This window comes from Pipra filicauda, unplaced genomic scaffold, assembly GCF_003945595.2.
Source record: "Pipra filicauda isolate LSUMZ 115617 unplaced genomic scaffold, ASM394559v2 scaffold696_size210578_pilon, whole genome shotgun sequence".
Taxonomy (NCBI): Eukaryota; Metazoa; Chordata; class Aves; order Passeriformes; family Pipridae; genus Pipra; species Pipra filicauda.
In genome coordinates, this window is record NW_024104860.1 from 1 (window position 1) to 140895 (window position 140895).

General features: G+C 52.8%; 7 protein-coding genes and 1 long non-coding RNA gene across 8 annotated transcripts; 3 read left to right on the forward strand and 5 right to left on the reverse strand.

Moving 5' to 3' along the window:
* Window positions 1–6326: 6326 nt before the first annotated feature.
* Window positions 6327–7244, reverse strand: LOC120324770 (olfactory receptor 14J1-like; the record flags this gene model as incomplete). Its single annotated transcript, XM_039388879.1, has 1 exon — window positions 6327–7244. A coding segment is annotated over exon 1 (918 nt), but the record flags the coding sequence as incomplete, so codon positions are not given.
* Window positions 7245–18568: 11324 nt separating this feature from the next.
* LOC113997038 (zinc finger protein 665-like) lies at window positions 18569–37129 on the reverse strand (the record flags this gene model as incomplete). The annotated part of the gene is made up of 2 exons (XM_039388883.1): window positions 18569–19233; window positions 36516–37129. Coding segments are annotated over 2 exons (1203 nt in total), but the record flags the coding sequence as incomplete, so codon positions are not given.
* On the reverse strand, window positions 33062–33764 carry LOC120324773. The gene is made up of 2 exons (XR_005566324.1): window positions 33427–33764; window positions 33062–33229 (listed from the first exon to the last, which is right to left on the reverse strand). It is a non-coding gene; the product is annotated as an uncharacterized LOC120324773 (long non-coding RNA).
* Window positions 37130–62182: 25053 nt separating the features above from the next.
* LOC120324771 (olfactory receptor 14J1-like) lies at window positions 62183–65655 on the forward strand. Its single transcript, XM_039388880.1, has 2 exons — window positions 62183–63085; window positions 65632–65655. Exons 1-2 carry the CDS (start codon window positions 62183–62185, stop codon window positions 65653–65655), a joined length of 927 nt encoding a protein of 308 aa, XP_039244814.1.
* Window positions 65656–69712: 4057 nt separating this feature from the next.
* LOC120324768 (olfactory receptor 14J1-like) lies at window positions 69713–70273 on the reverse strand (the record flags this gene model as incomplete). The annotated part of the gene is made up of 1 exon (XM_039388878.1): window positions 69713–70273. A coding segment is annotated over exon 1 (561 nt), but the record flags the coding sequence as incomplete, so codon positions are not given.
* Window positions 70274–81147: 10874 nt separating this feature from the next.
* On the forward strand, window positions 81148–81636 carry LOC120324772 (olfactory receptor 14J1-like; the record flags this gene model as incomplete). The annotated part of the gene is made up of 1 exon (XM_039388881.1): window positions 81148–81636. A coding segment is annotated over one exon (489 nt), but the record flags the coding sequence as incomplete, so codon positions are not given.
* A 6195-nt stretch (window positions 81637–87831) lies between these two features.
* On the reverse strand, window positions 87832–89095 carry LOC120324774 (olfactory receptor 14J1-like; the record flags this gene model as incomplete). The annotated part of the gene is made up of 2 exons (XM_039388884.1): window positions 87832–87873; window positions 88631–89095. Coding segments are annotated over 2 exons (507 nt in total), but the record flags the coding sequence as incomplete, so codon positions are not given.
* Window positions 89096–126200: 37105 nt separating this feature from the next.
* On the forward strand, window positions 126201–127134 carry LOC113999234 (BTB/POZ domain-containing protein KCTD9-like). Its single transcript, XM_039388882.1, has 3 exons — window positions 126201–126327; window positions 126583–126716; window positions 126925–127134. The coding sequence occupies exons 1-3, from the start codon at window positions 126246–126248 to the stop codon at window positions 126949–126951; spliced, it is 243 nt and encodes an 80-aa protein (XP_039244816.1). The 5' UTR covers window positions 126201–126245; the 3' UTR covers window positions 126952–127134.
* The last annotated feature ends 13761 nt before the right edge of the window (window positions 127135–140895 follow it).

The following is a 140895-nucleotide window of genomic DNA, read 5'->3' on the forward strand; positions in this document are numbered from 1 at the left end:
CAGCAGCCGGAGTGGCTCTCTGGTGTTCGTCTGCACCACAACTCCGCGCGGGGTGGCAGCGGCCACGACTGGAACTCGCACTGTTCGATCGGTGCAGTGCACGCTGGGCAGCGATGTGCTACCCCTTCCAGCAGGGCGACTGCATGGCCGAAAAGTCTCCTATCAGCGGCGAGGAGGGGTGGCCTTTCTCCTTTTACTGTCTCTGAGGGTGATTTGCTAGGTTTTTCTTTATTTTCTGGCTTGAAGGGTGGTGATTTTTTAGAAGCATGATCTTTTAAAGTTTTAAAGACAGTTTGCCAGAGTTTCAGGATGCTGGCAGCCTGCTTAAGAGACTCAGTGGCTGCATTAAAAAGCACTCTCCCTGCAGAGTCCCAAATGTCTGTACCAAATGCTGACTGAGCATCTACCCCATTTCTTTTACACCAACTATATAATGTGCAGAGCACACATTTCTGATATTTCACACTGTGCTTCTCTAGTATCTCTGTTAGCACTATGCCAACAGATTCCTCCTCCACGGATATCTGTGCTTCCATTATTTATTCCCCAATGGCTCACCTTCTTTCCAGGTGTCTGTAAGTCTTGACTTATTTTTCGGCTCTGAGGTCCACCAACAAATGCTACATTGGGGTTCCGTCGTCACTGCTCTGAGGTCCACAGTCACTGCTCTCAGATCCACAGCAATAAATCCCCTCCCTACTGCTCTAAGGTCTGCGGCAAATCTTCTGCAATAAATCTTCTCTATCACCACTCTAAGGTCTGCAGTGTTATCCAAGGAATTCTCCTTGCAGTAAATCTTCTGCGTAATAAATCGCATCAGGGTTCATCAATTGACCACGGCCAAGAATGCACTCAGAAAGCAGGGAAAGGCACACGGCTACTTTATTGCTCTCAAATGTTTCTTTTATACTCTTTGTATACTATTGTGCTACAACATAATTGGTTAAAAGTCTCAAACATAAAACACTGTAGGTACTTTCATTGGTGACACAGAAGACACTGTACATACTTTCATTGGTGACACTACACACATTTGGATTGGTGACCTTTGGTCTCAGCTGCATTACGTTTGTTCTGTCCAGCATTGCAGTAAATATTTCCTTAGAGTTGTTTACGTTCCTCTGCAACTTCAGAGCTGCAACTGCTCAAATTCAAGGCCTACCATCCAGTCGTTTCCCACAGGGAGGTGTGATGTCATAGGGGAGATGTGATGGCACAGGGACAATGTGATGTCACAGGAGGACAGGACGACACAGGGATTATATGATATCACGGGAGAGGTGCGATATCATATGATGGATGTGACACCATAGGGCAGATGTGATGTCACAGGGGAGCTGTGATGTAGCTCTGCAGAGCCCTGACAGTGCCACTGCAATCCCAAGCTGCATTGCCCGGGTCAACCCTCAGCACAGCCAAGGCCACAACCCTTCCTGAAAGGTGTCCCTTCTGGGCAGGGCCAGGGGGACAAACCCCTCCATCTGTCCCTGCACATGTTGGGTCCAATTCTCATCCCCCACTTAGGGACAAAGTCAGGCTACATTGTGTGTTTAGCTTTGCATTTGCTTCACTCTTTTGTGCTTCCAACACACACACACCCCCCAGTCTGGGCAGAGTCTGGCCCCCCAAAGAACACAAGACCTGACTATTTGTGGCTCCTGCTGCAGGGGCTGGAACTTGGGCCACGATCTGTGCCAAGAGCAGAGAGGTCCCTCCCCACAGAAACTTCTTGGCAATGGAGTTCTTAAGAAAACGGGACAGGTTGTGGGGATCACTTGCAGGGCACAGTCAGGGACGTGTCTTGAGCATCCTCCTGTTTACAGGACCAGCTTTTCCATTCTCTTTTCTCTGTTTTCTCATGCTTGTTCCTCCAGTAACTATTGTGATCCTACCCTTGCTTTGGTTCTTTCCTAGACATCCCAGGACAAGTCTTGCCCAGTCCCCAAATCCCCTTTCTGTCTGCCCATCATTAGTCTCAGACCCCGAGGCCAAATCCCCCATCCTCAGCTAAAGGGTCACCCCGAGAGGTTCTGCCTATGACCTCCTTGCTTAAAGTTTCATACAGATACCTTGGAACTTCCTTGGAATTAATTTGTTACCTTTTGGGCTTAGAATGGCTTCTTCAAAAACATGGTAATTCATGTCCTCAACATGGAAATACTTTGGAGAAGGAGTTTGGGATAGTAGACTCAAAGAATCACAGAATGATTTGTCTTGGAAGGGATACAAAAGCTCATGTGGTCCAAACTCCTGCACATAGACAGCGACATCTTCACTAATTCAGGCTGCTCAAAGATCCTGACCTTGGAAAAATCCAGGGATGGGACATCCTCTTCTCTGGGAACCTGTTGCAGTTCTTGCCAGACCCATTGGCAAATATTTCCTCCTATTATCCAATAGAAAGCTCCCCTATTCCAGTTTAAATCCATTGCCCCATATTTTGCCAACACAGGCCGTGGTAAAACATATGACTGTGACTATCTTAGACTATGAGCACAATGTTTTCATCTGCAAACACCTTGGACAGTGCTCAGGGATGTCCCTACAAAAAGTTTGTCCCCATCTTTCTTAGAAGCCCCTGTGGTGGTGCATCCTCCCCCCATTCTCCTCAGGCCTGGTCAAGGATCTCAGGAGCTCCTGACAAGCCTTGACCAAACCAGCTGAGCAATGAAGAGCCCCTGGACTGGACCAGGAGTGTGGGGAAGTGTCCCTGGACTGGACCAGGTGCTCCTGGATGATAAAGGTGGGAACAATCCAGAGTGGAACAGCTGGGGAACACAGGATAATCAGTCATCCCATGAAAACCTTGGAACATTCCCTGACTGAATCGTAACCCAAATGGAACAGTTTGGATACAATTCCCAAATAGTTTGGAAACTCCAGTCATTCCTGACACCAGGATGGAAATTCAGCAGATAACTAAAGCCAGTCCCCTTGGGAGCCCACAACCAGCGGGGCTGAGGGAGGCCCTGGCAGCTCCCCAGCACCTCCCTCTCAGTGGGACACCTCTGGCAGCCTCTCCCAGCTCGGGAACCCTCCAGTTTGCAACACTCCAAAGACCCTCGCTGATGCCCAGGACAATTCTGATCCCCCTCAACAAACACTCCTCCAGCTGTGACCCTGGTCTGTTGGGAAACACAAAGGGATTTGGGGGAGTGTTTCCCTGACAACAAGGAGAATTTGGGAGAGGGACCTTTCCACCCCCAGCTATTGATGTGTCCACACATCTCTGCCTGGGTGTGGGTGTGAATTGACTGTGGTGGGAATGTTGTTATTGGGAATCTATAATTCAGTCACTGTTAAAATTGTAGCACATGCTATTGAATCACTTTACAACTGTTCAATTGGTGAATGATTAAGCACTACTAATGTCTTTTGCCCCCTTGTCTTTGGATCCAAATCCTTGGTGTCCTGACCCTCTTGCATCCCAAGGCTTTGTGTAAATCATTCCCTTTCATCAAAAAATATATTTTTGGTGACTTCCACTTTAAAATCTTCCTCCTTAGCTAAACTACAACTCTAATTAGTTGTTTATGTCTTGAAGACTTGAAGACAACTAAAGAAAGAAAAATAATTTGGTTTTCAATGTTTTAATGGGTCCCACAGTGTGTTTGGAGTTGCATCAGCTGTCAGTCCAAGATGGGCCATGTCAGAACCGGTGAGGTTGGGGGGTGAGGAGCAAGGTTGATCATCCAGGGTCAGTGTGGATCTCCTGAGGAGACACTCAGCATCAAGATCACTTGGAGAACACCTCTATCACCTCTTCTCTGAACTACAAAATATCCATAATTGAATTAAAACAAAAAAAGTACAAATTTGGAAGACTTGTTTTGAAATTGCCTTGAAGACAGTTAAAGGAAGACAAAGAGATCCTGAGGGATTTCTGCATTTTAATGAGCCCCACGGTGTGTTTGCAGCCCAGCCCATGATCCTGAGGTACTGAGAGAAGGTTGAAGAAGCAGCTGAAGAAGTCAGAAGCCAAACTGCAAGTGCCTTGAAGCATTGCTGGGCCCCACTGAGGGCAGGCACTGCCAAAGCCTCCCCAGGGACTCCTTGGAGCAGCTCCTTGGAGGCCAGGAGTGCAGGCAGACAAAGGCTCTGGGCAGCCCCTGCAGTGCTGAGCAAAGCCTGCCTTGGGTTTGTGGAGCACAAAGGCCAAGGCCTGAGCCCCAGGCCCTGGCCCAGCAGATCCTGTCCCTCCCGGCTGGCTCAGGGCTGTTTGGGGGCACTGGGATGGGAGGGGGAGGAACAACAAAGGGCCAAAACTGGGCAACCCCTGCCAGGCTGCTGAGGGAGGGGCGAGGCAGAACCCCCCAAGGGCAGAACCTGCCAGGAAAGTTGCTTGTGGTGGCCTGAGTGGCAGAGGCAGCTGCCAGAGGCAAGGGGACAAAGGCCTGGGTGCCTTTGGGCCTTGCAGCCCTGCCAGAGCCCTTGGCCATCTCTCCTGCAGGCTGTCCTGCCCTGGCCCTGCTGCTGCGCTGGCCTTGCAGGCTGCACACACCCCTCCTGCTTTCCCACCCCCTCCCAGCAGCATTTCTAGACCCTCCCTGATGGCTCTGCACCAGCTCTGCCTGTTGCCAGGGGCACTTGGCCTTCTTACCTTGGATCCTGAGCCCCTGTGCCACAGGACATCCCTGCCAGAGCCCAGGCCCTTCTCCTGGGGGTCACTGCAGAGCTGAGCAGATCCAGGTCACCTCCCATTCCTCTGCCAACCCCCTGGGCCTGCTCGGGGCCCTCCAGGTCCTTGCCCTGCTCCCAAGGGCTGTGGGGGTGCTTAATGGTCAGGGCTTGGGGTTTAGAGCTCAGGGTGGGGATTAGGCAGAACTTTGGGAGGTTTGTTGTTCTGCTGGCAGTGTCTGGTTCATGATTAGGGGAAGAGCTTTTTGGTCTGGGTCAGGATTAAAGCTTGGCTTTTCATACTGGTAATACAAGATTGGGAATGGGGTGGACATTAGAGGACAAATAAGAGTCTGGAGTTCTGGGTTTGGGCTTTTTCTGGCTTGGAATTAGAGCAGTGGATTCCTTTCCACGGGAGGAGCAGCACTTTTGGGTGGTGTTGGGGCTTGAGGTTACAAAGTGCATAAAGGTCAATCAGAAGTGTTTGCACAGTTAGTGTTTCAGCACCCTCAGCATTCCCTGAACCTGGTTTTTACCTCATCCAAATATTTCCCCTCTGTTGACCAAGCCTCTATTTCCTTCCCCAATTATCTTCTCCCTTTTGTCCCAGTTCCCCCTAACCTCCTCAGAACTTTCATCAGGATGGGCTCAGCTGTGTGATGATGCTGTGCAACCTCATGGAATCAAGGAGCCACTGTGGAACTGCAGAACCTCATGGAATTATGGGGCCATTGTGACTCTGGGGAAACCCTTGGAATCAAGAGGCCACTGGGATGCTCCAGGGCCCCATGGAGCCAAAGGAACCCAGGGACAGTGGGCAACCTCCTGAAATAAAGGGGCCACTGTGACACTGCAGAAACCCATGGAATCAGGAGGCCATTGTGGCACTGCAGGGCCTCTTGGAAACAAAGAAACCCTGGACCACAGTGGAATTTCATGGAATCAAGAGGTCATTGTGACACTGGGGAACCTCATGGAACAAAAGGAATCCAGGGACTTCTTCTCCATACCAGTGTTGGGAAAAGACCTCAGCCCTCAGGAAGTGCCTGGAGGGGAACCCCTTTGCTGCTGGAACTGCTGTTGTGGAGCCCAGCCCTGTCCCAGCAGTGCCCAGGGCCTGTCCCTGCCTGTGCTCACAGGCCTGACCCACAGCAGGACAGTGACTGAGCTGCCAGAGCACTCAAACCTTGGGCATGGACAGGAAAGGAGAGGGTGGGAGTGCAAAGAGAGCAGCTCTGAACAGACCCAGTGCTGGTGCTCCCTGGCAGTGCTGGGACTCTTTTCCCCTCCACATCTGCAAACATGGAAATGCCCTCCAGCTTCAGGGGGGGTCTTGGAGGAAGAATCTGGAAAAAAGAATTTATGTCATTTCTTACACTCAGAGATTGTGATTCCTCATGTACAAACTAAAACAGGGAGGATGTTTGACAAATACCTTGCTGCACAAACTTTTATTTTGTTTTAAATGCACACAAAGCATGATTTCTGATTTGTATATTTTGTGGGTGAAAAAAAAGAGGTAGAGAGTCAATTATATGGGATGAAGAACAAAATTTCAGTGTTAATGACAGGAATAGAGGGAAAAGACAGGGAAGCCCTCCACCCCAAACACTATCAAAAGCTTTAGAAGGCAGGCTGGGCCCCAAATGTGTTACACAATGAGTGTTCTGCAGAAGAAAAGAGGCAGTTTATTGCTTCTTAAAAAAACATCCAGTCATCATTTTCCTTATGGCATCCTTGAGCTCCTGGTTCCTGAGGCTGTAGATGAAGGGGTTCAGTGCTGGAGGCACCACCATGTACAGAACTGACACCACCAGGTCCGTAGATGGGGAGGAGATGGAGGGGGGCTTGAGGTTGGAAAATGCTGTAGTGCTGACAAACAGGGAGAGCACGGCCAGGTGAGGGAGGCAGGTGGAAAAGGCTTTGTGCCGTCCCTGCTGAGAGGGGATCCTCAGCACAGCCCTGAAGATCTGCACATAGGAGAAAACAATGAAAACAAAACAACCAAACACTAAACAGACACTAACCCCAATGAGCCCAATTTCCCTGAGGTAGCCTGAGTGTGAGCAGGAGAGCTTGAGGATGTGTGGGAGTTCACAGAAGAACTGGCCCAGGGCATTGCCCTGGCACAGGGGCAGGGAAAATGTATTGGCTGTGTGCAGCAGAGCAATGAGAAACTCAGTGGCCCAGGCAGCTGCTGCCATGTGGGCACAAGCTCTGCTGCCCAGGAGGGTCCCGTAGTGCAGGGGTTTGCAGATGGCAACGTAGCAGTCGTAACACATGATGGTGAGGAGGGAAAACTCTGTTCCAATGAAGAAGACAAGCAGAAAGGCCTGTGCAGCACATCCGTGGTAGGAAATGGTTCTGATGTCCCAGAGGGAATTGTGCATGGCTTTGGGGACAGTGGTGCAGATGCAGCCCAGGTCTGTGAGGGAGAGGTTGAGCAGGAAGAAGCCCATGGGGGTGTGCAGGTGGTGGTCCCAGGCTACGGCGCTGAGGATGAGGCCGTTGGCCAGGAGGGCAGCCAGGGAGATGGCCAGGAAGAGCCAGAAGTGCAGGAGCTGCAGCTCCCGCCTGTCTGCGAATGCCAGGAGGAGGAACTGGGTGAGGGAGCTGCTGTTGGGCATTTGTTGCCTCAGGGTATGATTTTCTGTTGAGGAGAAAAAAGGCAGAAATGAATTAGGCCAGGCTCAATTAGCAAAACATCTTGCATGTCTCACAGCAATTCAACATTCAGGGCCTCTTTTCAGGAAGATCTCTCTGCATCCCTCTCCCTGAGCTCTGGGTTTTGCTGGCTGAAGGGGGCACTGAGAGCAGGGACCCTGGAATGGGCTCCTGAGGAATCCTTCTTGCTGTGCAGTGAGAGGCAACTTGGAGCACAGGGTGACCTCCAATTAAATGCACTTGTGATGTATCAGAGTGTTTCCAGAACTGCTGGTCACAGTTTGCCCAAGCACAGAACAGAGGGAGGGGATTTGGGGGACTTGATTTTATTCCAGTTCCTCTTGCCAGGAGTGAGTTTGGATGGTTGAAATTTGTGACATTTCTAATGTGATCCAAGGGAAATCTTGTGAGTCCTGAGAGGCAAAGGGGTGGTCTCTTGGTGCAGAGACAAGAGCTGAACATCTTTCCCATTCACAGCTGCCCCTGGCTGGCAGCTTGGAGCTGAAGGCGGATGACCCTTAAGAATTCCCTTAAAAAAGAAACAAGGCACTTCTGGGAGCAGAGGAATCCTGGTTCAAAGAGCACATTGACAGAATCCTTGCCTTTCCTCAGGATGCCTGATTAGGATCTCATCTCTATCCTCCCAGACTGCCACACAGAGAGATCATTGCAGCTCCCAAGTACGGCTGCCCAGAGCATTTCCATGGATTTAGCACTGAGGAGTTTTCTCCATGGGGATCCTGTGCAGCACAGAGATCCTATGGCAGAGCTGTGCCCTTCTGGAGGGCACCTGCAGCCCTGCAGGACACCCAGGCAAACAGCTGAATACCCTGAAGGTGCCTGGAGGGCACTTGGGCACTTGGCTCCCACAGACACATCCCCACAGCAGCACCCAAAGGGTTTCTGTCTGGACAGGAATCTGCCCCCTCCAAACCCCACACTGGCTCAGAAAAGCCACTGGTGAGAACAAGGAGAGCCCAGGCAGCAGGGGATGGCAGGGAAATGCCACAGTGCTGCTGCCAAGGGAGGAGGGACACAGAGAGACAGCTGGAAATCAGGGCCTTGTCCTTGCCTGGGCTCTGGCTGCTGCAGGGCAATGCACAGCCCAGCCCCCGTGGGCCTGAGGGCACAGGCTCTGCTTAGGCTGGGAAAGGAGCCCAGGCAGGAGCTGCTCAGGGAAGGGGTCTGTGCCACAGGGACAGCAGGGAGGGGCCCACATCCCCCTGCCCAGCCCTTGTGGCAGCAGCTCCCTCTCCCTGCCTGCCTGTCTCTGGGTGAGGAGCTGTTCCTGCCAGCAGCCCCTGCCTGTGCCCAGCTCAGCTCCCTGCCAGTGCTGCCAGAGCCATCCCCAGCCCAGTGCCAGGGGCAGCTCTGCCTGGGCAGGGGCTGCAGAGCAGATCCCAGACCCCTGCGGTGGCTGGGAAGGGGGAGGTGTTCTGGGGGGATGTGCTTCCTGAGAAGGGCCCCTGGAAATGGAGGAGGTGGAGCTGAAGCTGTGAGGAGCCCTGAGCCTGCAGCTGAAGGGCCCTGCCCAGCCCTGCCCTGCCCTGAGGGGTCACTCCTTCCCCCCACCCCTTCTCCCTGCAGGGCCGTGGCAGCTCCTTGGCCGGGCTGAGAGCTGCCCCTGGCAGGCAGCAGAGTCCCTGCCCCAGCACACAGAGCCCTGGGGGCAGGACCCTGCTCTGCCCCACAGCCCTGGGCACCCCTGGCTGCACCCCCACCTTCCCACCCCACAGCCAGCCCTGCCACAGGGAACCTTCTGGCCCTGGGCCTCTGAGGGGGCAGCAGCAAGTCCTGCTCTGCAGCAGCTTCTCCTGCTGCACCCCAGCAAATCCAGCAGAGCCATCCTGACAGCTCCTGTCACTGGGGGCATTTGGCAGCTGGGAGAGGCACTTGCAGGAACTCACCTGCACTGCTCTGCAGCCAGAGCCTGACCCTGGCAAAGGGCTGTCAAGGTTCCTGCCCTGAGCAGCTCTGCCCTGTCCTCCCAGCCCAGGATCCCTTGAACCTCCTGCTCCCTTCTCCTCTCTGCCCTTGCTGCCTGCAGCTCCTGCCCTGCTCTGCCATATGGCCACTTCCCCTGCACTGCAGCAACTGAGAGAGTCCTGCTGAAAGATCCTAGAAGCTGTGGGATGTGCCAGCTTTAGAAGATGCCTCCAGGAAGAGAAGCTGAACTTTCCTACAGCCAGAGAATTCTTCCTTCAAATCCTGGGAAGGTTTCTCCTGTAGTGAGAGCTCAGTCACCTCCCAGCCCAGGCTGCCTCTCATCTCTCTGCCTTCTCTCCTGTGCCCTGGGTGCTGCAGGCAGTGCCCTCAGCCCTGCTGGGCTGTGCAGAGGAGCTGCTCACCAGCAGAGCTGGCTCTTTGAAGCTCTTCTTGCTTGCCAGGAGCTCCCTGTGTGCCAGGAGCCCGGCCCAGCTCAGCAGCACAGCAACAGCCCCAGGCAGCCCTTGCTCTGCCCCTCTGGGCTCCCTCCAGCTGTCCCTGGGGCTCCTGGGGAACCTCCTGGCACACAGCTGAGGAAATAATGATGTTCTTTCTCTCAGCTGGGCACAGACACTTCTTTTAGCACTGTCATTTCTCCAAACACACACAAAGTCCAAGAGTCCCCTTTTCATGTCTGATCATTAGACAGGAAACCCAGACAGTGCCCAGGAGGGATCTCCTTCACCTGCACTGAGGGAAGGGACTCAGCTGAGTCAACAGAGGTGTCTCCTTGTGGCTCTGCAGACCTGGGGCCAGAAGGACACTCAGCTCCCTCCACAACCCCCATGGGCTGGGATTCCTCCTGCCCCAGCTCAGTGGGCCCAAAACAGGCCCCTGCAGTGACTCCTTGTCCCAGCGCCCATGGGAATGAAGGAAGACCAAAGCCAGGAGTGACCTGCTGGGACACAAAGCCCTGGTTCCTTCTGAGGGGCCAGAGGTGACCGAGATTCCTGCTGGGAACTGCAGGCTCCAATGGAGCAGTTCCTAGGGACAGGGCAGCAGCTGTGGGATCTTCTTGGAGGTGCTGGGACATTGCTTTGGCCAACTTCAGTGGCAGAAGGTGCCCACATGTAGGACAGGGGAACCTGTCACTGTTTCTTCTGTCCAGGGCAGCCCCTAGAGGTGCTCAGGTGACCAAATGGAGTCAGGTGGCACAGGGAGAGAGGTCTTTCTCCTGTTCTTTATCAGAGGTATTTTCTACATGTCCTCAGAGTACAATGGCCATTGTCTCATGGACATCCCTTCACTGCTGAACCTAATTGTGGGCAGCTGAGCCTGGATTGAACAGCCAAAGAGGGGCCTGTAGTGCCAGGGGAGGTGCCAGGGCTCTGCAGCACAAGTGCAGCAGCTGCCATGGACAGCACAGGGCCTGTGCAGGAAGCCCGTACCCATTCCCAGCAGTTGTGGGACAGGCACCACCCAGGGCTTCTCAGACACATTGGGGGCCTTTGGGGCAGGGAGTGAATCCCAGCCCTGCAGGGACACAAAGGCTGTCCCTTCTCTGCCCAGCCAAGGCTGGGCCAGGCACGAGTCCAAAGCACATCAGCCCAGACTGTCCACACTTGTTCCCTCCCTCTGCTGGCTCTTCTCTCCCCCAGCATTTCAGCAGCATGTGCTGATCTCCTCAGGGATCAGGCCTGGGATTTTCCCCCTGGGCCTGAGTCCCAGCACGTCCACCCCCAGGGCCATTGTCAGCAAAGCCTCTGCACAGCCCAGCTCTCGGGGCTTTCAGAGCAGCTTTCCCCACTGCAAGTCTGTTCTTACTCCGGTGCCCCACTGAGGGGCTGCAGTCAGACAGGCCCCAATGCCCTGCGTGTGGGGCACAGGCAGGAGGAGCTGCAGCCCCAAGTCTCTCTTCATTCCACTTGCAGGCAATAACAGCCCAGGCCTGCTGAGACAGTTCCCAGGTTGCAGGGCTGTGATGGGTTGGGAGAGAAGGCCAAGGAGGCACAGGAGAGAAAGAGCAGGAGAGAGGTGTCCTCAGCGGGAAGGAGCTTCTTGGACCTGTGGAGCTGCTCTAGGGGATGAACAACTTGGGTGAACTTTTGTGGGTGAGGGTGAGAGGAGAGACTGGTTTGGGTGACATTGTGGAGTGCGACAAAGAGCCCATTCCAGTTGGCTTTGATAACCCTGGAATTCACTGGAAAGGTACCAGGACAGGATGCAAAGAGTCCCAGAGGTTTGTGCAGGGTCTTGGTGAAGACACCCCTTGGGACACAGGCCTTTAGAGCACAGCTGCTCTAAAGGTTGGTGGACAACAGGGAGGCTCATCTGCATCTCCTTCTGTCCAAGAGGAACCAAGAGGTTCCCACAGAAACTGACCGTAGCAACGGGAATGTATGGTGGTTGCCATGGTAACTGACGGTAGCAATGGAAATGTATGATGGTTACCATGGTAACTGAATGTAGCAATGGGATTGTGTGATAGTTGCCATGGTAACCTAACATAGCAATGGGAATGTATGAGGGTTGCCATGAAAACCGACCATAGCAATAGAAATATGTCATGGTTGCCATGGTAACTGACAGTGGCAATGAGAATGTATGATGGTTGCCATGGTAAATTACCATAGCAACGGGAATGTATGATGGTTGCCATGGTAACTGACCAAAGCAGTGGGTTGTATTATGGTTGCCACGGTAAATTACCATAGCAACGGGAATGTATGGTGTTTGCCATGGTAACTGACCATAGCAAAGGGAATGTCTGATGGTTGCCATGATAACTGACAATAGCAATGGGAAGTATGATGGTTGCCATGGTAACTGACCGTACCAACGGAAATGTATGATGGTTGCCATGGTAACTGACCGTAGAGACGAGACTGTATGGTTGTTGCCATGGTAAACGACCATAGGAATGAGAATGTTGTAATGGTAACTGACTATAGCAATGGGAATGTATGATGGTTGCCATAGTAACCGACCGTAGAAATGGGAATGTATGGTGGTTGCCATAGTAACCGACCGTAGCAATGGGAATGTATGGTGGTTGCCATGATAACCGACTGTAGCAATACAATGTATAATGTTTGCCATGGTAACTGACTGTAGCAGTGGGAGGTGTGATGCTTGCAATGGTAACTGACAATAGCAATGGAAGTATGAGGGTTGCCATGGAAACCAACCATAGCAAAGAGAATGTATGATGGTTGCCATGGTAACCGACCATAGCTATGGGAATTAATGATGGTTGCCATGGTAACTTACCATAGCAAGGAGACTGTATGATGGTTGCCATGGTAACCGACTGTAGCATTGGAAGCATGATGGTTACCATGGTAACTGACCGTAGCAGTGGGGTATATGATGGCAATGAAAATGTATGATGGTTGCCATGGTAACTGATCATAGCAAAGAGAATGTATGATGGTTGCCACGGTAACTAAGCGTAGCGACGAGAATGTGTGGTGGTTGCCATGGTAACTGACCATATAAATGGGACTGTATGATGGTTGCTATGGTAACCAACCATAACAGTGGGAATGTATGCTGGCTGCCATGGTAACCGACCGTAGTAATACAATGTATGAGGTTTACCATGGTAACTGACCGTAGCAGTGCGAGGTATGATGGTTGCCATGGAAACTGACTGTAGCAATGGGAATGTGTGATGGTTGCCATGGTAACCGACCCTAGCAATCTGTCCTAGTTGCAGGGGCCGGGACCAGTTTATCACTGTGTGAGTGCAACCAAAACTGTGTATTCTACACCCTCTGTGTCATTTCTGATGGACTCTTAAGAATGGATCCTTTTTCAGCAGCTGCCCAGGGCCCACCTGACGCCTCAGGCTACAAGCTGGGTGTGAAAGAACTGTGCAAGGAGTTTTCCTTTGTCTTCACACCCATGACTCAGCTGTGAGAACTCCCCTCCAGAAAGGCATTAGCACCTTCACCCCCAGCCTGAGGGGTCATCTCTGCTAATGGGCCTCCTTGGACTGGCAGAACAGGCAGCTGCAACACCCAGACCTTCAAACACTCCAAAAATACCCCATGACTCACAGAGTTAAATTGCCCATTGTGAAACTCCCCACCCTGGGGGAGGTGCTGGACATCCCCACCTGAACCTGAGCACATTTGCTCTTGGGGTTTGGGGACTTCTGGTATCACTCATGGGATCGAGAGGAGGACCAGAACTCCAACAGGACTGCCACTGCCACTCCTGACAGGACTGCCATCACTGCCTCAACACAACTGCCACCATCATCTGGACCAACAGGTTTTCCTTTCCTTTTACTTTGCACCCTGGGGGGCCACGTGGTGCTCAGCACTGTTCTGTTCTTGTCCCAGGGTGCTGGCTTATACAGCTATTTTTGTGGGTTAAAAAACCATTTTTCTCTGTATCATTGTATTTATTGTAATCTTAGTAAATTGTAACTCTGACTTGCAATCCCTCGGGTGGGTTCATTTCTCCCTCCGGTTTACTTTTAACCCAGCACACAATGGGAATGTCTGATTGTTTCCATGGTAACTGACCATGGCAAGGGGGCTCAGTGCCGTTGCCCACAGCTTCCACTTGTGCAAATTGGCTTCACTCACCTTCTCCTGCAGCAGCCTCAGCCACTCGTCGTGGGGGCCCCACACAGCAGCTTCCCACCTCCGTGAAGTTCTGCAGCAGCCCAGGGTTCCAGTTCTGCAGCACCCAGAAGGTCCTGCAGTGTCCCGATGGCCCCTTGATTCCGTGAGGCTCCACTGTGTCCCAGGGTCTCCCTGCTTCCATGAGTTTCCCCAGTGTCCCAGGTTTCCTTTGGTTCCATGAGACCCAGATGTGAAGCCGTGGCCCCTTGATTCCACGAGGTTTTGCAGTGTCCCGATGGCTCCTTTCTGCCCTCAGGTTCTGCACAGTCTCAGGGTTCCTCTCCTTTCATGAGGTTCCACAGTGTCCCGATGGCCCCTCGATTCCAGGATGATCCCAAATGTCCCAGGCTTCCTTTGGTTCTAGGAAGCCCTGCATGTCAAAATGGCCCCTTGATGCCATGAGTTTTCACAGTGTCCCCATTTTCCCTTGGTTCCATGAGGACCTGCACTGTCACAACGGTCCCTTGATTCCGTGAAGTTCCAGTCTCCCAGGGCTTCTTCATCTCCACGACACTCCGCAGGGTCACAATGGTCCCTTGATTCTGTGAGATTCCACAGTGCCCCAGGATTCCTTTGCTTCCCTGGGCCCTGCAGACTCAGAATGGACCCCTTGATTCTGTGAGGTTCCACAGGGTCCCAAGAGCCCTTTGGATCTGGGAGGCTCTCAGAGTCCAACACCCGTTGTCCAAGTAAGGTAGACGAGTGTCACAATGGCCCTTTGTTTCTATGAGGTTCCACAGTGTCCAAGGATTCCTTTGGTTCCATGAAGCCCTGCAGTGTCACAATGGGTTGTTGATTCCGTGCCATTCTGCAGGGTCACAAAGGCCACTTGGTTCCACGAGTTTCCTCAGTGTCCCAGGCTTCCCTTGGTTCCATGAGGTCCTGCAGGGTCACAGGCACCCCTTGATCCCATGTGGTTTCACAGTGTCCCAGGTTTCATTTTATTCCATGAGGCCCTGCAGTGTCACAATGGCCACACAATTCCATGAGGTTCCCCAGTGTCACAATGGCCCAGTGATTCCATGAAGTTCCAAAATGTCCCAGGGTTTCTTTGCTTCCGGGAGGTCCCCCATGTCACACTGGCCACTTGATTCCATGAGATTCTGCAGTCTCCCAGGTTTCCTTCAGATCCAGGAGGCCCTCCAGTGTCAGAATGGCCCTTTGATTCCATGAAGTTCCACACTCTCCCAGAATTCCTCTGGTTCCATGAGCTTCGCAGTGTCTCAATAGGCCCTTGACTCCATGAGGTTCCTCACTGTCCCAGGGTCCCTTTGGTTCCATGAGACCCTGAAGTGTCACAACAGCTGACGTCACATCCATCATATATCACATCTCTCCTGTGACATCATATCATCCCTGTGACATCATGTCCTCCCTGTGACATCACATCCTTCCTGTGACATCACATCCTTCCTGTGACATCACATCTCTATGACTTCACATCCATCATATGACATCACACCTCTCCTGTGATATCACATCCTCCCCTGTGACATCACATCGTCCCTGTGACATCACACCTCCCCATGATATCACAGCTCCCCTGTGACATCACATCCAGTGACATCCAGATCCATCCCAAGGTTGGGGGGTGTGTGAGACAGGCAGAACCACAAATGCCTGCACAGCCCAGAGCAGTCAGTGTGGGGCTGTGCTTGCTGCTGCAGAGACCCCCAGGGAACAAACCCAGCGAGTAGGTTGGGGGGCTGTGTGTGTGTCCCTAAGGAGGACACTTGCCTTATTATTGCTTATTATCTGTAATATCTTGTAGATCTATCATACAACACCTAAGGATGGATTCTATAGAATATGTGCCATAGATATTTGGGTTGGGTCTGGCTGAGCTGCAGTTCAGTTCCCCACAGCAGCCCTCCCAGGGCTGGGCTTGGCATTGGCAGCTGGAAGGGGGTTGAGAACACCCCAGTGTTTTGGCCCCTGCTGAGCACAGCACCAACACTGGGACATTCCTTCCTTAGCTGAGGGCAAGAGCCTGGCAGGGGACCCAAGTAGGCCAGCTGAGCCCAACTGACCCAAGGGACATTGCAGAGCATGGGAGGTGAGCTCAGCTCTAAAAGCTGAGGCAGGGAGCAGGAGGGGGGCATTCATTGTCTGATGGCTGCCTGCTGAGGAACCGTCCCGCGGACCCAAGCCCTGCTCCTCGGGAGTGGCCGACCATGGCTGCTCATGGGAAGCAGAGAACAAACCCTGCTGTCTTTTGCTTTAAATAAACTGCCTTATCTCAACCCACCAGTTGTTTTTTGTTCCACCTTACTCTCTCCCCTGTCCTGCTGGAAAGTGGAGTGATAGAGCGGCTGGGAGGGCACCTGGTGTCCAGCCAAGGTCAACCCACCACACACCTGAACACTTCCAGAGACTCCACCACCTCCCTGGGCTACTTGTTCCAATGCCTGAACACTCTCTCAGTGGAAAAAGGTTTCTTTATTATCTAATATGAACCTTGCCCAAGGCAATTTAAGGCCATTCCCTCACAACCTTTCACTGTAGCCTTGGCAGAAGAGAGTAACCCCCACCCCACTAAAACCTCCTTTCAGGTCATTGCAGAGAGCAATGAGGTCCCCCCTGAGCCTCCCCTTCTCCAGACTCAACAAGCCCAGTTCCCTCAGCCGTCCCTCAGCAGACATGTTTTCCAGAGCCTTCCCCAGCTCCGTTCCCTTCTCTGGACACGCTCCAGCCCCTCCAGGGCCTTTTGGCACTGAGGGGCCACAACTGGACACAGCACTCCAGGTGGGGCCTCCCCAGTGCCCAGCACAGAGGGGCAATCAGTTCTCTGCTCCTGCTGGCCACACTCTTCTCCACAAAGGCCACCATGCCCTTGGCCTTCTTGCCCCCCTGGGCACACTCTGCCTCATATCCAGCCCCTGTCAAGCAGCACCCCCAAGTCCCTTCCTGCTGAGCAGCTCTCCAGCCCCTCTGCCCCCAGCCTGGAGCGTTCCAGGGGGTTGTTGGGACTCAAGGGCAGGCCCTGACACTTGGCCTTATTGATCCAGCCTGTCCAGATCCCTCTGCAGAGCCTTCCTGCCCTCCAGCACATCCACACTCACACCCAGCTGGGTGTTGTCCACGACTTTACTGAGGGGACTGGAAGGCCACAATTAGGTCACCCCAAAGCCTTCCCTTCTCCAACCTCAACAATCCCAGTTCTCTCAGCTTTTCCTCACAGAAAGGTTTCAATAGACCTCAAGTGGCTGAAGCCCTGGGTTTGGCCATCAGGCCTTGTCTTTCACTGCTGTGCTCTTTTAATAGAGCAACAGAGAATTGCAGCAAAAAACTGAAGAGAAAAACTTTGTAAATTTTGTTTCAGAATCGTTGCCTTGACCCTTTGGTCGAGGTTGGGAATGGTTTGTCTCCCTTGGCAGGGAGGGTCAGTGCTCTTTGTCATTCTGACAGGACTGCCCAGGTCCCTGATTTTATCGTGGCCAAAATACTGGGCTTGGAAACCAAACCAGGAGCTGGTAGAGAACAGCAGCTTGAAAAATGGGCTGATGCCTAATTGATGTGGCAGAAGGAATGAAAGACTCGTGACAGCTAAGAAAAAAATTGGGCTTTTCAGTGCCTACCTCAGGTTGGGATGACTGCCTGTGTCTTAGTGGAGGAAGATGTTTTTGTAACTTTATTGAAACTTGTTAGTAAAATGTGCCTGAATTCCTAAGGAAACAACCACTGTGAAATCTTTTAAACCAAATGGAGATTTCCAAAGTGTAGAAGTTGCTATTAATATTTTGGCCGTTCCTGTGGCATCTTTTTGGTGTATGAATAACTCTGAGAACAAGAAATTCTTAATTATAACACATTACCAGGTCTGTTTACTGCTAATTATTTTACAAGGTTGAGAGAAGAGTTTAAGATGAAAGTTGTGGGGTTACTTGCAAAGTTTTTGGGAAAAGCAATGCAGTTGAACCTGGTGGGGAAATTTGCCCTTAAAACTGGATTTGGCAGATCTCATGAGTGTCTAAGGCAGAGGCCAACCCAACTGGAAAGAGCCTTTCAAGGGTGACTAAGATGTAACTAAATTACCTTTTTGAGAGATGGGGAAAGCTGATGTCAGGAAGTAAATTTCCTTATGTTAAGCTTAGTAAAAATATAATAATATATAAATATTAAAATTATTTTAATGGTCTTATTTATGGGGTTTTCACTGTGCTTATGTTAGTACTTCTGAGTGTTTGATTGTGACAATAATGGACAGCTTTGTGTGTTTTTTTTTTTTTATTTTTCATGTTTTGATACTTTGGTCAAGGCATTAACATTAAAAATCATTCAAAATTTTAATTCATCTTCAAACACTGAAATAGATTTGAAATGAGGTTAATGAGAACAGTGGGGGGAAAACAAAAACAAGCCCAAAACCAAAACAACCCCAAAAACTGTTTATTTTTCCATTGTATTTTAAACAAGGAAGTCTGTAGAGCAGCAGAAACAGGACACGTGGGCAGGTGTGAAAGTCAGACTGGGGCTTGTTGCACTGGTTCCAGTGCTCTTTGCTTCAGTGTAACTGGTCATTTTGAGATGAGACTGGGGAAACTGGGCTGCCAGGGCAGAGACCACTGGCTGGTCCCACTGGTTTTTGCTGGGCAGTGGGTAATTTGTGCCTCACTTGTCAGAATCAGCCCACGGTTATCAGGGAATGGGGTAGTGGTGAATTTGGCTTTCAGACTAAAATGAGGTTAAACTTACACATATTCAAAAGAATAAACTGATGTTGGAGTGCAGATACTCAAAAACGTCAGTCCTACGGCCGAAGCTCTTCCCGCAGTTGGGGCACTCACAGGGCTTCCATCATCAGTGCGTCTGTTGGTGTCTGGTCAAATGCGATCTCTGGGTGAAGCTCCTCCCACACTCCCCACACTTGTAGGGCCTCTCCCCGCTGTGGATGCGCTGGTGGGTGATGAGGGTGGAGTTCTGGTTGAAGCCCTTCCCACAGTTGGTGCAGCGGAAGGGCCTCTCATCCGTGTGCGTCTGCTGGTGCTTCAGGAGATTGGAGCTGCTCTGAAACCTCTTCCCACATTCCCTACACATGTAGGGCCGTTCCCCAGTGTGGATGCGCTGGTGGGTGAGGAGGTGGGAGCTCTGCCTGAAGCTCTTCCCACATTCCTCACAGAGGTAGGGACTTTCCCCAGTGTGGATGTGCAGGTGGGTGAGGAGGTTGGAGCTCTGCCTGAAGCTCTTCCCACATTCCTCACAGAGGTAGGGACTTTCCCCAGTGTGGATGTGCAGGTGTTGGATCAGGCTGGAGCTGCTCCTGAAGCTCTTCCCACATTCCCCACACGTGTAGGGTCGTTCCCCAGTGTGGATGAGCTGGTGGGTGAGGAGGTGGGTGCTCCTCCTGAAGCTCTTCCCACATTCCAAGCACCTGAAGGGCTTCTCCCTGCTGGGAGATTGCTCAGGGACCACCAGTTCGGAGCTACACCTCAAGCTCCGGCCGCCTTCCCAGCACAGGCTGGCTCTTTCCTCCTCAGAGCACCCTGGGATGGCTTTGGAGCCCCTCCTGGGGGGGGATCTCCGGCCCTTTTCCTCCCCGCTGCCTTCCTGCGCCGGGGAGCCCTTCAAAACGGCCTCTCCCACCAGGGTCTCACGGGGGGATTTGTCCTCCGGGCTCTCCGTCCTCACCTCGGGGCCTGGGGCAGGAAGCAAGAAGGACAGGCAGGGGATTTGCCTCCGGCCCACAGGGAAGGCCAAGGACATCCCCCCAACTCCGGCCCCGGCAGGACGGCGGCGCCAGCGGGGTTGTCCTGCCGCCGGGGCCATGCTCGGCTGACAGAGCCAGCACAACACCCGCCCAAAGGGACACTGACTTCCTCCTCACCTGCCTGGGGGGACCAAGGCATCTTCCTCTTCCTCGCAGCCTCCTCCTCCATCCGCCCAAGCTTTGGGAAGGACAAATCCTGATGGGGGGAAAACAAGGGCTGAGCGCGTTGGCTTGGGGGTTCCTCCTGCCCAAGTCCATCTCTAGAACTCACCGGGCATCCTGTGACCATAAAAACCTCCCAAACACCAAGATTCAGACCAAGAAAAACCCAAAACACCCAGATTCACGCAAAAACCCCTCAGAAATAGCAAGAAGACCCTTAATTCCCCAAACTGCAAAAAGTTGAAATTCAGCTAAAAATACTCCAAAATATGAAGATTATCCCAAGAAATTTCTCCCAGAAGTTCCTCCTCTTTCATGTCTCCCCTCTGGGGTTCGGAGGGTCTCCCCTGTCTGGGATGCTGGGAGTGTTGGGGGTCCCAAGGGTCCCTTCTCCTCTGATTCTCGCCTTCAGGGAACCGCGTTCCCAGATATTCCCCCTCTCCAGGTTCTCCACTCTGTTGTCCTGGGGATCCCAGAGGCCCCCACTATCCAGGCTTTCCTTTCTCTGCTTCCACCGTTTCAGTGGTGGAAGTGACCTGGGTCACTTCTCTCACCCATTTCTCATTGTGGCTGCTCCGCTGATCCGACAGCAGCAGGAAGGGGGGAGCAGGAACAGGAGCAGCAGGAAAACAAGTGCCTCCCCCCTCATCCTGTGGATGCCCAGGAAGAGGGAACTTGTCCCAAAGATCCGGGGGGAGCACAGGGGGTCAGGACATACTCAGGCTGCCAGCACAGATTTCCCTGCAAAGTCTGCAGTGAGTCAAGCTCTGGAGAGGAAATTGTGCCCCATGGATGGGATTGCAGAGGGGCCCTCAGGTCCCCAGCAGAAATCAACAACCAAGAACAGACACAAAAGGACTCCCCGAAAGATTTCGGGTGGAGTGTCCCATAGGCCTCACCCGTGGCCCTGCCCGTGGCCCTGTCCCTTGGCTCTCTCTCTGCCAGCTCAGTGTGGGGCACACGGGCTGGGGGTCCCTCCCAAGCCCCCCGGGCAGCCGGCGTTGGCTGGGGGGATGTGAGGGCTGGGCCTGCTCAGCACAGCCCCGGCCTCGTGCCCAGCGCCTCTTTCCTGACCCACACAAGACCTTCCCGGCCCCCCCAGGGCTCCCCTGCTGCTGCCTCTGCTCCTGGCCCTGCCTTTGCTGCTCCCTTGGCTGGGGCAGCGGCTGCAGGGGGGGGATGGCAGCAGCTTCAGCTCCACGGCACTTCCTGGGGGGAGCTCAGCCCGGGGGGACGGGCAGGGACCTGATGGGGATGGACAGGGGCCCAGCAGGGACAGCCAGGGCCTGCAGGGGAAGGCACAGGGACAACCTGGCCCCCCACACTGCCACTGCTGTCTCTGCTCCTCCTTGCAGGCTCCGTGGCCAGGCACAGTTTGTGTTCCTGGGTGCCCACCATCTCAGCACTTGGAGACGCTCAAATCTGCGCCCGCAGCTCTGCAGCAAAGCCCCAGCTCACCTGGCACACAGGGGATGGACACAGCACCTGCTCGGGGATGGGCACTCACAGCTTTGTCTTCCTCCCCACCACAGGGCTCTCCTTCCTCAGCAGCACCTCTGCCTTGCACTTATTCTCAGCCTCACCTCAGGGACAGCTCTGGGCTCACCTCCGCGCCACTTCTCAGCCTCACCTCAGGGCCTGGGCTCAAGGACAGGAACCTGCAGGGAGGGGACATCAGGTGCAAGCTGAGGGCTGCCTGCTTGCACTGGCCTCTGGGCTTCTTTCTCCTTCTACAACCAGCCCAGAACTCAGCCTGCTTTTCTAACACCACACATTTACAGACTAACCTTGGAGATAGATATGGACAGACATCTCCATCACCCTGGGGATAGAGCCTCAAGCATGTGCTGCCACAGGAATGGCAATCACAGAATCACAGAATCAGTCACGTTGGAAAAGACCTCCAAGATCATCAAGTCCAACCCTGGATCCAACCCGCCGTGCTTCCCAGACCATGGCACTGAGGCCACATCCACTCTCACCTTCAACACCTCCAGGGATGATGACTCCACCCCCTCCCTGCCCAGACCATTCCAAGGCCTGATTACTCTCCCAGCAAAAAATTGCTTCCTAATATCCAACCTAAACCTCCCCTGGCACAGCTCAAGACCCAGCCCTCTTGTCCTACTGCTGCTTCCTGGCACAACAGCCCCACCCCCACCTGGCTCCAACCTCCTGGCAGGGACTTGCAGACAGTCAGGAGGTCTCCCCTGAGCCTCCTCTTCTCCAGCCTCAACACCCCCAGCTCCCTCAGCCTCTCCTCACACCACTTGTGCTCCAGAGCCCTCCTGCCTTCCAGCACATCAACACACCCCCAGCTTGGGGTCACCTGCACATTTGCTGATGAAATGCCTGGTTCTGCAGCAGCTGCAGATGCTCAAGGGGCAGCAGGACCAAGTCAGGGGCCTGGGGGGCTTTGGGGTGCGGGAGGGTCCTGGGGGAGATGGGGAGGGGCTTTGGGGATTGGAGGCACAGACCAGTACAGACCAGGACAGACCAGAACCTTCTCACTGCTCTCCAGATCTCTCCTGGAGCTGGGCCACGTTGTCCTGGGACACCTGAGCCCCCCCAGTGCCCTCCCAGTACAGCCCAGTGCCTCCAGTACAGTCCACTGTGTTCCTGTCCCAGGGTGCCGGGTGATCCCTCTGTGGGGGGGTTGGAAGGGATTTGAGGGGGGGGCTGGAAGAGATTTAGGGGGATTTGGGAGGGGGGAGTTGGATAGGAATTTGGGGGGTTTTGGGGTGCTTTGGGTGCATTTAGGGGAGTTAAAAGGGGGCTTGGGAGGTCAAAGGGATCTGTAGGGGGAGGGGATTAAAAGGAAAAGGGGGTTGGGAGACATTTGGGGTGGTTAATGATGTCTAGGGGGAAAGAGGAGGAGCAGCACCAAGAGCAGGTGAGTCCTGAGACCCTCCTGGGGTTCCCAAGACCTTCTTGGTGTCCCTAATTCCCCCCTTAACACCCTGAGACCCCCCTGGTGTCTCCAATGTCCCCAGGGCCTCTCCATGGCCATAATTCCCCCAATTCCACTGTCCCCATACCCCACCCCACTGTCCCCAAACCCCAACCCTGATGTCCCCAACCTTCCATCTCACCCCAGGAGCCCCCCCTGGACCCTCTGACACCAAAAACATTGCTCCCAACCATGCTCACAGAAAGGCCAAGGGCATCTGGGGACATGTTGGGGATAACTGGGGGGCTTTGGGGGGCACTGGGTGATTCCTGGGGGATACTGGGATACACGGGGAGGAACCAGGGGGCACTGGGAGGGACTGGGGGGGAACTGGGGCACACTGGGGGTCACTGGCAGAGAACTGGGAAGTTACTGGGGGATACCAGGACACACGGGGGGGACACTGGGAGGTTACTGAGCCATACTGGGAGTTCCTGGGTGCTCACTGGGATACACTGGGTGGTCACTGGGGGGTTACTGGGCTATACTGAGGATCACTGGGAGGTTATTGGGATATACTGGGGGCACTGGGATCCCCTTACCCGGATGTAGTATATCTACACCCACCGATTTTGGGGAGCATCCCTAGGACCCCTCCCCTGGGGGCTGAGGGACCCCCCGAACCCACTGCTGGGCTTTAGGGGACTCCAAAAAATCCCCTCAAAACTCCTGAAATCCTCTCATGAATCCACCCCAGGACCCATCGAAACCTCCTCAGGGACCTCACAGCTCCCCTAAGAGACCTCATCCCCCTCCCCCCGGACTTTCTAAAGCCTCTCAGTGACCCGCAAAACACACCTGGGACCCCCCAAGCCCATTCAGGGATCCCCCCAGTCCCTCTAAGGGAGCCTCAAAGCCATCTGCAACCAGCTAGAGACCACAAAAACTGCTGCAAACGTCCCCGCAAAACCCATCCAGGACCCCCAAACCCCCTCAGAGATCCCCCAAGCCCACCTCGGACCCCCCCAATATCCTCAGAAACTAAAACTCCCTCAGGGACTCCCAAACCCCTTCAGGGACCTTCAACCTCCCCCCCCCGAGTCCCCTCAGGACACCGAACCCCCTCAGGGACCCCTCAAAATCTCCTCGGGAACCCCTGAACTCCTCTGCTAAGCCCTCCCGAGCCCTCCAGCCTTTCCACCCCCAGCCGCGCTCCCCGCAGCCCCCGAGGGGATCCCCAGACCCCGCTCCCCCCGCAGACCCCCCCAGCTCACACACCCAAGCGCAGCTTTTCCCGGGGCCGCCGCCCCCGAATCCTCCAGAGAGGGGGGGCGAGCTCGGAACGGAATCAGCTCCGGAGAATAAACCAAGGAAAACCAAAGGGCCGCGCCGGGGGAGTCTCCGCCGCCCCGGAGCTCAAAGAGCTGCCCCGCGGGACGGGCGAGGAGGGGCGGCGGTGAAACAGTCGCCCGGGGTGTGGCGAGGGAGGCGGGAGTGGGATAAAAGGGAGAGAATAGAGAGAGAAATCGCTTTGTTTCCCCCGCCCCAACTCCCTTTTGTATACAGATAAAACCAGGGATCAACATGTGCTTCCCTTTCCCCTTTTCCCCTCAGGGGATGAGAAAACAAAAGAGAAAACCTTGGGAAAGAGGGGGAAAAGCCAACTCGGCAAAACTATCTTGTCTGAGATAAGTTGTGCTGCCAAAGGAAATGCTGACTCCAGAGGTGCCCCAGCCCTGCAGAGCCCCCACCCTGCCCACTCACACCCTTCAGCTCAACACTGGGGTTTTCCCCTCCCTGGCACTGCCCAGTCCAGCCCCTCCCTGGTCCCCCCATCTCCCTGCCCCTGCCCCAGCCCAGCAGAGCCGCACACTCAGGGCTGGCCCTGCAGCAGGACATGGAGGCCATGGAGCTCAGGGACAGGCCCTCTGGGGCTGCAATGCTCAGCACATCATCAGCTCAGGCAGCTCCTGCAGCCCCAGGGCCAGCCCCGCTCCCCAGCACAGCAGCAGAGAATCGGCCCCGGGCTCCTCAGGCCCCATTTGCCATCTCCAGGGGCACTGGCCACCACCAGCACCAGCTGGAGCAGCCTCAGCCCCTCAGCCCCCACAGTGGCACCCTGAGGGCAGCACACGGACTCCAGGGAGAAACCAGCAAGGCAAGGACCCTCTGGAGAGCCTGGTCCTTGGCCTTCTTCTTGAGAGCCCTGGAGAAGAAGAGCTGAGGCTTCAGGCTGTGCCCGGAGCAAATGGAGCCCCTTGTGTGGTGGAAAGAGTGCAGTGGAGCCCAGCTCATGCCAGCAGGGCCATGGCCACAGGACTGACCCAGCCCAGCCCAGGGACCAAGGCCCAGAGCACTGAGGCCTCAGCCCAGGCCCAGAAGGGGAGGGGGGCAGGAGAAAAAGAGCAGCTCTCAACAGGCCAAATGCTGCTGCTCCCTGGCACTGCTGCTGTGCTGGGACTCTCTTTCCCTGCCCCTCTGCACACAGGCACTGCCCTGCCAGACTCATCAGAGGTCTCAGAAGATTGAACTCAGAGAAACAAGTCACTAAAGGATCCTTGACTTTGTTTCAATGCATTCCTCATTTACACAGACTCTGGGTCAAATTCAAGATGTAGGCAGTGAACCAGACATGGGATGAATAATCAGTATTCACTGTACACAACTCTATCCCAGGAGAAAAACCACATGAAAACCCTGACCCAGCACCACAAAAACCTGAGCAGGCAGGCTGGACCAAGGAGTCCCATTGTGAATGCTATGCAAGAGAAAACAGGCCATTTGTGCCTTCAGAAAAGGATCCAGTTATCATTTCCCTCAGGGCATCCTTGAAGAAAAAGGTTTCTTAAGACAGATGCCAGAGCTTGGCAGCAGGCTGTCCTTCTTAGCTTGGAAAACCTCTGCTAACTTACCTAACAATGGTACAAACCCCCCACATTAAGGTTGTCAAACAGCTGCATCTGCAGGATTCATGTTCCAGCCTTACCTAATGCACAATTATCACACCTCTTTTTAAAATTAAAGGGGAGAAAAAAAAAAGTGGGGGGTGAGGGGAGACTCCCCACCCCAGTCATCCATCAAGTGAACATCCTGGCCACTGCTCCCAAGAAATTGAATATATGCTAAAGAGATATAAAAAGACATAAAAAGCTTTCAGAAATAAAAGTGCTTCAGAAGCTAGATTTTAATATTGCCAGGTGGGTTTTGGCCAGATTATAAAGTTGACTGAAATGCCAGGATACTGCATTTTGGAAGTGGCAGCAGCTCACATATTGCCTTGTATTAGTGGCTGAAGTCTGTTGCTGATTCCAAAGCTGGACTATCATCATCTGTGGGGGAGAGTAAATAAATAAATAAATAAAAATTCACATTCCCTACCAACCCTGCTGCCTTGAAGCACTCTTTTCAAGTGCGGCCTCCACAGGAAAAATAAAGTTAAGAGCACTTTATTTTGATTATAGTGCTTTCCCCAGGCAGGAATTTTTATTTCAGTTAGAATCTTTGAACCATTACATTTTCAGTGAGGCATTTTTATATTTACAATTGACATCTTCATAGAAGAATGAAACTTTTGAGCAACAGCTCTAAAGCATGAAGGTTGCCTGCAGGAAATACTTAAATTATTTTACACCCAAATGGAGCCTGTTGTTTTTAGCTAAAATTTAATAAACCTTAAATCAATGACCTTTCTTTTACTGAAAGCCTGCCCTTTGGAAAACTAACTTTCCTGAGAAACATATTTGGGTGAATAAATGCCAAACAAAGGGCTATTGAAATCTAAACATTTTCTCCATTTATACCTTGTGAACATTTAGTTCCTAAATTCCCCACTGCTACCTAATGTACAGAACAGTGGTGCCTTGGTTGAATCACATATCATTGATTTCAGAGTGTCACAGGGATCTCATTGACAGGAATCAATTATCATCCAAAATCAAATATGTTCTTGCACTATCATTCATTGAATTTGAATATCCCCAAATTAATTGTAAGCATGTGAAAGAACCTAGAAATAAATTTTGAACAGGTACAGAAATAAAAATCAGTCAACTTTGAGAAGATAATAGTGCATCTGAGCATGTTTCCTGCCTGCTGGGGTAAGTTAATGGTGAATCACACCTTCCCTTCCCAGCACAGGCTGAGATATATTCTTTTTGGAACATGAAAATACCCAGGGACTGAAGGCAGAGGACACACCAGTCAGTGATCCAGCATTATTTTATGAACAGCCTGTTACACGCCCAATATCAAACATGCTGCCAGGATATTACAAAATGCACAAGTGTGTGACACTCTGAAAAACTGCACATTGTAAGTGAGCCACTGCACTTCAGGGAGAAAGAAAGGAGAGAATTCCTGAATCTCTACCAAAAAAAGCATGAATAGATGTGGCCACTTATCCAAAGAGCTGTTATTGTTGCTGAGGACTCCTCTCTGAACAAATTCACCTGTAATTCTGTCAAGGTAATAAATCCTTCCACTCCTTACAGCACACTCAAAAGCACCCTGCTATTTAATGTCAATGGAAAAATGGCCCAAAGTGCCTAAAACATTTCCTTTTGCTCATGTAAAAGTGCTGGCATTTTACTGCCTTCCTGATAAGCCAGTGCCAATGGACCTGATTATTCTTTTCTTATTCAAAGCACATCAGTAGTTCCAAAGCACTCTCCATCTTATCAGGTGTCTGAACAGCACAGTTACTGAAAACAGTTTGTCCTGCTCCTCCCTCCTTCTGCCAGGCTATCAGATAAACCCAACTAACTCTCTGTATTTACACACCATCAAACATAAGCTGTGTCTTCAACCCACTGTAGCCTGTTTCTGGCATGTTACAGGTTTGCTGCTTGACATTAGTTGTACCCAAAACAGCAGCAGTGAATTAGCTTAGAACAAAAATATAGTCACTCCATAGCACGGAACACAAAAGGGACACAGGATAGGAAAAGAAAAGAGAAACATTTTGTGAAGGAAGAATGATCACTCTCATCTCAGTAGTTCATAGGTATTTATCTGGTGCTACTTGAAAAAGAGCATGGAAGCAGTAGGGTTCAAATGCATTCAAAACAGACCTGACACAGGCCTCAGGAGAAGAAAAATAATTTCTTGTTTTGTTTATTTTATTCTCCTGTCCTCTAGGAACTGTCTCTGATTTGCAAGGGGTGAGAAAGTGAAAGAAGGAAATGGTCACAGTGACTGAAAGCATTTAAATGCCTTTACAGTTTTTGTCTGTAACAAGACTGATTTTCATGGTCCAACCTTCATTTGGCACTAAAAGACCCCCACAAAAACAAACCAAAAAACCACTCTCCCCCAAACAAGCCTCTCAGCAACTCTCCTTTTCATTCAGTGTCTCGGATACAGAATTTTCAGTGCTGACTACTGAGGAATAACACAAGATCAACTCCTTCAGAAGGGCCACGGCTTTGAAGGTTTTGCTTCCTGCCCAGCCACAGGGAATAGGCACAGCATCTCCCTTCCTTCTTCTCAGGATGACAGGATATCCTGGGATGAGGGCAGTGTTGGAAGAGTTAAACATTAACCTGGCTGTGCCCTGGGCACTCTCAGCTGGCTAAATGAAAAGTTCTGGAACTCCAGGAGAAATCCTGAGTTGCAGCTCTTTGATTAAGTACAGCCTTCTTTAGAAGCTGAAGCTCCAGCCCCTGAGTGGAGGCTCCTTCCCACCACCCCCTCCCACTGACAGTCCCCCTAAGCAATAAAATATCAACTTAAACATAAAAGGACAGTGGCATTCATCCTCCACAAAGACAGGACCAAATCCTAAAGCCAATTTGATGACAGAAAAAAAAATTAAAAGTAAATACACAGAAAATTGCTTGATCCTTTGTTACATTTCCAGTATATGGAGAACTACACAAACTGCCAGTAGCAGAGTGCTCAGAGTACATAAAGGAGTGTGATTTCACCATTTTGTTAAATATTGGTTTTACGAGATTTTCGTGTCTTGTATTTCTTTGAAAATATTCACGTGTGAGATTGAAAAAAGTGTTTCTTTCAAAAACAGCTCTAGAAACCAACCCAGAAATAGGGGGAGAGGGGTGAAAGAGCAGCAATCACAGGTACAAGAATTGTTTGAATAAAGCAAGTCACCTCCTGCCCACCCATCCTGGCACCTGCTGGGAAGGAATTTTGGAAATGCTTAGGAACAAGCTGGCACTACATTTTAGATATGACTTTTTCATCTCTACATCTACAGGACTTTAAACTGTTTCATGTCTAGCTGGCTTGGTGGGGGGAGCACACACACACAACTGGCTTATAATTTTTTAATTATTTTTATCTTTTTTTTTAATTCTTATTTCTTTTTTGTTTGTTTGTTTGTCTGGGGTTTTATTTCTGAGGACATTCAAAACAAGAGACAGCAACTCCACATCATCTTCTCATTCTCACTTGCCAAAGCCCTCAATCTCTGATCACACCCATTAGAATCTCACTGGAGCCAACAGGACATTTTGTGACAGCTCGACCAGTTGTTTAAGGAAAGAGTGTGTGATGGAGCAAAGCTGAATGGACACATCTGGGACACTTCTGACACTCCTCAGCAGGGCTAATATTGATTTGTTTTCTTTGGCTAGGTAAGTGCTGCCCAAACACATTACACTCCAAAGTGCTACTGAAAAGGCAATACCAAGTCATTTAAAATAGAATTAAGGAATACTATCTAAAATAGCAGGATACAATTCAGTTTCATATTTTTCTTTCATGTTTCACAGGATTTTTACTTCTCGGCAAACAAACCATCAAAAACAAAAAAACAAAATAAAAAACCAAAATCCCCACAACTATAAGACTTTTGGAAAGGACTAAGGACCATTAAAAATGAATGTGTATTTTGTATTTTTGCCTGAGGACATCGTGATGCATATTAAAAACCATGTGTAGGAGACGTCCCCCCATAAAATAATTATATTCTTTAGGTGTAAATACAGCCAAGAACACATGTAGCTGAAAAAAACAGTTCTCCATTTGACAGCCAAAACTTACAGGAATATGAATAAATATTATTATTTTCATTTACTTAGAATGAGAAAATCTTAAACAAAAAATACAGCATCTTTTAAAAGCAAAACTGTGAGTACAATACAAAAACTTCTAGAATACATGGAGAATCTGGTATAAATCAGGTGCAAACACTTTACATTGCTGGCCAGCTCGCTTCTCATGGATTAAAATAAAAAAAAAAAAAAACCAAACAAAATAAAACCACATAAAAGCAGCTGGATTTTGACAAGCAACTGCACAGAGGGAAGTTACACAGCTCTGCATATATATACTTACTGTGTACATGTCTGTGTGTGTACACACAACAATAGAGTGCACTGCCCAAACTGCCTAAGGAATACACGTCACTTATTCATGAATAATCTATATTTTTATACCATATTTTTTCTATAACATACAGAAATAGCAGCATAACATTTGGACTGACATAGCTGTGAGAACAGACATCTACTTTTTAGCTACTCTAAGCAAAGTAGGCTTCAAGTATTGATAAATATGATCATAGACAAGTTACCTTCTCTATTTGAGGAATAGCACCATGGGTTTGAAACTAATTGCAAAAGTAGCGTTGGCTGATGAGGTGGCTCTTATCTTTTCTCAGCAGTGCAAGCACAAGTATTTTTCTGCTGCCTCAATAGTTTTAAAAGCCCAAGGTGCTATTAACTAAGTTGGAATCTGATTAAAATAGGAACTTCAAAATATTCACAACAGCTAATGCAGCTACACACACACACACACACACACACAAAAAGCTAAGGAAATTCTTGTCTCTTTTCTTATCATTAACCACATGTTTTGAACAATAATAATTAAATAAATTGTTCCTTACAGATTCTGCCAGTTGTTTTGCTTCCCATCAGTATCTTTGAAAACAGTTTGTTAAGACAATAGTTATTCTTTATTATGGAACTGTGGGGATGATGCCCTTCTACCTGCCTCAGTCTAAAATGAAATTTGTGGGAAATGTTAAAGTTTAAGGACTATTAGAAAAGGACAGCGTGCCTTAGGAAAAAATAGGGGGAAAAAGTATGGAAAAAATGATCAGCCATTCCAGAGAATTCACGGATACCCACAAGGGCTTTGCTAATAACACGGGTTAATTACTGCTGAAACGCACCAGGCTGGGTCAATAAAGGAGCACAACCATAAACACATTAAAATGAGCACCCAGCACTAAAAGAGGTCCTTCAGTCCACCCCTTTCCTCCCTTTACAAATGAAAGACACTTCTAAAAAATTCTTCAACAATCAGAAGCTGTGCCAAAATATTTTAAAGAGTGAGACTGACACAAACTCTTTGAAGTTCAGCACAGAATCCCCCTGCACACACACAAACACACAGGCATGGGAATCTACACACACACTCCTGTTCATCCCTGCACAGACATAACCCAGACAGACTCGCAGGGGAACTCCACACACCATTCCCACATCACAACATGAGAACCGTTAGAAAAACACAAAATATGTGCACCAACCATCACTGCACTGCAGCATTCACAGGATGGGACACCTGTGTCCACTTCTGAAATGTTACAGCCATTCTACACAACCTTTATTTCCTGTCAGCTGAGTATTCTATCAGCTGCATTCTGAGATGAAACTCCAGGCACATGAACAGCTGAATCTGTTCCACATTTAAACGCTGTTGCACATTTTTAAATGGAGAAAGTAGGGAAACTGCTCAGTGTTCAAATGAATGAAACACAGTGAGCCACAAAAGGCAAAAATACATAGTGTGCAGCATCTTTCTGGAGTTACAAATCTGCTCAATTTTCTATGTTTGGCATTCAGAGACCATGTTTAAATTTATTAAACTACTCCCGCTCTCCCCCCACTCTATTTGGAGTGTTTCAATTGCCTTTCGTTCTTCCAACACCTGTGACAACTGTTAAAACAGTCAGTAAAATTAAGTCCCCTCTATAATCCTTTAGTCAATGTTACATTTTAATCAGAGGTTGAGGGAGATTTCTTGTTATAAATGAACTGATTCATTTAAAATTATTAAACTGACACATATGTCAAAATGAGTAGATAGATTTATTGCATCTGTTAGCTCGTTAATTATTAGTAATTATTAGTGCCATTTTATTGCTGAAAGAGCAAAAATTCAAGACTCCAGCTGGCTTTAAGTTATTGCATTCTTTAACATGCTCTGCCTGAAAATCAAAGCATACCTAGTGATGGTCAGACAGATGTCTCTGCACTCTCAAAATGTTCAGACAATTTTTAGCTCGAATCCTCTCTTCCCTCACCCATAACACAAGAACTGCAGAAACTACAACACCTATTTCCTATGTCCTTATGCTCACATGTGCATATGCAGGTCACAATATATAGTCAAATCACAATTACTATGGATATTATTAATGTGTCAAACTCTGGGTTTATTAATTGAAGCAGATATGTTTCTGAATGTTAGTTCTTTCTCTGTGTCCATTCAATCCCATACATTCAATCTCAAGCCCTGCACTCACACAATATACTGAGAGTGTTTTAAGATGGCTTTTAATTGAGCCAAAGAGGAAGAAAAAAATTAGTTTGAATCTTGCACCAGAGCCAAAAAGACATGTGCCCCAATTTCACTGAAATGCATCTACTCTAAGAGGCTTATCTAAACTAATCCTTCAAATCAGCTGTAAGAAGGTACATTCAAGAAAGCTCCTTTGGGGAGATGGGGAGGGGACAAAGCATCCACAAAAAAACAAACAAAACACCACCAAAAAAGCCCAACCTAACACCCAACTTATCGTCTCTTTATATATTTTATAAAAAATGTGCCACTGTAGTAAAAGCTGTAGAAACTGCATTCTTACATTTCTGAAGCTATCTTACACTATACACAGTGCACTGATCTATAAACCATATCTGAAAGGGGACCCTCCTCTGTTTATTTTCTGTTATTTACCCCGGAACATCACAGTGGGTTTTCCCTGCGCCCCCTTCCCAAACTGTGCTCCCCCAGCCAGGCTGTTTGCTGCTTCCCGGATCATTTCAGCCCCGTGCGATGGCCGCCATTCCCTTTTCCTGCCTGGCTCAATTCCCCCCAGCCCTGCGCTGTGCAGGCAGTGAGGACAGCGAGTGGGCAGCTCCCTCGAGCACACTGTCACCTCCCGAGCAGCCTCTGCGCCGCTGCGGCCGGGGCGATGCGGTCCCTGCTCTTCCTGGCGGTGCAGGGAGAGCGGCTCCGGCAGGCAAAGTTCTCCCAGTCCATGTGTGCCCAGCCTTGGAACAAAGCCTTGGAAATCTTTGATCCATACACGGGATGACTGGAACCATCACTTCCATCAGGGTTATCTCTACATGCTGTCTTTATGTCCTCTGACATCTAATGCATGGTTTTTAAAACAACAGATTAAAGGGGTTGCACTTTTTAAAGGTGCAAGGAACACTCAATTCAACCCTCCCAGTTGAATAAATAACACTCCAATAAATACCCACATCAGAAAAGCATCTCTTTTAAGTCCTGAAAACCAGAAAAGGGACTTTCCACATGGGTGTCCTGTCATCCAGAACTATTAGGGAAGAATTCAACATAATAAAGAAGTCTAGAAGTGTTCTGTCCAAGATCCAGGTGAGATTCTCTCTCTTCTAACATTTCACTGACCTAGGAAGCAAGAATTTGTCACAGAATTAATAGTGGAGAAAAATGAGACCAGTGAAAGATCCTGAGCTCAGGAGAACCTGACTGTGCTGGGGAATCAGAGCTTTCACCCTGGGAAATGAACTGCTCTGAAAGAGTGGGAAGAAACCAGGAACAAAGGCTGAGTTCAAATGCTCCAGAGTCAACAACTCCTTCCTCACCAAAAGGTCTGAGCTCCCCTTAACTCATCTCTAGACATCCATGGAAATGAAACAGCCTGAACTTGAATCCAAGGGAAACAAATTCCAGGGCTTAAGCTGGAGCAAGGTGGGGGGCAATGTGTCACTCCTCTATGACATCGCATGCTCCCAGTAATGTCACATCCTTCCTGTGACATCACACCTACCTTATGACATCACATCCTCCCCATGACACCATATCCCCCCTATGACATCATGTCCTCCCCTGTGACATCACATCTGCCCTGTGACATCACATCCTCCCCAGGACATCGCATCCTTGTTGTGATATCAAGGTTCCTCTATGATGTCACATCCATCATATGACATCACATCTCTCCTGTGACACCATATCATCCCTGTGACGTCACATCCTCCCCTGTGACATCACATTGTCCCTGTGACATCACAGCTCTTCTGTGACATCACATCCTTCCTGTATCTTATATCATCCCTGTGACATCACACCTCCCTGTGACATCCCATGCTCGCCTGTGACATCGCATCCTCCCTGTGACATCACATCCTTCTTGTGACATCACATCTCCCTTGTGACATCACATTCTTTTTGCGACATCAAGGACTCTCTATGACATCACATCCATAATATGACATCACACCTCTCCTACGATCTCCTATCATCCCTGTGACTTCATGTCCTCCGCATGCCATCAAAACTCCTTTATGATGTCACATTCCATCATATGACGTCACATCTCTCATGTGGTCTCATATAATCCCTGTGACATCACATCCTCCCTGTGACATCGTGTCCTCCCCTGTGACATCACATCCTTCCAGTGACATTACATCCTCCCCTATGACTTCACAATCATTATATAACATCACTCCTCCACATGACATCACAGCTCCCCTATGACATCACATCTTTCTTGTGACATCACATCTCTCCTGTGATATCATATCATCCCTGTGATGTCACGTCCTGCCCTGTGACATCATATCATCCCTGTGTCATCAAGGCTTCCCTATGATGTCACATCCATCATATGACATCACACCTCTCCTGAGATATCATATCCTCCCTTTGACATCATGGCCTGCCCTGTGACATCACATCGTCCCCATGACATCACAGTCCCTATGTGACAACACATCCTCCCTGTTACATCACATTCTTCTTGTGACATCACAGTTTGCGTGTGACATCACCCTCTTCCTGTGACATCACACCTGCCCATATGACGTCACAACCATAAGACATCACATCATTCTTATGACGTCACATCCATCATATGGCATCACATCTCTCTTATGACGTCACATCCATCATATGACATCACACCCTTCCGGACACATCACACCTGCCCGTGACATCACATCCTTCCTGTGACATCACGTCCCCTATGACATCACAGCCATCATATGACATCACATCTCCCCTATGACAGCACACCTACCTTGTGACATCACATCCCTCCTGTGATGTGATGTTCCCCTAAGAGGAGATATGATATCAATCATATTCTGGGATAATGCAGGACCACATGAAATCAAAGGAATTCTGGGACACTCCCGAACCTCCTGGAACCAAGGGAGCCCTGAGATATTTCTGAACCTCCCAGAATCCAGGGGCCATTGGGACCCTGCAGAACCACCTGCATTCAAGTGCTCCTTGTGAAACTGCAGGCTCTCCTGGAACCCAAGGATTCCTGGAACACTGCAGAGCTCACGGAACCAAGGGGCCACTGTCCCACTGCAGCTCCTTCTGAAGCACAAGGGACCCTGGGACAGTGGGAAATCTCCGAGAATCCAAAGGGCATTTTGGAACTGCAGGGCCTCATGGAACTAAAGGAACCTTTGGAGACTGTGGAAGCTCATGGAATCAAGGGGCCATTGGGACATGTGGGGCCTCCTGGAAGCAAAGGAACCCTGATAATTTCTGTGGGAACAAGTTAAGGCAGCAGCAGCTGCATTCAGTTAATCAGAATCCAAAAGGAGTGCTTTGGCCTTGACTGGTGTTTTCCATCCAGAGAGTGCTGTTTGCCAAAGTGGAAACCACTTGGAACGCTCTGCATGGCAGCCTGTGTTTCTCTCTGGTGGCTGAACACAGCCAGCACATGAGGGGAGGGGAATGTGTGGGATCAGGGCACTGCTTTTGGGCCATGTTGGGAATTCCAGTGGACTAAAAGACAAAGCCCAGGCGCTGTTTCCAAAGGAACCCCAATGAAAGGGGGACGCCGGAAAGACGGGAGGACAAGTCCTGAAATGGAACTCTGTGTGTGCAGCCTCATTTTCTCCTTCAGCAATCACAGGAGAGGGGGCAAAAAGTGGGGGTTGGGACCCCTAAACTGTTTGGGGGGAAAATTGGAGATTGAGGGGACAATGGGAAAGTGGGAGGAACAGGGAGAAGGGTGGAAAAGGGGGGGTGCTCTGGTGGGTCCAATGGTCCCATGGGGGTCTCTGGGCTCAAGGCGGCTGGTAAAGGGGAGTGGCCCCCCTGAGCTCCCAACTTCCTGTGGGGTGCTGGGGGCTCCTGGATCCAATCTCAGCCTTGGGTTATGCCAAAACTTTCATTTTAAAGGAATTACAGAGATGTGACTGAACCACTTCTGTCCCCCAGGTTTAATGATGGCAAATCAGATCTATTGATAGAAAGGAATTACTTAGGGATAGAAATGATGAGACAGAAGATCTTCATCAGAATTATTTACTGCACAACAGAAACACTAAAACTACCAGGAGTACAGGATAAGAGAGGACAGTTGTTGAAGCAATTCTACTCAAGGTAGCACAAAAGCAATAATTCTTAATTAGAGATGGATGGAACTCCTCCAGACCAACGCTTGGGGGGAGATCTCAGCTCTCAACCTCCAGGACTGACCTTGGGGGGTCCCCAGCCAAGGTAGGAATCTCCACACACCCCTCCAAGAAGGGTTCTGTTGGAATAACCTGCCCCTGTGAAAGGGGACTGGCCCATTCTGGTCAAAAGGGATGGACTGACAGTCACTGGACTCCAGGGGTTGCCTCACCATCATGGGCTTCATTTGGGGTGGAACCAGCAGCTGAAGCTTCTCCCACAGTCGGGGCACTGGTAGGGCTTCCCTTACCGGTGGGTCTGTTGGTGTCTGGTCAACTTAGAGCTCTGGGTGAAGCTCTTCCCACACTCCCCACACATGTACGGCCTCTCACCGGTGTGGATGCGTCGGTGCACGACAAGGTGGGAGTGCTGGTTGAAGCCCTTCCCGCAGTCGGTGCAGCAGAAGGGCCTCTCATCCGTGTGTGTCCGCTCATGCCTGAGGAGATCTGAGCTGGTCCGAAACGTCTTCCCACATTCCCCACAGGTGTAGGGCCGTTCCCTGGCGTGGATGCGCTTGTGTCGGATCAGGTGGGAGCTGTCATTGAAGCTCTTCCCACATTCCTTACACGGGTAGGGTCGTTCACCAGTGTGGATGCGCTGGTGCAGCATCAGAGTGGAGTTGTCCCTGAAGCTCTTCCCGCATTCCCCACACATGTGGGGCCTCTCACCAGTGTGGATGCGGTGGTGTCGGATCAGGTTGGAGTTGTCATTGAAGCTCTGCCCACATTCCCCACACGTGTAGGGCCGTTCCCCAGTGTGGATGTGCTGGTGGATGAGGAGGTGGCTGCTCTGCCTGAAGCTCTTCCCACATTCCAAGCACCTGAAGGGTTTCTCTCTGCTGGGAGGCTGCTCAGGGACCACCAGCTCAGAGCTCCCCCTCAAGCTCCGGTCGCCTTCCCGGCACAGGCTGGCTCTTTCCTCCTCAGAGCACCCTGGGATGGCTTTGGAGCCCCTCCTGCGGGGGGATCTCCGGCCCTTTTCCTCCCCGCTGCCTTCCTGCGCCGGGGAGCCCTTCAAAACGGCCTCTCCCACCAGGGTCTCACGGGGGGATTTGTCCTCCGGGCTCTCCGTCCTCACCTCGGGGCCTGGGGCAGGAAGCAAGAAGGACAGGCAGGGGATTTGCCTCCGGCCCACAGGGAAGGCCAAGGACATCCCCCCAACTCCGGCCCCGGCAGGACGGCGGCGCCAGCGGGGTTGTCCTGCAGCCGGGGCCATGCTCGGCTGACAGAGCCAGCACAACACCCGCCCAAAGGGACACTGACTTCCTCCTCACCTGCCTGGGGGGACCAAGGCATCTTCCTCTTCCTCGCAGCCTCCTCCTCCATCCGACCAAGCTTTGGGAAGGACAAATCCTGATGGGGGGAAAACAAGGGCTGAGCGCGTTGGCTTGGGGGTTGGTTCCTCCTGCCCAAGTCCATCTCTGGAACTCACCGGGCATCCTGTGTCCATAAAAACTTCCAAAACACCAAGATCCAGCTCAGAAAAACCAAACCACTGACATTCAGGCAAAAAACTTTCAGAAATAGCAAGAAGACCCTTAGTCCCTCAAACTGCAAAAAGTTGAAATTCAGCTAAAAATACTCCAAAATATGAAGATTCAGCCCAAAAAAATTCTCCCAGGAGTTCCCCCTCTCTGGTCTCTCCCCTCTGGGGTTCAGAGGGTCTCTCCTGTCTGGGATGCTGGGGGTCCCACTTAGAGATGCTGGGAGTGTTGGGGGACAGTAATCCAAGGCCTGATTACTCTGTTAGAAAAAAATTGCTTCCACGCCTTCAGGGTGCCACGTTCCCAGACATTCCCCCTCTCCAGGTTCTCCACTCTGTTGTCCCGGGGATCCCAGAGGTTCCCTCTGTCCAGGCTTCCCCTTCTCCACTCCCCCGCTTCAGGCTCCTGGGTCGCTTCTCTCACCCCTTTCCCATCGTGGTCGCTCCGCTCACCGGACAGCGGCAGGAAGGGCAGGGACAGGGGTGGAGCAACAACAGTAGGAAAACAAGCGCCTCCCCCCTCATCCTGCAGGTGCCTGGGAAGGGGGAACTCGTCCCAAATATCCTGGGGGGAGTGTAGGGGGTTGTGACATACTGGGGCTGCCAGCACAGATTTCCCTGCAAAGTCTGCAGTGAGTCAAGCTCTGCAGAGGAGATTGTGCCCCATGCATGGGATTGCAGAGGCTCCCTCAGGTCCCCAGCAGGAATCAGCAACCAGGAATAGACACAAAAAAGCCCCCCAAAGAGTTCTGGGGGAGTGTCCTGTAGGGAGGGGACAGTGTCACCCCACCAGGGCAGGGCTGGCAAGTGGGAGGCTGCTCCAGGGCTCTGCAAGAGGCCTCGTGCTCTGCTCGGCCCCAGCACTGGCTGGTACCAACACCCCCGGCTGCCCCCGGCCCTGGGCAGCTCTGCTGCCACAGGCTGTGCCCTCACCGTGGCCCTGCAATGGCCCTGCCTGTCCCTCACCCGGGGCCCTGCCCGTGGCCCTGTCCCTTGGCTCTCTCTCTGCCAGCTCAGTGTGGGGCACACGGGCTGGGGGTCCCTCCCAAGCCCCCCGGGCAGCCGGCGTTGGCTGGGGGGATGTGAGGGCTGGGCCTGCTCAGCACAGCCCCGGCCTCGTGCCCAGCGCCTCTTTCCTGACCCACACAAGAGCTTCCCGGCCCCCCCAGGGCTCCCCTGCTGCTGCCTCTGCTCCTGGCCCTGCCTTTGCTGCTCCCTTGCCTGGGGCAGCGGCTGCAGGGGGGGATGGCAGCAGCTTCAGCTCCACGGCACTTCCTGGGGGGAGCTCAGCCGGGGGGGACGGGCAGGGACCTGATGGGGATGGACAGGGGCCCAGCAGGGACAGCCAGGGCCTGCAGGGGAAGGCACAGGGACAACCTGGACCCCCACACTGCCACTGCTGTCTCTGCTCCTCCTTGCAGGCTCCGTGGCCAGGCACAGTTGGTGTTCCTGGGTGCCCACCATCTCAGCACTTGGAGACGCTCAAATCAGCGCCCGCAGCTCTGCAGCAAAGCCCCAGCTCACCTGGCACACAGGGGATGGACACAGCACCTGCTCGGGGATGGGCATTCACAGCTTTGTCTTCTTCCCCACCACAGGGCTCTCCTTCCTCAGCAGCACCTCTGCCTTGCACTTATTCTCAGCCTCACCTCAGGGACAGCTCTGGGCTCACCTCCGCGCCACTTCTCAGCCTCACCTCAGGGCCTGGGCTCAAGGACAGGAACCTGCAGGGAGGGGACATCAGGTGCAAGCTCAGGGCTGCCTGCTTGCACTGGCCTCTGGGCTTCTTTCTCCTTCTACAACCAGCCCAGAACTCAGCCTGCTTTTCTAACACCACACATTTACAGACTAACCTTGGAGATAGATATGGACAGACATCTCTATCACCCTGGGGATAGAGCCTCAAGCATGTGCTGCCATAGGAATGGCAATCACAGAATCACAGAATCAGCCACGTTGGAAAAGACCTCCGAGATCATCAAGTCCAACCCTGGATCCAACCCCGCTGTGCTTCCCAGACCATGGCACTGAGGCCACATCCACTCTCACCTTCAACACCTCCAGGGACGCTGACTCCACCCCCTCCCTGCCCAGCCCATTCCAAGGCCTGATTGCTCTCTTGGGAAAAAATTGCTTCCTAATATCCAACCTAAACCTCCCCTGGCACAGCTCAAGACCCAGCCCTCTTGTCCTACTGCTGCTTCCTGGCAGAACAGCCCCACCCCCACCTGGCTCCAACCTCCTGGCAGGGACTTGCAGAGAGTGATGATTCCTGCTGGGGACCTGAGGGAGCCTCTGCAATCCCATCCATGGGGCACAATCTCCTCTCCAGAGCTTGACTCACTGCAGACTTTGCAGGGAAATCTCTGCTCCCAGCTGCATCCTGAGCCCAAGGTCAGTTTGTATCCACAAGTGCTGATCCAATGGGTGCCCTGGGATTGGAGCCTGGGCTCTAATTAACCTCTCCTGTGCTGCCAAACAACAGGAGCTGTATGGCCAAGGGACAAGCTCTGTGATCCCTGTCAGTGTCCATGGCCCCTGTCAGTGTCCTTCAGGTAAACTGGGAGGAGGAAATGAAGAATTTGGTTTGGAACCAAACTGGTGTTAAAGTGGGAAAAAGCTCCTTCCATGGAAATAAAACTTAGACAGATTTTCCTGGGCTGAACAAGCTCATTCAGAGATGAAGGACTGGGACTTCTGTGGACACTTGTGCTGGTTTCTTTGGACACTCGTGTTCCTTCAGAGAGCCCCTGGAAACACTCTGCTGTTCACTCCCAGTGCCACCAGTGCCTGGGTCCTGTCTGCAGCAGCAGATTGCAGTGGGACTGGAGAAATGCTTTTCTGAGCCTCTGGGCTGGACACAGGCACAGCCTGACCCTGAACCCAAGGGAAACAAAGACAGATTCCATGGCTTTAGCTGGACCAAGGCTGGGGGGGTTTCCTGAGGGCAGCACTAACAAGACTGTTTTGTGTGTGTGTGAGACAGGCAGAACCACAAATGCCTGCACAGCCCAGAGCAGTCAGTGTGGGGCTGTGCTTGCTGCTGCAGAGACCCCCAGGGAACAAACCCAGGCAATAGTTTGGGTTTATTCCTTGCTCTGTGTCAGTGGAATAGAATGTTCCACAGGAGCTCTGTCCCCCTCTGTGGCACCGGGTGGTTTGAAGCTGAAGAGAGAGGGGGGTCAAGTGCAAGGTCCCTTCTGAAGTGTGTGTCCCTAAGGAGGAGGACACTTGTTCTATTACTTCTTATTATTTGTAACATCTTACAGATACATCATACAATACCTAAGGATGGATTCTATAGAATACGTGCCATAGATATGATACAGAATATATCTGATTATTGCTTTATCTGTCTGTCCAGACAGATTTTGTGTATGCACAGAGATTGTATTTGAGGGATATGTTCCTCTCAATACTCTGTGAGCTCCACTCCCAAGGCCAGCAAATTCCTGAAGCTCCCCCTTCTGTGCCCTGCAGGTTTTGGCAGATTTGCAAGAGCAGGGGAATCATTCCCTGCAGCCCCTTTGCACTGTAGGAAATGGGAGCCCTGTGCACATCCTGCTGCCTCCAGATTCCATTCTGGGTGTGGGAAGGACCCTGTGGGGAGCAAAGAAATGCCTGGTTCTGCAGGAGCTGCAGATGCTCAAGGGGCAGCAGGACCAAGTCAGGGGCCTGGGGGGGCCTGGGGGGCTTTGGGGAGCGGGAGGGTCCTGGGGGAGCTGGGGAGGGGCTTTGGGGATTGGGAGTACAAACCAGGACAGACCAGTACAGACCAGGACAGACCAGTACCTCCTCACTGCTCCCCAGATCTCTCCTGGAGCTGGGCCACGTTGTCCTGGGACACCTGAGCCCCCTCCAGTGCCCTCCCAGTACAGCCCAGTGCCCCCAGTACAGCCCACTGTGTTCCTGTCCCAGGGTGCCGGGTGATCCCTCTTTGGGGGGAGTTGGAAAAGATTTGAGGGGGGGCTGTGGGAGATTTGGGGGGATCTGAGGAGTTTGGATGGGGATTTGGGGGTTTTGAGTGCCTTTAGGGAAGTTAAAAGAGGTCTTGGGGACATTGGGGGGTCAGAGGTACCTATGGGGGGAGGGGATTAAAGGGAAAATGGAGGTTAGGAGACATTTGGGAGGGGTTAATGAGGCCTGGGCGGGCAGAGGAGGGGCTGCACCAAGAGCAGGTGAGTCCTGAGACCCCCCCCTGGTTTCCCCAAGACCCTCTTGGTGTCCCCAGTTCCCCCCTTAACACCCCGAGACCCCCCTGGTGTCTCCAATGTCCCCACGGCCTCCCCATGGCCCCAACTCCCCCCTTGACACCCCCAATTCAACTGTCCCCAAACTTAACCCCACTGTCCTCAAACCCCATCCCTGATGTCCCCAACGCTCCATCTCACCCCAGGAGCCCCCCTCGACCCTCTGACCACAGAAACACCCCACCACCACACTCACAGAAAGGCCAAGGGCATCTGGGGACATGTTGGGGACAACTGGGGGGCTTTGTGGGGCACTGGGGGATTACTGGGGGATACTGGGACACATTGGGGGGAACCAGGGGGCACTGGGAGGGACTGGGGGTTACTGGGGGACACTGGGAGGGACTGGGGAGTTACTGGGAAATTACCAGGACACATGGGGAGACACTGGGAGGTTACTGGGCCATACTGGGGGTTACTGGGTGCTCACTGCAGGATCACTGGGCCATCCTGGGGGGCAGTGGGAGGTCACTGGGACACACTGGCTGGTCACTGAAGGGGTCACTGGAAAGTCACTGGGCTATACTGGGGTCTAGGGATCCCCTTACCCGGATGTGGTACATTTCCCCCCGGATTTTGGGGGCCATCCCTAGGACCCCTCCCCTTGGGGCTGGGGGACCCTTTGGACCCACTGCTGGGCTTTAGGGGACCCCCCAAAATGCCTTCAAACCCCCTGAAATCCCCCCCTCGACACATCAAAACCTTCTCAAGGTCCCCTCAAATGCCCTCAGAGACCTCATCCCTCCCCAGCACCCTCTAAACCCTCTCAGTGACCCGCAAAACCCACCTGGGACCCCCCAGTCCCCTTTAGGGACCCCCCAATCCCCCTCAGAGACCCTCAAAACCGTCTAAGACCCCGTAAACCCCCTAGAGACCCCAAAACTGCCTAAAAGGTCCCGCCAGGACCCCCAAACCTCCTCAGAGACCCCCAAAGCCCACCTGGCACCCCCCAAATCTCCTCAGAAACCAAAACCCCCTCAGAGACCCCCAAACCCCTTCAGGAACCTTCAACCACCCCCTGAGTCCCCTCAGGACACCGAACTCCCTCAGGGACCCCTCAAAACCTCCTCGGTTATCCCCGAACCCCCCCGCTAAACCCTCCCGATCCCCCCCGGGGGGACTCACAGCACTCAGAGCGAACCGCAGGCCCCGCCGCCAGCACCGATTCCCGGCTGCGCGCGCACCGCGTCCGAGAACGCCGCCGCAGCCAATCAGCGCGCGGCCACGCCCCCGCAGCCCCGCCCCCGCCCCTGCCGCGTTGGCTGCCGGGAATCGGTGATGGCGGCGGGTCGGTCGGTGAGCTCTGAGTGCAGGCGGGGGGTGCGGGAGAGCGGGGTCTGGGGATCCCCTCGGGGGCTGCGGGGAGCGCGGCTGTGGGGGGAAAGGCTGGAGGGCTCGGGAGGGTTTAGCGCGGGGGGTTCGGAGGTTCGGAGGACCCTCTCGGGGGCCGCGGGGCCCGGAGGCCTCCCAAGAACCCGGATGTTTGATTCGATTCGTGAGAAAGTCCCTCGGAGAAAAAAATTCAAAACCACCCAACCAAAAAAAGAACCCTAAAAAAAGGAAAAGTGAGAAAAAGGTGAAGGAAAAACTGGAAGGGCGAGGATGATTTTATTGCTTTGCTTCAGTTTTTCCTTGGTCTCCTCCTTCTCAGATTCTTTGCTCTCTTCCTTTACAGAAAGCTCTTCTGCTGTTCTGTGGTTTTGTGGTCCCTTAGGGGCTTTTAGGGGTCCCTGAGGAGGTTTTGGGGGGCTCTGAAGGGGTTTGGTGTCCTGAGGGGACTTAGGGGGGAGGTTGAAGGTCCCTGAAGGGGTTTGGGAATCCCTGAGGGAGTTTTGGAGTCTCCGAGGGAATTGGGAGGTCCTGGGGGGCTTTGGGGGGAGGGTCTTTGAAAGAGTTTTTGAGGTTTCTAGGGGGATTTAGGGAGTCCCAGGCGGTTTTGAGGGTCCCTGAGGGGGTTTTTGGGGTCCCTGAAAGGGCCTGGAGGGTCCCAGGTGGGTTTTGCAGGTCACTGAGAGGGCTTAGGGTGTCCTGGGGGGGAGATGAGGTCTCTGAGGGGATTTGGGGTGTTTTTGAGGAGGTTTTGATGGGTCCAGAGGTGGATTTCTGAGGGAATTTCAGGGGTTTTGTGTGGATTTTATGGAGTCCCCGTGTCAATCCTGTCTGGCCACGGCCAACTAAAACTCCTATGAGGCCATTTCCTGTCCCACCACAATGTCTCTGCCAGCCCAGCGGACCAACCCCAAGGAAAGGGGATCCCAATTCCCCCCTCGAACCCCAGAGACCCCCAAAACTCAGCATACAGAGACTCAGCATACAAAGACACCCTTTAGGTGTCCCCTAAAGCCCAGCAGTGGGGTTCAGGGGATCTCCCAGCCCTCAGGGGAGGGGTCCTGGGGGTGCCCACAAAAGTCCAGGGGGAGATGTACCACATCCGGATAAGGGGATCCCAGTGCCCCCAGTATATCCCAGTGACCTCCCAGTTACCCTCAGTGTGGCCCAGTAACCCCCTCAGTGACCACCCAGTGTATCCCAGTGACCTCCCACTGCCCCCCAGGATGGCCCAGTGATCCTGCAGTGAGCACCCAGTAACCCCCAGTATGGCCCAGTAACCTCCCAGTGTCTCCCTGTGTGTCCTGGTAAGCCCCCAGTAACTCCCCAGTCCCTCCCAGTGCCCCCTGGTTCCCCCCAGTGTGTCCCAGTATCCCCCAGTAATCACTCAGTGCCTCTCAAAGCCCCCCAACTGTCCCCAACGTGTCCCGAGATGCCCTTGGCCTTTCTGTGAGTGTGGGAGGCAGTGTGTTTTTGTGGTCAGAGGGTCCAGGGGGGGCTTCTGGGGTGAGATGGAGGGTTGGGGACATCAGGGATGGGTTTGGGGACAATGGGGACAGTGGGGAGGGGTTTGTGGACAGTGGAATTGGGGATGTCAAGGGGAGAGTTGGGGCCATGGGGAGGCCCTGGGGACATTGGAGACACCAGGGGGGGCTCGGGGTGTTAAGGGGGGAACTGGGGACACCAAGAGGGTCTTGGGGACACCAGAGGGGTCTCAGGAATCACCTGCTCGTGGAGCTGCCCCTCCCCACCCAAGCCGCTTTAACCCCCCCTAAATGTCCCCAACCACCATTTTTCCTTAAATCCCCTCCTCCCATAGATCCCTTTGATGCCCCAGTACCCTCCAAACCCATTTTAACTCCCCTAAATGCACCCAAAGCACCCCAAAACCCCCCAAATTCCTATCCAACCTCCCCCCCAAATCTCCCCCAGCCTCCCCTCAAATCCCTTCCAGCCCCCCCCCCAAAGAGGGATCACCCAGCACCCTGGGACAGGAACACAGTGGGCTGTACTGGGGGCACTGGGCTGTACTGGGAGGCCACTGGGAGGGGGCTGAGGTGTCCCAGGACAACGTGGCCCAGCTCCAGGAGAGATCTGGGGAGCAGTGAGGAGGTACTGGTCTGTACTGGTCTGTCCTGGTCTGTCCTGGTCTGTACTGGTCTGTCCTGGTTTGTACTCCCAATCCCCAAAGCCCCTCCCCAGCTCCCCCAGGACCCCCCTGGACCCCAAAGCCCCCCAGGCCCCCCCAGGCCCCTGACTTGGTCCTGCTGCCCCTTGAGCATCTGCAGCTGCTGCAGAACCAGGCATTTCATCAGCAAATGTGCAGGTGACCCCAAGCTGGGGGTGTGTTGATGTGCTGGAAGGCAGGAGGGCTCTGCAGAGGGACCTGGCCCAGCTGGATCCATGGGCTGATTGCAAGGGGATGAGGTTCCAGCAGGCCAAGGGCCGGGTCCTGCCCTTTGGCCACAAGAAGCCCCGTCAGCCCCCCGGGCTGGGGCCAGAGTGTCTGGAGAGCAGGCAGGCAGGAAGGGAGCTGGGAGTGGGGATGGACAGGAAGCTGAAGAGGAGGCAGAGTGTGGCCAGGTGGCCAAGAGGGCCAATGGCTGGTGTCCTGTGTGAGGAAGAGTGTGTCAGCAGGAGCAGGGAAGTGATTGTTGGGCTGGAGTGAGCGCTGGTGAGGCCACCCCTGGAGTGCTGTGTCCAGCTCTGGGCCCCTGAGTTGAGGAAGGCCCTGGAGGGGCTGGAGCAGGTGCAGAGAAGAGCAGCGAGGCTGGGGAAGGGAGTGGAGCACAAGTGGTGTGAGGAGAGGCTGAGGGAGCTGGGGGTGTTGAGGCTGGAGAAGAGGAGGCTCAGGGGAGACCTCCTGACTGTCTGCAAGTCCCTGCCAGGAGGTTGGAGCCAGGTGGGGGTGGGGCTGTTGTGCCAGGAAGCAGCAGTAGGACAAGAGGGCTGGGTCTTGAGCTGTGCCAGGGGAGGTTTAGGTTGGATATTAGGAAGCAATTCTTTCCCAAGAGAGTCATCAGGCCTTGGAATGGGCTGGGCAGGGAGGGGGTGGAGTCAGCGTCCCTGGAGGTGTTGAAGGTGAGAGTGGATGTGGCCTCAGTGCCATGGTCTGGGAAGCACGGCGGGGTTGGATCCAGGGTTGGACTTGATGATCTCGGAGGTCTTTTCCAACGTGGCTGATTCTGTGATTCTCTGATTCCCATTCCTATGGCAGCACATGCTTGAGGCTCTATCCCCAGGGTGATAGAGATGTCTGTCCATATCTATCTCCAAGGTTAGTCTGTAAATGTGTGGTGTTAGAAAAGCAGGCTGAGTTCTGGGATGGTTGTGGAAGGAGAAGGAAGCCCAGAGGCCAGTGCAAGCAGGCAGCCCTCAGCTTGCACCTGATGTCCCCTCCCTGCAGGTTCCTGTCCTTGAGCCCAGGCCCTGAGGTGAGGCTGAGAAGTGGCGCGGAGGTGAGCCCAGAGCTGTCCCTGAGGTGAGGCTGAGAATAAGTGCAAGGCAGAGGTGCTGCTGAGGAAGGAGAGCCCTGTGGTGGGGAGGAAGACAAAGCTGTGACTGCCCATCCCCGAGCAGGTGCTGTGTCCATCCCCTGTGTGCCAGGTGAGCTGGGGCTTTGCTGCAGAGCTGCGGGCGCTGATTTGAGCGTCTCCAAGTGCTGAGATGGTGGGCACCCAGGAACACAAACTGTGCCTGGCCACGGAGCCTGCAAGGAGGAGCAGAGACAGCGGTGGCAGTGTGGGGTCCAGGTTGTCCCTGTGCCTTCCCCTGCAGGCCCTGGCTGTCCCTGCTGGGCCCCTGTCCATCCCCATCAGGTCCCTGCCCGTCCCCCCGGGCTGAGCTCCCCCCAGGAAGTGCCGTGGAGCTGAAGCTGCTGCCATCCCCCCCTGCAGCCGCTGCCCCAGCCAAGGGAGCAGCAAAGGCAGGGCCAGGAGCAGAGGCAGCAGCAGGGGAGCCCTGGGGGGGCCGGGAAGCTCTTGTGTGGGTCAGGAAAGAGGCGCTGGGCACGAGGCCGGGGCTGTGCTGAGCAGGCCCAGCCCTCACATCCCCCCAGCCAACGCCGGCTGCCCGGGGGGCTTGGGAGGGACCCCCAGCCCGTGTGCCCCACACTGAGCTGGCAGAGAGAGAGCCAAGGGACAGGGCCACGGGCAGGGCCCCGGGTGAGGGACAGGCAGGGCCATTGCAGGGCCACGGTGAGGGCACAGCCTGTGGCAGCAGAGCTGCCCAGGGCCGGGGGCAGCCGGGGGTGTTGGTACCAGCCAGTGCTGGGGCCGAGCAGAGCACGAGGCCTCTTGCAGAGCCCTGGAGCAGCCTCCCACTTGCCAGCCCTGCCCTGGTGGGGTGACACTGTCCCCTCCCTACAGGACACTCCCCCCAAAATCTTTGTGGGGGCCTTTTGTGTCTATTCCTGGTTGCTGATTCATTCTGGGGACCTGAGGGAGCCTCTGCAATCTCATCCATGGGGCACAATCTCCTTTCCAGAGCTTTACTCCGTTCAGACTTTACAAGGAAATCTGTGCTGGCAGCTGCATTTTGATTCTGAGGGCAGTTTGTATCCCTGAGTGCTGATCCATCCTGGGGACCCAAGGGATCCTCTGCCATTCCATCCATGAAGCAGGAGTCACCCTCCTGCCCTTGACTCCCTGCAGAGGAACAAGTGCCCTCTCTCTGTTTGGGAGAAGCCAGATGCTGCCCCTGGGCCATCAGAAGTGGTGCTGAAGCCTCTTTCAGCCCAGCCCTGGTGCAGTTTTCTCATCCCCTCACCGAGTGCCCACTCCCCCAGCCGGCACTGACCAACCAGGGCGTTTGGCACACGTGCTTTGGTGGTTTGGAGAAACAGCCCTGGACTGGCAGGGGGCCAGAGAACCTCGAGGAACAGCCCTGGCGAGGTGCCCACACTGGCAGGGGACCAGGGGATCGCTGCTCCATAGAACTGGCTGGAGCTCTGGGTGACCCTGAGCTGAAGGGCCTGTGAGCTGTGGATGAGTCCAGGATGGAGCAGAGACCCCCCTGCAGCCCGGGAGGAGCCCACGCTGGAGCAGGGGATGCCCAAAGGAGGTTGAGAGCCCGTGGGAAGCCCCTGCAGAGCCATGGGAGCAAAACCCTGATTTCCAGGGCTGCCCCCCCGCCCCAGTTTGTTGGGTTTAGGTGCAAACTGCAGCAGGGCCGTCCCTTGGCAGCAGCCGGTGCCGTGACACAGGCTGGGAGATGTGCCAGCCCAGGAGGGACTGAGGGCAGGGGGTTCGTAGGGACCATCCAGGGCCCCTCGCTGCCCACTGATGGAGAAGACAATGCCAGGAGGAAGGAACTGGCTGGCCCAGAGGCACAGGAGGGAAGTCAGGCACTCTGAGCCATACCTGGGGGAAGGAATTGCAGCAGGGGGAGATCGGCACCACCAACTCCTTGAGCACCTCCTCAGCAGGGCCCCCAGACTGCGATGGAGGGAAGAACTGCAGCTGTGACTGACGGGCACAGGGAGGAGAGAGACAGCCAGCAGAGGGGGCTGGGAGCGGGAAGGGATAAGCTGAGAAGGTGACAGGATAAAGAACTTGTGTCGAGGTTTCTTAGTCAGTCGGAGCGATTTTGTGGCACTGCTCGGCTCAGTGGGGCTGGGGAGGCGGCAGTGGGACACCCTAACCCACAGCCCCCCAAGGACCCCCAGAAATATTCAGAGCCCACCCAGGACCCCACCCAGCCCCTTTTCTGGGGGGACTTCTCTGGGCAGTGGTGGTGGTGCTGGGAGCCCCCCCGGCTGTGGGCAAGGAGCTCTCGGGTGAGAGCTCCCTTGGCAGAGAGAGAGCCAAGGGACAGGGCCACGGGCAGGGCCCTGGGTGAGGGACAGGCAGGGCCATTGCAGGGCCACGGTGAGGGCACAGCCTGTGGCAGCAGAGCTGCCCAGGGCTGGAGGCAGCCGGGGGTGTTGGTACCAGCCAGTGCTGGGGCCAAGCGGAGCACGAGGCCTCTTGCAGACCCCTGGAGCAGCCTCCCACGTGTCAACCCTATTCTCAGGGCAGAGACATTTCTTTGGGCCTAAGAGCCCTAAAGCACTTGGCACTGACCACACTTTACCACCATCTGTTCTCCAGCTGCTCTGCTGGTTCAGAGCAGCACAGTAGGACAGTGGTGACCCCTGGTATCCTCGGGACAGCAATGTACAGAATCCAGAGAGGGAGAATGTCTGGGAACGCGGCACTTGGAAGGCGAGAGTCACAGGAGAAGGGACCCTTGGGACCCCCAACACTCCCAGCATCACAAAGTGGGACCCCCAGCATCCCAGACAGGGGAGACCCTCTGAACCCCAGAGGGGGCAGACCACAATGGGGGAACTCCTGGGAGCGTTTTTTTAGGCAGAATTTTCATATTTTGGAGTATTTTTTTCCTGAAACTCAACTTTTTGCAGTTTGAGGGGGGGCTTCATCTTGCTATTTCTGAGAGGGTTTTTTGCCTGAATCTGGGTGGTTTGGGTTTTTCTGGGCTGAATCTTGGTGTTTTGGAGGTTTTTATGGACACAGGATGCCCGGTGAGTTCTAGAGATGGACTTGGGCAGGAGGAACCCCCAAGCCAACGCACTCAGCCCTTGTTTTCCCCCCATCAGGATTTGTCCTTCCCAAAGCTTGGTCGGATGGAGGAGGAGGCTGCGAGGAAGAGGAAGATGCCTTGGTCCCCCCAGGCAGGTGAGGAGGAAGTCAGTGTCCCTTTGGGCGGGTGTTGTGCTGGCTCTGTCAGCCGAGCATGGCCCCGGCTGCAGGACAACCCCGCTGGCGCCGCCGTCCTGCCGGGGCCGGAGTTGGGGGGATGTCCTTGGCCTTCCCTGTGGGCCGGAGGCAAATCCCCTGCCTGTCCTTCTTGCTTCCTGCCCCAGGCCCCGAGGTGAGGACGGAGAGCCCGGAGGACAAATCCCCCCGTGAGACCCTGGTGGGAGAGGCCGTTTTGAAGGGCTCCCCGGCGCAGGAAGGCAGCGGGGAGGAAAAGGGCCGGAGATCCCCCCGCAGGAGGGGCTCCAAAGCCATCCCAGGGTGCTCTGAGGAGGAAAGAGCCAGCCTGTGCCGGGAAGGCGGCCGGAGCTTGAGGCTTAGCTCTGACCTGGTGGTCCCTGATCAGCCTCCCAGCAGGGAGAAGCAGTTCAAGTGCTTGGAATGTGGGAAGAGCTTCAGGAAGAGCTCCATCGTCATCCGCCACCAGCACATCCACACTGGGGAACGGCCCTACACATGTGGGGAATGTGGGAAGAGCTTCAACCAGAGCTCCCACCTGTTCAGACACCAGCGCATCCACACTGGGAAACGGCCCTACGTGTGTAATGGTTGTGGGAAGAGCTTCACTGACAGCTCCAACCTGATCCGACACCAGCTCATCCACAGCGGGGAACGCCCCTACACATGTGGGGAATGTGGGAAAAGCTTCAACTGTAGCTCCACCCTCCGTACCCACCAGCTCATCCACACTGGGGAACGGCGGTACAAATGCTTGCAATGTGGGAAGAGGTTTCGGACCAGCTCAAGTCTCCTCAGACATGAGATGACACACACGGATGAGAGGCCCTTCTGCTGCATCGACTGTGGGAAGGGCTTGAAGTACAACTCCACCCTTGTCACCCACCGGCGCATCCACACCGGTGAGAGGCCCTACAAGTGTGGGGAGTGTGGGAAGAGCTTCACCTGGAGCTGTAACTTGACCAGACACCAACGGACCCACCGGTAAGGAAAGCCTTACAAGTGCCCCGACTGCGGGAAGGGCTTTGGCCACTGCTTCCACCCCGAACTGGTACTCCTGGTAGTTTTAGTGTTCTGTATGTATGGCCAGTCTTCGTGAACAAAGATTTGGGAAAGGTCATTACCCTTTGAGCCTGCGCAGTGGATTTTTTAGGTGAGACACAGTGTGCGCTGAACTGAGTCCACCCTTTAATCCTAAGGTTCATCTGCTGGGGCCGAGCGAAGCTCAGATGGTGGCAGCGAGGTCCTCAGGACGTAGGTTTGTTTAGAGTGACCTTCTCTTAGATGGATGGCCTTACAGGGCTGACGAGCTCCATCTGCCCAGAGGGGTTCCCTGACCGGGAATCGAACCTGGGCCGTGGCGATGAGAGCACCGCATCCTAACCACGAGACCACCAGGGGCCCCCCTTCTTAGTGTTCTATTGTGCAGTAAATAATTCCGATGAAGATCTTTTGTCTGATCATTTGTAACTCTAAATAAATTCATTTCTATCCATGGGTCTGTTTTACCATCATTAAAATTTCAGGGACAAAAGTTCAGTCACACCTCTGTAATTCCTCTAAACTGAAAGTTTTGGCACAATCCGAGGCTGAGATTGGATCCAGCAGCCGCCAGCACCCCACAGTAAGTTGGGAGCTCAGGGAGGCCATCCCCCTTTCCCAAAATCTGGTGCCCAAAGACCCCCATGGGACTGTTGGACCCTCCAGACCACCCTCTCTTTTCCACCATTCTCCCTGTTCCTCCCACTTTTCCATGGTCCCCTCAATCCCTAGCCCCCCCCAGGATCACTGTGAGGGTCCCAACCCCCACTTTTTTCCCCCCTCTCCCACCCCTTCCACATCATCTACCCAATCCCCAGCCCCCTTATGCTCAGTTTGGGGGTCCCACCCTCCCTTTTCCCCACTCTTCTGACCTCTCCCACCCATTTCCCATTATCCCCCAAACCTCAGTGCCCCTCCCCCTCCACTTTTGTTGGGTCCCACTCCCCTCCCACTCAGTTTGTGGTCCCACCACCCCTTCCCCACTGCCCCCCAATAACCGGGACTGGGGAGAACTGGGAAGCTTTCCTGGGATCAGGAGTGGCAGCAGGGGAGGGGGGGACACACGACCCCCCCAAAATCCTCACGGGGACAGGGGGGATCCAGGCTGGGCCCGAGGCCCCGGGGAGGGGCTGCGGCCGCCGCCGGCTCAGGAGCTCTGTGGGGAGAGAAAAGGGGGTGACACCGGGGTGGGGGGTCCCCGGGGGGGCACAGACGCTCTGGGGGGACACACGACCCCCTGGGACCCCCCTCACCTTCTGGCGCAGGTAGAAGCCGAGCCCCAGCGCCAGGGAGACGAAGGCCAAGAGGAAGCCCCGGCCCCTCCTTGGCAGCAATTGCTGAGGCTGATGGAGCCCGGCAGGGCCGGGGCCGCCGGCGGTGTCCGATCCCGGCAGGAAGCGGGGAGGGCCCCGGGGAGCGGCGGCGGCGGGCGGGGCCCTGGGGGAGCCGCCCCGAGGGGTCCCCGCCGCCCGTGGCACTGAAGGAGCCGCCCCGGGACGGGCCCTGGCGGGGGTCGCCAGAGAGGGGGGGCGAGCTCGGAACGGAATCAGCTCCGGAGAATAAACCAAGGAAAACCAAAGGGCCGCGCCGGGGGAGTCTCCGCCGCCCCGGAGCTCAAAGAGCTGCCCCGCGGGACGGGCGAGGAGGGGCGGCGGTGAAACAGTCGCCCGGGGTGTGGCGAGGGAGGTGGGAGTGGGATAAAAGAGAGAGAATAGAGAGAGAAATCGCTTTGTCTCCCCCACCCCAGCTCCCTTTTGTATACAGATAAAACCAGAGATCAGCATGTGCTTCTATTCCCTCTTTTCTCCTCAGGGAAACAAAAACCAAAAAGGAAAACCATGGGAAAGAGGGGGAAAAGCCAGCTCTGGAAAACTATCTCGTCTAAGTTGTGCTGCCAAAGGAAATGCTGACTCCAGAGGTGCCCAAGCAGCAGCAGAGCCAGCAGGGGCGGGGGGAAGGCAGCGGGTCTGCTTGATTCCATGGAGTTCTAAGGAGTCACAGTGGGCCCTTTGGTTCCATGAGGCTCCACAATGTCACCATAGCCCCTTGGCTCCGTGAGATTCCACACTGTCCCCACATTCCTTTGGTTCCATGGGGTCCTGCAGTGTCCCAGTGCCGCTTGGTTCCACCAGGTTACACAGAATCCCAACGGGCCCTTGATTCCTTAATTTCAGGAGGTTCCACTCTGTCCCAGGGTCCCTTGGATTCCAGGAGGCCCGGCAGTGTCACAGTGGCCTCTTGACTCAAGGAGATTGCCCTGAGTCACAGTGGCCCATCAAATTCAGCAGGTTCTGCAGTTTCCCAGGGTTTCTTTGTTTCCATGAGACCCTGCAGTGTCACCATGGCCCCTTGGTTATCTGATGTTCCAAAATTATTCAGCATTCAGCATTCCTGAGGCCCTGTATTGTCACAGTGGCCCTTTTCATCCCATGAGCTTCCAAAATGTCTCAGGGTTCCTTCTGTTCCATGAGGCCCCAGATGCCACAGTGGCCCCCTGGTTCCAGGAGATTCCACAGTGTCCTTGTGTTCCTTTGGATCCATAAATCCTTGTAGTGACACAATGGACCCTCGGTTCCAGGAGGTTCCAGAGCATCAGGATGGCCCCTTGTTTCCATGTGGTTCTCCAGTGTCACAATGGTCCCTGGATTTCCTGAGGCTCCACTGAGTCCCAGGTTCTTTTGGTCCCCGTGTCCCAACAGGTTCCTTTGATTCCAGGAGGCTGCAGAGTGTCTGTGGATCCCTTCAGCTCCAGAATGCCCGACAGTGTCAGAGTGGTCCCCGGAGTCCCTGGGGTTGCTCAGGGTCAGAATGGTGCCTTGACTGCACCAAGTTGCCCAGGATCCTCCTCTAAGGACCCCTGAGAGTGACTCTCAGCTGGGGCAGCTCTCAGAGGTGTGCACAGATGGCTCCCCTGACTCTTGGTGCCCGAGGCTGCTGCTGCCTGGCAGGGCTGGCACAGAGGTGACCTGGCAGCCCCTTGCCAGCCCTGGGCCCCCTTGAGATCCTGAGGCACAGCTGAGTCCTGCCAGCATTGCCACCCCTCTGCTCCTTGTGTGCCACGGGCTGAGCTGACACAAGTCACCTCCCGTTCCTCTGCCAACCCCTGGGCCTGCTCGGGGCCCTGCAGGTCCTTGCCCTGCTCCCGAGGGGTGTTGCGGTGCTTAATGGTCAGGGCTTGGGGTTTAGAGCTCAGGGACCCAACTCCTGGGCTGAGGCACAGACAGGTCCAGGGGGGAGCAAAAACCCAAAGTTCCTTCCCTGCTTCCCACAGGCAGGTGGGTGTTCAGCATCCCCAGGGCAGCTGTTCAGCATCCCCGGGTGAGCAGGGCTCCATCCCAGGGAATGGGGACCTGGGGACACAAACCCCATCGCTCCCAGGATCCCCCCCTTCCTTCTTCCCCCCCTTCCCACACTGACTGTGAGGCCACACGGTCTGGGACACCCCTGGGGTCAGTCAGGGTCACCTGTCCAGGCTGTGTCCCCTCCCTGCTCCTGGTGCCCCCCCAGCCCCCTCGCTGGTGGGACAGGATGAGGAGCAGGAAAGGCCTTGGCTCTGGGCAGGAACCAAACCCTCCTGGAATTCTCCCCCCTGTTCCCAGTCCAAATCCAAACCCAACCCCAGAGAAACCCCTGGGAGGAAAATTCACTCCTCTCCCAGCCCAAACCAGCCCCCCAAGTCCATCCCCCAGCATGGGGGGCCCACAGGGTTGGGACATCGGGATGGTTGCCATGGACCCCGATTGTAACAACGGTTCCTTATGATGATTTTTATGGCAACCAACCTTTCAATATGATTGTGGAATGGTTGCCATGAAAAATGACTCATGGAAGTGTCCATGAGAAGGTCCCTGGCAACAGGTTTCTTGATGGTTGCCATGGAAAATTACAGCAGCATTGGGTCTTCATGTGAGTTGTCATGGCAACCATCAGAGGAATGGGGCCTTCTGACGGTTGGCATGGCAACCTGCCTTAGCAATGGGACTTGAAATGGTTTCCATGACAGCTGACCATGCCAACAAGTGGAAATGTCCATGGCAACAGTCCCTGACAATGGGTTTCCATGACGATTGCCATGACAGCCCAGTCAAGCGCTGGTTGCCATGGAAACAGTCCCTGGCAAAGCATCTCTGTGTCCGGGTACCATGGCATTGGGCACCAGGAGTGACTAATGGTTGCCATGGCAACAGCATGGATCCAGAATTCCATGGCACAAGCCCATAGCAGCAGGCCCTAGTGGAGGTTTCTATGGCAACTGAGCATCACAACTAGTCTTAGCCTTGGTTGCCATGGCAACACAGTTAGGAAGGAGTCCATTGACGGTTGCTGTGGTAACTGAGTGTACCAGGGTGAATTTATGCTGATATTTTTGGTCTGTGTTTGGCCCCAGCCACCCGCAGTAGTTTATATTCTCCCTGCCAAGTTCACTGATAAAACAGTGAATTTGTCCTTGGAGGGAGAACTTCTGTATAAACTGTTTTAGTTGGTGTTCTGTGATTGGCCAATTGTCCTCCAAGGTAGCTTGAAGGAGAAAGTGATGAGGAGAGGAGGAAGGCTCCACCCCCAACTCAATTAGAAAAGACCCCCAAAACACACTGCGCATGCGTGAGGCGATTTCCAAAGTTCTCACGCGTGCACAGAAGAGATGCACTGACATCCACCCAGGAGGTGGGACTGAGGGCCTCGGGCTGGGCAGTGCTGGCCACACCTGGGAGGTTGTGGTCACTCAGTTAGTTGTATAAAAACAGATAGTGCTTTCTTGGAAGGGAGCTAACTTCACACCAAGGACAACGTTGCCTTTTGGCGGGGACGCCTGCCAGTTTGTGAACTTACTGACTCTCCAAGGATGCAGCTTCTGCTATGGGTAATTACAGGTATGCTAGGTCGGTAAGATAAATTTATGGACAACAGCTGGGTAACTGGGGAGGTCGTGCTGGGGGCTTATTTCTCTCCTTCTTCCTCCCTTTTGGGTTTGTTTGTTTTGTTGGCCACCTCTTGGTAATAAATATTGGTTTTTGTTAAGCTTTTAATGGTGTCTTGGTTTTCAAGTTTCAGTATGTCTCGAACCCTCCCTAACACACCATGTGCGCCTGGTGACCATCCTCCGTGCGCTCTGCAGGGAAAAGCAAAGTTCCCGTGGCCGACCCCACACACTTGGCACAGTCGCGCTCAGAATTTGGCACAGAATTAATACTGGAGAAAAATGAGACCAGTGAAAGATCCTGAGCTCAGGAGAAGCTGACTGTGCTGGGGAATCAGAGCTTTTACCCTGGGAAATGAACTACTCTGAAAGAGTGGGAAGAAACCAGGAACAAAGGCTGAGTTCTAATGCTCCAGAGTAAACAACTCCTTCCTCACCAAAGGTCTGAGTTACCCTTAACTCATCTCTAGACATCCCTGGAAATAAAACAGCCTGACCTTGGACCCAAAGGAAACAAAGACAAATTCGAGGGCTTTAGCTGGAGCAAGGTTGGGGGGGATGTGTCACCTCTTCTCTGACATCACATGCTCCCCGTGACATCACATCCTTCCTGGGACATCACACATCCCCTATGACACCACATCTTTCCTAGGATGTCACATTCATCATAGGACATCACATCTCTCCTGAGATACCATATCATCCCTGTGACATCACATCCTCCCCGTGAAATCACAGTTCCCCTATGACATCACAGCTGATGTCACATCCATCATATGACATCCCATCTCTCCTGTGACATCACATCATCCCTGTGACATCACAGCTTCCCCATGACATCACATCCTTGTTGTGATATCAAGATTCCTCTATGACATCACATGAATCATATCACATCTCTTCGGTGATATCATATCATCCCCATGACATCACACCTCCCCTATCACATCACACCTCCCCTATGACATCACATCCTTCCTATGACATCACACCTCCCTGTGACATCAAATCTCCCCTATGACATCACATCCATCATATGACATCACATCTCTCCTGTGATCTCATATCAACTGTGACATCATGTCCTCCCCGTGACATCACAACACCCCTCTGACATCACACTACCACTGTGACATCACATCTCCCCTACAATGTCACAACCATATCATCCCTGTGACATCACAATATGCCCCTCTGACATCACATCCTTCCTGTGACATCACATCTCCTCTATGACATCACATCCATCATATGACATCACACCTCTCCTGTGATCTCATATCATCCATATGATGGCACATCCTCCTATATGACATCACATCTTCCCTGTGACATCACACCTCCCCATGACATCACAGCTACCCTATGACAGCAACTCATTAATGTGACATCACAGCTCCCTTATGATGTCACATCCATCATATGACATCACATCTCCCTTGAGACATCATGTCTTCTCCGTGACATCACATTCTCCCTGTGACATCACATCCTTCCTGCGACACCACATCTCCTCTATGATATCACATCCATCATATGACATCACATCTCCCCGGAGCCTCCCCTTCTCCAGACTCAACAAGCCCAGTTCCCTCAGCCGTCCCTCAGCAGACATGTTTTCCAGAGCCTTCCCCAGCTCCGTTCCCTTCTCTGGACATGCTCCAGCCCCTCAAGGGCCTTTTGGCACTGAGGGGCCACAACTGGACACAGCACTCCAGGTGGGGCCTCCCCAGTGCCCAGCACAGAGGGGCAATCAGTTCTCTGCTCCTGCTGGCCACACTCTTCTCCACACAGGCCACCATGCCCTTGGCCTTCTTGCCCCCCTGGGCACACTCTGCCTCATATCCAGCCCCTGTCAAGCAGCACCCCCAAGTCCCTTCCTGCTGAGCAGCTCTCCAGCCCCTCTGCCCCCAGCCTGGAGCGTTCCAGGGGGTTGTTGGGAGCCAAGGGCAGGCCCTGACACTTGGCCTTCTTGATCCAGCCTGTCCAGATCCCTCTGCAGAGCCTTCCTGCCCTCCAGCACATCCACACTCACACCCAGATCTGTCAGTCTCCCAAACAGGACAAAGTCTGACCACCAGCAGTCCAGGGTGTCAGTTCTGCTGCCCCCTCCTTCCTCCACCCAGAATGGAAAACTCCATCATTTTGGGGTCTCTGTGCCCATCAGCTCCGACCACCACATCCCCCACCAGTCACAGAATCATGGAATGGTTTGGGTTGGAAGGGACCTTAAAGAGCATCTCAGTCCAACCCCCTGCCATGGGCAGGGACACCTTCCACTAGACTCAGAGCTCAGAGCCCCATCCAGCCTGGCCGTGAACACTTCCAGGGATGGGGCAGCCAGAACTTCTCTGAGCAACCTGTGCCAGGATCTCACTACCATCACAGTCCAGAAATTCTTCCTAATATCCCATCTAACCCTGCCCTCTCTCAGTGTGAAGCCACTGCCCCTTGTCCTGTCACTCCAGGCCCTTGTCCAAAGTCTCTCTCCATCTTTCCTGTTGGCTCCCTTCAGGCACCAGAAGGCCACAATTAGGTCACTCCAAAGCCTTCTCTTCTCCAGCCTCAACAATCCCAATTCTCTCAGCCTTTCCTCACACCAGAGCTGCTCCATCCCTCTGATCCTCTTGCTGCTCCCCTCTGCACTCGCTCCAGCAGGTCCATGTCCTTCCTGTGCTGGAGCCCAGAGCTGGAGGCAGCTCTGCAGGGGTGACAACATTACAGCCCTGTGTGTTCCAGCAAGGACACTGTGGAACCTCCTGGAGTAAAGGGGCCACTGTGACACTGTAGGGCCTTCTGGAGCCAAAGGAACCCTGGGACACTGTGGAATCTCATGGAATCAAGGGAGCATTGTGACAATGTGAAAACTCATGGAATTAAGAGGCCATTGTGACACTGCAAGGCCTCATGGAAACAAATAACCCTGGGAGACTGTGGAAACTCTTAGAATCAAGGGGCCATTGTCACACTGCAGGGCCTCATGGAAGCAAAGGAATCCCTGTGACATTGTGGAACCTCATGAAATCAAGGGGCCATTGTGACAGTGCAGGGCCTCGTGGAACCAAAGGATTCCTGGGGCACTGTGGAATCTCATGGAACCAAGGGGCCAGTGTGATATGTGGGGCCTCCTAGAACCAAAAAAGTCCTGAGACATTTTGCAAACCCATGGAATCAAGGCTCCATTATCACACCACAGAGCCTTACGAAGCCAAATGGACCCTGTGACTCTGCGGAACCTCATGGAATCTGGTGGCCATTCCGGTGGCTACTTCCAAAGATTCACCTCCCTTTAGGTCTTGGAATTAAAGGCCTTCCTGTTTGCCACCAGTGCTTATGTGTTGTGGTGCCCTATGGGATTTTCCTGCTTTGACAGTGTTTTGAGACAGTTCATTGTGCCCTTCAAGTCCTTCCATGTGCACACCCCCACCCACTCTCACCAGTGTCTGGCCCTCCAAAGAACACAAGCCCTGATGATTTGTAGCTCCCACTCCAGTGGTTGGCACTTGGACCTCCCTCCGCACCCAGAGCTCAGAGCTCCCTTGTGCCAGAAAGTTTAAAGAGATTGTGCCTCATTCTGCCAAGACAACCCTTGGGAAAAAGTGTCCCTCTGTGTTTCCTGGGATAAGAGCACTCTATTGTCATCTTCCAAAACCTTGGAGAGGTCCCAGAGATGTCCCAGGAGGGAATTTGGGGCCTCAGGCACATGACCCGTATATAGAGGCTGAGGACTCAGGGGTCAGTGGTGTGAAGATTGAGGACAGTAGAGGAGTAGCCTGAGAGGTGTGGAAGGGGGGTGTCAGAGCTGGTGGAGCTTTTCTTCCTGTCAGAAAACAGCCTAAGAAAGAACTAGTGCCACCAAGGGCAGCTGGGGTGGCCTAGACTGGGGACAAGAAGTCAGAAATTTCCCTCTGAGGTCAGTGCTGTGGTGCAATATGTCACAAAGAAGGAGTCTGGATGAGCCCAAGGCTTTGTGTGTGCAGGAAGAGCCAGGGAGGATGCAGAGATGTCAGTGCAGGAAGGTGCCAGCCAGGTGGGGCAGCCGGGGGGATGACGACAGCCTGCAGGGAAAGGGGCAGGGCATGGACACCGTAGGACAGCCTGGGCTGGAGAGGAGACAGGGAGGGGAGAAGCTGAAAGGCCCTGACAGAGCCACCTTCTGCAGGCCTTTGGCCATGGCTGCTGTCTGTGCCCCTGATGCCAGGAGGAGGGGAGTGCCCCTTGCAGCCCTGGGGCCTCATGGCCTCCTTGTCCCTGCTCAGCAGCCTGGCAGGTGCCACCCCATGGTCCTGCCCTTGGCATTGCACATCCCACATCCCAGTGCCCCAGGAAGAGCCCTGAGGAATGAGGCAGGGACAGGATTTGCCTTTCCAGGGGCTGGAGGTCAGGGCTTGGCCTTTTGGATTAATGAAACACATCCAAGTTTCCTTATCATCAGAGCCACCTTTCCCTTGCTTGTCCATCCTTGTCATCACTGCAATTTTCTGTTCCAACTGGAATCTGGGGACACTTTCACAGTTGTGTCCCTCAGTGGGACCCATTAGCACTATGAGAAACTTCAGTATTTCAAACTCATTTTGACTTCTTGAAAAGTTGTTTGAACTTACTCTCAGGGACTGGGTCTCATGTAAACAATGCAAACCCCCTGGAGGGTCATGAAATGCCTGGGGCTGTTGCTGTGCTGCTGAGCTGGGCCGGGCTCCTGGCACACAGGGAGCTCCTGGCAAGCAAGAAGAGCTTCAAAGAGACAGCTCTGCTGGTGAGCAGCTCCTCTGCACAGCCCAGCAGGGCTGAGGGCACTGCCTGCAGCACCCAGGGCACAAAAGCAAGGCAGAGAGAGGTTACACACAGCCTGAGCTGGGAGGGAAGTCGAGAGGAAGATCCACTGGAGGAGGAATCTTTCCAGGCTCCCTCAAGGTGAGTCAGCATGAAGGGCAATGTGTCTGCAGTTGGTGCAAAGATCTCCTAATGCTGGCACATCCCACTCCCTGCTGCACCATCCCAGGCACATCCCAGCAGGGTTCCCTTCTCCCAGGGATGGCTGTAGGGTTGTGAAGCTGGGCTGTGCCACCCAGGCTGCCCCAAGCTGTCCTGCAGAGCAGGGTCCTGCAGCCCAGGGCTGTGCCAGGGCAGGAGCTCTGCCACTGCCAGGGGCAGCTCTCAGCCGGGCTGGGGAGCTCCCTCAGGGCTGGGCAGAGGCTGGGGGTGGAAAGAGCAAAGCCTGGCAGGGCAGGGCAGGTTTCTTCTGCTATCGAGTGAGAGTTTCATGGGTCAGGGATGCTCACAGAACCAGAGCACCCCAGGATATTTTCCAGGCGATACTTCAAGGGGAAGGTCCAAGGAAGGATTTCTCTCAAGCTCTCAAGCCATATTCTTGGTGGTTTGAGTTGCAGAGGGAACTGTGAGGAGCTTCCCAGAGCTGAGAACAATTTGCTGGCACTGTTGGTGTCTGGGAGGTGGCACAGCTGGCTCAGGGTGATGCTGCCCTGAGTGCCCAGTGGGCTCTGCCCTGGCCTCTCCCAGCTGGACCCTCCCTGTGCATTTCCCTGGTTCTCAGCTTGCCCCTGGTCCTGAGGTTGTTCCCTCCTTCTCTCAGTCAGGCTCTTTAGGGAGGGGAGTTCAAGCTACACAGTCCAACACTGATCCTGGGATTCCCCTATGGCAGGTGTGTCCCTGGGAATGAGACATTCCACTTGTCCTCTGCCCTGTGGGCTGTGGGCAGTGAAGTCTGTGGGCCTGGGTAAGGAGCTCTTTTTCCCTCAATCAGACCCCGTCATTAGGACACTTGGCTCTTTTCTGAGGTGTCCTTCTAAGGTGAGAGCTGCCCTGGAGAACGCAAATCATCCTCACAGCACAGCTCCCTTTTGCACTGGGAGCAGTTTCATCTGACACAGCTGAACACCAGGACGGGCCCCTGTCCCCACCATGGCCATGACCCCACCAGTGCAGAGCAGGGCTGACCCCTCACAGCCAGTGGGCAGAGGGTCTGCTCCTCATGGAAGATGTAATGAGCCCCAATCAGGGCTCCAGCCCTGGAGCTGAAGGAGAGACTCCTAGAAAAGGAAAACCAGTGGAGCAGTGAGAGGGGTATTGGAAAGCAGCTTTGATTGTTCTTAGAATCTTCTGCCCTAACTTGTCACTGTTATTTCCTCCTTGAACAGTGCCCCACATCCAGAGGCAGCAAATGTCCAACAGCAGCTCCCTCACCCACTTCCTCCTCCTGGCATTCTCAGACAGGCGGGAGCTGCAGCTCCTGCACTTCTGGCTCTTCCTGGGCATCTCCCTGGCTGCCCTCCTGGCCAACGGCCTCATCCTCAGCGCCGTAGCCTGTGACCACCACCTGCACACCCCCATGGGCTTCTTCCTGCTCAACCTCTCCCTCACAGACCTGGGCTGCATCTGCACCACTGTCCCCAAAGCCATGGACAACTCCCTCCGTAACACCACAACCATCTCCTACATGGGATGTGCTGCACAGCTCTTTTTCTTCCTCTTCTTCCTCTCAGCAGAGTATTCCCTCCTCACCACCATGTGCTACGACCGCTACGTTGCCATCTGCAAACCCCTGCACTACGGGACCCTCCTGGGCAGCAGAGCTTGTGCCCACATGGCAGCAGCTGCCTGGGCCACTGGCTTTCTCAATGCTCTGCTGCACACAGCCAACACATTTTCCCTGCCCCTGTGCCAGGGCAATGCCCTGGGCCAGTTCTTCTGTGAAATCCCACACATCCTCAAACTCTCCTGCTCACACTCCAGCATCAGGGAAATTTGGCTTATTGTGGTTAGTTGCTCTTTAGTATTTGGCTGTTTCGTTTTCATTGTTTTCTCCTATGTGCAGATTTTTAGGGTTGTGTTGAGAATCCCCTCTCAGCAGGGACGGCACAAAGCCTTTTCCACGTGCCTCCCTCACCTGGCTGTGGTCTCTCTGTTCCTCAGCACTGGCTTGTTTACTTACCTGAAGCCCCCCTCCATCTCCTTCCCATCCCTGGATCTGGCCCTGTCAGTTCTGTACTTGGTGGTTCCCCCAACACTGAACCCCCTCATCTACAGCCTGAGGAACCAGGAGGTCAAGGATGCCCTGAGGAAAATCATAACTGGGTGTTTTTCAGAATCAATAAACTCTCCTTCTTCTGCATGTTATGGACCTCATTAAAGGTCAATCCTGTTATGGACTTCATTACAGGCCCACCATATCTTCTCTATTTTTTGCTCCTGGGAGGGGTGTTATTTTTGTGAGAATTTGATTACAACAAAAAATCTATAAACACCATTTTTAATTCAGTGTTTACCTTTCTAGCCTGGCCCACAGGCTGTATAAATTGGCAATTGTACTCACTGTGTACTTCAACCAAATAAAGAACTCTGCATTGGCTTGTTTGCCTGACATCTTTCCTCTCTGACTTCTCTGCAGCTGCAGGGTCGGTGCCTCTGTGCAGAGCTGGGCCAGAAAAGAGTCCCAGCAGAGCAGCACTGCCAGGGAGCAGCAGCCCTTCTCCTGCCTGGCCTCCTCTTCCTTCCCTTCCACACTGTCCTTCAGAGCCCTGTGTTGTTGGAGGCCTCAGTGCTCTGGCAGTCGGTCCCAGTCCTGCTGCAGGACTGTCCAGGGACTGCAGGCAGGGACAGCCACGGGCACTGCTGGCACAGAGCTGACCTCTGCAGCAGCACTGCCATCCTGCAGGGGCATCTTCTCAGGCCAGGGCCTCAAAGCTTCCATCTGCTTTCCACTTTGCTCTCCAGGATGTGCCCAACACAACGCCCTGCAGAGGAAACCAGCAGTGACCAGCACAAGGGTGGGAGTGCTCAGGGTGGGGGCACCCAGCAGTGCCCTGGCACAGCCAGCGCCGCTCCCAGCACTGGCCTCTCACCCCAGGCCATTGGGCTTGTTCTTCCCTCCAAGGAAGGACAGCAAATGACCAGCTCAGGGGTCCATGTTTGCACTGCATGGACAAGACATGCCCATGTGTCACGGTTTGGGGCTGGGGGGTGGAAGGCTTAGACAAAGTCGATGGCAGAAGCTGTCTCGTTGAGCTAAAGACCTTAAACAGAATTATTTACTACACAGTATAAAAGCCAAAAACCCCTAGCAGTATAGTGTAAGATAAGACAGTGCAGTCTATCACAGTCATTCTATTAAAGCAATTGGATCAAAGCCAGCAAAAAGAAACAATCCTGAAGCAGAGATTGAGGTAACTCACCCCACAACGACAGGGGATAATTCTCTCTCTTTCACTTTATCCCTGGGCAGTGACCATGAAGAGCTGTCCCTGCTTCATGGCAGAAGCTCCACACACTTCAAGGAAGGGTGTGGAAGAATTTGCCCCATGACAGTAGGACGGGGCTTTTACAGTTATCAAGGGTTTGACTGCCAGACATATTTGCAGGCCAGGGAGCAGCTTATCTGTCAAATCCTGCTTCAAAAGGCAGGATGTGTGTTTGAAGTTTCAAGAAGCATTTTGGGTTTAGCATAATTCAACATTAAAAACAGCACCTTGACGCCAGCAGTAACTCACCACAGAGAGTGTGCATTGTTTGCATTCTGACCATTTTTAAGGTATTGTCAGAGCAGAGCATCCTGCCAGAAACAGACCCTTGATTCCATGAGGTTCCAAAAACTCTGAGGGTTCCTTTGGTTCCATGAGGCCCTGCAGTGTCACAATGGCTCCTTGATTCCACGATGTTCCAGAATATCCCAGGGTTCCCTTGGCTCCAAGAGGCTCCCCAGTGTCCCACCGGCCCCTGGATTCCAGGAGGCCCTGCAGTGTCCCAATGGCCACTCGGTTCCACGAGCCACAGCGGCTGCCGCCGGCGTCTGTGCCCGGAGCCGCCGCTCCCACGGGGCTGCCGCACTCACCGCCGGGGTTGCCGCTCGCGCAGCCGCCGCTCTGCCCCGGCTGCACCGGGACCCGGCACCGCCTCGGGCCTGCGCTGCCGCCTCAGCGGCCACAGGGACACAGGGATGGGGGGCCTTTGCTCTGACACTGATGGGGCCTGCCTTTGTTCTGCTGGGCTCTGGGCTTTAGGGAAATTGCTGTTCATTGTCATGCTCCACTGGAACACCTCCTGAATTCCAAAGGTTTCCTAATCCAGGGGAGGGGTTTCTATGGCATCGGATGTGCTGCCCCTCAGGACACATTGTCAATAAATCATCCAGCTGACTGGGATGAGTGTAAGAGCAGTTGGGGAACACAGGATAATCAGTCATCCCATGAAAGCCTTGGAATATTCCCTGCCTGAATCAGAACCCAAATGGAACAGTTTCGATACAATTCCCAAATAGTTTGGAAACTCCAGTCATTCCTGACACCAGGATGGAAATTCAGCAGATCACTAAAGCCAGTCCCCTTGTGAGCCCACACCCAGCGGGGCTGAGGGAGGCCCTGGCAGCTCCCCAGCACCTCCCTCTCAGTGGGACACCTCTGGCAGCCTCTCCCAGCTCGGGAACCCTCCAGTTTGTGACACTCCAAAGACCCTCGCTGGTGCCCAGGACAATTCTGATCCCCCTCAACAAACACTCCTCCAGCTGTGACCCTGGTCTGTTGGGAAACACAAAGGGATTTGGGGGAGTGTTTCCCTGACAACAAGGAGAATTTGGGAGAGGGACTTTTCCACAGCCAGCTCTTGATGTGTCCACACATCTCTGCCTGGGTGTGGGTGTGAATTGACTGTGGTGGGAATGTTGTTATTGGGAATCTCTAATTCAGTCACTGTTAAAATTGTGGCAAATGCTATTGAATCACCTGATAACTGTTCAACTGGTCAATGATTAAGTGCTACTAATGTCTTTTGCCCCCTTGTCTTTGGATCCAAATCCTTGGTGTCCTGACCCTCTTGCATCCCAAGGCTCTGTGTAAATCATTTCCTTTCATCAAAAAATATATTTTTCATGACTTCCACTTTAAAATCTTCCTCCTTAGCTAAACTACAAAACAACTCCAATTAGTTGTTTATGTCTTGAAGACTTGAAGACAACTAAAGAAAGAAAATTTGTTTTTCAATGTTTTAATGGGTCCCACAGTGTGTTTGGAGTTGCATCAGCTGTCAGTCCAAGATGGGCCATGCCAGAACTGGTGAGATTGGAGGGTGAGGAGCAAGGGTCAGTGTGGATCTCCTGAGGAGACACTCAGCATCAAGATCACTTGGAGAACACCTCTATCACCTCTCCTCTGAACTACAAAATTACCCATCATTGAATTAAAAAAAAAAATAGAAACCATGAAGACTTGTTTTGAAATTGCCTTGAAGACAATTAAAGGAAGACAAAGAGATCCTGAGGGATTTCTGGAATTTAATGAGCCCCACAGTGTGTTTGCAGCCCAGCCCATGATCCTGAGGTGCTGAGAGAAGATTGAAGCAGCTGCTGAAGAAGTCAGAAGCCAAAGTCCAAGTGCCTTGAAGCATTGCTGGGCCCCACTGAGGGCAGGCACTGCCAAAGCCTCCCCAGGGACTCCTTGGAGCAGCTCCTTGGAGGCCAGGAGTGCAGGCAGACAAAGGCTCTGGGCAGGCCCCTGCAATGCTGAGCAAAGCCTGCCTTGGTTTTGTGGAGCACAAAGGCCAAGGGCTGAGCCCCAGGCCCTGGCCCAGCAGATCCTGTCCCTCCCGGCTGGCTCAGGGCTCTTTGGGGGGCACTGGGATGGGAGGGGGAGGAACAACCAAGGCCCAAAACTGGGCAACCCCTGCCAGGCTGCTGAGGGAGGGGCGAGGCAGAACCCAAGGGCAGAACCTGCCAGGAAAGTGGCTTGTGGTGGCCTGAGTGGCAGAGGCAGCTGCCAGAGGCAAGGGGACAAAGGCCTGGGTGCCTTTGGGCCTTGCAGCCCTGCCAGAGCCCTTGGCCATCTCTCCTGCAGGCTGTCCTGCCCTGGCCCTGCTGCTGCTCTGGCCTTGCAGGCTGCACACACCCCTCCTGCTTTCCCACCCCCTCCCAGCAGCATTTCTAGACCCTCCCTGATGGCTCTGCACCAGCTCTGCCTGTTCCCTGGCACACAAAGCCATGGGCTGATCCTGACTCCCTCTGGGTGAGCTCTTGCAGCACAAGGATCCTCATTGAGTGACATTTCACTTTCCTCACCTTCAGTCTGAACCTTCCATGCTACTCTTTGTGGAGATTTCATTCTATTTCCAATATGGAGAAAAGCTCCATCCTGTCAGATCTCCTCTAGACCCTCTCCAGTTCTTCCTCATTCCTCCAGAATGGGGAACCTCACAGACAGACAGACCAGTCCAGATGTGGTGACCCCAGGGCTGAGTCCAGGGGGGGTGACAACTCCCTTGTCTGGGTGCCCACACTCCCCCATGTGCAGTTGGCCTTAAATCAAGGGGCCATTCTGATTCTTTGTAAAGTCACAGAATCAAGTGGCACCGTGACACTGCAGGGCCTCATGGAACCAAATGAATGCAGGGACACTGTGGAATCCCATGGAACCAAGGGACCATTGTGACATGCAGGGTCTCTTTGGAACAAAAGGAACCCTGAGATATCTCAGCACCTCCTGGAACCAAGGGCCCACTGTACCTCCCCAGAACTCCATGGAATCAAGCAGAGCCGCTGCCTCCCCCCCGCCGCCGCACGGACCGGAGTCGCCGGCTCTGCCCCGCTTGGACACCTCTGGAGTCAGCGTGTTCTTGGGCAGCACAACTGATCTCAGACCAGAGAGTTTCCCACATTTTACTTTGCCCCCTCTCTCCCCTGCTTTTATTTTTTGTTCTTTGTTCATTCAGGGGGAAAAGGGCAAAGGGAAACATGTTGATCCCTGTTTTTATCTGTTTACAAATGGGAGTTGGGACAGGGGGAGAGAGAGGAGGCAATTTCTCTCTCTGTTGTAGCTTTGAACTGTTTTGTTGGTATTGCCAGTTTTGCTGCTGTATTTCTTGTCAGTGAACTGTTATTTTTTTCACTTATATCTCCTTGTATTTTTTCTCCCTGTATTGGTGGGGAATAAAAGAGGAGTGAATTCATTTTATTGGAGTTCCCACCCCAATATGTGTCTTTAAACCAGGACAGGTTGCTCAAGGGCTCCCTGAAATTTGGCATCATCCACAAAGGACTTGAAAATACATTTTGTCCCAATGTACAGAGAGATAATAAAGATTTTCTCTAGTGGTGTTCAAGGGCTGATCACTAAGGAATTTCACCAGGAAGTTACTGCCAAGAGGACTTTTTACCATGGATTTTATTGGACACTTCATTCAGTCAACTTCCCACCCACCACATCTCCCATTTCTTCAGTCCAGCTCTCACCCATCTGTCTCTAGGAGAGCACAGGAGACCATGTCAAGCACCTTGATGAAGTCTGGGCACACACAACATCCTCTTCTTTTCCCTCCCAAAGGCATTCTGCAATCCCTGCCTTATCCTTCCCATGCCTGGGAATGGCTGCAGGAGGACTTGCCCTATTCCCTTCCCTGCTGAGCCTGAGCAGTCTGGAACTCTCCCAACCCGCCTTGCTGCCCTGTTTGCAGACTGGTTCCATGTCTGCCTTTCTCAAGGCCCCAGGAAGCTCTGGGATGACTCTGGCCTTTCCAAGGGTTTGGGAGAGGTCTCCCAGTGACACTGCCCAGCCTTCTCAATAGCCCTGACATCAAACCCTTTTCCATATCCCACACTTCCAGAGGAGTGCCCAGGACACAACACAGGTTGTCCTGGTGGTTCTGGAGAATGAGAAGGGATTTCTTCCTCGAGGCCAACCCCACCAATTGGATTTGAGTGCAGCTGAAAGATTTCCTCATCATTTTGCCCAGTGCCTCCCTGCCCTGAAGGTTTCTGGCCATCAGGCTGGAGCTGAGGGGATTGGGCAGGTGCCTGAGGAGGGGGGAGAACAAGGGCTGTGTCCAACTGTGCCAGGAGGGCTGTGCTGGGCAAGGATGAGGAGGCTGCAGAAAACAGTGGAACTGGGGAGGTGAGAGGAGCAGGTGGAGAGACCTTGTGCCTGCCCACGCTGGGCAGGAGCTGCCCCAGGATGGCAGCTCTGAAGCACTCACAGGAAGTCCCTGTGAACAGGAGGGGAAGACTGGATCTAAAAATGAAACCTGGAAAGCAGAGAGCAGGAGTGTCATGGTGACACTGCAGGAGAGTTCCAGCCCTGGAACATGGTCACAGAAGAAGTGACCCAGTCCATGCAGTGCCCTCAGAAGATCCCACAGCATCCTGGAGATGCTGGAAGGGAGCCCAGCTCTGCTTCACAAGTTCCCAGGGCCTGTCCCTGCCTGTGCTCCAAGGGCTTCCAGCCCACAGGACTCTGCTCAGAGAGCACTCAGGCCTTACAGCGAGAAAGGGGCTCAGGAGGACAGTGTGGAAGTGGCAAGAGAGCAGCTCTGGAAAGACCAAGCCCTGCTGCTCCCTGGCAGTGCTGCTGGGCTGGGATTATTGTCCCCTTCCTGTTTCCAAATATACCCTGTCCTGCAATGTGCTGTCCTTTAGGAACATCTAAGAAGAAGAGTCTTGGACAAAGAAGGCACTGCAGGGTCCTTTATTTTGTTTAAATACTCAGTGAGCACAATTCATCATTTATACAGTGTCAGTGTCCAAATGAAAAGATGGACACTAAATTAGAGGGCAGATGCATAATAATATTTCATTGCACAGAAAATTATCAAAAGAACCCAGTGACCTCCCCCAAAAACCAGAGCAGGAAGGCTGGGTCAATAAGGAGTCCTATTCTGAATGCTACACACCAGAAAACAGGCACTTTATTGCTCCTGAAAAGCATCCAGTCATCATTTTTCTCAGGGCATCCTTGAGCTCCTGGTTCCTCAGGCTGTAGATGAAGGGGTTTAGTGTTGGAGGCAACACCGAGTACAGAACTGACACATTCAGATCCAGGGATGGGGAGGAGATGGAGGGGGGCTTCAGGTAGGCAAATGTTGCAGTGCTGGTAACAACAGAGACCACGGCCAGGTGAGGGAGGCACGTGGAAAAGGCTTTGTGCCGTCCCTGCTGAGAGGGGATCCTCAGCACAGCCCTGAAGATCTGCACATAGGAGAAAACAATGAAAACAAACCAGCCAAGTTCTAAAGAGAGAGTAAAAGACATAAGTCCAATTTCCCTGCGGTAGCCTGAGTGTGAGCAGGAGAGCTTGAGGATGTGTGGGATTTCACAGAAGAACTGGCCCAGGGCATTGCCCTGGCACAGGGGCAAAGAAAATGTATTGGCTGTGTGCAGCAGAGCATTGAGAAACCCAGCAGCCCAGGCAGCTGCTGCCATGTGGGCACAAGCTCTGCTGCCCAGGAGGGTCCCGTAGTGCAGGGGTTTGCAGATGGCAACGTAGCGGTCGTAGCACATGATGGTGAGGAGGAAATATTCTGTTGACATGAAGAAGAAAAAGAAAAAGAGCTGTGCAGCACATCCTGTGTAGGAGATGGTTGTGGTGTCCCAGAGGGAATTGTGCATGGCTTTGGGGACAGTGGTGCAGATGCAGCCCAGGTCTGTGAGGGAGAGGTTGAGCAGGAAGAAGCCCATGGGGGTGTGCAGGTGGTGGTCCCAGGCTACGGCGCTGAGGATGAGGCTGTTGGCCAGGAGGGCAGCCAGGGAGATGGCCAGGAAGAGCCAGAAGTGCAGGAGCTGCAGCTCCCTCCTGTCTGCGAATGCCAAGAGGAGGAACTGGGGCATGGAGCTGCTGTTGGGTATTTGTTGCCTCAGGGTATGATTTTCTGTTGAGGAGAAAAAAGGCAGAACTGAATTAGGCCAGGCTCAATTAGCAAAACATCTTGCATGTCTCATAGCAATTCAACATTCAGGGCCTCTTTTCAGGAAGATCTCTCTGCATCCCTCTCCCTGAGCTCTGGGTTTTGCTGGCTGAAGGGGGCACTGAGAGCAGGGACCCTGGAATGGGCTCCCAAGGAATCCTTCTTGCTGTGCAGTGAGAGGCAACTTGGAGCACAGGGTGACCTCCAATTAAATGCATTTGTGATGTATCAAAGTGTTTCCAGAACTGCTGGTCACAGTTTGCCCAAGCACAGAACATAGAGAGGGGATTTGGGGGACTTGATTTTGTTCCAGTTCCTCTTGCCAGGAGTGAGTTTGGATGGTTGAAATTTCTGACATTTCTAATGTGCTCCAAGGGAAATCTTGTGAGTCCTGAGAGGCAAAGGGATGGTCTCTTGGTGCAGAGATGAGATCTGGTCATCTTTCCTGTTCACAGCTGCCCCTGGCTGGCAGATTGGAGCTGAAGGCTGATGACCCTTAAGAATTCCCTTAAAAAAGAAACAAGGCACTTCTGGGAGCAGAGGAATCCTGGTTCAAAGATCAGATTGACAGAATCCTTGCCTTTCCTCAGGATGCCTAATTAGGATCTCATCTCTATCCTCCCAGACTGCCACACACAGGGATCATTGCAGCTCCCAAGTACAGCTGCCCAGAGCATTTCCATGGATTTAGCACTGAGGAGTTTTCTCCATGGGGATCCTGTGCAGCACAGAGATCCTATGGCAGAGCTGTGCCCTTCTGGAGGGCACCTGCAGCCCTGCAGGACACCCAGGCAAACAGCTGAAGACCCTGAAGGTGCCTGGAGGGCACTTGGGCACTTGGTTCCCCCAGACACATCCCCACAGCAGCACCCAAAGGGTTTGTGTCTGGACAGGAATCTGCCCCCCCCAAACCCCATACTGGTTCAGAAAACCCACTGGTGAGAACAAGGAGAGCCCAGGCAGCAGGGGATGGTAGGGAAATGCCACAGTGCTGCTGCCAAGGGAGGAGGGACACAGAGAGGCAGCTGGAAATCAGGGCCTTGTCCTTGCCTGGGCTCTGGCTGCTGCAGGGCAATGCACAGCCCAGCCCCCGTGGGCCTGAGGGCACAGGCTCTGCTTAGGCTGGGAAAGGAGCCCAGGCAGGAGCTGCTCAGGGAAGGGGTCTGTGCCACAGGGACAGCAGGGAGGGGCCCCCATCCCCCTGCCCAGCCCTTGTGGCAGCAGCTCCCTCTCCCTGCCTGCCTGTCTCTGGGTGAGGAGCTGTTCCTGCCAGCAGCCCCTGCCTGTGCCCAGCTCAGCTCCCTGCCAGTGCTGCCAGAGCCATCCCCAGCCCAGTGCCCAGGGGCAGCTCTGCCTGGGCAGGGGCTGCAGAGCAGATCCCAGACAGCCTGCGGTGGCTGGGAAGGGGGAGGTGTTCTGGGGGGATGTGCTTCCTGAGAAGGGCCCCTGGAAATGGAGGAGGTGGAGCTGAAGCTGTGAGGAGCCCTGAGCCTGCAGCTGAAGGGCCCTGCCCAGCCCTGCCCTGCCCTGAGGGGTCACTCCTTCCACCCACCCCTTCTCCCTGCAGGGCCGTGGCAGCTCCTTGGCCGGGCTGAGAGCTGCCCCTGGCAGGCAGCAGAGTCCCTGCCCCAGCACACAGAGCCCTGGGGGCAGGACCCTGCTCTGCCCCACAGCCCTGGGCACCCCTGGCTGCACCCCCACCTTCCCACCCCACAGCCAGCCCTGGCACAGGGAACCTTCTGGCCCTGGGCCTCTGAGGGGGCAGCAGCAAGTCCTGCTCTGCAGCAGCTTCTCCTGCTGCACCCCAGCAAATCCAGCAGAGCCATCCTGACAGCTCCTGCCACTGCTGCCATTTGGCAGCTGGGAGAGGCACTTGCAGGAACTCACCTGCACTGCTCTGCAGCCACAGCCTGACCCTGGCAAAGGGCTGGCAAGGTTCCTGCCCTGAGCAGCTCTGCCCTGTCCTCCCAGCCCAGGATCCCTTGAACCTCCTGCTCCCTTCTCCTCTCTGCCCTTGCTGCCTGTAGCTCCTGCCCTGCTCTGCCATATGGCCACTTCCCCTGCACTGCAGCAACTGGGAGAGTCCTGCTGAAAGATCCTAGAAGCTGTGGGATGTGCCAGCTTTAGGAGATCCCTCCAGGAAGGCAAGCTGAACTTTCCTACAGCCAGAGAATTCTTCATTTAAATCCTGGGAAGGTTTCTCCAATAGTCAGAGCTCAGTCACCTCCCAGCCCAGGCTGCCTCTCATCTCTCTGCCTTCTCTCCTGTGCCCTGGGTGCTGCAGGCAGTGCCCTCAGCCCTGCTGGGCTGTGCAGAGGAGCTGCTCACCAGCAGAGCTGTCTCTTTGAAGCTCTTCTTGCTTGCCAGGAGCTCCTGTGTGCCAGGAGCCCAGCCCAGCTCAGCAGCACAGCAACAGCCCCAGGCAGCCCTTTCTCTGCCTCTCTGGGTTCCCTCCAGCTGTCCCTGGGGCTCCAGGGGAACCTGCTGGCACACAGCTGAAGGAAATAATGATGTTCCTTCTCTCAGCTGGGCACAGACACTTCTTTTGGCACTGTCATTTCTCCAAACACACACAGAGTTCAAGAGTCCCCTTTTCCTGTCCCATCATTAGGCAGGAAACCCAGACAGTGCCCAGGAGGGATCTCCTTCACCTGCACTGAGGGAAGGGACTCAGCTGAGTCAACAGAGGTGTCTCCTTGTGGCTCTGCAGACCTGGGGCCACAAGGACACTCAGCTCCCTCCACAACCTCCATGGGCTGGGATTCCTCCTGCCCCACTTCAGTGGGCCCAAAACAGGCCCCTGCAGGTGACTCCTTGTCCCAGCTCCCATGGGAATGAATGAAGACCAAAGCCAGGAGTGACCTGCTGGGACACAAAGCCCTGGTTCCTTCTGAGGGGCCAGAGGTGACCGAGATTCCTGCTGGGAACTGCAGGCTCCAATGGAACAGTTCCTAGGGACAGGGCAGCAGCTGTGGGATCTTCTTGGAGGTGCTGGGACATTGCTTTGGCCAACTTCAGTGGCAGAAGGGGCCCACAGGTAGGACAGGGGAACCTGTCACTGTTCCTTCTGTCCAGGGCAGCCCCTAGAGGTGCTCAGGTGACCAAATGGAGTCAGGTGGCACAGGGAGAGAGGTCTCTCTCCTGCTCTTTATCAGGGTATTTTCTACATGTCCTCAGAGTACAATGGCCATTGTCTCATGGACATCCCTTCAATGCTGAACCTAATTCAGGGCGGCAGAGCCTGGATTGAACAGCCAAAGAGGGGCCTGTAGTGCCAGGGGAGGTGCCAGGGCTCTGCAGCACAAGTGCAGCAGCTGCCATGGACAGCACAGGGCCTGTGCAGGGACCCCATCCCCATTCCCAGCAGTTGTGGGACAGGCACCACCCAGGGCTTCTCAGACACACTGGGGGCCTTTGGGGCAGGGAGTGAATCCCAGCCCTGCAGGGACACAAAGGCTGTCCCTTCTCTGCCCAGCCAAGGCCGGGCCAGGCACGAGTCCAAATCCCATCAGCCCAGGCTGTCCACACTTGTTTCCTCCCTCTGCTGGCTCTGCTCTCCCCCAGCATTTCAGCAGCATGTGCTGATCTCCTCAGGGATCAGGCCTGGGATTTTCCCCCTGGGCCTGAGTCCCATCACGTCCACCCCCAAGGCCATTGTCAGCAAAGCCTCTGCACAGCCCAGCTCTCGGGGCTTTCAGAGCAGCTTTCCCCACTGCAAGTCTGTTCTTACCCCGGTGCCCCCGCTGAGGGGCTGCAGCCAGACAGGCCCCAATGCCCTGCGTGTGGGGCACAGGCAGGAGGAGCTGCAGCCCCAAGTCTCTCTTCATTCCACTTGCAGGCAATAACAGCCCAGGCCTGCTGAGACAGTTCCCAGGTTGCAGGGCTGTGATGGGTTGGGAGAGAAGGCCAAGGAGACACAGGAGAGAAAGAGCAGGAGAGAGGTGTCCTCAGCAGGAAGGAGCTTCTGGGACCTGTGGAGCTGCTCTAGGGGATGAACACCTTGGGTGAACTTTTATGGGTGAGGGTCAGAGGAGAGAGTGGTTTGGGTGACCTTGTGGAGTGAGACAAAGATCCCATTCAAGTTGTCTTTGATAACCCTGGAAAGGCACCACGACAGGATGCAAAGAGTCCCAGAGGTTTGTGCAGAGTCTTGGTGAAGACAGCCCTTGGGACACAGGCCTTTAGAGCACAGCTGGCAGGTTGGTGGACAACAGGGAGGCTCATCTGCATCTGCTTCTGTCCAAGAGGAACCAAGAGGTTACCATAGTAACTGACGGTAGCTATGGGAATGTATGCTGGTTGCCATGGTAACCGACCATAGCAACAGGAATGTATGCTGGTTGCCATGGTAACCGACCATAGCACTGGGAATGTCTGATGGTTGCCATGGTAACTGACTGTAACAACAGAAATGTGTGCTGGTTGCCATGGTAACAGACCATAGGAATGTGACTTTATGATGGTTGCCATGGTAACCGACCATAGCACTGGGAATGTCTGATGGTTGCCATGGTAACTGACTGTAACAACAGAAATGTGTGCTGGTTGCCATGGTAACTGACCATAGGAATGTGACTTTATGATGGTTGCCATGGTAACCGAGCATAGCAATGTGAATCTGTGATGGTGCCATGGTAACAAACCGTTACAATGGAAATATGTGATGTTTGCCATGGTGACTGTAGCAACAGGAATGATTGATGTTCGCTGTGGTAAACGACCGTAGCAATGGGAATGTATGATGGTTGCCATGGTAACTGACTGTACCAAAGGGAAATATGATGGTTACCATGGTAACGGACCATAGAGGTTGAATGTATGATGGTTGTCATAGTAACTGACCACAGAAGCGGGAATTTATGCTGGTTACAATGGTAAACAACTGTAGCAGTGGGAAGTATGATGGTTACCATGGTAACTGACTGTAGAAATGGGAATGTATGCTGGTTGCCATGGTAACCGACTGTAACAATGGGAATTTATGCTGTTTGCCATTGCAACCGACCACAGCAGTAAGAATGTATGATGGTTGCCATGGTAACTGACTGTAGAGAAAACTGTATGCTCGTTGCCATGGTAACTGACCATAGCAACGAGACTGTATGATGGTTGTTATGGTAACTGACCGTAGCAATGGGAATGTATGCTGATTGCCAGGGTAACTGACCATAGCAACAGGAATGTATGATGGTTGCCATGGTAACCGACTGTACCAGTGGGAAGTATTATGGTTCCTGTGGTAACTGACTGTAGCAATGGAAATGTATGCTGGTTGCCGTGGTAACCAACCATAGCAATAAGAATGTATGATGGTTTCCATGGTAACTGACCATAGCAAGTGTATTGTATGTTGGTTACCATAGTGACCAAACATAGCAATGCGACTGTATGATGGTTGCCATGGTAACTGATAGTAGCAGTGGGACTGTATGATGGTTGCCAGGGTAACTGACTGTAGAAATGGCAATGTATGATGTTTGCTATGGTAACTGACAGTAGGAATGGGAATGTATGATGGTTGCCATGGTAACTAACTGTAGCAACGGGAATATATGCTGGTTGCCATTGGTAACTGACTATACCTGTGGGAAGTATGATGGTTGCCATGGTAAGTGACCGTAGAAATGGGAATGTCTGGTGGTTTGCCATTGGTAATCGACTGTACCAGTGGGAAGTATGATGGTCACCATGGTAACTGACTGTAGCAATGGGAATGTATGCTGGTTGCCATGGTAACTGCCCATAACAATGGAAATGTCTTATGGTTGCCATGGTAACCGACCGCAATGACGGGAATGTATGATGGTTGCCAGGGTAACAACCATGGCAATTGTAATGTATGATGGTTGCCATGGTACCTGTGTGTAGCAATGGGAATGTATCATGTTTGTCATGGTAACTGACCATAGAAACGGGAATGTATGATGGTTGCCATGGTAACTGACCTTGGCAATGAGAATGTATGCTGGTTGCCATGGTAACCAACCATAGCAGTGGGAATGTATGATTGTTGCCACGGTAACTGACTGTAGCAATGGAAATGTGTGATGGTTGTCATGGTAACTGCCCTTAGCAATGGGAATGTACGGTAGTTGCTGTGGTAACTGACCGTGGCAATGAGAATATATGCTGTTTGCCATGGTAACTGACCACAGCAGTGGGAATGTATGGTGGTTGTCATGGTAACTGACCGTATCAATGCGACTGTATGACGGTTGCCATGGTAACTCACCGTAGCAATGGGAATGTGTGATGGTTGCCATGGTCACCGACTGTAGTGACAGGAATGTGTGATGGTTGCCATGGCAACCAACTGTAGCAATGGGAATGTGTGATGGTTACAATGCTCACTGACTGTACTGACAGGAATGTATGATGGTTGCCATGGTAACTGACTGTTCCAGTGGGAAGTATTATGGTTACCATGGTAACTGACTGTACCATTGGGAAGTATGCTGTTTGCCACAGTAATTGACTGTAGCAATGGGAATGTATTATGGTTGCCATGGTAACCGACCATAGCAATGACAATGTATTATGGTTGCCATGGTAACTGACTGTGGCAATGAGAATGTATTCTATTTGCCATGGTACCTGACCATAGCAATGGGAATGCATGCTGGTTGTCATGGCAACTGTGATTTACTTAGGCTTTGAGCATGATATTTTCATCTGCAAAAACATTAGTGAGTGTCCAGAGATCTCCCAAGATGGGGTTTAAATGTCTCAAGCACATGAGCACTAGAGAGGGGCTAAGGAGCTGTGGCCTCAATGGTGTGGAGACTGAGGACAGTACAGGACAGCACTGAGAGGGCTTGAAGGGTGGATTTAGAGATGGTGGATCCTTTTGTCAGAGCAGAAAGGAGCATGAGAAAGAAAGAATTAATGCCAAGTGCAGCTGGGGAGGTCCCAAGTAGCCATGAGTGTATCGGGGAGGGGTTACTTTATCAGGGAAAAGGTCCGAGATATACAGACACGAAAAACGGACACCGTTGCTAGTTCAACAGAAAAAAACAATATTTATTACAAAAAGGTGGCCAAGAAAATGAACAAACCCAAAAGGGAGGAACGAGGAGAGGAATAAGCCCCCAGCACGATCTCCCCAGTTACCCAGCTGTTGCCCATAAAGTTATCTTACCAACCTAGCATACCTATAATTACCCAGAGCAGGAGCAGCATCCTCGGAGAGTCAGTAAGTTAACAAGCTGGTAAGCGCCAAAAGGCAACGTTGTCCTTGAAGTAAACTAGCTCTCGCCAGGGAAGCACTATCTGCTTTTTAAACAATTAATTGAGAGACCACAACCTCCCAGGTGTGGCCAGCACTGCCCAGCCCGAGGCCCTCAGTCCCACCCCCGGTTATGTCAGTGCATCTCTTCTGTGCACGCGTGAGAACGTTGGAAATCCACACACGCATGCGCAGAGTGTTTTGGGGGTCTATCTTAATTGAGTCTGGGGTCAAGCCTTCCTCACTTCATCATCACTTTCTCCTCCAAATGCCCTTGACGGAAAAGTAACCAATCACAGAACACCAATTTAAACAGTTAATACAAAAAGCTCTCAAGGACAACTTTCCCATTTATCAGTGCTTGCTTTCCCATAACTTGGCAGGGAAAGAGCAAAGCTTTCACAAGTGGCAGGGCCAAACACAGACCAAATGTATCAGCATAAATTCCCCCTGGTACACATGAGGAAAAAGGAATTTCACTCCATGGAAAATGCTGTGCTAGAACACGTCACCCAGGAGGAGTCTGGATGAGCCCAAGGCTTTGTGTGCCCAGGAAGAGCCAGGGAGGACGCAGAGATGTCAGTGCAGGAAGGTGCCAGCCAGGTGGGGCAGCCGGGGGGATGACGACAGCCTGCAGGGAAAGGGGCAGGGCATGGACACGGTAGGACAGCCTGGGCTGGAGAGGAGACAGGGAGGGGGAGAAGCTGAAAGGCCCTGACACAGCCACCTTCTGCAGGCCTTTGGCCAGGGCTGCTGTCTGTGCCCCTGATGCCAGGAGGAGGGGAGTGCCCCTTGCAGCCCTGGGGCCTCATGGCCTCCTTGTCCCTGCTCAGCAGCCTGGCAGGTGCCACCCCATGGTCCTGCCCTTGGCATTGCACATCCCACATCCCAGTGCCCCAGGAAGAGCCCTGAGGAATGAGGCAGGGACAGGATCTGCCTTCCCAGGGGATGGGGTCAGGGCTTGGTCCTTTGGATTAAGGAAACAAGTCATGGTTTGTTCAGCATCAGAGCCACCTTTCCCCTTGCTTGTCCATCCTTGTCATCACTGTCTGCACTTTTCTGCTCTAACTGGAATCTGGGGACATGTTCTCAGCTGTGCCCCTCAGTGAGACTCATTAGCACTACAAGAAACTTCAGTGTTTCCATCTCACTTTGACTTCTTGAAAAGTTGTTTGAACTTACTCTGAGGGACTGAGTCTCATGTAAACAAAGACAAACCCCCTGGAGGGTCATGAAATGCCTGGGGCTGTTGCTGTGCTGCTGAGCTGGGCTGGGCTCCTGGCACACAGGGAGCTCCTGGCAAGCAAGAAGAGCTTCAAAGAGACAGCTCTGCTGGTGAGCAGCTCCTCTGCACAGCCCAGCAGGGCTGAGGGCACTGCCAGGGCAGCTCAGGGACACCAGCAGGGCACAGACAGAGCTTCAAGGGGCTCAGCACTGGCAGGAGGGCTGAGAGCTCCCTGCAGGAGGAATCTTGGCAGGGCTGCACATGGTGAGTCTGTGGCTGCAGGGCAGTGCAGGGGCAGCTCCTGGAGGCATCTCCTAAAGCTGGCCCAGCCCCAGCTGATGGGATGGGTGAGCAGGGGCTGTTTTGGGGCACTTTGGAAGAGCTGTGAAGCTGGGGGTGCAGCCAGGGGTGCCCAGGGCTGTGGGGCAGAGCAGGGTCCTGCAGCCCAGGGTGCTGTGCTGGGCAGGGACTCTGCTGCCTGCCAGGGGCAGCTCTCAGCCGGCCCAGGGAGCTGCTCCCAGAGCTGGGGCAGAAGGGCTGTGGGCAAGGAGCAAACCTGGGAGGGCAGGGAAGGGCTCTTCACCTATTTAGAGTAGGTTGCAGGTTGTGAGGGCTGCTCAGAGCTCCAGGTCATTACAGAACATTTCTCAAAGGAGTTTTAAGAAAGCACAGCCAGTCATGGGATACCTGAAAGTGAAGGATCCTGTTCTTTCCATTTTCAAATACGTGTTTTCTAGGAGGGAAATTGGTCCTAAAAATTAATTTCACAGTTCAGGAGGAGGCACTGAAACTCCAAATCTATTCTTCTTAGAGGAGAATAGACCAGGCAGCATCAGAACTTACCACACCTCTGCCTTACATGTAGCTCTGGGTCACTTTTCCAGTCTCCTCAGGGTTGCTCTGATGTTGCCATCAGAGCCTGCACAGCCAGAGATTCCCCTGGGCAATGCTGCATTGCTGGGCTGGAACAGAGAAGATTTAACAAAGCTGCCCTTTTAAACAGTGCTGCCCTGCACTCATCAGACTGTAGGTATTTGTGTTTATTAAAAATTAATTTGCATGTGAAGTTATGTTCAGGTAACACAAGTAAAAGCACAGGGCAGATGGGAACAGATGGAGGGACACTGCAGCTCTCCTGGCTCTGCACTGAGCTACAGAGAGCTGAGCTGTTTGTCCTCTCTTGTTTAAAGTCTCGATACATTTGGCATCATAAAAATGAGGATTTGTACTCCTGACAACAACACGCACCAGATGCAAGCATAGAAAATAACAAACACAGACAACATTATTTGAAGGACATGCTAAGCCTTTCCCCTGAAGCACACACTGTTCCATGTCTTGAGAGTGGAGACCGAACTCTTCCATTCAAGGTGGAAGATGCCTGACATTCCTTGGGAGCGTTTGATGCTGTCACAGACCAGCTCCATGTCCCCACTGGAGCAGGGGAAAACTGAGCCCTTGGTAGCACATGGGCAGAGCTCCTGTTCCTCACAACACCCTCAACCAGCACAAACAAGGGAAAGGAAAAGCCTTTCAGTTTGGGGGATTTCTGAGAAATAAAGTGGCTTTGCTTAGAGCAGTCTGTCTTAACTTCTCCCTGTCCTTTCATGTTTCTGAACAGTGTCCCTGTGCTGGGAAGCAGCAAATGTCCAACAGCAGCTCCATGCCCCAGTTCCTCCTCCTGGCATTTGCAGACAGGCGGGAGCTGCAGCTCCTGCACTTCTGGCTCTTCCTGGCCATCTCCCTGGCTGCCCTCCTGGCCAACGGCCTCATCCTCAGCGCCGTAGCCTGTGACCACCACCTGCACACCCCCATGGGCTTCTTCCTGCTCAACCTCTCCCTCACAGACCTGGGCTGCATCTGCACCACTGTCCCCAAAGCCATGCACAATTCCCTCTGGGACACCACAACCATCTCCTACACAGGATGTGCTGCACAGCTCTTTTTCTTTTATTTCTTCATGTCAGCAGAGTTTTCCCTCCTCACCATCATGTGCTACGACCGCTACGTTGCCATCTGCAAACCCCTGCACTACGGGACCCTCCTGGGCAGCAGAGCTTGTGCCCACATGGCAGCAGCTGCCTGGGCCACTGGCTTTCTCAATTCTCTGCTGCACACAGCCAATACATTTTCCCTGCCCCTGTGCCAGGGCAATGCCCTGGGCCAGTTCTTCTGTGAAATCCCACACATCCTCAAGCTCTCCTGCTCACACTCAGGCTACCTCAGGGAAATTGGGCTCATTGTGGTTGGTGTCTGTTTAGCATTTGGTTGTTTTGTTTTCATTGTTTTCTCCTATGTGCAGATCTTCAGGGCTGTGCTGAGGATCCCCTCTCAGCAGGGACGGCACAAAGCCTTTTCCACGTGCCTCCCTCACCTGGCCGTGGTCTCTATTGTTATCACCACTGCCACATTTGCCTACGTGAAGCCCCCCTCCATCTCCTCCCCATCCTTTGATCTGGTGGTGTCAGTTCTGTACTCGGTGGTGCCTCCAGCACTGAACCCCTTCATCTACAGCCTCAGGAACCAGGAGCTCAGGGATGCCCTGAGAAAAATTATGGCTGGATGCTTTTCAGGAGCAAGAAAGTGCCTGTTTTCTGGTGCATAGCATTCAGAATGGGACTCCTTCATGGCCCAGCCTTCCTGCTCAGGTTTTTCTTGGAGGTCATCAGGTTCTTCTTGCAATAATTTTCTGTGCAATTAAATATTATTATTCATATGCCTTCTAATTTGTTGTCTACCCATTGAATTTGACCCAGAGATGTATAAATGATGAATTGTGCTCACTGACAATTTAAACAAAATAAAGGACCCTGCAGTGCCTTCTTTGTCCAAGACCCTTCTTCTCAGATGTTCCTAAAGGACAGCACACTGCAGGACAGGGTATTTGCAAATGGGAAGGGGACAATAATCCCAGCCCAGCAGCACTGCCAGGGAGCAGCAGTGCTTGGTCTTTGCAGAGCTGCTCTCTTGCCACTTCCACACTGTCCTCCTGAACCCCTTTCTCGCTGTAAGGCCTGAGTGCTCTCTGAGCACAGTCCTGGGGGCTGGAAGCCCTTGGAGCACAGGCAGGGACAGGCCCTGGGAACTTGTGAAGCAGAGCTGGGCTTCCTTCCAGCATCTCCAGGATGCTGTGGGATCTTCTGAGGGCACTGCATGTCCTGGGTCACTTCTGCTGTGACCTTGCTCCAGGGCTGCAACTGTCCTGCAGTGACACCATGACACTCCTGCTCTCTGCTTTCCAGGTTTCATTTTTAGATCCAGTCTTCCCCTCCTGTTCACAGGGACATCCTGGGAGTGCTTCAGAGCTGCCATCCTGGGGCAGCTCCTGCCCAGCGTGGGCAGGCACAAGGTCTCTCCAGCTGCTCCTCTCCCCTCCCCAGTGCCACTGTTTTCTGCAGCCTCCTCATCCTTGCCCAGCACAGCCCTCCTGGCACAGTTGGACACAGCCCTTGTTCTACCCCCTCCTCAGGCACCTGCCCAACCCCCTCAGCTCCAGCCTGAGGGCCAGAAACCTTCAGGGCAGGGAGGCACTGGGGAAAGTGCTGAGCAAACCTTTCAGCTGCACTCAAATCCAATTGGAGGGGTTGGCCTTGAGGAAGAAATCCCTTCTCATTCTCCAGAACCACCAGGACAACCTGTGCTGTGTCCTGGGCACTCCTCTGGAAGTGTGGGCTATGGAAAAGGTTTTGGTGTCAGAGATATTGAGAAGGCTGGACAGTGTCACTGGGAGACCTCTCCCAAACCCTTGGAAAGGTCAGAGCCATCCCAGAGCTTCCTGGGGCCTTGGCAAAAGCAGACATGGAACCAGTCTGCAAACAGGGCAGCAAGGAGGGTTGGCAGAGTTCCAGACCGCTCAGGCTCAGCAGGGAAGGGGAGAGGGCAAGTCCTCCTGCAGCCATTGCCAGGCATGGGAAGGACAAGGCAGAGATTGCAGAACCCCTGTGGGAAGGAATAGAGGATGTTGTGTTCCCAGACTTTATCAAGGCCCTTGACATGGTCTCCTGTGGTCTCCTTATGGCCAGATTGGTGAGAACTGGACTGAAGAAGTGGAAGATGTGCTGGGTGGGAAGTTGGGTGAATGAAGTGTCAAATAAAATCCATGGTACAAAGTCCTCTTGGCAGCAACTTCCTGGTGAAATCCCTCAGTGACCAGCCCTTGAACACCACTGTAGAACATCTTTCTTATCTCTCTGTACAATGGGACAAAATGTATTTTCAAGTCCTTTGTGGTTGATGCCAAATTTCAGGGAACCCTTGAGCAACCTGTCCTGGTTTAAAGACACATATTGGGATGGGAACTCCAATAAAATGAATTCACTCTTCTTTTATTCCCCACCAGTACAAGGAGACAAAATACAAGGAGGTATAAGTGAAAAAATAAGAGTTTACTGACAAGAAATATATCAGCAAAAACAGCAATACCAACAGAACAGTTCAAAGCAACAGCAGAGAGAGAAATTGCCTCCTCTCTACCCATCTGCCCCAATTCACTTTTGTAAAGAGATACAAACAGGGATCAACATGTGCCTCCCTTCCCCCTTTTCCCCCGAATGAACAAAGAACAAAAAAAACCAAAAGCAGGGGAGAGAGGGGACAAAGCAAAATCTGGAAAACTCTCTGGTCTGAGATCAGTTGTGCTGCCCAAGAACACGCTGACTCCAGAGGTGTCCAAGCGGGGCAGCGGGGGGGAGGTAGCGGCTCTGCTTGATTCCATGGAGATCTGGGGAGGCACAGAGGCCCCTTGGTTCTATGAGGTTCTGAGATGTCTCAGGATTCCTTTTGTTCCATGAGACCCCGCATGTCACAATGGTCCCTTGGTTCCATGAGATTCCACAGTGTCCCTGCATTCCTTTGGTTCCATGAGGCCCTGCAGTGTCACAGTGCCACTTGATTCTGTGACATTAAAAAGAATCAGAATGGTCCCTTGATTTAAGGCCAACTGCACATGGGGCTGCCTTAGGGGGAGTGTGGGCACCCAGACAAGGGAGTTGTCACCCCCCTGGACTCAGTCCTGGTGTCATCACATCTGGGCCAGTCTGTCTGTCTGTGAGGTTCCCCATTCTGGAGGAATGAGGAAGAGCTGGAGAGGGTCTAGAGGAGATCTGACAGGATGGAGCTTTTGTCCATATTGGAAATAGAATGAAATCTCCACAAAGAGTAGCATGGAAGGTACAGACTGAAGGTGAGGAAAATGAAATGTCACTCAATGGGGACCCTTGTGCTGCAAGAGGTCACCCAGAGGGAGTCAGGATCAGCCCATGGCTTTGTGTTCCAGGGAACAGCCAGAGCTGGTGCAGAGCCATCAGGGAGGGTCTAGAAATGCTGCTGGGAGGGGGTGGGAAAGCAGGAGGGGTGTGTGCAGCCTGCAAGGCCAGAGCAGCAGCAGGGCCAGGGCAGGACAGCCTGCAGGAGAGATGGCCAAGGGCTCTGGCAGGGCTGCAAGGCCCAAAGGCACCCAGGCCTTTGTCCCCTTGCCTCTGGCAGCTGCCTCTGCCACTCAGGCCACCACAAACAACTTTCCTGGCAGGTTCTGCCCTTGGGTTCTGCCTCGCCCCTCCCTCAGCAGCCTGGCAGGGGTTGCCCAGTTTTGGCCCTTTGTTGTTCCTCCCCCTCCCATCCCAGTGCCCCCCAAACAGCCCTGAGCCAGCCGGGAGGGACAGGATCTGCTGGGCCAGGGCCTGGGGCTCAGCCCTTGGCCTTTGTGCTCCACAAAACCAAGGCAGGCTTTGCTCAGCATTGCAGGGGCCTGCCCAGAGCCTTTGTCTGCCTGCACTCCTGGCCTCCAAGGAGCTGCTCCAAGGAGTCCCTGGGGAGGCTTTGGCAGTGCCTGCCCTCAGTGGGGCCCAGCAATGCTTCAAGGCACTTGGACTTTGGCTTCTGACTTCTTCAGCAGCTGCTTCAATCTTCTCTCAGCACCTCAGGATCATGGGCTGGGCTGCAAAAACACCGTGGGGCTCATTAAATTCCAGAAATCCCTCAGGATCTCTTTGTCTTCCTTTAATTGTCTTCAAGGCAATTTCAAAACAAGTCTTCGAAGTTTGTACTTTTTTTTTGTTTTAATTTAATTATGGATATTTTTTAGTTTAGAGGAGAGGTAATAGAGGTGTTCTGCAAGTGATCTTGATGCTGAGTGTCTCCTCAGGAGATCCACACTGACCCTGGATGATCACCCCCTTGCTCCTCACCCTCCAATCTCACCAGTTCTGACATGGCCCATCTTGGACTGACAGCTGATGCAACTCCAAACACACTGTGGGACCCATTAAAACATTGAAAAACAAATTATTTTTCTTTGTTTAGTTGTCTTCAAGTCTTCAAGACATAAACAACTAATTGGAGTTGTTTTGTAGCTTAGCTAAGGAGGATGACTTTAAAGTGAAAGTCATGAAAAATATATATTTTTTGATGAAAGGGAATGATTTACACAAAGTCTTGGGATGCAAGAGGGTCAGGACGCAAAGGATTTGGACACAAATATAAGGGGCAAAAGAGATTACTGGTATATAATTATTGACCAATTGAACAATTATCAAGTGATTCAATAGCATTTGCTACAATTTTAACAGTGACTGAATTATAGATTCCCAATAACAACATTCCCACCACAGTCAATTCACACCCACACCCAGGCAGAGATGTGTGGACACATCAAGAGCTGGAGGTGCAAAGGTCCGTCTCCCAAATTCTCCTTCTTGTCAGGGAAAGAATCCCCCAAATCCCTTTGTGTTTCCCAACACACAAGGGTCACAGCTGGAGCAGTGTTTGTTGAGGGGATCAGAATTGTCCTGGGCATCAGCGAGGGTCTTTGGAGTGTTGCAAACTGGAGGGTTCCCGAGCTGGGAGAGGCTGCCAGAGGTGTCCCACTGAGAGGGAGGTGCTGGGGAGCTGCCAGGGCCTCCCTCAGCCCCACTGGTTGTGGGCTCCCAAGGGGACTGGCTTTAGTGATCTGCTGAATTTCCATCCTGGTGTCAGTAATTACTGGAGTTTCCAAAACATTTTGAAATTGTATCCTAACCGTTCCATTTGGGTTCTGATTCAGGTAGGGAATGTTCCAAGGCTATCCTGTGTTCCCCAGCTCTTACACCCATCCCAGTCAGCTGGATGGTTTATTGACAATGTGTCCCAAGGGGCGGCACCTCTGATGCCATAGAAACCCCTCCCCTGGATTAGGAAACCTTTGGAATTCAGGAGGTGTTCCAGTGGAGCATGACAATGAACAGCAATTTCCCTAAAGCCCAGAGCCCAGCAGAACAAAGGCAGGCCCCATCAGTGTCAGAGCAAAGGTCCCCCATCCCTGTGTCCCTGTGGCCGCTGAGGCGGCAGCGCAGGCCCGAGGCGGTGCCGGGTCCCGGTGCAGCCGGGGCAGAGCGGCGGCTGCGCGAGCGGCAACCCCGGCGGTGAGTGCGGCAGCCCCGTGGGAGCGGCGGCTCCGGGCACAGACGCCGGCGGCAGCCGCTGTGGCTCGTGGAACCGAGTGGCCATTGGGACACTGCAGGGCCTGCTGGAATCCAGGGGCCGGTGGGACACTGGGGAGCCTCTTGGAGCCAAGGGAACCCTGGGATGTTTTGGAACATCGTGGAATCAAGGCTCCATTGTGACACTGCAGGGCCTCATGGAACCAAAGGAACCCTGAGAGTTTTTGCAACCTCATGGAATCAAGGGGCTGTTTCTGGCAGGATGCTCTGCTCTGATAATACCTAAAAATTGGTCAGAGAATGCAAACAATGCACACTCTCTGTGATGAGTTACTGCTGGTGTCAAGGTGCTGTTTTTAATGTTGAATTATGCTAAACCCAAAATGCTTCATGAAACTTCAGACACACATCCTGCTTTCTGAAGCAGGATTTGACAGATAAGCTGCTCCCTGGCCTGCAAATATGTCTGGCAGTCAAACCCTTGATAACTGTAAAAGCCCCGTCCAACTGTCATGGGGCAGATTCTTCCACAGACTTCTTGAAGTGTGTGGAGCTTCTGCCATGAAGCAGGGACAGCTCTTCATGGTCACTGCCCAGGGGTTGGGTGGAAGAAAAAAGAATTACCCCCTTTCGTTGTGGGATGAGTTACCTCAATCTCTGCTTCAGGATTGTTTCTTTTTGCTGGCTTTGATCCAGCTGCTTTAATAGAGTTACTTTGATAGACTCCACTGTCCTATCTTACACTATACTACTAGAGGTTTTTGGCTTTTATAATTTGAAGTAAATAATTCTGTTTAAGGTCTTTCATCTGTTCACTTTTCTGATCAATTTTTTGTTCATTTGTCATAATAAATCATTGTTTTTATAGAAATATTTCTGATTTGCCATCATTAAAACCTGCAGGACAAAGTGATTGAATCACACCTCTAGAATTCCTTCAATCTAAACCAAAATCTGAGCCTGAGATTGGATCCAGCCACAGTCAGGCTCCTCTCTGAGAAGGAATTTAGAAAGCAAGGGGGTCCTTTCTGCACCTCGTAGCTCAACGAGACGGCTTCTGCATCAACTTTGTCTAAGCCTTCCACCCCCCAGCCCCAAGCCGTGACACATGGGCATGTCTTGTGCATACAGTGCAAACATGGACTCCTGATCTGGTCATTTGCTGTCCCTCCTTGGAGGGAAGAACAAGCCCAATGGCCTGGGGTGAGAGGCCAGTGCTGGGAGCGGCGCTGGCTGTGCCAGGGCACTGCTGGGTGCCCCCACCCTGAACACTCCCCCCCTTGTGCTGGTCACTGCTGGTTTCCTCTGCAGGGCGTTGTGTTGGGCACATCCTGGAGAGCAAAGTGGAAAGCAGATGGAAGCTTTGAGGCCCTGGCCTGAGGAGATGCCCCTGCAGGATGGCAGTGCTGCTGCAGAGGTCAGCTCTGTGCCAGCAGTGCCCGTGGCTGTCCCTGCCTGCAGTCCCTGGACAGTCCTGCAGCAGGACTGGCACCGACTGCCAGAGCACTGAGGCCTCCAACAACACAGGGCTCTGCAGGACAGTGTGGAAGGGAAGGAAGAGGAGGCCCTGCAGGAGAAGGGCTGCTGCTCCCTGGCAGTGCTGCTCTGCTGGGACTCTTTTCTGGCCCAGCTCTGCACAGAGGCCCCGACCCTGCAGCTGCAGAGAAGTCAGAGAGGAAAGATGTCAGGCAAACAAGCCAATGCAGAGTTCTTTATTTGGTATTTAAGCAGACAGTGAGTACAAGTCCCAATTTGTACAGCTTCTAGGCCAGGCTAGAAAGGTTTACACTGAATTGAAAATGGTGTTTTTATAAATATAAATATATATATATATATCTTTATATATACATTTATAAGGATTTTTTGGTGTGAACAAATTATCACAAAAGTAACACCCCTACCAGGACCAAAAAATAGAGAAGATATGGTGGGTGTTAATGAAGCACAGAACACAACTGGCCTTTAATGAGGTCCATAACATGCAGAAGAAGGAGAGTTTATTGCTTCTGAAAAACACCCAGTTATGAGTTTCTTCAGGGCATCCTTGAGCTCCTGGTTCCTCAGGCTGTAGATGAGAGGGTTCAGTGCTGGAGGCACCACCGAGTACAGAACTGACACAATCAGATCTAGAGATGGGGAGGAAATAAAAAGGGGCTTCAGGTGTTCAACTATGCCAGTGCTGAGGGACAGGGAGACCACAGCCAGGTGAGGGAGGCACGTAGAAAAGGCTTTGTGCCGTCCCTGCTGAGAGGGGATCCTCAGCACAGCCCTGAAGATCTGCACATAGGAGAACACAATGAAAATGAAACAACCAAATGCTAAACATGCACTAAACACAAGAAAACAAATTTCCCTGCGGTAGCCTGAGTGTGAGCAGGAGAGCTTGAGGATGTGTGGGATTTCACAGAAGAACTGGCCCAGGGCATTGCCCTGGCACAGGGGCAGGGAAAATGTATTGGCTGTGTGCAGCAGAGAATAGAGAAAGCCAGTGGCCCAGGCAGCTGCTGCCATGTGGGCACAAGCTCTGCTACCCAGGAGGGTCCCGTAGTGCAGGGGTTTGCAGATGGCAACGTAGCGGTCGTAGCACATGGTGGTGAGGAGGAAATACTCTGCTGAGATGTAGAAGACAAAGAAAAAGACCTGTGCAGCACATCCCATGTAGGAGATGGTTGTGGTGCCCCAGAGGGAATTGTGCATGGCTTTGGGGACAGTGGTGCAGATGCAGCCCAGGTCTGTGAGGGAGAGGTTGAGCAGGAAGAAGCCCATGGGGGTGTGCAGGTGGTGGTCGCAGGCTACGGCGCTGAGGATGAGGCCGTTGGCCAGGAGGGCAGCCAGGGAGATGGCCAGGAAGAGCCAGAAGTGCAGGAGCTGCAGCTCCCGCCTGTCTGCGAATGCCAGGAGGAGGAACTGGGTGAGGGAGCTGCTGTTGGACATTTGTTGCCTCTAGATGTGGGGCACTGTTCAAGGAGGAAAGAACAGTGATAAGTTAGGGCAGAACATTCTGAGAAAATTCAAAGCCACTTTCCAACACCCCTCTCGCTGCTCCATTGGTTTTCCTTTTCTAGGAGTCTCTCCTTCAGCTCCAGGGCTGGAGCCCTGCTCAGGGCTCACTACATGTTCCATGAGGAGCAGACCCTCTGCCCACTGGCTGTGAGGGGTCAGCCCCGCTCTGCACCTGTGGGGTCATGGGCATGGTGGGTACAAGGGGTCCGTCCTGGTGTTCAGCTGTGTCAGGTGAAACTGTTCCCAGTGCAAAAAGGCTTGCCAGCATCTGCACACCCAGTTTGTGAGAAAAACCAGGACAGCAGAAGGCAGTGTCACAGGTTTGTTTTGTTTGGGTTTGTTTGTTTCATTTTTGTTTTGTTTTGTTTTTTTTTTTCCTAATTCCCTCATCTCTCCTGAGGAGTGTTCCTGGATGTCAGAACCCCGTAGCACTTCTGATGCACTCGGGGAGAACAGAGAGGGTCCTCCCAGCCAGGAGGATTGTCTGAGGCTTAGTGCAGCTGGTCTGTCCCTCTCTCTTTTTCCAGCTGCCCTGGCTTTGCTTCTTCCTGAGATGGACATTGATCACACTCCCATTTGGGTCTGAAAAGCCACCAGACACTGTTGAGAGCAGAGGGATCCATCCCACACCCCTCAGTGTCTCAGCCTGTCTCAAGGGCTCAGCACCCCCCTTGGAGCCAAGGACACCCATGGCTCATCTCCCCAACCCAACAGCATCTCCTGGCATGGGCACAGCATCTCTGCCCCTCTCCACTGGGGCTTTCAGAGAACACAGCTGTGCTGGGAGGATGATTTGCATTCTCCAGGGCAGCTCCCAGCTTGGAAGGACACCTCAGAAAAGAGCCAAGTGTCCTAATGACGGGGTCTGATTGAGGGGAAAAGAGCTCCTTACCCAGGCCCACAGACTTCACTGCCCACACCCCACAGGGTAGAGGACAAGTGGAATGTCTCATTCCCAGGGACACATCTGCCTGAGGGGAATCCCAGGATCGGTGTTGGACTCTGTAGTTTGAACTCCCCTCCCTAAAGAGCCTGACTGAGAGAAGGAGGGAACAACCTCAGGACCAGGGGCAAGCTGAGAACCAAGGAAATGCACAGGGAGGGTCCAGCTGGGAGAGGCCAGGGCAGAGCCCACTGGGCACTCAGGGCAGCGTCACCCTGAGCCAGCTGTGCCACCTCCCAGACACCAACAGTGCCAGCAAGTTGTTCTCAGCCCTGGGCAGCTCCTCACAGTTCCCTCTGGAACTCAAACCACCAGGCATGTGGCTTGAGAGCTTGAGAGAAATCCCTCCTTGGACCTTCCCCTTGAAGTATCCACTGGAAAATATCCTGGGGTGCTCTGGTTCTGTGAGCAGCCCTGACCCATGAACCTCTCACTCGATAGCAGAAGAAACCTGCCCTCCCTGCCAGGCTTTGCTCTTTGCACCCCCAGCCTCTGCCCAGCCCTGAGGGAGCTCCCCAGCCCGGCTGAGAGCTGCCCCTGGCAGTGGCAGAGCTCCTGCCCTGGCACAGCCCTGGGCTGCAGGACCCTGCTCTGCAGGACAGCTTGGGGCAGCCTGGGTGGCACAGCCCGGCTTCACAACCCTGCAGCCATCCCTGGGAGAAGGGAACCCTGCTGGGATGTGCCTGGGATGGTGCAGCAGGGAGTGGGATGTGCCAGCGTTAGGAGATCTTTGCCCCAACTGCAGACACATTGCCCTTCATGCTGACTCACCGGGAGGGAGCCTGGAAAGATTCCTCCTGCAGTGGATCTTCCTCTCGACTTCCCTCCCAGCCCAGGCTGTGTGTAACCTCTCTCTGCCTTGCTTTTGTGCCCTGGGTGCTGCAGGCAGTGCCCTCAGCCCTGCTGGGCTGTGCAGAGGAGCTGCTCACCAGCAGAGCTGTCTCTTTGAAGCTCTTCTTGCTTGCCAGGAGCTCCCTGTGTGCCAGGAGCCCGGCCCAGCTCAGCAGCACAGCAACAGCCCCAGGCATTTCATGACCCTCAGGGGGATTTGATGTTGTTTACATGAGACTCAGTCCCTAAGAGCAAGTTCAAACAAGTTCTCAAGAAATCAAAATGAGTTTGAAATACTGAAGTTTCTTGTACTGTTAATGGGTCCCACTGAAGGACATGACTGTGAAAGTGTCCCCAGATTCCAGTTAGAGCAGAAATCTGCAGACAGTGATGACAAGGATGGACAAGCAAGGCAAAGGTGGCTTTAATGCTGAATATACTTTGACTCGTTTCTTAAATCCAACTGGCCAAGCCCCAGCCCCCAGCCCCTGGGAAGGCAGATCCTGTCCCTGCCTCATTCCTCAGGGCTCTTCCTGGGGCACTGGGATGTGGGATGTGCAATGCCAAGGGCAGGACCATGGGGTGGCACCTGCCAGGCTGCTGAGCAGGGACAAGGAGGCCATGAGGCCCCAGGGTTGCAAGGGGCACTCCCCTCCTCCTGGCATCAGGGGCACAGACAGCAGCCCTGGCCAAAGGCCTGCAGAAGGTGGCTGTGTCAGGGCCTTTCAGCTTCTCCCCCTCCCTGTCTCCTCTCCAGCCCAGGCTGTCCTACGGTGTCCATGCCCTGCCCCTTTCCCTGCAGGCTGTCGTCATCCCCCCGGCTGCCCCACCTGGCTGGCACCTTCCTGCACTGACATCTCTGCGTCCTCCCTGGCTCTTCCTGCACACACAAAGCCTTGGGCTCATCCAGTCTCCTTCTTTGTGACATATTGCACCACAATATTGACCTTGAAGGGAAATTTCTTACTTCTTGTCACCAGTCTAGGCCACCCCAGCTGCCCTTGGTGGCACTAGTTCTTTCTTAGGCTGTTTTCTGACAGGAAGAAAAGCTCCACCAGCTCTGACACCCCCCTTCCAGACCTCTCAGGCTACTCCTCTACTGTCCTCAATCTTTGCACCCCTGACCCCTGAGTCCTCAGCCTCTATATACGGGTCATGTGCCTGAGGCCCCAAATTCTTTCCTGGGAGATCTCTGGGACCTCTCCAAGGTTTTGGAAGATGACAATAGAGTGCTCTGATCCCAGGAAACATAGAAGGACACTTTTTTCCAAGGGTTGTCTTGGCAGAATGAGGTACAATCTCTTTAAAGTTTCTGGTACAAGGGAGCTCTGAGCTCTGGGTATGGAGGGAGGTCCAAGTGCCAACCACTGGAGTGGGAGCTACAAATCATCAGGGCTTGTGTTCTTTGGAGGGCCAGACACTGGTGAGAGTGGTGTGTGTGTGTGCACATGTAAGGGTACAATGAACTGTCTCAAAACACTGTCAAAGCAGGAAAATCCCATAAGGCACCACAACACATAAGCACTGGTGGCAAACAGGAAGGCCTTTAATTCCAAGGCCTAAATGGAGGTGAAGCTTTGGAAGTAGCCCCCAGGACAGAATTGCACTGTGCAGAGTGTGGGAAAGAGCAGACAGCCCCAACAGGAAGCCAGGGCTGGTAAGGCAGGTCTGGGGAACCCATCCAGACAAAGATTCCCACCTGCAGACTGGAAGCACACCAGGCAAAACTCCCACCGTGGCAAGCTGTGGGAAAGGAAGCAAGTCCTTGTAGATGTGCCAGCCCAAGCTGTGGGAACAGCATCTACCCCCCTGAATACCCGGGGCTTGGGCTGTATAAAAGTGATAGCCCAGAAGCACAACTTGGGGACCCTCCACCGAGCAGAGCAGGGTGAAGAAGGACCGGCGGGAGCCTCAGGGATCTCCATGGTGTGATACATTTACTTCATCTCTGTCTCTCTCTCACTGGCTTCCCACCACCCCCTTCTTCTCTTTCTGTTTCTTTCTCTGTCTCTACCTTCTATTTACTGTTAAATCAAAGCTGGACTGCTGACTTTGGCACATGGTCTCCTTTGCAGCTGAATTTGGGCAGAGGTGTCTCTTAATAATGGGAACCTGATAGTATCCATGAAGTTTTACAGTGTGGGAATGGCCACTAGATTCCACAAGGTTCCACAGAGTGTCAGGGTCCATTTGGCTTTGTAAGGCTCTGTGGTGTGATAATGGACCCTTGATTCCATGGGTTTGCAAAATGTCTCAGGAGCCCTTTGGTTCTAGGAGGCCCCAAATATCACAGTGGCCCCTTGGTTCCATGAGGTTCCACAGTGTCACAATGGCCCCTTGATTCCATGAGGTTCCACAATGTCACAAGGATTCCTTTGTCTTCCATGAGGCCCTGCAGTGTCATAGTGGCTTTTGAGTCCCCGAGGTTCCTCAGTGTCACAATGGCCCTTTGATTCTATGAGGTCCTGAAATGTCTCAGGGCTCCCTTAGTTCCATAAGGCCCTTCATGGCACAATGGCCCCTTGATTCCATGAGTTTCCACAGTCTCCCAGGGTTACTTTGATTCCATGAGGCCTTGCAGTATCACAATGGTCTCTTAATTCCATGAGTTTTCACATTGTCACAATGTTCCCTTGGTTCCATGAGATTCCACAGTGTCCCAGGGTTCCTTTGGCTCCAGAAGGCCCTACAGTGTCACAATGGCCCCTTTACTCCAGGAGGTTCCACAGTGTCCTTGCTGGAACACACAGGGCTGTAATGTTGTCACCCCTGCAGAGCTGCCTCCAGCTCTGGGCTCCAGCACAGGAAGGACATGGACCTGTTGGAGCGAGTGCAGAGGGGAGCAGCAAGAGGATCAGAGGGATGGAGCAGCTCTGCTGTGAGGAAAGGCTGAGAGAATTGGGATTGTTGAGGCTGGAGAAAAGAAGGCTTTGGGGTGACCTAATTGTGGCCTTCCAGTGCCTGAAGGGAGCCAACCAGAGAGATGGAGAGAGACTTTGGACAAGGGCCTGGAGTGACAGGACAAGGGGAATGGCTTCACACTGAGAAAGGGAAGGGTTAGATGGGATATTAGGAAGAATTTCTGGACTGTGATGGTAGTGAGATCCTGGCACAGGTTGCTCAGAGAAGTTCTGGCTGCCCCATCCCTGGAAGTGTTCACGACCAGGCTGGATGGGGCTCTGAGCTCTGAGTCCAGTGGAAGGTGTCCCTGCCCATGGCAGGGGGTTGGACTGAGATGCTCTTTAAGGTCCCTTCCAACCCAAACCATTCCATGATTCTGTGACTGGTGGGGGATGTGGTGGTCGGAGCTGATGGGCACAGAGACCCCAAAATGATGGAGTTTTCCATTCTGGGTGGAGGAAGGAGGGGGCAGCAGAACTGACACCCTGGACTGCTGGTGGTCAGACTTTGTCCTGTTTGGGAGACTGACTGAGCTGGATGTAAGTGTGGATGTGCTGGAGGGCAGGAAGGCTCTGCAGAGGGATCTGGACAGGCTGGATCAAGAAGGCCAAGTGTCAGGGCCTGCACTTGGGTCCCAACAACCCCCTGGAACACTCCAGGCTGGGGGCAGAGGGGCTGGAGAGCTGCTCAGCAGGAAGGGACTTGGGGGTGCTGCTTGACAGGGGCTGGATATGAGGCAGAGTGTGCCCAGGGGGGCAAGAAGGCCAAGGGCATGGTGGCCCTTGTGGAGAAGAGTGTGGCCAGCAGGAGCAGAGAACTGATTGCCCCTCTGTGCTGGGCACTGGGGAGGCCCCACCTGGAGTGCTGTGTCCAGTTCTGGCCCCTCAGTGCCAAAAGGCCCTGGAGGGGCTGGAGCATGTCCAGAGAAGGGAACGGAGCTGGGGAAGGCTCTGGAAAACATGTCTGCTGAGGGACGGCTGAGGGAACTGGGCTTGTTGAGTGTGGAGAAGGGGAGGCTCAGGGGGGACCTCATTGTTCTCTGCAGTGACCTGAAAGGAGGTTTTAGTGGGGTGGGGGTTGGTCTCTTCTTTAAAGCCTTTAGTGACAGGAAGAGAGGAAACGGCCTTAAATTGTGTTGGGCAAGGTTCCTATTAGATATTCCAAAACCCTTTTTCCACTGAGAGGGTGCTCAGGCATTGGAACAAGTAGCCCAGGGAGGTGGTGCAGTCTCTGGAAGCATTCAGGTGGCATCTGGATGTGACACTTTGGGATGGGGTTTAGGGGTGATTCTGGTGGTGCTGGGTTGACAGTTGGACTAGAAGATCTGGAAGGTCTCTTCCAACCTTGATGATTCTGTGATTCTCTGACCTGTCATCCCTGTTTCCAGGTTTGTGCTCTAACAAGACCCTGGGGATGTTTTCTCTGTTGGGTCCACAGAGATTGTGTTGTGTGAGCTTTTTTCCTCCAGGATCAAAACAAGGAGTAATTAATGCTAAATCTCACTGGAAGGCACTTGGTGCACCCCTGGATATCCTGCTAATGAGGTAAAAAACTAACCCTTCTAAAGTTCCAGATTTTCCTCACCTGTTTGTACACAGTTGGACAAACTGGACCAAGTTATTCCTTGAAAGCCATCTGCTGGATTTATCATTAATTACTCCTTGTTTTGATCTGAGGGAAAAAGGCTCACACAACACAATCTCTGAATGCTCCTTTGAACTTACCCACAGTGTGTTCACAAAGACACAGAGCAAGGCTTTTAGCTTTTGCTGCTCCCCTCAGTTCCAGCAGACAAAGAAATGTCTCTGTGAAATAACAGCAGTTGCCTTTCCATGTTACTGAACTACCTTCAGTTTATCTGGTCTCAAACAAATACTCCATATTTTCTCCTTGTTTTATTTTCAAGGACATTGAAGTGCATCACTGTCCCAGACAGCCAAGGATAAGGTGACTGAGGGAATTCAGTTGCTCTGTTTAATTAATACAGGATTATTTTCCTTTCCTTTGGTGAAGCTAATAATGTGACTGGTGGAATGTCAGTAAAAATTAAATCATAAACTCGTGCAGTACCAAAGGGAAAATTTACTTTAGTTATGGAGTATTGTCAGCAGAAATCTTGAAGATCTTATCCATATTTACACTGATAAAATATCACATGTACTTCCTGGGATACTGCAAGCTTTCTACAATCCTTGTGGCATGTCTTTACAGAGCAAGAGTGAACATTTTGAGATGATACCTTAATAAATGAGCTGCAGTTCTATTGTTTCTTGAATGTTAAGCACCACATCCTAAACGCAGGAACAGGTTCAAGGTCAGTGTCCTATTTTAGACCTTTTCAGCAGCTGTGATATTGTGATAATCACACTTAAAATATTCCCCTAGAAAGAGTAAATTAGCCCTTTTCACTAGAAGGATTCTTATGATCAAAAGCAAATCTGAAAGAGAACAAAGTCAGATTTCTTTGTTTGTTTGTTGGTTGGTTTTATTTCAGCAATGCAATAAATTGCTGTCCCTAACTGGGATGGCTTTTCTACCCAAGAATTAAAAAGAAAACCCCAAAGTTCACTTTATTCTGCACTTATATTACTTTTGGGGTTTTGGGGTTTTTTTTGAGGCCTCACTTATGTAAAAATACCTTCCTTAAAATGCATTTATGCTTTCTGTAAGAACCAAACCATTCCAGCTGACATACCCTTCTATCACCAATACTGCAGGGAAATGTAATATCCCACTAAAGCAGAAGGGAAAGAAGACAACTGAGCATCAGCAGCTATTCCTAAGCAAGATCAGGGGTTTAGCTCCATCTAACTGAGGGATGAGATGTGTCCCTCAGTGGGTCTCTTCCCACTCCCCCACCAGCCCTTCTACCCGACTGCAAGCTCAAAGTTCTAAAAAGAGAAGAAGAAGCTGGAGCGTCAATATTTGCCCAGTGCAAACCCCAATAATCTTTGCTGGGAGCTGACAGGAATTGCTGTTCCACTGCCCTGGGATATCCTGGCTTGAGGCGAGAGCGCAGCCCCGCCCAGAGCCCCCCACCCCTCTGAGAGCTTTTGTAGCGTCTGTTTGTCCATGTCCCTGTGGCAGAGGCTCCCCCGACATCGGCCCTGGAGCTGGTCCAGCTGCTGGACCAAACAAGGCATTGTCCAGCCTGCCTTCCCCCAGCCCCGACCGCCCCAGCCCATCTTCCATCGCTCTGCTTCCTTTTCCTGCCCCTGCTCCCCCTCCGCTCCCTTCCCTCTGCCATTTTTATTAGGAATGTTCTTGCTGTTCTCACTGCCCGAGCATGAGCTGATCCCCAGGGGAGCCTGTGGAATGTAACCCCTCAAGCACTAAATTCCTTCCCCTGTGCCAAAGACACAGGTTTGTTGTTGCTGCCCCTCCCGCCGAGCACCAGCTCCATCTCCTGCTCCTGCCCAGGGGCTTTGCAGAAATCCAGGGCTGGGTGTGGATTGAAGGCTGTGGCAAGGGACAGGATAAAGTGGCTTGGCTTCCACCCTTGGTGTCTCAGTGTTTGTGATCTGGGAAATTCTCAGGAACCTGGAACACTGGCAGATTATCTGTTGTTGTAAGCTATGTACCTAGAGATTGTTTTGATATGTGTTTACATTTTCCTTGAATGTACAACTGATTGAAAGTACAACTGAGAGAAAAAAATGTATAAAAAACAAGGAAAAAGGAAAAAAAAAAGAAAAAGAAAAACAAAGAAAAGAAAGGAAAAAAAGAAAAAGGAGAAAAAAAGAGAAAACAAGAAAGAAAAAACAGGAAAAAAATTGAAAAAAAAAGAACAAAGAAAAAAAGAAGAACGAGGAAGAAAAAAAAAGAGAAAAAGGAAAGAAGAAAGAAAAAAAAGAAAGAAAAGAAAGAAAGAAAAAAGAGAAAATAAAAGAAGACAGAAAAACCAAAACCCAACAAGTCCGGTCCTCCCCCGCCGCAGGGAATACAACTCCCACAATGCACCGCGCAGGTGGGGGCGTGGCGAAGGGCGGGCAGGGGCCGTGGCCGCGCGCTGATTGGCTGCGGGGCGGGTCTGTAAAGGCGGAGGGCGCGCGGAGCGAGCGCCATTTTGGCCTCGTGGTCGGGAGTGAGCAGGACTCGCCTGCGGCCGCTGCGCTTCGCTGGGTGAGTTGGCGGGGGGGCGGCGAGAGCGGGGTCTGGGGATCCCCTCGGGGGCTGCGGGGAGCGCGGGTGTGGGTGGAAAGGCTGGAGGGCTCGGGAGGGTTTAGCGGGGGGGTTCGGGGGTTCCCGGGGACGTTTTGAGGGGTCCCTGAAGGGACTCAGGGGGGAGGTTGAAGGTCCCTGAAAGGTTTTGGGGGGCTCTGATGCGGGTTTTGTTTTCTGAGAAGATTTGGGGTGTCCCAGGTGGGCTTTGGGGCTCTCTGGGGAGGTTTGGGGTTCCTGGGAGGCTTTGCGGGGACCTTCGAGGCAGTTTTGGGGTCTCTAGGGGGTTTAAGGTGTCCCAGATGGTTTGGAGGGCCCGTGGGGGGGATTGGGGGTCCCTGAATGGGCTTGGGGAGTCTCAGGTGGGTTTTGTGGGTCACTGAGAGGGTTTAGAGGGTGCTGGGGAGGGATGAGGGGCCTTTGAGGAGGTTTCGATGGGTCGAGGGGGGGATTTCAGGGGTTTTGAGGGGATTTTAGGGGGTCCCCTAAAGCCCAGCAGTGGGGTTCAAGGGGTCCCCCAGCCCCCAGGGGAGGGGGCCTAGGGATGCCCTCTAAAATCCAGGGGGGGAGATGTACCACATCTGGGTAAGGGGATCCCACTGCCCCCAGTATATCCCAGTGACCTCCCAGTTACCCTCAGTATGGCCCAGTAACCCCCTCAGTGACCAACCAGTGTGTCCCAGTGACCTCCCACTGCCCCCCAGTATGGCCCAGTGATCCTGCAGTGAGCACCCAATAACCCCCAGTATGGCCCAGTAACCTGCCAGTGCCCCCCCGTTGTCCGGGTATCCCCCAGTAACTCCCCAGTTCAATGCCAGTGCCCCCCAGTGTGCCCTAGTTCCCCCCCAGGCCCTCCCAGTGCCCTCCCAGTGTCCCTCAGGTCCCTCAGTAACCCCCCAGTCCTCCCAATGCTCTCTGGTTCCCCCCAGTGTGTCCCAGTATCCCCCAGTAATTATCCAGTGCCCCACAAAGCCCCCCAACTGTCCCCAGATGCCCTTGGCCTTTCTATGGGAGGGGGAGCATTTTTGGGGTCAGAGGATCCAGAGAAGAGCAGCGAGGCTGGGGAAGGGAGTGGAGCCCAAGTGGTGTGAGGAGAGGCTGAGGGAGCTGGGGGTGTTGAGGCTGGAGAAGAGGAGGCTCAGGGGAGACCTCCTGACTGTCTGCAAGTCCCTGCCAGGAGGTTGGAGCCAGGTGGGGGTGGGGCTGTTGTGCCAGGAAGCAGCAGTAGGACAAGAGGGCTGGGTCTTGAGCTGTGCCAGGGGAGGTTTAGGTTGGATATTAGGAAGCAATTTTTTTGGAAGAGAGTCATCAGGCCTTGGAATGGGCTGGGCAGGGAGGGGGTGGAGTCAGCGTCCCTGGAGGTGTTGAAGGTGAGAGTGGATGTGGCCTCAGTGCCATGGTCTGGGAAGCACAGCGGGGTTGGATCCAGGGTTGGACTTGATGATCTCAGAGGTCTTTTCCAACGTGGCTGATTCTGTGATTCTGTGATTGCCATTCCTGTGGCAGCACATGCTTGAGGCTCTATCCCCAGGGTGATAGAGATGTCTGTCCATATCTATCTCCAAGGTTAGTCTGTAAATGTGTGGTGTTAGAAAAGCAGGCTGAGTTGTGGGCTGGTTGTAGAAGGAGAAAGAAGCCCAGAGGCCAGTGCAAGCAGGCAGCCCTCAGCTTGCACCTGATGTCCCCTCCCTGCAGGTTCCTGTCCTTGAGCCCAGGCCCTGAGGTGAGGCTGAGAAGTGGCGCGGAGGTGAGCCCAGAGCTGTCCCTGAGGTGAGGCTGAGAATAAGTGCAAGGCAGAGGTGCTGCTGAGGAAGGAGAGCCCTGTGGTGGGAAAGACCTGAAGCTGTGAATGCCCATCTCTGAGAAGGTGCTGTGTCCATCCCCTGTGTGCCAGGTGAGCTGGGGCTTTGCTGCAGAGCTGCGGGCGCTGATTTGAGCGTCTCCAAGTGCTGAGATGGTGGGCACCCAGGAACACAAACTGTGCCTGGCCACGGAGCCTGCAAGGAGGAGCAGAGACAGCCCTGGCAGTGTGGGGGGCCAGGTTGTCCCTGTGCCTTCCCCTGCAGGCCCTGTCTGTCCCTGCTGGGCCCCTGTCCATCCCCATCAGGTCCCTGCCCGTCCCCCCGGGCTGAGCTCCCCCCAGGAAGTGCCGTGGAGCTGAAGCTGCTGCCATCCCCCCCTGCAGCCGCTGCCCCAGCCAAGGGAGCAGCAAAGGCAGGGCCAGGAGCAGAGGCAGCAGCAGGGGAGCCCTGGGGGGGCGGGAAGGTCTTGTGTGGGTCAGGAAAGAGGCGCTGGGCACGAGGCCGGGGCTGTGCTGAGCAGGCCCAGCCCTCACATCCCCCCAGCCAACGCTTTGGAGCTGTTTGGTTGCCTTGGGCACAGCCGACCCTTGTGCAGGGCTGTGCCCTTGGGGCCTCTTCGGGGTGGGCAGGAGGTGTTTTTTGGGGGTGCCAGGCTGGATTGGTGGCAGAGCCCCGGCGGTGGGCGGGGGGATGTGGGTCCCCCCCCACGGTGGGGGTTGGTGTTGCTGGGTCAGGCCCCGCCGGCTCCATTGTCAGCCCGGTGCTGACGGGGGGGACACAGCGGGTTTGGGGCCCCCCGGGAGTGCCGGGGGTGGGTGTGGAGCTCGGGAGCTGCCGAGTGTGGAGGGCGGAGCGGGGAGATGGCAGAGATGGGGGACCCCCGGCAGCCTGGAGGGGGGAGCACGGAGAGGGAGGAGCCCTGGGAGCCTGAAAGGGGGATGGAGAAGGGGAAGTCTGGACAGTGGGGACCCCTGGGATCCCCGGCATAACGAAGTGCAGAACCTGGAGAGGGGGAATGTCTGGGAACGCAGCACCCCGAAGGCGAGAGACAGAGGAGAAGGAACCCTTAGGACCCCCAACACTCTCAGCATTTCTAAGTGGGACCCCCAGCATCCCAGACAGGGGAGACCCTCCGAACCGCAGAGGGGAGAGACCAGAGAGGGGGAACTTTTGGGAGAGATTTTTTTGGCTAATCTTCATATTTTGGAGTATTTTTTATCTGAATTTCAACTTTTTACAGTTTGAGGGACTAAGGGTCTTCTTGCAATTTGTGAGGGATTTTTGTGTGAATCTCGGTGGTTTGGGTTTTTCTGGGCTGAATCTTGGTGTTTTGGAGGTTTTTATGGTCACAGGATGCCTGGTGAGTTCTAGAGATGGACTTGGGCAGGAGGAACCCCCAAGCCAACGCGCTCAGCCCTTGTTTTCCCCCCATCAGGATTTGTCCTTCCCAAAGCTTGGGCGGGTGGAGGAGGAGGCTGCGAGGAAGAGGAAGATGCCTTGGTCCCCCCAGGCAGGTGAGGAGGAAGTCAGTGTCCCTTTGGGCGGGTGTTGTGCTGGCTCTGTCAGCCGAGCATGGCCCCGGCTGCAGGACAACCCCGCTGGCGCCGCCGTCCTGCCGGGGCCGGAGTTGGGGGGATGTCCTTGGCCTTCCCTGTGGGCCGGAGGCAAATCCCCTGCCTGTCCTTCTTGCTTCCTGCCCCAGGCCCCGAGGTGAGGACGGAGAGCCCGGAGGACAAATCCCCCCGTGAGACCCTGGTGGGAGAGGCCGTTTTGAAGGGCTCCCCGGCGCAGGAAGGCAGCGGGGAGGAAAAGGGCCGGAGATCCCCCCGCAGGAGGGGCTCCAAAGCCATCCCAGGGTGCTCTGAGGAGGAAAGAGCCAGCCTGTGCCGGGAAGGCGGCCGGAGGTTGAGGGGGAGCTCTGACCTGGTGGTCCCTGAGCAGCCTTCCAGCAGGGAGAAGCCATTCAAATGCTTGGAATGTGGGAAGAGCTTTAGGGACAGCTTCAACCTGCTCAGACACCAGCACATCCACACTGGGGAACGTCCCTACACGTGTAGGGAATGTGGGAAGAGCTTCAGGGACAGCTTCAACCTGCTTAGACACCAGCACATCCACACTGGGGAACGGCCCTACAAGTGTGGGGAATGTGGCAAGGGGTTTCAGACCAGCTACGATCTCCTGAAGCACAAGCCGACACACACAGGGGAGTGGGCCTTCCACTGCACCTACTGTGGGAAGGGATTCAACCGGAACTCCACCACCGGCGCATCCACAGCGGGGAGAGGCCATACAAGAGGGCCCTACAAGTGTCCCTCTTCGAGATTGGGAGCAGAGATCTCCCCCCAAGCATTGTTCTGGGGGAGTTCCATTCATCTCTAATTAAGAATTATTGCTTTTGTCCTAACTTGAGTAGAATTGCTTTCACAATTGCTTTAGTGTAGAGCACTGTCGTATCTTATCCTGTACTCCTGGTAGTTTCAGTATGTATATTGTGCAGTTAATAATTCTGATGAAGATCTTTTGTCTGATCATTTGGAACCCTAAACAATTCATTTATATCAATAGATCTGATTTTCCATCATTAAAACTTGGGAAACAAAAGTTGTTGAGTCACAACTCTGTAATTCCTGTAAACTGAAACTGCTGACATAAAGCAAGGCTGAGATTGGATCCAGCAGCCCCCAGCACCCCACAGGAAGTTGGGAGCTCAGGGGGACTAGCCCCCTTTGCCAGCTCCTCTTTGCCCAAAGACCCCCATGGGACTGTCAGACCCACCAGTCCCCCCCCCTTTTCCACCCTTCTCCCTGTTCCTCATCCCCAGCCCCCCCCCCGATCAGTTTAGGGGTCCTAACCCCTACTTTTTTCCCCCTCTCTCACCAATTCCATATCATTTCTCCAGTCCCCCGCCCTCTCATGCTCAGTTTCAGATCCCACCACCCCTTTATCCCCTCTGACCCCTGCTTTTCCCAGTGACCTCCCTCTTCTCAACCCCTGTTCACCCGAGAGCTCCCCACCTGCAGCCAGGGGGGGCTCCCAGCACCACCAGTGCCCAGAGAAGTCTCCCCAGAAAAAAGGCTGGGTTGGGTCCTGGGTGGGCTTTGAGTGTGTTTGGGGGTCCTTAGGGAGCTCTGGGGAAGCTTTCAGGGTATCCTGGAGCATTTTGGGGTGTGCTGGGTGCCTATTGAGAGGGGAAATCACAGGGGGGTCCCCATTCCCGATCCATCCTGGGGCCAGTTCTGCCCCCCCCGAACTCGGCTCCACCTCTCGGGGTCCCCCCCCCACTGCCCCCCAATAACCGGGACTAGGGAGAACTGGGAAGCTTTACTGGGATCACTGGGAGCAGCCGGGCACAGGCAGAGTGACAGCAGGGGAGGGGGGGACACACGACCCCCCCAAAATCCTCACGGGGACAGGAGGGGTCCAGGCTGGGCCCGAGGCCCCGGGGAGGGGCTGCGGCCGCCGCCGGCTCAGGAGCTCTGTGGGGAGAGAAAAGGGGGTGACACCGGGGTGGGGGGTCCCCGGGGGGGCACAGACGCTCTGGGGGGACACACGACCCCCTGGGACCCCCCTCACCTTCTGGCGCAGGTAGAAGCCGAGCCCCAGCGCCAGGGAGACGAAGGCCAAGAGGAAGCCCCCGGCCCCTCCTTGGCAGCAATTGCTGAGGCTGAGGGAGCCCGGCAGGGCCGGGGCCGCCGGCGGTGTCCGATCCCGGCAGGAAGCGGGGAGGGCCCCGGGGAGCGGCGGCGGCGGGCGGGGCCCTGGGGGAGCCGCCCCGAGGGGTCCCCGCCGCCCGTGGCACTGAAGGAGCCGCCCCGGGACGGGCCCTGGCGGGGGTCGCCAGAGAGGGGGGGCGAGCTCGGAACGGAATCAGCTCCGGAGAATAAACCAAGGAAAACCAAAGGGCCGCGCCGGGGGAGTCTCCGCCGCCCCGGAGCTCAAAGAGCTGCCCCGCGGGACGGGCGAGGAGGGGCGGCGGTGAAACAGTCGCCCGGGGTGTGGCGAGGGAGGCGGGAATGGGATAAAAGAGAGAGAATAGAGAGAGAAATCGCTTTGTCTCCCCCCTCCCTCCCCACCCCAGCTCCCTTTTGTATACAGATAAAAGCAGGGATCAACATGTGCTTCCCTTCCCCCTTTTCCCCTCAGGGGATGAGAAAACAAAAGAGAAAACCTTGGGAAAGAGGGGGAAAAGCCAACTCTGGAAAACTATCTCGTCTGAGATAAGTTGTGCTGCCAAAGGAAATGCTGACTCCAGAGGTGCCCTAGGTGGGGCAGAGCCCCCACCCTGCCCACTCACACCCTTCAGCTCAACACTGGGGTTTTCCCCTCCCTGGCACTGCCCAGTCCAGCCCCTCCCTGGTCCCCCCATCTCCCTGCCCCTGCCCCAGCCCAGCAGAGCAGCACACTCAGGGCTGGCCCTGCAGCAGGACATGGAGGCCATGGAGCTCAGGGACAGGCCCTCTGGGGCTGCAATGCTCAGCACATCATCAGCTCAGGCAGCTCCTGCAGCCCCAGGGCCAGCCCCGCTCCCCAGCACAGCAGCAGAGAATCGGCCCCGGGCTCCTCAGGCCCCATTTGCCATCTCCAGGGGCACTGGCCACCACCAGCACCAGCTGGAGCAGCCTCAGCCCCTCAGCCCCCACAGTGGCACCCTGAGGGCAGCACACGGACTCCAGGGAGAAACCAGCAAGGCAAGGACCCTCTGGAGAGTCTGCTCCTTGGCCTTCTTCTTGAGAGCCCTGGAGAAGAAGAGCTGAGGCTTCAGGCTGTGCCCGGAGCAAATGGAGCCCCTTGTGTGGTGGAAAGAGTGCAGTGGAGCCCAGCTCATGCCAGCAGGGCCATGGCCACAGGACTGACCCAGCCCAGCCCAGGGACCAAGGCCCAGAGCACTGAGGCCTCAGCCCAGGCCCAGAAGGGGAGGGGGGCAGGAGAAAAAGAGCAGCTCTCAACAGGCCAAATGCTGCTGCTCCCTGGCACTGCTGCTGTGCTGGGACTCTCTTTCCCTGCCCCTCTGCACACAGGCAATGCCCTGCCAGACTCATCAGAGGTCTCAGAAGATTGAACTCACAAAAACAAGTCACTGAAGGATCCTTGACTTTGTTTCAATGCATTCCTCATTTACACAGTCTCTGGGTCAAATTCAAGATGTAGACAGTGAACCAGACATGGGATGAATAATCAATATTCACTGGACACAACTTTATCCCAGGAGAAAAACCACATGAAAACCCTGACCCAGCACCACAAAAACCTGAGCAGGCAGGCTGGAACAAGGAGTCCCATTGTGAATGCTATGGAAGAGAAAACAGGCCCTTTGTGCCTTCTGAAGAGCATCCAGTCATCATTTTCCTCAGGGCATCCTCGAAGCAAAAGACTTCTTAAGACAGATGCCTGAGCTTGGCAGCAGGCTGTCCTTCTCAGCTTGGAAAATCTCTGCTAACTTACCTAACAATGGTACAAACCCCCCACATTAATGGTGTCAAACAGCTGCATCTGCAGGATTCATGTTCCAGCGTTGCCTAATGCACAATTATCACACCTCTTTTTAAAATTAAAGGGGAGGGAAAAAAAAGCTGGAGGTGGGGGGAGACTCCCCACCCCAGTCATCCATCAAGTGTGCATCCTGGCCACTGCTCCCAAGAAATTTAATATATGCTAAAAAGATATAAAGAGACATCAAAAGCTTTCAGAAATAAAAGTGCTTCAGAACTAGATTTTAAGATTGCCAAGTGGGTTTTTGCCAGATTATAAAGCTGACTGAAATGCCAGGATACTGCATTTTGGAAGCGGCAGCAGCAGCTCACATATTGCCTTGTATTAGTGGCTGAAGTGTGTTGCTGATTCCAAAGCTGGACTATCATCATTTGTGGGGGAGAGTAGATAAATAAATAAATAAAAACTGGCATTCCCTACCAACCCTGCTGCCTTGAAGCACTCTTTTCAGGTGCGGCCTCCACAGGAAAAATAAAGTTAAGACCACTTTCTTTTGATTATAGTGCTTTCCCCAGGCAGGAATTTTTATTTCAGTTAGAATCTTTGAACCATTACATTTTCAGGGAGGCATTTTTATATTTACAGTTGACACCTTCATAGAAGAATGAAACCTTTGAGCAACAGCTCTAAAGCATGAAGGTTGCCTGCAGGAAATACTTAAATTATTTTACATCCAAATGGAGCCTGTTGTTTTTAGCTAAAATTTATTAAACCTTAAATCAGTGACCTTTCTTTGACTGAAAGCCTGCCCTTTGGAAAACTAACTTTCCCAAGAAACATATTTGGTGAATAAATGCCAAACAAAGAGCCATTTAAATCTAAACATTTTCTCCACTTATAGCTTGTGAACATTTAGTTCCTAAATTCCCAACTGCTACCTAATGTACAGAACAGTGGTGCCTTGGTTGAATCACATATCATTGATTTCAGAGTGTCACAGGGATCTCATTGACAGGAATCAATTAGAATCCAAAATCAATCAAATATGTTCATGCACTATCATTCATCGAATTTGAATATCCCCAAATTAATTGTAAGCATGTGAAAGAACCTAGAAATAAATTTTGAAGAGGTACAAAAATAAGAATCAGTAAACTTTGAGAAGATAATAGTGCATCTGAGCATGTTTCCTGCCTGCTGGGGTAAGTTAATGGTGAATCCCACCTTCCCTTCCCAGCACAGGCTGAGATATATTCTTTTTGGAACATGAAAATACCCAGGGACTGAAGGCAGAGGACACACCAGTCAATGATCCAGCATTATTTTATGAACAGCCTGTTACACACCCAATATCAAACATGCTGCCAGGATATTACAAAATGCACAAGTGTGTTATACTCTGAAAAACTGCACATTGTAAGTGAGCCACTGCACTTCAGGGAGAAAGAAAGGAGAGAATTCCTGAATCTCTACCAAAAGCATGAATAGATGGGGCCACTTGTCCAAAGAGCTGTTCTTGTTGCTGAGGACTCCTCTCTGAACAAATTCACCTGTAATTCTGTCAAGGTAATAAATCCTTCCACTCCTTACAGCACACTCAAAAGCACCCTGCTATTTAATGTCAATGGAAAAATGACCCAAAGTGTCTAAAACATTTCCTTTTGCTCATGTAAAAGTGCTGGCATTTCACTTCCTTCCTGATAAGCCAGTGCCAATGGACCTGATTATTCTTTTCTTATTCAAAGCACATCAGTAGTTCCAAAGCACTCTCCATCTTATCAGGTGTCTGAACAGCACAGTTACTGAAAACAGTTTGTCCTGCTCCTCTCTCCTTCTGCCAGGCTATCAGATAAACCCAACTAACTCTCTGTATTTACACACCATCAAACATAAGCTGTGTCTTCAACCCACTGTAGCCTGTTTCTGGCATGTTACAGGTTTGCTGCTTGACATTAGTTGTACCCAAAACAGCAGCAGTGAATTAGCTTAGAACAAAAATATAGTCACTCCATAGCAGGGAACACAGAAGGGACACAGGACAGTGTATACACACGTATATGAATATGTGTATATATAATGTGATATATAAACCCATAAAAACCATATAATTAACTATTTAAAAATTTAAAGCCTCCTTTTCTACTTAGCTAGGAAAAAAACCCCAGACATTCCTAAGAAAACGAGCACTCAAATCCATTCCTTAACATCCTGGGTGAAACTGGGAGTGAATACAGCTCTGTGTGTTCCTGTACAGATTAGAGCTGCATCCTAACATATATATATATATTATATATACACCATGTGTGAACATTTGAATGTTTAGATGTGTGTATTTAGATATGAGAAAGAGAAATAAAAGCTCCAGAACTGATCCATTTCCTCTGTAAGTGTGCAGGGATTAGAGTGAACTAACTCAGCCTGCCTCATTTAGAGCCAGCTCAGAGATTTTCTTCTCTGTCATATGAAAGGTCCCTGATTAAACTTGTTGCAACACAATGACCATACTCAAATTTAGAGACACTGTTTGCACTGAAACATACTCACAGAATTCCATGTTGAAAGAATCAGTAATGAATTAAGAATGCATTTTTTCTCTCAAAAGCTACTACCTTTACTTAAAATTACAACTAAACTACCATACTTATTTTCCAGGTTCAAAGTGTTTCTGCCCCTACCAGCAAAAACAGGTGCAGGCTTTTTCTGGCCAGAAAAAAAGAAAAAAGGACCAACACTGGAAAGACAATAATTTCTTAGAGTACAGCTCAACTCTTACAAAATCTTTGGTGACTGGAGCCCTGACATGATGCACATGGCAGTCTTTTAGATCAAAACAAATCAGTGCACACCCTCAAAATGCAGTAATACCATTCACAAATGGAAACACAAATGCCCTCTCCAGATCTGTTCCACAGCATTTTACCAAGTAAATACAGCAACAGAACCAAATTCCAAAACATACAGGTTCAATAGACATGTTTGTGTCTGTTAACAGCAGAGAGATTCCAGTGTTATGTATTTAACCTGATGTGAAGAGTGGGCCTGCTTCCTACAAACATGGTATAAATACAGTTAAGTTTAGGAATTGGAACCACCACAGCAAAACTACAGCTCAGACCACTGTAGAAAAGCAGGCAGTAAAAGCTTAATTACCAGTAGCATTATGCTGTCTATATTGTTCAATGGGAACTCTGTCATCAAGATGTAGATTGGCTGGTGAGCACTGGATTAAAGAGCTCTGAAATGACGAGTAAAATATAAGTACTCTGTAGAAACATCAGGGACAAAAAAAAAAAATCTGTTTTTAACACATTTTAAAATGAGAGGTACTAATGCACGGTACTGTATTAGAACATCTTTAAGTAACAATTTGATAAACATAGATTTTGGGATCAAATCAGAACTTCAATATGATGTCTTTATGTATAGTTCTCTGTATGACTATATGAACTCAAAATACAGGTCCTACAAACTGATTTACATGTGCACATGAGAAAAACATGAAAATGCAAATATATTGTTTGTACTGAGTATCTCTCCAAGTGTCTTTTTATAGATTTATACCCAAAATGGCTCTTTTTCAATAGTTTTTATTCCAAAATGCTTTCAAATCTTTGCATGTGTATGTGTTCTCTCATATAAAAATCACCCATAAGGAATCCCTATACATGTGTCATCTGATGGGGTCACTTTTCTGTGTTAAGTTCCCTGGAATACACCCTCCTTAAAATATGACAGCTGATCCATTTGGAAACTCACCAAAGGACAGGTGAGCTTCGTTTCTACTTTCCTTCATTCTCTCCTAAGATTTGATATTCAGGGGCTGAAACATGAGGGTCTCTCCTTCTGTCCTGATCTGTCTCCTCTAAGCCCTCCTTTTCCTGTTCACATGCCTTCCACTACCTTGTTAGCTTGTCATCCCTCCCCACTTTACACCCCCAAATAACACGTTTTTCCTCTCCCCCTGTGAGCCATCACTACTTTTCTCTCAACCATCTTCCATCCAAGCCAGCAGCTCTTCCCTGCCAGTGCTGCTGCTTGGAGAGCCAGAAATCCTGGGCTGTCCTTTGCCTGTTGATAAACAAAGCAGTGGCTTCTTCCCCTGGGGACTGAAAGTGTCACCTCCCCCAGACTGGGGCCTGGAATTCCAACCACATTCCTGACCTTGGGTTTCACAGTTACCCATCAGTTTGGGGAAGGGGAAAAGAAAAAAGGTGAAGAGATTACAGCAGCAAGTAAACTGGGGCTAAGAGTGCCTTCATTTTCTCAAGCTGTTCTGGAGAAATAAATAAAAATAGTACTATGGAGAAGAAACAAAGCTCAAGCCAGGTATCAGTTTCCTGAATTTGATCAGGGAATACAGAAGAAGAACATGCCTGCAAACACACATCTGCACTAACTTCTCAAACTCTACAGTGCAAAATCTGACCCCAAGGAGTCTGTACAAAACAGTGGGAATGGAATCAGAGAGGGGAAGGAAAACATCCTCAGCAGTGCCTGTCCCAGTCCAGGGGCATTACTGAGCAGCACCTACATTTCCATGGCTCTCTGGGCAGGTCATTTGTCATGTGTGCCAAACAGCACATCTTGAAGCTTCTTCACACTGAAATACTAGAGGCATTTCAGGGCATCTGAACAGCCAGATTCTTAAAGCACAGCTACCTCAAGGCAAGGGAAGAAGTGAGATTCAGTGGCACTTGGCAGAAGCTGCCCAGTGCATTGTGTCAAATGGGTATTTACCCAAAGGAGCAACAAGCTCAAGCCATCAGGGAAAGAGCCAGATGATGAAAGGGTGTTAGCTGCTGAGAATTTCTTTGGGAAGAAGCAGACTGTTAACTTGAGATAGAAATGTGCAATACACCGTGGAACCTTATTCCAAGTCCAGATGGAAAATACCTTAGTGTTAAGAGTGTGAAATAAATCTTAAAGTGTCATCAAATATATGATTTTCTCTTTATTCCCAATCACTGATTAAAGAAACATAACTCAGAAGTGATCTCACTCTGTGCTCCAGTGACATTAACATTAGAACAATATTGTCACTGTCTCCTGGTCTCTTGTGCTCCTCACTGGAAGGCACTTGGTGCACCCCTGGATATCCTGATAATGAGGTAAAAAACTAACCCTTCTAAAGTTCCAGATTTTCCTCACCTGTTTGTACACAGTTGGACAAACTGGACCAAGTTATTCCTTGAAAGCCACCTGCTGGATTTAGCATTAATTACTCCTTGTTTTGATCTGAGGGAAAAAGGCTCACACAACACAATCTCTGAATGCTCCTTTGAACTTACCCACAGTGTGTTCACAAAGACACAGAGCAAGGCTTTTAGCTTTTGCTGCTCCCCTCAGTTCCAGCAGACAAAGAAATGTCTCTGTGAAATAACAGCAATTGCCTTTCCATGTTACTGAACTACCTTCAGTTTATCTGGTCTCAAACAAATACTCCATGTTTTCTCCTTGTTTTATTTTCAAGGGCATGGGTATGGGTATTTAGATGACTGTTTTCACTGGTACAGGATAGAAACCCTTCACATTGCTATAAATGAATATTATTCTCTTGACAAAACACCTTTTCCAAAGCCTCTGACAAAAAGAAACAGAAAAAAAAACAGACAGAAAAAGGGAGCCACAGGAACATTGCCTGTCACCCACCAAAAAAGGTCTCCTCCCTAAAGATAATTCAGGTACACCCTTCAATCTGGATCTCTCACTATCACCCCAGGCTCTTTTTTTGTGGAAGTTTCTGTAAGGAAATTTAAATGCATCACTGTCTCAGACAGCCAAGGATAAGATGAGTGAGGGAATTCAGTTGCTCTGTTTAATTAATACAGGATTATTTCCCTTTCCTTTGGTGAAGCTAATAATGTGACTGGTGGAATGTCAGTAACAATTAAATCATAAACTAGTGCAGCACCAAAGGGAAAATTTACTTTAGTTATGGAGTATTGTCAGCAGAAATCTTGAAAATCTTATGCATATTTAGACTGATAAAATACCACATGTACTTCCTGGGATACTGCAAGCTTTCTACAATCCTTGTGGCATGTCTTTACAGAGCAAGAGTGAACATTTTGAGATGATACCTTAATAAATGAGCTGCAGTTCTATTGTTTCTTGAATGTTAAGCACCACATCCTAAACACAGGAACATGTTCAAGGTCAATGTCCTATTTTAGACCTTTTCAGCAGCTGTGATATTGTGATAATCACACTTAAAATATTCCTCTAGAAAGAGTAAATTAGCCCTTTTCACGAGAAGGATTCTTATGATCAAAAACAAATCTGAAAGAGAACAAATTCAGATTTCTTTGTTTGTTTGTTTATTGGGTTTTTTTTTCAGCAATGCAATAAATGGCTCTCCCTAACTGGGATGGCTTTTCTACCCAAGAATTAAAAAGAAAACCCCAAAGTTCACTTTATTATGCACTTATATTACTTTTGGGGTTATGGGTTTTTTTGAGGCCTCACCTATGTAAAAATACCTTCCTTAAAATGCGTTCATGCTTTCTGTGAGAACCAAACCATTCCAGCTGACATACCATTCTATCACCAATACTGCAGGGAAATGTAATATCCCACTAAAGCAGAAGGGAAAGAAGACAACTGAGCATCAGCAGCTATTCCTAAGCAAGATCAGGGGTTTAGCTCCATCTAACTGAGGGATGAGATGTGTCCCTCAAAATGGGTCTCTTCCCACTCCCCCACCAGCCCTTCTACCCGACTGCAAGCTCAAAGTTCTAAAAAGAGAAGAAGAAGCTGGAGCGTCAATATTTGCCCAGTGCAAACCCCAATAATCTTTGCTGGGAGCTGACAGGAATTGCTGTTCCACTGCCCTGGGATATCCTGGCTTGAGGCGAGAGCGCAGCCCCGCCCAGAGCCCCCAACCCCTCTGAGAGCTTTTGTAGCGTCTGTTTGTCCATGTCCCTGTGGCAGAGGCCCCCCCGACATCTGCCCTGGAGCTGGTCCAGCTGCTGGACCAAACAAGGCATTGTCCAGCCTGCCTTCCCCCAGCCCCGACCGCCCCAGCCCATCTTCCATCGCTCTGCTTCCTTTTCCTGCCCCTGCTCCCCCTCCGCTCCCTTCCCTCTGCCATTTTTATTAGGAATGTTCTTGCTGTTCTCACTGCCCGAGCATAAGCTGATCCCCAGGGGAGCCTGTGGAATGTAACCCCTCAAGCACTAAATTCCTTCCCCTGTGCCAAAGACACAGGTTTGTTGTTGCTGCCCCTCCCGCCGAGCACCAGCTCCATCTCCTGCTCCTGCCCAGGGGCTTTGCAGAAATCCAGGGCTGGGTGTGGATTGAAGGCTGTGGCAAGGGACAGGATAAAGTTGCTTGGCTTCCACCCTTGGTGTCTCAGTGTTTGTGATCTTGGGAATCCTCACAAACCTGGAACAATGGCGGATTATCTGTTCTTGTAAGATATGTACCTAGAGATTGTTTTGATATGTGTTTCCATTTTCCTTGAAAGTACAACTGATTGAAAGTACAACTGATAGAAAATAATGTATAAAAAACAAGGAAAAAGGAAAAAAAAAGGAAAAAGAAAAATAAAAACAAAGAAAAGGAAGAAAAAAAAGAAAAAGGAGAAAAAAGAGAAAACAAGAAAGAAAAAGCAGGAAAAAAATTGAAAAAAACAGAACAAAGAAAAAAAGAAGAACGAGAAATAAAAAAAGAGAAAAAGCAAAGAAGAAGGAAAAAAGAAAGAAAAGAAAGAAATAAAAAAGAGAAAATAAAAGAAGACAGAAAAACTAAAACCCAACAAGTCCGATCCTCCCCCACCGCAGGGAATACAACTCCCACAATGCACCACGCAGGTGGGGGCGTGGCGAAGGGCGGGCAGGGGCCGTGGCCGCGCGCTGATTGGCTGCGGGGCGGGTCTGTAAAGGCGGAGGGCGCGCGGAGCGAGCGCCATTTTGGCCTCGTGGTCCGGAGTGAGCAGGACTCGCCTGCGGCCGCTGCACTTCGCTGGGTGAGTTGGCGGGGGGGCGGCGAGAGCGGGGTCTGGGGATCCCCTCGGGGGCTGCGGGGAGCGCGGCTGTGGGTGGAAAGGCTGGAGGGCTCGGGAGGGTTTAGCGGGGGGGTTCGGGGATTCCCGGGGTCGTTGTGAGGGGTCCCTGAGGGGGTTTGCTGTCCTGAGGGGACTCAGGGGGGAGGTTGGAGGTCCCTGAAAGGGTTTGGGTGTCTCTAAAGAAGTTTTGGTTTATGAGAAGATTTGAGGTGTCCCAGGTGGACTTTGAGGGTCTGTGAGGAGGTTTGGGAGTCCTGGGGGGCTTTGCGGGGACCTTTTAGGCAGTTTTGGGGTCTCTAGGGGGTTTAGTGGGTCTCAGACAGTTTTGAAGGTCCCCGAGGGCATTGGGAGGTCCCTGAATGAGCTTGGGGGGTACCAGGTGGGTTTTGCGGGTCACTGAGAGGGTTTGGGGGGTGCTGGGGAGGGATGAGGTCTCTGAGGGGATTTGAGGGGACCTGGAGAAGGTTTTGATGGGTCAAGGGAGGAATTTCAGGGGTTTTGAGGGGATTTTAGGGTGTCCCCTAAAGCCCAGCAGTGGGGCTCAGGGGATCGACCAACCAGTGTGTCCCAGTGACCTCCCACTGCCCCCCAGTATGGCCCACTGATCCTGCAGTGAGCACCCAGTAACCCCCGGTATGGCGTGAGATGGAAGGTTGGGGACATCGGGGTTGGGGTTTGGGGACAGTGGGGTGGGGTATGGGGACAGTGGAATTAGGAGGAATTATGGCCATGGAGAGGCCCTGGGGACATTGGAGACACCAGGGGGGTCTCAGGGTGTTAAGGGGGGAATTAGGGACACCAGAAGGTCTTGGGAAACCCAGGGGGGTCTCAGGACTCACCTGCTCCTGGTGCTGCCCCTCCTCTTTCCCCCTAGACATCATTAACCACCTCAAATGTTTCCCAACCCCCATTTTCCTTTTAATCCCCTCCCCCTACAGATCCCTTTGACCTCCCAAGACGCCTTTTAACTTCCCTAAATGCACCCAAAGCACCCCAAAACCCCCCAAATTTTTATCCAACCACCCCCCCAAATCTCCCCCAACCCCCCCTCAAATCACTTCCAACCCCTCCCAAAGAGGGATCACCTGGCACCCTGGGACAGGAACACAGTGGGCTGTACTGGGAGGGCACTGGGCTGTACTGGGAGGGCACTGGGGGGGCTCAGGTGTCCCAGGACAACGTGGCCCAGCTCCAGGAGAGATGTGGGGAGCAGTGAGGAGGTACTGGTCTGTCCTGGTTTATACCCCCAATCCCCAAAGCTCCTCCACAGGACCCTCCTGGACCCCAAAGCCCCCCAGGCCCCCCCAGGCCCCTGACTTGGTCCTGCTGCCCCTTGAGCATCTGCAGCTGCTGCAGAACCAGGCATTTCATCAGCAAATGTGCAGGTGACCCCAAGCTGGGGGTGTGTTGCTGTGCTGGAAGGCAGGAGGGCTCTGCAGAGGGACCTGGCCCAGCTGGATCCATGGGCTGATTGCAAGGGGATGAGGTTCCAGCAGGCCAAGGGCCGGGTCCTGCCCTTTGGCCACAAGAAGCCCCGTCAGCCCCCCGGGCTGGGGCCAGAGTGTCTGGAGAGCAGGCAGGCAGAAAGGGAGCTGGGAGTGGGGATGGACAGGAAGCTGAAGAGGAGGCAGAGTGTGGCCAGGTGGCCAGGAGGGCCAATGGCTGGTGTCCTGTGTGAGGAAGAGTGTGTCAGCAGGAGCAGGGAAGTGATTGTTGGGCTGGAGTGAGCGCTGGTGAGGCCACCCCTGCAGTGCTGTGTCCAGCTCTGGGCCCCTGAGTTGAGGAAGGCCCTGGAGGGGCTGGAGCAGGTGCAGAGAAGAGCAGCGAGGCTGGGGAAGGGAGTGGAGCACAAGTGGTGTGAGGAAAGGCTGAGGGAGCTGGGGGTGTTGAGGCTGGAGAAGAGGAGGCTCAGGGGAGACCTCCTGACTGTCTGCAAGTCCCTGCCAGGAGGTTGGAGCCAGGTGGGGTGGGGCTGTTGTGCCAGGAACTGCCCAGGGCCGGGGGCAGCCGGGGGTGTTGGTACCAGGCAGTGCTGTGGCTGAGCAGAGCACGAGGCCTCTTGGAGAGCCCTGGAGCAGCCTCCCACTTGCCAGCCCTGCCCTGCTGGGGTGACACTGTCCCCTCCCTACAGGACACTCTCCCCGAAATTTCTGGGGGGTCCTTTTGTATATATTCTTGGTTACTGATTCCTGCTGGGGACCTGAGGGAGCCTCTGCAATCCCATCCATGGGGCACAATCTCCTCTCCAGATCTTGACTCACTGCAGACTTTGCAGGGAAATCTGTGCTGGCAGCCCGAGTATGTCCCGAACCTCCGCGTACCCCCAGGATATTTGGGACAGGTTCCACCTTCCTGGGCACCCGTGGGATCGGGGGGACGGTTGTTCTCCTGCTGTTGCTGTGGCTGCTCCGCCCCTGTCCCTGCCCTTCCTGCCGCTGTCGGGTGAGCGGAGCGGCCACGATGGGAAAGGGGCGAGAGAAGCGAAAAGAGCGGGTGGGACCCCCAAAGGGAGCGTGAGAAGCAGTGGGTCACCCCCAAAGGGAGCTGGGGGGAGCTGGGGTTTGGGAGCCGATGGGAAAGGGGTGGGAGAGGGGGGCTGAGGGGAGGGGGGAGAGCGGATACAGGGTTGGTGTTGGGGAGCCTTGATGTCCCCATGCCTTGATCCCTGGAGAGCGGGGGAGGCTGGAGAGAGGAGAGAGCTGCAAGAGCCCCAAGAACCTGGAGAGGGGTTGCAGAGAAGGGGAAACCTGGACAGTGGGGACCCCTGGGATCCCCGGGACAACAAGGTGGAGAACCTGGATAGGGGGAATGTCTTGGAACGTGGCACCCCGAAGGCGAGGGTCAGAGGAGAAGGGACCCTTGGGACCCCCAACACTCCCAGCATCCCTCAGTGGGACCCCCAGCTTCCCAGAGAGGGGGGACCCTCTGAAGCCCAGAGGGGAGAGCCCAGAGAGGGGGAACTTCTGGGAGAGTTTTTCTGGTTGAATCTTGATATTTTGGAGTATTTTTTAGCCGAATTTCAACTTTTTGCAGTTTGTGAGGGGTTCATCTCACTATTTCTGAGGGGTTTTTTGCCTGAATGTCAGTGGTTTGGGTTTTTCTGGGCTGAATCTTGGTGTTTTGGCAGTTTTTATGGACACAGGATGCCCAGTGAGTTCTAGAGATGGACTTGGGCAGGAGGAACCCCCAAGCCAACGCGCTCAGCCCTTGTTTTCCCCCCATCAGGATTTGTCCTTCCCAAAGCTTGGGCGGATGGAGGAGGAGGCTGCGAGGAAGAGGAAGATGCCTTGGTCCCCCCAGGCAGGTGAGGAGGAAGTCAGTGTCCCTTTGGGCGGGTGTTGTGCTGGCTCTGTCAGCCGAGCATGGCCCCGGCTGCAGGACAACCCCGCTGGCGCCGCCGTCCTGCCGGGGCCGGAGTTGGGGGGATGTCCTTGGCCTTCCCTGTGGGCCGGAGGCAAATCCCCTGCCTGTCCTTCTTGCTTCCTGCCCCAGGCCCCGAGGTGAAGACGGAGAGCCCGGAGGACAAATCCCCCCGTGAGACCCTGGTGGGAGAGGCCGTTTTGAAGGGCTCCCCGGCGCAGGAAGGCAGCGGGGAGGAAAAGGGCCGGAGATCCCCCCGCAGGAGGGGCTCCAAAGCCATCCCAGGGTGCTCTGAGGAGGAAAGAGCCAACCTGTGCTGGGAAGGCAGCCAGAGCTTGAGGGGGAGCTCTGAGCTGGTGGTCCCTGAGCAGCCTCCCAGCAGGGAGAAGCCCTTCAGGTGTTTGGAATGTGGGAAGAGCTTTGGGAAGAGCTTCAACCTGCTCAGACACCAGCGCATCCACACTGGGGAACGGCCCTATACATGTGGGGATTGTGGGAAGAGCTACTGCCGGAACTCCCACCTGATCCAACACCAGCGCATCCACACTGGGGAACAGCCCTACATGTGTGGGGAATGTGGGAAGAGCTTCAAGGACAGCTCCAACCTCCGCATCCACTGGCGCATCCACACTGGAGAACAGCCCTACAAGTGCTTGGAATGTGGGAAGAGGTTTCAGACCAGCTCACGTCTTCTCAGACATGAGCGGACGCACACGGATGAGAGGCCCTTCTGCTGCACCGACTGCGGGAAGGGCTTCAAGCAGAACTGCCACCTCATCACCCACCAGCGCATCCATACCGGGGAGAAGCCCTACAAGTGTGGGGAGTGTGGGAAGAGCTTCACTCAGAGCTCTAACTTGACCAGACACCAGCGGACGCATCAGTAAGGGAAGCCCTACCAGTGCCCCGACTGCGGGAAGAGCTTCGGCCGCTGCTTCCACCCCAAATGAAGCCCCTGCTGGTGAGGCAACCCCTGGAGTCCAGTGACTGTCAGTCCATCCCTTTTGACCAAAAAGGGCCAGCCCCCTTTCACAGGGGCAGCTTCTTCCAACAGAACCCTTCTTGGGGGGGTGTGTGGATATTCCTGCCTTGGCTGGGGACCCCCCAAGGTCACTGCTGGAGTCTGAGAGCAGAGATCTCCCCACGAGCGTTGTTCTGGGGGAGTTCCATCCATCTCTAATTAAGAATTATTGCTTTTGTGCCAGCTTCAGTAGAATTGCTTCAACAATTGCTTTAGTGTAGAGCCCTGTCCTATCTTATCCTGTACTCCTGGTAGTTTTAGTGTTTCTATTGTGCAGTAAATAATTCTGATGAAGATGTCTGATCATTTGGAACCCTAAATAAATTCGTTTTTATCAATAGATCTGATTTGCCATCATTAAAACCTTGGGGACAAAAGTGGTTTAGTCACACCTCTGTAATTCCTCTAAATTAAACTGTTGGCATAATCCAAGGCTGTGATTAGATCCAGCAGCCCCCAGAACCCCAGAGGAAGTTGGGAGCTCAGGGGGGCCACCCCCCTTTCCCAATCCCCCGGTGTCCAAAGACCCCAATGGGACCATCGGACCTGCCTGACCACCCACCCTTTTCCACCCTTCTCCCTGTTCCTCCCACATTCCCCTTGTCCCTTCAATCCCCAATTTCCCCCCCGAAACAGTTTAGGGGTCCCAACCACCACTTTTTGCCCCCTCTCCTGTGGGCACTGAAGGAGAAAATGAGGCTGCACACACAGAGTTCCATTTCAGGACTTGTCCTCCCATCTTTCCAGTGTCCCCCTTTCATTGGGGTTCCTTTGGAAACAGCGCCTGGGCTTTGTCTTTTAGTCCACTGGAATTCCCAGCATGGCCCCAAAGCAGTGCCCTGATCCCACACATTCCCCTCCCCTCATGTGCTGGCTGTGTTCAGCCACCAGAGAAAAACACAGGCTGCCATGCAGAGCGTTCCAAGTGGTTTCCACTTTGGCAAACAGCCCTCTCTGGATGGAAAACACCAGTCAAGGCCAAAACACTCCTTTTCTATCCTGATTAACTGAATGCAGCTGCTGCTGCCTTAACTTGTTCCCACAGAAATTCTCAGGGTTCCTTTGCTTCCGTGAGACCCCACATGTCCCAATGGCCCCTTGATTCCATGAGCTTCCACAGTCTCCAAAGGTTCCTTTAGTTCCATGAGGCCCTGCAGTCCCAAAATGCCCTTTGGATTCTCGGAGATTTCCCACTGTCCCAGGGTCCCTTGTGCTTCAGAAGCAGCTGCAGTGGGACAGTGGCCCCTTGGTTCCGTGAGCTCTGCAGTGTTCCAGGAATCCTTGGGTTCCAGGAGAGCCTGCAGTTTCACAAGGACCACTTGAATGCAGGAGGTTCTGCAGGGTCCCAATGGCCCCTGGATTCTGGGAGGTTCAGAAATATCTCCGGGCTCCCTTGGTTCCAGGAGGACACACATGTCAGCAGGAACCCTTGGTTCCAGGAGGTTTGACAGTGTCCCAGAATTCCATTGATTTCATGAGGCCCTGGATTGTCCCAATGGACTCCTGATTCCATCAGCCCCCTCAATGTCACAGTGGTCCATTGGTTCCATGAGTTTCTGCAGCGTCCCAGGGTTTCTTTTGTTCCATGGGGAGTTGCAGTGTCACAATGGGCCCTGAATTCCAGGAGTTTTCCCAGGGTGACAGTGCTGCCTTGATTCCATGAGATTGCCCAGTGTCCCAGGGCTCCTTTGGCTCCAGAAGGCCCTGCAGTGTCACAATGGTCCTTGGTTCCATGAGGTTCCACCATGTCCTTGCTGGAACATGCGTGGCTGTGATGCTGCCCCACCTGCAGAGCTGCCTCCAGCTCTGGGCTCCAGCACAGGAAGGACATGGACCTGTTGGAGCGAGTCCAGAGGGGAGCAGCAAGAGGATCAGAGGGATGGAGCAGCTCTGGTGTGAGGAAAGGCTGAGAGAATTGGGATTGTTGAGGCTGGAGAAGAGAAGGCTCAGGGGTGACCTAATTGTGGCCTTGCAGTGCCTGAAGGGAGCCAACAGGAAAGATGGAGAGAGACTTTGGACAAGGGCCTGGAGTGACAGGACAAGGGGCAGTGGCTTCACATGGATAGAGGGAAGGGTTGGAGGAGATAGTAGGAAGGAATTCTTTCCTCTGAGGGTGCTGAGATGCTCTTGAAGGCCCCTCCCAAGCCAAAGCATTCCATGACTGTGGGACTGGTGGGTGAGGTGGTGGTTGGAGCCGTCTGGGGCACAGGGACCCAAAATGAGGGAGTTTTCCATTGTGGGGGAAGGAAGGAGGGGGCAGCAGAACTGACCCCTTGGACACCTGTCAGGCAGGCTTTGGCTGGAAGCTGGTGATGGGGAGCTGAGTGAAACCCCCACAATGCAGGAGGAAATGGTCAGTGACCTGCTCTGCCAGTGAGACCCCCCCAAGTGCCTGGGCCCACATGGGATGCACCCAAGAGTCCTGAGGGAGCTGGAGAAAGAGCTGGCCAAGCCACTCTCACTCATTCCCCAGCAGTGCTGCACAACTGCACAAGTCCCAGCTGACTGGCAACAAGCACATGGGATGCCCATCCCCAGGAAGGGCCAAAAAAAGCATCTGGACAACTCCTGGCCTGTCCCATTGGCCTCAGGACCGGGGAAGTCCATGCAGCAGATCCTCCTCAGTGCCATCCCATGGCAGGGGCAGGACAACCAGGGGATCAGGCCCAGCCAGCATGGGGTTGGGAAAGGCAGGTCCTGCCTGACCAACCTCATCTCCTCCTCTGACAAAAGACCTGCTCAGCAGCTGAGGGAAAGGCTGGGGATGTGTCTCTGGAATTCCAGAAAGCCTTTGGCACCATCTCCCCCAGCATCTCCTGCACAAACTGGCTGCTCATGGCTTGCCCGGGGAACTGTTTGCTGGGTGACAAAGTGTCTGATGGCCCAGGGAGTGGTGGGGAATGGAAGGAAATCCAGGTGGGGCTGGTCACTAGTGGGGTTCCCAAGGGGTCAGGGTTGGGGCTACTCCTGTTTGACATTGTTCTGGATGATCTGGGCCAGGGGATCGAGTGCCCCCTCAGGAAAGTCGTGGACAACACCATGTTGGGTGTGAGTGTGGATGTGCTGGGGGTCAGGAAGGCTCTGCAGAGGGATCTGAACAGGCTGGATCAATGAGGCCAAGTGTCAGAACCTTCACTTGGGTCCCAACTTCCCTTCACTTGGGTCCCCTGGAACGCTCCAGGCTGGGGGCAGAGGGACTGGAGAGCTGCTCAGCAGGAAGGGACTTGGGAGTGCTGCTTGACAGGGGCTGGATATGAGGCAGAGTGTGCCCAGGGGGGCAAGAAGGCCAAGGGCATGGTGGCCTTTGTGGAGAAGAGTGTGGCCAGCAGGAGCAGAGAACTGATTGCCCCTCTGTGCTGGGCACTGGGGAGGCCCCACCTGGAGTGCTGTGTCCAGTTCTGGGCCCTCAGTGCCAAAAGGCCCTTGAGGGGCTGGAGCGTGTCCAGAGAAGGGACCGGAGCTGGGGAAGGCTCTGGAAAACATGTCTGCTGAGGGACGGCTGAGGGAACTGGGCTTGAGGGAATTGCCTTAAATTGCGTTGGGCAAGGTTCATACTAGATTTTAAAGAAACCTTTTTCCACAGAGAGAGTGTTCAGGCATTGGAACAAGTAGCCCAGGGAGGTGATGGAGTCTCTGGAAGTGTTCAGGTGTGTGGTGGGTTTGACCTTGGCTGGACACCATGTTCCCTCCCAACCACTCTATCACTCCCCTTCCCAGTGGGACAGGGGAGAGAGTAAGGTGGAAAAAAAAAATAGTGGGTTGAGATAAGGTAGGTTTTTTAAAGGAAAAAGCAAAGTAAAGCTTGTGCACACAGAAGCCAAAGACAGCAGGGTTTGTTCTCTGCTTCCCATGAGCAGCCATGGTCGGCCACTCCCGAGGAGCAGGGCTTGGGTCCGCGGGACGGTTCCTCAGCAGGCAGCCATCAGACAATGAATGCCCCCCTCCTGCTCCCTGCCTCAGCTTTTAGAGCTGTGCTGACCTCCCATGGGCTGCAATGTCCCTTGGGTCAGTTGGGCTCAGCTGGCCTACTTGGGTCCCCTGCCAGGCTCTTGCCCTCAGCTAAGGAAGGAATGTCCCAGTGCTGGTGCTGTGCTCAGCAGGGGCCAAAACACTGGGGTGTTCTCAACCCCCTTCCAGCTGCCAATGCCAAGCCCAGCCCTGGGAGGGCTGCTGTGGGGAACTGAACTGCAACTCAGCCAGACCCAACCCAAATATCTATGGCACATATTCTATAGAATCCATCCTTAGGTGTTGTGTGATAGATCTATAAGATATTACAAATAATAAGCAATAATAAGGCAAGTGTCCTCCTTAGGGAAAAACCCCCTCCCTACCTACTGCCTGGGTTTGTTCCCTGGGGGTCTCTGCAGCAGCAAGCACAGCCCCACACTGACTGCTCTGGGCTGTGCAGGCATTTGTGGTTCTGCCTGTCTCACACACCCCCAACCTTGGGATGGATCTGGATGTCACTGGATGTGATGTCGCAGGGGAGATGTGATTTTGTATGATGGATGTGATGTCACAGGGGAGATGTGATGTCATAAGGGAGATGTGATGACATATTATGGTTGTGACGTTGGTAGATATGATGTCACAGAAAGGATGTGATGTCACAGGGGAACTCTGATGTCACGAGGAGGATGCAATGTAATTTGGGAAATGTGATGTCACAGGAAGAATGTGATGTCATACGATGGGTGTCAAATCATAGGAGAGCTGTGATGTCACAGGGGAGCATGTCACGTCACAGGGATGACAGGATATCACAAGAGAGATGTGGTATCATATGAAGGATGTGACATCATAGGGGAGATGTGATGTCATAGAAAGGCTATGATGTCATAGGGGAACTGTGATGTCACAGGGAAGATGTGATGTCACAGGGGAGGACCTGACATCACAGGCATGATATGATATCACAGTAGAGGTCTGATGTCACAGGGGAGGTGTGATGTCATAGGGGAGATGTGATGTCATATTATGGTTGTGATGCCACAAGGATGGATGTGATGTCCGGAGGAGGTGTGATGTCACAGGGAGGACATGATGTCACAGGAAGGATGTGATGTCACAGGAAGGATGTGATGTCATGGGGATGACGTGCATTCACAGGGATTCTATGATATCACAGAAAAGATGTGATGTCATATGATGGACGTGATGTCATATGGGAGATTTGATGTCAAAGAAAAATGTGATGTCATAGGGGAGCTGTGATGTCACAGGGGCAATGTGATGTCATGGGGAGGATGGGTTGTCACAGGGCAGGTGTGATGTCAGAGGGATGATATGATATCACTGGAGAGATGTGATGTCATATGATGGATGTGACATCATAAAGGAGCCTTGATGTCACAACAAGGATATGATGTCACAGGAGAGGTGTGATGTCACAGGGAGGATTTGATGTCACAGGCGAGCACGGGATGTCACAGGGATGATATGATATCACAGAAGAGATGTGACATCACAGGAAGGGTATGATGTCACTGGGCAACTGTGATATCATGGGGAGGTGTGATGTCCTAGGGGAGATGTGATGTCACAGGGGAGGATGTGATGTCACAGGGATTATTTGATATCACAGGAGAGGTGTGATGTCATATGATGGATGTGATGTCATACAGGAAATGTGATGTCACAGGGTGGATGTGTTATCATAAGGAGCTGTGAGGTCACAGGGACGATGTGAGGTCACAGGGGAGCACATGACATCACAGTGATATGATATCACAGGATATATGTGATGTCATATGATGGATGTGATATCATAGGACAGATGTGATGTCACAGGGAGGTGTGTTGTCACAGGAACATGTGATGTCAGAGGGGAGGACGTGATGTCACAGGGATAATATGTTATCACATGAGAGATGTGATGTCATATGATGCATGTGACATCACAGGGGAGCTGGGATATCACATGAAAAATGTGATGTCACAGGACCGATATGATGTCATAGGGGAGATGTGGATGTCACAGGACGGATGTGATGTCACAGGGAGGATGTTATGTCACAGGGGAGCTGTGATGTCACAAGGGAGGACATGACATCACAGGGATGATCTGATATCACAAGGGAGATTTGATGTCTTATGATGGATGTGACGCCATAGGGAAGATGTGATGTCTCAGGAAGGACGTGATGTCACAGGGCAGGTGTGATATCATGGAGAGGATGTGATGTCACAGGAAAGATCTGATGTCACAGGGGAGCTGTGATTGTAACCGTTCGTTTGGATACATGTCTGGAATAAAGACATGTGCCAGAAATACTCAAACACACAAAATATCTTTTATTACAGTGAGAATAATAATAATAATAAACTTAGCAAGAGGAATCAAAAACTAAAAAAGGATACAACATAACTACCTTATCGGGTGGCATTAAAACAAATACTACAAACAGCATTTAATACAGTATTAACTAGTGAAAAGGGATACCAAAAAAGGATCTTAACACAATATTATGGATAACACAATATTGGTTAGTAAAAAGGGAAACTAAAGGAAAAATACCATAAACATAAAAGGGGAATTAAAGGAACACTAAAAGGATATTAAAAAGTTTGTTCTCTCAGTTGCTTCCTCTCAATAACCTGTGCTTACCCACACAGACAGGCCAGGGCTGCCAGGATCTGCAGCAGCTGGTCGGTGCCCGTGCTTAGCGGGCGTCCCCGCGGAGCAACACAGTCTCCATGGCAGGATGAGGATCGCTCACCCCAGCAGTCCTGACACCCCATTTTATCAGCTCTACATTACACCACGTAGGGCCAGTACCCAGTATAAGGTGATGCCTGAGTGGCAGCCAAACCCCACCTGTTCATCACCTCATGGCAACAGTCTGTGCATGCCCTGCTGTAGGGCAAGGGGCCAGCGACCCCTGCCCACAGAATCTTCCTCTCATCATCATCTTTCTCACCCCTATGTATGACCTCTACCACTGTGTTTCAAGGGTAGATGTATCTATCTTGCAATATGTAGCAAAACCAAGGAAGAACTCAGCTCTGATAATAGGGGATATCAAGCTGACTTGCTAAAAAGCACAATGGACCTTACAATTAACCTGTGCCATGAAGTTACATTGTACCATACTCTGGCTGGTTTCACATCCTAATATGATTCCTTTCTCACGCCTCTATGCTCCATTGATCATCTAATTCAAAAGTACCCCCCTTACATTTGTTTAAATATAAAATGAACCAAGGACAATTTTTGAGAGCTTTGCATTTAGATTTCATTAGTCTGAAGTAGTAAAATAAATGGTTTTGTGTGTATTTGTCTGTATAGAATCATGGACTGGTTTGGGTTGGAAGGGACCTTAAAGGTCTTCTCATTCCACCCCCTGCCATGGGCAGGGACACCTTCCACTAGACCTGGTTGATCCAGCCTGTCCTTGGACACTTGCAGGGATCCAGGGGCAGCCACAGCTTCTCTGGGAATTCCATCCCTGCCCCTCCCCACCCTCCCAGGGAAGGATTTCTTCCCAGTCTCCCATCTAACCCTGCCCTCTTTCAGTTGAAAAACCATTACCCCTTGTCCTGTCCCTCCAGGCCCATATCAAAAGTCCCTCTCCCTCCTTTTTATAAGCCCCCTTCCCTGGTGGGGTGTCTTCAGCTCCTCCCAGGACCTGTGTGTGTCTGTATCTATCTTGTATCTGTGTATATTTATAGACAGGATATATTTTAATACATTTCTATCCATATATTTAGATATAGATATTTACACACTGTAAATATTAATGCACACCTATCTACACAATGATGTTAACTTTGTGTCCAGACCTACCCCTTCCATTTTTGGGGGGTTTATTCCTTGGGATTTCCAGGGTCTCACTTTCAGTGGAGCAGATCTTTCCCACCTGGATCTTTGCTGCATCAACTTCAAGGTGGCCAATCTGAGCCGCTGCAACCTGGCCCGTGCCAACCTGTGCTGTGCCAGCCTGGAGAGGGCTGACCTGTCAGGCTCTGTGCTGGATGGAAGAGCTGCTGCAGCTTGGGAGGGCTGGGCTTGTGTTAACAGAGAGGAGCTGGAACAAACAGAGCGGTGTAAAACATCGAGTTCTTAAATATATTCTAGAGTTGTTCTGGTTCCCAAAGCTTTTACACTTCCTCCCAGTAATGATTTAATGGGATTGACTCCCAAAGCAGAAATTAAAAGTGTCTTCTCGATTGTCTTTGATGTTGTTTTTCCGGCCCTCAGTGACTCCTGTCTGTGCCAGTGTGCCAACCTGCCAGGGGTGAAGATGCTGCGCTCCAGCGCAGAGGGAGCGTCCCTGAAAGGCTGCAACTCTGAGGACCCATCAGGCCCTAAAGCTAATCTGGAAGGTGAGAAGCTTTTGCCTTGTGAATCTGTGCCAACTGAAGCCTGTGTTTGTGCATTTCTATGGCCCAGAAAAGGTCCAGCTGTGGTTTGTCCAACCCTGAGAAGGGCCCACAAGGGCTGCACTGAGTCTGTGACCATCTCAGCCCCAAAGCCCCTTGTCCTCCTCCAATTCACACAGCTCTGAGGCAGCACCAGTGTGGAGCTGCTGTGTTCCTGACTGGTTTTCCTCACAGAACTCCTTTCTGTGTGTGTTCCAGGTGCCAGCCTGAAAGGAGTGGCCATGGAGGGCAGTCAGATGACAGGAATTAACCTCCGAGTTGCAACGCTGAGAAACCCCAAACTAAAGAACTGTAACCTCGGAGGAGCAACGTTGGCAGGAACTGATTTGGAAGTGAGTTAGGATTCATTTTCCATCCTATTCCTTTCTCTCCTATAGTCAGCTGGTAACTGGGGGGATTGCTGGCTTTTGGCTGACCTCTCCAGCTTCAGAGTACAATGGAGTTCAGGTAAATGGACTTCAAGTAAAGCTTTGAACAGAGTTCTGGGGGCATTCCATTGACACTTCTTTTTCTTTCCCCTTCCAAATTGTGACCTATCAGGTTGTGACCTCCAGGAAGCCAATTTGAGGGGCTCTGATGTGAAAGGAGCCATCTTTGAAGAGATGCTGACCCCCCTGCACATGTCCCAGAGCGTCAGATAGGGAAGAGAAGACGTCAAAGAGGAAGGAATCCAAACATTTGTTGTGACTTTCTTCACCTCCTCCCCTTCCTGAGTTAGAAGGAATGGTTATTAGACAACTTCCATTTGCAGTAGTGCCCAAGTAGACTCTTTTTGGTCACTTTTGGGGAGGGAATTTTTATTTCAGAGGTGGAAAGAGAGAGTTTCTCCCTTTGTGAAGAGAGTGAGGAAGTGGGCTGGTTCTGAAACCAGAAGTGGGGCTGGTTTGGGGGGGAGGGTTCAAGACTTTCATTGTTTAGCATTGCCTGACTTTGGAATGCATTTTAATTTCTAAAGCACAATATATGCAATTCTCTTTGTTAAGTCTGTAGCTGCAATATGAATAGAAAATGTTATTGCTGTATAGTAGCAAAGAAAGTGGAGGTTTCCAGGTAGACAAGTGTCTTTACAGTCAGTGTCTTCATTCCTGCAGGGTGTTAATGCCGGGGTGGTCACACAGTGCCCACGGGATGTGTTCAGGTCTCTGCTGGGGTGGAAACAGTGGGGAACTGTCCTCAGAGGTCCTAAATTGCTGTGGAGTAGCTTGGAGTGCAGGGTTAGAGCAGCTTTATCCCCTCAAATGTGCAGAGGAAGCTGCTGCCCCTGCAGGGACCTGCCCAGAGCCAGGATTGAGTTCCCCCTGGAAGATCCCTGGGCAGAAATGGGCTGTCTTAGTCAATGCTCTCCAAAGGAGTGTGAAATTGCACTCTCAGTCCCAGCTGGGAAGAAAAATTCCCCTGCTTCCACATGTCCTGAGCACTCCAGACTGGAGTTCCTGTAGCTTTTTCCTTCTTTGTTGGGAATTCAATGGACAGAGGAAAACACAGAAGTGTCCCCAGAGCAGAGAGAAGCTCTGGGGCCACAGCACCTGCTCCCCCCTCTTCTCATCCCTTCAGGAGATGAAGAAATGGCCCTGTTTCCCCTCAATGTACTCTGCAAATCCTCCTTGAAAGCATGGGCATAATCCCATTTGCCAGCCAGATCCACTCTGGGCTGCTTAAAGTGGCTGTAAAAGCATCTTGCCTGGGGCCAAGTGCCCCTTCCACACTTGCTTCACCTGTGGAAAAAAGCAGGGAAAGCTGTTTTTTGTGTGGGCACCCTTCACATCTCAGTGTTTGTGATCTTGGGAATCCTCTCGGACCTGAAACAATGCCAGATTATCTGCTGTTGTGAGATATGTACCTGGAGATTGTTTTGATCTGTGTTTAAATCTTCCTTGAAAATACAACTGATAGAAAACAATGTAAAAAGAACGGAAAAAGAAAAAAAAAGAGAAAAAGGCAATACGAAATAAGAAAAAGGAGAAAAAAGAGAAAAAAAGAAAGAAAAAATAGGAAAAAATTAGACAAATAATAAAAATAAAAGAAAAAAGAGAAAAAAGAAAAAGAGAAAGAAAAAAGGGGAAAAAAGGAAGCAGAAAGAAAAAAGGAAAGGAAAAAAAGAAAGAGAAAAGAGAGGAAAAAAAGACAGAAAAACAATAAAACCAAAAAATTATTATCTCCACACCGCTCACGCGCAAAGGGCCGCTGTGATCAGCCAAGGACTACAACTCCCGTGGTGCCCGGCGCCCCGCGCAGGCGCAGCGGCGGGTGTACGGAGGCGTGGCCGCGCGCTGATTGGCTGCGGCGGTGTTCTCTAAAGGCGGTGCGCGCGCAGAGCGGGAATCGGTGATGGCGGCGGGGCCTTTGTCTGTGTGAGCTGGCGGGGGGTGCGGGAGAGCGGGGTCTGGGGATCCCCTCGGGGGCTGCGGGGAGCGCGGCTGTGGGTGGAAAGGCTGGAGGGCTCGGGAGGGTTTAGCCGAGGGGTTCGGGGGTTCCCGAGGGTCAGAGCGCAGGGCCTTGGAACCGTCTCGGGGGCCGCGGGGCCCGGGGGCCTCCCAAGAACCCGGATGTTCGATTCGATTGCCAAGAAAGTCCCTCGGAAAAAAAAATCAGAACCACCCAACGAAAAAAAGAACCCTAAAAAAAGGAAAAGTGAGAAAAAGGTGAAGGAAAAACTGGAAGGGTCAGGATGATTTTATTGCTTTGCTTCAGTTTTTCCTTGGTCTCCTCCTTCTCAGATTTTCTGCTCTCTTCCTTTACAGAAGCTCTTTTGCTGTTCTGTGGTTTTGGGGTCCCTGGGGGGTCCCTGAGGAGGTTTGGGGGGGTCTCTGAAGGGGTTTAGTGTCCGGAGGGGACTTAAGGGGGGGAGTTGACAGTCCCTGAATGGGTTTAGGAATCCCTGAGGGAGTTTTGGAGTCTCTGAGGGAATTGGGAGGTCCTGGGGGGCTTTTGGGGGAGTCTTTGAAGCAGTTTTGTGGATTTCTAGTGGGATTTCAGGAGTCCCAGATGGTTTTGAGGGTCCCTGAAAGGAGTCCCAGGTGGGTTTTGCAGGTCACTGGGAGGGTTTAGGGGGTCCTGGGGGTGGCTGAGGTCTCTGAGAGGATTTGTGGGGTCCTTGAGGAGGTTTGGATGGGTCCAGAGGTGGATTTCTGAGGGGATTTCAGGGGTTTTGAGGGGATTTTAAGGAGTCTCTGTGTCGGCAGACCAACCCCAGGGAAAGGGAATCCAATGCCTGTCCCGAACCCCAGAGACCCCCAAAACTCAGCACACAGAAACCCCACAGGGAGGGGGTCCCGAGGGTCCCCTAAAGCCCAGCAGTGGGGTTCAGGGGATCTTCCAGGCCCCAAGGGAGGGGTCCTGGATGTGCCCCCCAAAATGCGGAGAGGAGATGTACCACATCTGGGTAAGGGGATCCCAGTGCCCCCAATATATTCCAGTGACCTCCCAGTGACCCTTAGTACAACCAAGGAACTCCCTCAGTGACCACCCAGTGTGTCCCAGTGACCTCCCACTGCCCCTCAGTCTGGCCCAGTGATGCTCTAGTGAGCACCCAGTAACCCCAGTATGGCCCAGTAACCTGCCAGTGTCCCCCCGTGTGTCCTGGTAATCCCCCAGTAACCCCCCAGTCCCTCCCAGTGCCCTCCCAGTGTCCCTCAGTAATCTCCCAGTCCCTCCCAGTGCCCCCTGGTTCCCCCCAGTGTGTCCCAGTATCCCCCAGTAATCCCCCAGTGCCCCCCAAAGCCCCCCAACTGTCCCCAACATGTCCCCAGATGCCCTTGGCCTTTCTGTGAGCGGGAGGGGGGGTCGTTTTTGGTCAGAGGGTCCAGGGGGGGCTCCTGGGGTGAGATGGAGGGTTGGAGACATCAGGTGTGGTGTTAGAAAAGCAGGCTGAGTTCTGGGCTGGTTGTAGAAGGAGAAGGAAGCCCAGAGGGCAGTGCAAGCAGGCAGCCCTCAGCTTGCACCTGATGTCCCCTCCCTGCAGGTTCCTGTCCTTGAGCCCAGGCCCTGAGGTGAGGCTGAGAAGTGGCGCAGAGGTGAGCCCAGAGCTGTCCCTGAGGTGAGGCTGAGAATAAGTGCAAGGCAGAGGTGCTGCTGAAGGAGAGCCCTGTGGTGGGGAAGAGAGGAAAAGCTGTAAGTGCCCAACCCCAAGAAGGCGCTGTGTCCATCCCCTGTGTGCCAGGTGAGCTGGGGCTTTGCTGCAGAGCTGCGGGCGCTGATTTGAGCGTCTCCAAGTGCTGAGATGGTGGGCACCCAGGAACACCAACTGTGCCTGGCCACGGAGCCTGCAAGGAGGAGCAGAGACAGCCGTGGCAGTGTGGGGGTCCAGGTTGTCCCTGTGCCTTCCCCTGCAGGCCCTGGCTGTCCCTGCTGGGCCCCTGTCCATCCCCATCAGGTCCCTGCCCGTCCCCCCGGGCTGAGCTCCCCGCAGGAAGTGCCGTGGAGCTGAAGCTGCTGCCATCCCCCCCTGCAGCCGCTGCCCCAGCCAAGGGAGCAGCAAAGGCAGGGCCAGGAGCAGAGGCAGCAGCAGGGGAGCCCTGGGGGGGCCGGGAAGCTCTTGTGTGGGTCAGGAAAGAGGCACTGGGCACGAGGCCTGAATCTTGGTGGTTTGTTTTTTTTTCTGGGCTGAATCTTGGTGTTTTGGAGGTTTCTATGGACACAGGATGCCCGGTGAATTCTAGAGATGGACTTGGGCAGGAGGAACCCCCAAGCCAACGCACTCAGCCCTTGTTTTCCCCCCATCAGGATTTGTCCTTCCCAAAGCTTGGTCGGATGGAGGAGGAGGCTGCGAGGAAGAGGAAGATGCCTTGGTCCCCCCAGGCAGGTGAGGAGGAAGTCAGTGTCCCTTTGGGCGGGTGTTGTGCTGGCTCTGTCAGCCGAGCATGGCCCCGGCTGCAGGACAACCCCGCTGGCGCCGCCGTCCTGCCGGGGCCGGAGTTGGGGGGATGTCCTTGGCCTTCCCTGTGGGCCGGAGGCCAATCCCCTGCCTGTCCTTCTTGCTTCCTGCCCCAGGCCCCGAGGTGAGGACGGAGAGCCCGGAGGACAAATCCCCCCGTGAGACCCTGGTGGGAGAGGCCGTTTTGAAGGGCTCCCCGGCGCAGGAAGGCAGCGGGGAGGAAAAGGGCCGGAGATCCCCCCGCAGGAGGGGCTCCAAAGCCATCCCAGGGTGCTCTGAGGAGGAAAGAGCCAGCCTGTGCCGGGAAGGTGGTTGGAGCTTGAGGGGGAGCTCTGAGCTGGTGGTCCCTGAGCAGCCTTCCAGCAGGGAGAAACCCTTCAGGTGCTTGGAATGTGGGAAGGGCTTCAGGAAGAGCACCGACCTCCTCTGCCATCAGCATATCCACACTGGGGAACGTCCATACACTTGTGGGGAATGTGGGAAGAGTTTCAGGGACAGCTCCAACCTTAGCCGACACCAGCGCATCCACAGTGGGGAACGTCCCTACACATGTGGGGAATGTGGGAAGAGTTTCAGTGACAGCTCCAGCCTTAGGCGACACCGGCAAATACACAGTGGGGAACGTCCCTACACATGTGGGGAATGTGGGAAGAGTTTCAGGGACAGCTCCACTCTCACCCGACACCAGCGCATCCACACTGGGGAACAGCCATACCCATGTCAGGAATGCGGGAAGAGTTTCAGGGACAGCTCCACCCTGATGCAACACCAGCACATCCACACTGGGGAACGGCCATACCCATGTCAGGAATGTGGGAAGAGTTTCAGGGTCAGTTCTGACCTGATCCAACACCAGCACATCCACACTGGAAAATGGCCTTACACATGTGGGGAATGTGGGAAGGGGTTCAGTTACAGCTCCAGACTCCGCAAACACCAGCTCATCCACACTGGGGAACGACCTTACAAGTGCTTGGAATGTGGGAAGAGGTTTCATACCAGCTCAACTCTCCTCCTGCACGAGCGGACGCACACGGATGAGAGGCCCTTCCGCTGCACTGACTGCGGGAAGGGCTTCAATCGGAACTCCAACCTCGTCACTCACCGGCGCATCCACACTGGAGAGAGGCCCTACAAGTGTGGGGAGTGTGGGAAGAGCTTCACCCAGAACTCTAATTTGACCAAACACCAACGGACCCACCAGTAAGGGAAGCCCTACCAGTGCCCCGACTGCAGGAAGAGCTTCGGCCGCTGATTCCACCCCGAATGAAGCCCCTGATTGTGAGGCAACACCTGGAGTCCAGTGACTGTCAGTCCATCACTTTTGACCAGAAAGGGCCAGTCCCCTTTCACAGGGGCAGGTTCTTTCAACAGAATCCTTCCTGGAGGATGTTTGGAGATTCCTGCCTTGGCTGGGGACCCTCCAAGGTCACTCCTGGAGGTTGAGAGCAGAGATCTCCCCACGAGTGTTGGTCTGGGGGAGTTCCATCCATCTCTAATTAAGAATTACTGCTTCTGTGCCAGCTTGAGTAGAATTGCTTCAACAATTGCTTTAGTGTAGAGCCCTGTCCTATCTTATCCTCTACTCCTGGTAGTTTTAGTGTGTATTTTGTGCAGTAAATAATTGTGATGAAGATCTTTTGTCTGATCATTTGTAACCCTTAATAATTCATTTGTATCAATAGATCTGACTTGCCATCATTAAAACCTGGGAAACAAAAGTGGTTCAGTCACACCTCTGTAATTCCCTTAAACTTAAAAGTGTTGGCATGATCGAAGGCTGAGATTGGATCCAGCAGCCCCCAGCACCCCACAGTCAGTTGGGAGCTCAGGGGGCCACCCCCCTTTTGCCAACCCCCCTGTGCCCAAAGACCCCTATGGGACCATCAGACCGGTCAAACCACCCCCCCTTTTCCACCCTTCTCCCTATTTCTTCCACTTTTTCATTGTCCCCTCAATCCCCATTTATCCCCCCCAAACGGTTTAGGGGTCCGATCCCCCACATTTTGCCCCCTCTCCTGTGGGCACTGAAGGAGAAAATGAGGCTGCACACACAGAGTTCCATTGTGGGACTTGTCCTCCATCTTTCCGGCGTCCCCCTTTCACTGGGGTTCCTTTGGAAACAGCACCTGGTGTTTGTCTTTTAGTCCACTGGAATTCCCAGCATGGCCCCAAGGCAGGGCCCTGATCCCACACATTCCCCTCCCCTCATGTGCTGGCTGTGTTCAGCCACCCGAGAAAAACACAGGCTACCATGCAGAGCGTTCCAAGTGGTTTCCACTTTGGCAAACAGCCCTCTCTGGATGGAAAACACCAGTCAAGGCCAAAACACTCCTTTTGGATCCTGATTAACTGAATGCAGCTGCTGCTGCCTTAACTTGTTCCCACAAAAATTCTCAGGATTCCTTTGGTTCAAGGAGGCCCCACATGTCACAATGGCCCCTGGATGCCATGAGCTTCCACAGTCTCCAAAGGTTCCTTTAGGTCCATGAGGCCCTGCAGTCCCCAAATGCCCTTTGGATTCTCAGAGATTTCCCATTGTCCCAGGGTCCCTTGTGCTTCAGAAGGAGCTGCAGTGGGACAGTGGCCCCTTGGTTCCGTGAGCTCTGCAGTGTTCCAGGAATCCTTGGGTTCCAGGAGAGCCTGCAGTTTCACAAGGAGCACTTGAATGCAGGAGGTTCTGCAGGGTCCCAATGGCCCCTGGATTCTGGGAGGTTCAGAAATATCTCCGGGCTCCCTTGGTTCCAGGAGGACACACATGTCACCAGGAACCCTTGGTTCCAGGAGGTTTGACAGTGTCCCAGAATTCCTTTGATTTCATGAGGCCCTGGATTGTCCCAATGGCCTCCTGATTCCATCAGCCCCCTCAGTGTCACAATGGTCCCTTGGTTCCATGAGTTTCCATGATGTCCCAGGGTTCCTTTTTTTTCTTGGGACCTGCAGTGTCACAATGTGCCCTGAATTCAAGGAGGTTTCTCAGGGTGACAGTGCTGCCTTGATTCCATGAGATTGCCCAGTGTCCCAGGGCTCCTTTGGCTCCAGAAAGCCCTGCAGTGTCCCAATGGTCCTTGGTTCCATGAGGTTCCACCATGTCCTTGCTGGAACATGCTCTGGGATCTGGACAGGATGGATCAAGAAGGCCAAGTGTCAGGGCCTGCATTTTGGTCCCAACAACCCCCAGGACGCTCCAGGCTGGGGGCAGAGGGGCTGGAGAGCTGCTCAGCAGGAAGGGACTTGGGGGTGCTGCTTGACAGGGGCTGGATATGAGGCAGAGTGTGCCCAGGGGGGCAAGAAGGCCAAGGGCATGGTGGCCTTTGTGGAGAAGAGTGTGGCCAGCAGGAGCAGAGAACTGATTGCCCCTGTGTGCTGGGCACTGGGGAGGCCCCACCTGGAGTGCTGTGTCCAGTTGTGGCCCCTCAGTGCCAAAAGGCCCTTGAGGGGCTGGAGCGTGTCCAGAGAAGGGAACGGAGCTGGGGAAGGCTCTGGAAAACATGTCTGCTGAGGGACGGCTGAGGGAACTGGGCTGGTTGAGTGTGGAGAAGGGGAGGCTCAGGGGGGACCTCATTGCTCTCTGCAATGACCTGAAAGGAGGTTTTAGTGGGGTGGGGGTTGGTCTCTTCTGCCAAGGCTATAGTGAAAGGTTGTGAGGGAATGGCCTTAAATTGCATTGGGCAAGGTTCATATTAGATATTAAAGAAACCTTTTTCCACTGAGAGAGTGTTCAGGCATTGGAACAAGTAGCCCAGGGGGGTGGTGGAGTCTCTGGAAGTGTTCAGGTGTGTGGTGGGTTGACCTTGGCTGGACACCAGGTGCCCTCCCAGCCGCTCTATCACTCCACTTTCCAGCAGGACAGGGGAGAGAGTAAGGTGGAACAAAAAACAACTGGTGGGTTGAGATAAGGCAGTTTATTTAAAGTAAAAGACAGCAGAGTTTGTTCTCTGCTTGCCATGAGCAGCCATGGTGGGCCACTCCCGAGGAGCAGGGCTTGGGTCCGCGGGACGGTTCCTCAGCAGGCAGCCATCAGACAATGAATGCCCCCCTCCTGCTCCCTGCCTCAGCTTTTAGAGCTGAGCTGACCTCCCATGCGCTGCAATGTCCCTTGGCTCAGTTGGGCTCAGCTGGCCTACTTGGGTCCCCTGCCAGGCTCTTGCCCTCAGCTAAGGAAGGAATGTCCCAGTGTTGGTGCTGTGCTCAGCAGTGGCCAAAACACTGGGGTGTTCTCAACCCCCTTCCAGCTGCCAATGCCAAGCCCAGCCCTGGGAGGGCTGCTGTGGGGAACTGAACTGCAGCTCAGCCAGACCCAACCCAAATATCTATGGCACATATTCTATAGAATCCATCCTTAGGTGTTGTATGATAGACCTGTAAGATATTACAAATAATAAGCAATAATAAGGCAAGTGTCCTCCTTAGGGACACACACACAGCCCCCCAAACTCCTGCCTGGGTTTGTCCCCTGGGGGTCTCTGCAGCAGCAAGCACAGCCCCACACTGACTGCTCTGGGCTGTGCAGGCATTTGTGGTTCTGCCTGTCTCACACACCCCCCAACCTTGGGATGGATCTGGATGTCACTGGCTGTGATGTCACAGGGGAGCTGTGATATCATGAGGAGGTGTGATGTCACAGGGGAGGACATGATGTCACAGGGATGATATGATGTCACAGGAGAGATGTGATATATGATGGATGTGACGTCAGCTGTTGTGACACTTCAGGGTCTCATGGAACCAAAGGAACCCTGGGACAGTGAGGAACCTCATGGAGTCAAGGGCCTATTGAGACACTGCGAAGCTCATGGAACCAGAGGAATTCTGGGAGAGTGTGGAATTTCATGGAATCAAAGGGCCATTCTGCCACTGGAGGGCCTCCTGGATCTGAAGGAAACCTGGGAGACTGCAGAATCTCATGGAATCAAGTGGCCAGTGTGACATGGGGGACCTCACAAAAGCAAAGAAACCCTGGGACATTTTGGAACTTCATGGAATCGCTGGGCCATTGTGACACTGGGGAACCTCATGGAATTGTGTGGCCATTGTGACACTGCAGGGCCTCATGGAATAAAATGAAATTTGGGACACTGGGAAACCACATGGGATCAAGGGGTACCTGTGACCCTGCAGGACCTCATGGAACCAAGGGAAGCCTTGGACACTGAGGAAACTCGTGGAACCAAGTGGCCTTTGTGACCCTGCAGAATGGCACAGAATCAACAACCCATTGTGACACTGCAGGGCTTCATGGAACCAAAGGAATCCTTGGACACTGTGGAACCTCATAGAAACAAAGGGCCATTGTGACACTCCTGGGCCTTGTGGATCCAAAGGAATCTTGGGATGCTGTGGAACCTCCCAGAATCAAGGGGCCATTTTGACACCGTGGAACCTCATGGAATCAACAGTCCATTCTGAGTCTGCAGGGCCCAGGGAAGCAAAGGAATCCTGGGACACTGGAATCTCACAGAATCAAGGGACCATTGTGACCCTGCGGAGTCTCATGGAGATGAAGAAGCCCTGGGAGACTGGAACTTCACGGAATCAAGAGACCGTTGTGACAGTGCAGGTCCTCATGGAACCAAGGGAAAATGGGGACACTGTGAAAACTCATGGCATCAAGGGGCCATTTTGACATGCAGGGCTTCCTAGAACCAAAGGAAGCCTGGGACATTTGGGATCATCCTGGAATCGAGGGGCCATCGGGACACTGTGGAACCTCATGAAAGGAGAGGAACCCTGAGACTGTGCAGAACCTGAGGGCAGAAAGGAGCCATCGGGACACTGCAAAACCTCGTGGAATCGAGGGGCCACGGCTTCACATCTGGGTCTCATGGAACCAAAGGAAACCTTGGACACTGGGGAAACTCATGGAAGCAGGGAGACCCTGGGACACAGTGGAGCCTCACGGAATCAAGGGGCCATCGGGACACTGCAGGACCTTCTGGGGCCAAAGGAACCCTGGGCTGCTGCAGAACCTCACGGAGGTGGGAAGCTGCTGTGTGGGGCCCCCACAACGAGTGGCTGAGGCTGCTGAAGGAGAAGGTGAGTGAAGCCAATTTGCAGAAGTGGAAGCCGTGGGCAACACCACTGAGCCCCCTTGCCAGGGTCAGTTACCATGGCAACCATCAGACATTTCCATTGTGTGCTGGGTTAAAAGTAAACCGAAGGGAGAAATGAACCCACCCGAGGGATTGCAAGTCAGAGTTACAATTTACTAAGATTACAATAAATACAATGATACAGAGAAAAATGGTTTTAACCCACAAAAATAGCTGTATAAGCCAGTACCCCGGGACAAGAACAGAACAGTGCTGAGCACCACGTGGCCCCCCAGGGTGCAAAGTAAAAGGAAAGGAAAACCTGTTGGTCCAGATGATGGTGGCAGTTCTGTTGAGGCAGTGATGGCAGTCCTGTCAAGAGTGGCAGTGGCAGTCCTGTTGGAGTTCTGGTCCTCCTCTCGATCCCACGAGTGGTACCAGAAGTCCCCAAACCCCAAGAGAATATGTGCTCAGATTCAGGTGGGGATGTCCAGCACCTCCCCCAGGGTGGGGAGTTTCACAATGGGCGATTTAACTCTGTGAGTCATGGGGTATTTTTGGAGTGTTTGATGGTCTGGGTGTTGCAGCTGCCTGTTCTGCCAGTCCAAGGAGGCCCATTGGCAGAGATGACCCCTCAGGCTGGGGGTGAAGGTGCTAATGCCTCCCCGGAGGGGAGTTATCACACCTGAGTCATGGGTGTGAAGACAAAGGAACACCTCTTGCACAGTTCTTTCACACCCAGCTTGTAGCCTGAGGCGTCAGGTGGGCCCTGGGCAGCTGCTGAAAAAGGATCCATTCTTAAGAGTCCATCAGAAATGACACAGAGGGTGTAGAATACACAGTTTTGGTTGCACTCACACAGTGATAAACTGGTCCCGGCCCCTGCAACTAGGACAGATTGCTAGGGTCGGTTACCATGGCAACCATCATACATTCCCATTACTACGGCCAGTTAGCATGGAAACCATCATACCTTCCAATTGCTACGGTCAGTTACCATGGCAACCATCACACATTCCCATTGCTACAATCAGTTATGATGGCTACCATCATATGTCCCACTGGTACAGTGCGTTACCATAGCAACCATCACACATTCCCATTACTATGGTCAGTTACTATGGCAACCATTACACATTTCCATTGCTACAATCAGTAACCATGGAAACCATCATACATTCCCATTTCTACAGTCAGTTACCATTACAACCATCATACATTGCCGTTGCTACGGTCAGTTACCATGGCAACCATCATACCTCCCACTGCTATGGTCCATTACCATGGCAACCACCATACATTCTCGTCGTTACAGTCAGTTACCATGGCAACCATCATACAACCCACTGCTTTGGTCAGTTACCATGGCAACCATAATATTTCCACTGGTACAGTCAGTTACCATGGCAACCATCACACAGTCTCATTGCTATGGTCAGTTACCATGGCAACCATCATACTTCCCATTGCTATTGTCGGTTACCATGGCAACCCTCATACATTCCCATTGCTACTGTCAGTTACCATGGCAACCATCACACCTCACACTGCTACGGTCAGTTACCATGGCAAACCTCATACATTGTATTACTACGGTCGGTTACCATGGCAACCAGCATACATTCCCACTGTTATGGTTGGTTACCATAGCAACCATCATACAGTCCCATTTATATGGTCAGTTACCATGGTAACCACCATACATTCTGATCGCTACGCTTAGTTACCGTGGCAACCATCATACATTCTCTTTGCTATGGTCAGTTACCATGGCAACCATCATACATTTTCATTGCCATCATATACCCCACTGCTACGGTCAGTTACCATGGTAACCATCATACTTCCAATGCTACAGTCAGTTACCATGGCAACCATCATACATTCCCATTGCTATGGTAAGTTACCATGGCAACCATCATACATTCTCTTTGCTATGGGCGGTTTCCATGGCAACCCTCATACTTCCAATTGCTATTGTCAGTTACCATTGCAACCATCATACCTCCCACTGCTACAGTCAGTTACCATGGCAAACATTATACATTGTATTACTACAGTCGGTTATCATGGCAACCACCATACATTCCCATTTCTACGGTCGGTTACCATGGCAACCATCATACATTCCCATTGCTATAGTCAGTCACCATTACAACCATCATACATTCTCATTGCTATGATCGTTTACCATGGCAACAACGATACATTCTCGTTGCTACAGTCAGTTACCATGGCAACCAGCATACATTTCCATTGGTACGGTCAGTTACCATGGCAACCATCATACTTCCCATTGCTATTGTCAGTTACCATGGCAACCATCAGACATTCCCTCTGCTATGGTCAGTTACCATGGCAACCACCATACATTCTCGTTGCTACAGTCAGTTACCATGGCAACCATAATACAACCCACTGCTTCGGTCAGTTACCATGGCAACCACCATACATTCTCTTTGCTATGGTCAGTTACCATGGCAACCACCATACATTCTCATTGCTTGTCAGTTACCTGTCAGTTACCATGGCAACCAAGACATATTTCTATTGCTATGGTCGGTTTTCATGGCAACCCTCATACATTCCCATTGCTACATTCAGTTACCATGGCAACCATCATACATTTCCATTGCTACGGTCAGTTACCATGGCAACCAGCATACAATCCCATTACTACGGTCAGTTTCTGTGGGAACCTCTTGGTTCCTCTTGGAGAGAAGCAGATGCAGATGAGCCTCCCTGTTGTCCACCAACCTGCCAGCTGTGCTCTAAAGGCCTGTGTGCCAAGGGCTGTCTTGACCAAGACCCTGCACAAACCTCTGGGACTCTTTGCATCCTGTCGTGGTGCCTTTCCAGTGAATTCCAGGGTTATCAAAGACAACTGGAATGGGATCTTTGTCTCACTCCACAAGGTCACCCAAACCAAAATCTCCTCTAACCCTCACCCACAAAACTTCACCCAAGTTGTTCATCCCCTAGAGCAGCTGCACAGGTCCAAGAAGCTCCTTCCTGCTGAGGACACCTCTCTCCTGCTCTTTCTCTCCTGTATCTCCTTGGCCTTCTCTCCCAACCCATCACAGCCCTGCAACCTGGGAACTGTCTCAGCAGGCCTGGGCTGTTATTGCCTGCAAGTGGAATGCAGAGAGACTTGGGGCTGCAGCTCCTCCTGCCTGTGCCCCACACGCAGGGCATTGGGGCCTGTCTGGCTGCAGCCCCTCAGCGGGGGCACCGGGGTAAGAACAGACTTGCAGTGGGGAAAGCTGCTCTGAAAGCCCCGAGAGCTGGGCTGTGCAGAGGCTTTGCTGACAATGGCCTTGGGGGTGGACGTGCTGGGACTCAGGCCCAGGGGGAAAATCACAGGCCTGATCCCTGAGGAGATCAGCACATGCTGCTGAAATGCTGGGGGAGAGAAGAGCCAGCAGAGGGAGGAAACAAGTGTGGACAGCCTGGGCTGATGGGATTTGGACTCGTGCCTGGCCCGGCCTTGGCTGGGCAGAGAAGGGACAGCCTTTGTGTCCCTGCAGGGCTGGGATTCACTCCCTGCCCCAAAGGCCCCCAATGTGTCTGAGAAGCCCTGGGTGGTGCCTGTCCCACAACTGCTGG

Coding starts and splice junctions, on each gene's coding strand:
- LOC113999234 (XM_039388882.1), top strand. CDS start 126,246: ATGCTGCGCTCCAGCGCAGAGGGAGCGTCCCTGAAAGGCTGCAACTCT. Junction 126,328..126,582: donor CCCTAAAGCTAATCTGGAAG/GTGAGAAGCTTT, acceptor TGTGTGTTCCAG/GTGCCAGCCTGAAAGGAGTG. Junction 126,717..126,924: donor TGGCAGGAACTGATTTGGAA/GTGAGTTAGGAT, acceptor GTGACCTATCAG/GTTGTGACCTCCAGGAAGCC.
- LOC120324771 (XM_039388880.1), top strand. CDS start 62,183: ATGTCCAACAGCAGCTCCCTCACCCACTTCCTCCTCCTGGCATTCTCA. Junction 63,086..65,631: donor TCAAGGATGCCCTGAGGAAA/ATCATAACTGGG, acceptor ATGTGTCCACAC/ATCTCTGCCTGGGTGTGGGT.